Source organism: Bombina bombina, chromosome 3 (genome assembly GCF_027579735.1).
Source record: "Bombina bombina isolate aBomBom1 chromosome 3, aBomBom1.pri, whole genome shotgun sequence".
In the NCBI taxonomy this organism is placed as follows: domain Eukaryota; kingdom Metazoa; phylum Chordata; class Amphibia; order Anura; family Bombinatoridae; genus Bombina; species Bombina bombina.
In genome coordinates this window covers 562964531-563108709 of record NC_069501.1, presented here as the reverse complement: position 1 = coordinate 563108709, position 144179 = coordinate 562964531, and the positions used below count along the sequence as shown (strand labels likewise).

Here is a 144179-nt window from a genome sequence, read left to right as displayed (position 1 = left end):
ACCACTGCCCTCCCCCTAGCCACCCCCCTTCCCAACTCCACTAGGCCTATCCATCCCTTTCTCCTTCCTCCCTAACTCTAACCTAACACTAAAGTCCCTAGCTTACCTAACTACACTAATTCACCTAACTAAACCCTAAATTAAATAGCCCCAAAACTAACTACCTAACCTATCTAGACCCTAACTATCTCTATTCTATATCCCTCAAAATAAAAATAAAATGTGGGGGTGAAAATAAACAAAGGGATGTAAATGAAAAAGGAAAAACTAAGGAGGATTAGAACAAAATTATAGAAAAATAATAAGGGATGCAAATTAAGAAAGGGGTGAGCTATATAGTCAAATGAAACAAAAAATATGGGATGTTAAAAAAAAAAAAATAGGATGGGCAAAATGTATATATAAAAAAACAAGTTATATAGTGAGGAAGGGAAGGGTAGTCAAAGGGGGGATGGGAAGTGGAATAAGGGGATTAATGAAAGGAGTAATAAAGGAAGATGGGGATATGGGGGTTAATGAAAAAAAAAATGTGAATGTGTTTGTATCAAATAAAAGTGTGTATGTGTGTGTGTGTGTATTTGTGTGTATAAACTAATGTGTGTTAATTAACTAATGTATGGATGTGTGTGTGTGTGTTCCTAATATTATATGAGGCCTACAATAAGAATATATGAAAATCAAATATCAAACTCTCCACTAACTCTCAAACAACTCTCAAAAACCCAAAACTCCTACCAACGCAACTAGCTCCCGTGTCTTTCTCTCTAGAGGCGATCACAGGTAAAGAGCGCAGGCGCAAACCGTTATTCTTATAGACAGAGGTCGGGTTACCATGGCAATGCACTTGTTATGGCGCGCTTTTCGACAAATCCGACATCGGTTGGCAACGCAAACTTACGTACGGCCGAAAAGAGCGACTGCGCGCAACACGCTAATCTTTTCAATGGAAACCTGGTACTAAAATGGAGCCGTAAATTACTTTTAGCTGTCGTCCGCTTCGGTAGCTTACGGCTCCATTTTTAACGACTCAATGGAAGCGAGGCCTTAATCGGCTAGATTTGGAGTTTTGTCGGTAACAACCCGAAAATCTAACGCCGGCTTTTTTCTGGCCGCACCATAAAAATAACTCTGGTATTGAGAGTCCACATAAAGGCTGCGTTAGGCTCCAAAAAGGCTCCGATCAGCCAATAGAATGCGAGCTCAATCTGATTGGCTGATTGGATCAGCCAATCGGATTGAACTTGATTCTGATTGGCTGATTCCATCAGCCAATCAGAATATTCCTACCTTAATTCCGATTGGCTGATAGAATCCTATCAGCCAATCGGAATTCGAGGGACGCCATCTTGGATGACGTCCCTTAAAGGAACCTTCATTCTTCAGATGGACGTCGCCAGATGAAGATGGGTCCGCGTCGGAGGTCTTCAGGATGGAGCCGGTCCTCATCGGATGAAGATAGAAGATGCCGCTTGGAAGATGATGGTTGCCGGTCCGGATCTACTCTTCTTCCCGGATAGGATGAAGACTTTGGAGCCTCTTCTGGACCTCTTCAGCCACCGGATGATGGATCGCCAGCCCCCGCTTGGGTTGGATGAAGATTTTGGAGCCAGGACGGATCGGTGATACCTGGTGAGGTGAAGACAAGGTAGGATGATCTTCAGGGGCTTAGTGTTAGGTTTATTTAAGGGGGGTTTGGGTTAGATTAGGGGTATGTGGGTGGTGGGTTGTAATGTTGGGGGGGTATTGTATGTTTTTTTTACAGGCAAAAGAGCTGAACTTCTTGGGGCATGCCCCGCAAAGGGCCCTGTTCAGGGCTGGTAAGGTAAAAGAGCTTTGTACTTTAGTAATTTAGAATAGGGTAGGGCATTTTGTTATTGTGGGGGTCTTTGTTATTTTATTAGGGGGCTTAGAGTAGGTGTAATTAGTTTAAAATTGTTGTAATATTTTTCTTATGTTTGTAAATATTTTTTTATTTTTTGTAACTTAGTTCTTTTTTATTTTTTGTACTTTAGTTAGTTTATTTCATTGTAGTTATTTGTAGATATTGTATTTAATTAATGTATTGATAGTGTAGTGTTAGGTTTAATTGTAGGTAATTGTAGATATTTTATTTAATTAATTTAATGATAGTATAGTGTTAGGTTTAATTGTAACTTAGGTTAGGATTTATTTTACAGGTAATTTTGTAATTATTTTAACTAGGTAGCTATTAAATAGTTCTTAACTATTTAATAGCTATTGTACCTGGTTAAAATAATTACAAAGTTGCCTGTAAAATAAATATTAATCCTAAAATAGCTACAATGTAATTATAATTTATATTGTAGCTATATTAGGATTTATTTTACAGGTAAGAATTTAGCTTTAAATAGGAATAATTTATTTAATAAGAGTTAATTAATTTCGTTAGATTAAAATTATATTTAACTTAGGGGGGTGTTAGTGTTAGGGTTAGACTTAGCTTTAGGGGTTAATCCATTTATTAGAATAGCGGTGAGCTCCGGTCGGCAGATTAGGGGTTAATAATTGAAGTTAGGTGTCGGCGATGTTAGGGAGGGCAGATTAGGGGTTAATACTATTTATTATAGGGTTAGTGAGGCGGATTAGGGGTTAATAACTTTATTATAGTAGCGGTGCGGTCCGCTCGGCAGATTAGGGGTTAATAAGTGTAGGCAGGTGGAGGCAACGTTGTGGGGGGCAGATTAGGGGTTAATACATATAATATAGGGGTCGGCGGTGTTAGGGGAAGCAGATTAGGGGTACATAGCTATAATGTAGGTGGCGGCGCTTTGCGGTCGGCAGATTAGGGGTTAATTATTGTAGGTAGCTGGCGACGACGTTGTGGGGGGCAGGTTAGGGGTTAATAAATATAATACAGGGGTCGGCGGTGTTAGGGGCAGCAGATTAGGGGTACATAGGGATAACTTAGCTGGCGGCGCTTTGCGGTCGGCAGATTAGGGGTTAAATTTTTTTATTAGAGTGGCGGCTATGTGGGGGGACCTCGGTTTAGGGGTACATAGGTAGTTTATGGGTGTTAGTGTACTTTAGAGCACAGTAGTTAAGAGCTTTATAAACCGGCGTTAGCCCAGAAAGCTCTTAACTACTGACTTTTTTCCTGCGGCTGGAGTTTTGTCGTTAGATGTCTAACGCTCACTTCAGACACGACTCTAAATACCGGAGTTAGAAAAATCCCATTGAAAAGATAGGATACGCAATTTACTTAAGGAGATCTGCGGTATGGAAAAGTCACGGCTGAAAAGTGAGCGTTAGACCCTTTTTTGAGTGACTCCAAATACCGGAGGTAGCCTAAAACCAGCGTTAGGAGCCTCTAACGCTGGTTTTCATGGCTAACGCCAAACTCCAAATCTAGGCCATTGTCTTTTATTCAATTGTAATTGGTTAAATATAATTATTTTTTTAGCTGTGTCTTTTGTCTTTACTTCTGAGGATTTAAAACTAATGGTTGGGAAAGGTAGTAATGGTAATATGGTTTAAACACAACTATTTATCTATCTATCTATCTATCTATCTATCTATATATATATATACACACATATATACACACACATACATATACTGTATATATATACACACACATATACACATACATATACTGTATATACACATACATAACTGTATATATACACACACACATTTAGGAACACCCTTGTTTGAAAAATGTTCAGGGCCAGTTTGATCTCCCAGTCTGGCCCTGATGTTTACTGTTTTTTTTTATTTGAATGCTACATTCATACATACATGCAAAAATGTCCACTTTAAAAATGTGACGCAGAAAATGTCTTAATTTGAAAGTTGTCTTTGTCGTTTCAGCGTCTAAGTGTTACCTAGTATGGAGTAAAGGCTAATTTGTTGACTACCACAGGAAACAATATTGCATTATGAAGAAATGTTTAAAGGACATAAAACATTGTTTATTTGAAATAAAGAACAGTTCATGTTATATACCATGATGGTAGGTTTTGCAGAATACATTTGTTTGCAAAATCACTTTAGTTAAAACTCAAAATAACACTAAAGTCAAAATTAAACTTTCACGATTCAGATAGAGCACACAAATTTAAACTTTCTAATTTACTTCCATTATCTAAATGTGCATAATCTTTTTATATGCACACTTTCTGAGGCACCAGCTCCTACTGAGCATGTGCAAGAATTCACAGAATATAATATTTATTTTGTGATTGGCTGAAGGCTGTCACATGATGTAGGGGTAAGCAAAATGTAACTAACTGAAATGTATCAGAAGCAGTCTACTGCTCATTTGCAATTCAAACAAAGTGCTTTTGCATTATATTTTATTATTCGTTTGATTATGCAATTCTTCTGTATTTAATAGTCCTTTAAAGGGATACTAAACCCAAATGTTTTGATTTGGATACAGCATGCAATTTTATGCAACTTTCTAATTTACTCCTATTATCAATTTTTCTTTGTTCTCTTGGTATCATTATTTGAAAAAGCAGGAATAAAAGCTTTGGAGCCGGCCAATTTTAAGATTCAGCACCTGGGTTGCGCTTGGTGATTGGATGGCTAAATGTAGCCACCAATCAGCAAGCGCTCTCCATTGATGTGAACCAAAAATGGGCCTGTTCCAAAGCTTTCATTCCTTCTTTTTCAAATAAAGATACCAAGAGAACAAAGAAAAATTGATAATAAGAGTAAATTAGAAAGTTGCTTAAAATTACATGCTCTATGTGAATAATGAAAGAAAAAATGTGGGTTTAGTATCCCTTTAACACTATGGGCCTGACGATATAAAGGTCTCTGGGCTGGTGAGATTATTCAAGAATGTTTGTCGGTACTTCTGTTTCCTTGGTGAAATGATCTAAAGCCACTTTTTACCCTGAAAACAGGGTGTCTCGCTAAGGGGTGTATACTTCATTTTCATATGGGAATGCATACATTACAAAAGTGCACATTGAAAATCATACAAAACAAATAATTAAATAATTCACACAAAAATATGCAAGAAAAAATGGTATTGTTATGGTGCGTGCATCAAAAACCTTAAAGGGACAGTAAACCTACAAACTAATGTTATATAATTCTGCACATAGTGCAGAATTAAATAACATTAGCTTAGCTCCAAGTTTATAAAACAAAAGATTGCAGAGATATTATATTTTAAAATGCAATTTTACTGACCGCCGCTTCTGACTCTACTGAACGGGTCTTAATTTGCATAAGAGCATTGTGGGCACGCTGTCTAGTCACAGCCAGCCCGATCACGCCATTAAACTGAAATGCTACCAGACCAGAGCGGGCTACTTTCCGTTTAATGGCGCGATCGGGCCGGCTGTGAATAGTCAGCTTGTCCGTGATGCGCTTATGCAAATTAAGACCCACTCAGTAGAGTCAGGTGCGGCGGTCAGTAAAATTGCATTTTGAAATATAATATCTCTGCAATCTTTTGTTTTATAAACTTGGCACTAAGCTAATGTTATATAATTCTGCACTATGTGCAGGATTATATAACAATCGTTCGTAGGTTTACTGTCCCATTAACAAAATTGTTCACCAAATTTGCATGTAAATTACACAAAAATGAATTACATTAAATATACACAGCATAAATCTTAATTTAAGTACACTGGATGTGAACCCCCCCCCCCCCCCCATAGAAATTCATACAAAATACAAAGGGTAATTATTGTTTTTTCGTAAAAAGGGCTGAACATGTGCGTTCTATAGGCGTGAATGAAATTGTCTCTCAAATCCCAGTGTAATTATCGAAACATTTCCGCCCTATAGATCTCACTATTTTCTCTTGAGTAGGTTTTCTTGGGCCTCTCTAACTTGGTCTGGGTTTATAAGTTTTGGCATTAGGGGCTTCAGACGATCTGCTAAGATTTTTGTGAAAAGAATAAAGTCCTGATTAATCAGAGATATAGAGATATTCCTGCAATGTTGCTTGCATTTTACAGAGTTTGGGGATCACTAAGATTATGGCCAGTAAAAGCTATGGTGGCATCTCTAAGATACCCTCTAAGATAGAAATAATTTAGCTAGTTGAGGTGCTAGTATGTCACCTAAATATTTAATAAAAATCCAGAGTAGCAGTCTGGCCCAGGAGCTATATTGACTTTAATGTTTTTAATAGTTAATACTACTTCTTGAGGGGTGATTAGGGTGTTTATTTTTTTCTAATTCTTGTTCTTGTAATGGGTAGAATACCAAGCTGATTAGATGATTGTTTACAGCTGGTAGGCAGTTGGAGCAGTGTTCCTAAATCCTCAACCTGTGAGCAAGCCCTCTGGTGGTAAAGTGGTAAGTGAGCAGGCTTAGCAACAATTGTAGCAGACATAGAACCAGGTCACAGGTTCAAGTCCAAGCTGGGTCATGACACTTCTTAGGAGTTTATGAGTGTAGTAGATTTAACAATCGGCTAGATTACGAATGTTGCGCTATACCAGGTGCAAAATGAATGCAATAAAATGTGCTGCCATTACGAGTTACTGAAAAACCTCCTTGTGCTGTGCGTTAAGCTCAATACCGCACAAAAGCCAAGGGCTGAGTTTATGTGCTTGTGCATGCTTTCCCCCATAGACATCAATGGGGAGAGAGTGTTAGAAAATCTGGCCGAGAATCTGTGTGGGGGGCGATGTTGCACTAGCAGTGCTGGTGCAATGATAAATGCCGACAACGTATGCTGTCAGCATTTATCGTTGTGTGGCGGACATGATCCGCAATATCGGATCATGTCCGCTCGCACATTAATAAATAGCCCCTCTAGTATAGACACCCCTAATCCACTGCTCCTGGACATCGCTGACTCTAAATACAGTTATTAACCCCTAATCCGCCGCTTCCTGACATCGCCAACGCTAAATAAACCAATTAACCCCTAAACCGCTGCCCCATAATACAACTATTAACCCTTAAACTGCCTCCCCTCAACATCATTGACACCTAAATAAAGTTATTAACCCTAATCCAAAACGCCACCAATAGAGGCCAGGACCGAAACGCGTCGGCTGGGATATTTTGGGGACGGTCATCTAGAAACGTTTATACACTATTGGTATCTAAGAAGAGGCACCCAGATTATCTGGATCGCATAAAACTCCATGATCACAGGCTAAAAACTTCTAAGGATATCATATATTAGACTTGTGGAATTTACACATTTTTTAATCACACATTTTTCACGAATTGAATACATTTTTGGCTTGTTTTTACAATTTTTCAATTTTGGTGATCACCATATATTTTCACACTCAAGGACATTATATATATGTTTTGCTTTTTGTTCTATTCTTGTGGATTTGGATGAAAATGAACACTTTTCAATTTTAAGATTTGTATTACTTCACTCACTAATGAGACTGTTTCAGATTATGTGCCACATTGTAATCATTTGCTGCACTTAACACACAGTATCAATTATTTCTTTGTAACCATTGTTGCACAGCACACATTTTCACTATAGGGATAATTTGCCATATATATCTCACAATCTATGTTAAACACATAGTTAGTGCATCAATATCCATTTTCTTTCGTCTCAATTTATAACCACGTAGCAAGTTGTGTATAGTATCACACACGATCTATGTCAAACACATAGTTAGTGCATCAATACCCATCCTCTTTCTTCACACGTAGCAAGTTGTGTATAGCATTACACACCAGCTAGACTTAGCACATAGCTAATGTAGATAGTGCGGTCCATCTAAAGTCAAATGGAATAACATATTAGACAATTGCTCCGCACCCGCCACAGTGAGCTAATATCTGTATCTTAGATTCATCGAGACATACTATTTTTATTTCATCAAACTGTTTTTATTTTTAATAAGTCATCAATACTGAAGTTTTAAGGTTTTATATACAGAATCTGTATTGTCTCTGGAAGGAATACTGTATAAGAATTTGTCGGTTTCCACGCAATTCACTATTCTTTGTATTTTAAATTTGAATTTTGTTTTTTAATTATCTCACATGGATCCATGCTGTTTGTTTTATATATGCTAATAAATGTTACATAATTTATCTTTATAACTCTGAGCAAGGTTATAACTTATTGCAAGATCATTCAGACCTGGCCTCTATTGGTGGCGCTTTGGTTTTTACACAATTTACATTCATTTCTCAATAGACACTAGGAGTCTATTTACCAGAGCAAAGGTTAATTATTAACCCTAATCCGCCACTCCCCGACATCGCTGACACTAAATAAACATATTAACCCCTAAACCACCAGCCCCCCACATCGGAAATAATAAATAAACCTATTAACCCCTAAACTGCTAGTCCCCCATCGTAACTAATAATCTAAACCTATTAACCCCTAAACCTCTATACTGGTTACAAAACTGATACAATAGTTTAATTCAAAACTTCCTTTAAGTCTCAGTATATGTTTATTGGCACTTTGCCAAGGTGGTGGTGTACGCTTATTATTTCTAGTCCGAGTTCATGGTATGTAAATTGCGCTACCAAACAAGTAGACTAATTCCTTTTACTTACTTAAAGGGACACTCAATCAAAATTAAACTTTCATTATTCAGATAGAGCATGCCATTTTAAACATATTTCCAATTTACTTCCATTAACAAAATGTGCACAGTCTTTTTATATTTAAACTTTTTGAGTTACCAACTCCTACTGAGCATGTGCAAGAATAAGTGTGTATGCATTTGTGAATGGCTGATGGCTGTCACATGGTACGTGTATGCATTTGTGATTGGCTGATAGCTGTCACATGGTACAGGGGGAGTGGAAAAATACATGACTTTTAAAATTGTCAGAAAAAAAATCTACTACTCATTTGAAGTTCAGACTAAGTGCTATTGCATTGTCTTGTTATCTTGCATTTGTTGATTATGCAAATCTACTGTGTTGACTGGACGTTTAAATACAGTGACTATAGCTACCTTAATAAGCACTTATGCTATATGTTAGATTACTGACATCAGGCCAGGGCAATTGATAACATCAGATCATTGGCATCAGGCCAGGGCAGCAGATAACATTTATAACCAATTTAAATCTATAGTATACAAGTATGCTGCCAATTTAACAAACCAAGTTTATTTTATTTACTACCTTTAGAATTGTGGTAATAGCCAAGTCAACAAGCACTCAGTCTGTGTCAGATTACTGGCTTTCAATCAAGGCAGTAGATCATGTTTTCTATGACTTAAAAACAATGGTATGCAAATGTGCTACCTATTTTAAACAGAAAAACTCTTTATCCCCCTTTTCTTTCAATCCACAACAGAGGGAAAATTTTACTTTTACTGACCAATAAGTTGCTCATTTTGGTAGTACATACCACTCAGTATATGTATACTAATAAAAACGTTGCAATCTAGACTATTTTGCTTATCAGATTTATATTGAGCGTTTATCCACTTTGATATCCCTTGATCACTCACGTAACGATTATAGACTTTAGCAATACAAGTCTTTCAACTAGTACCAGTATTGTAGTGTTCTGTTGGGCAGCAAACAGTGTATCTATTCTCATTTTGCTGTCATTTTATTTTCAACAATAAAGGTTACATTTTTAACATTAATTCTTACTATTTCTTGTATCTTAAAGTGAAGGTAAATTTTACTCTATCATAAGACATAAATGTGTCTATTTTTACTATAAGAAGCTGATCGCTAACTTTATTTTTCAATTTTTAATCAATATGATTATTATATTTATATTATTATACTCCTACCGTTTCCATGTATGCTCCTCCCCACCTATATTTCCGGACTTTCAATGCTGTGACGTATAGAGCGGTCCCACCCGCTCTATACGTATCTCCCAAGCGCGTGCACGATCTTCATTTATACTGCGCATGCGCGAATCGGCGATTCTGACAACTTTTGCGCATGCGATAGTCTAAACTTTCCTGCACCAATGCGCATGCGTAAGCAGACACTCATACAAGTCCTAATGACATGGAATACGCTTGCGCAAAACGGGAGCGCGTATCGAGTTTAAGATTGACACTCTAAATGTAACGCATGCGCAGTTTAAAAGGGAGACGGGTGACGTGGATTGACGGGCACCTAACGGCCAGAATTGCAATTGGATGTTAGGAGAACGTGATCTGGAGGTAAAAAAAAAAATAGAAAACGGGTTGAATCGGATCAGCTAAAAATCGTTATTTATTACAGTGATAACTTTTTACATCGACATTTGTGTAAAAGATGATGAATGAAACTCCTACTAATTTTGGTCAATTAATCTAATTCAGGATAAAGAAAAAGGTAACTTAACCTTCACTTTAAGCTTTCTGCTTAGAGGCATTTCTCTTGGTTTCATTCTGCTCTAAGGATGTTTTCTTTTTTGTAATAAATGATTATATAGGCCTATGCACAACTATTTGTGGCAGCCCATAAAATACTTTTAGACAAGGCTTCCAAGTAGTAACTCTACATTAATCGTAATTTCAGCTACTCTCTTGTTTGAATAAACAAAATTAAATAAACCTAATACTATGAAAAAAATAAAAAAAATCTAACATTGCAAAAACATAAACAAAATTATCAAAAATAAAAACAATTACACCTGATCTAATAGCCCTATAGAAATAAAAAAGGCTCCTCAAAATAAAAACACCCCCTAACCTAACATTAAACTACCCATAGCCCTTAAAAGGGCCTTTTGTAGGGTATTGCCCTAAGTTAAACAGGTCTTTTACATTAAAATATTACAAAGTCCCCCCTAAAAGTAAAAAACCCCCACCCAACCATCCCCCAAAATAAAAAACCTAAGTCTAAAAAAATCCTAAGCTACCAATTGCCCCTAAAGGGGCATTTGAATGGGCATTGCCCTTAAAAGGTCGTTCAGCTCTTTTATACTAGCCAAAGCCCTAATCTAAAAACCCTCAGCTGATTTGAACAGCCAATAGGATTTCAGTAGCTCTCATCCTATTGGCTGATTTGAAAATGTCAGCCAATAGGAATGCAAGGTACCCCATTTTTAAACGGGTACCTTTGCATTCAAAGAAGCTCCGTGCCTACACAGCTTCATGCCTCCACAGCTCAGCGACACTGGGATGAAGAAAGAAGATGGCCCCGCAATAGATGAAGATGTCGCCACCTGGATGAAGACTTCTCACTGCCTGGATGAAGATGGATATGACTTCAGGAACCTTGAGTAGATTTTTTGGGGTTAGTATTAGTTTTTGGGTTTGTTTTGGGTGTTTTAATTTCTTAGATTAGGGATGGGGACTGTAAAAGAGCTGAATGCCATTTTAAGGGAAATGCCCATACAAATGCCCCTTTAGGGGCAATGGGTAGCTAAGGTTTTATTTAGACTTAGTTTTTTTATTTTGGGGGGTTGGTTGGGTGAGGGGTTTTACTATTGGGGGGACTTTGTAATTTTCTGTTTGTAAAAGAGCTGTTTAACTTAGGGCAATGCCCTACAAAAGACCCTTTTAAGGGCTATTGGTAGTTTTGTAGGTTAGGGGGTGTTTTTATTTTGGGGGGCTTTTTTATTTTTATAGGGCTATTAGATTAGGTGTAATTGTTTTTATTTTTGTAATCTTAAAGTTTTTTTATTTTTCAAACTTTTACTGTTTATTATTTTTTGCAATGTTAGATTTTTTTAATTTTTTCGTAGTATTAGGTTTTTTAAATTTGTAATTTAGGTCTTTTATTTTTTCGTGGTGTTAGTTTTTTTTTTAATCATGTAAATTAAGTTTTTTAATTGGTAGTTTTTTTTAAATTTTATTAGAATAGGTTTAATATAGTTTTTGCGATGCAGGAGGGTTGCGGTTTAGGGGTTAATAGGTAGTTTATGGATGTTAGTGCACTTTGTAACATTTTAGTTATGAGTTTTGTGAAACATTTTTGTTTCGCAAAATCCATAACTACTGGTTTTAGATTGTTGGTATAGGCTGTAACCCAAGCATTTTAGCCGGACCGCACAACCTGTAATATGGTGTTATGGAAACTCAAACGTCATTTTTTGAGTGCAGAATGGAGGGTTGCGTTAAGGCTAAAATGCTTGTGTTACAGCCTATACCGCTGCGACTCCACGCGCAATGGCCAATTTTTCAGTGGTATAGTTGTACCACAAAACTCGTAATCTAGGTGAATGTGAGTTGTCATATATAACAGAAGAAATATAAGGCAGGATGCCACTTATACATGTAGTGCAGCTCAGCAGTAGATGGCTGTACAAAGTTAGGCCAATATATTAATGTATAATAAGCCCTCTGTGTGCTAGATGAATGTGAGGGGTTCCACTTTCATTCACTCACCAACCAACCATTACACTGTCTGTTTCACAGTAATCCTCAGCTTCAGTGATGTATTTTGACGACAGCTCCTCAGGCTCAGAAGGCGTCTGGAAAACGAGGCCTGTGAAAGTGCGTAGATCAAATATGGCTGTTTCCCACCAGTTGGTGGTAGTCCTTGTAGCTGAACTCTTGTCCCAATTTGATTGCTGAGCAGATCCCCATCCTTCCGCTGTCAGTTCCTATACAGGGTTTGAGGATGGCGATTTCCTGCTTGTCAGGAAGTTGCTGGCGAGGTTATCAGCTGCAATGGCTCTAGGCTGCCAGCTGGCAGCGCCTAAGAGTGAACCCCTGTGTGCTGGATGAATCCGGAGTAGGTCTCTGGCCCTCCAGTAGCAACACCACTGCTGGTCCTCTCAGGGAGTCTAATGGATGTTGGCCTATTGTGTGCAGGTAAGATGAATGTCGTCCAAGAAGTGTTATTAGGCTTGCCAGGTGCTGCGGTCATATAGTAGGATTGCTTGTAGCCCAAAACAACTAGTTGTAGATGGTCTAGCAATAAAGTTTTTATTATATTTGGCCTAGCATCGACGGAGCACAGCCAAAGCACATTTGCTCCATCTTGAAGCTGGCTCCGCCCCCGAGAGGGATACATTTAAACCAGCATGGCACATGTTTATGATAAGGACATAGGCAACATGCCCCATTATTTGCTTCCCCTTGTGGCCTGAGTATTTTCAATTATGTATTAGTATCATCAGAACTTGGAGAAACAAGTGGGTGACAATGGGTTTGAGTGGTACCTATAGCTGTCTGATCAGTAAGTTGCATGTATATTAAAAGTTCAAACTGTAGCAGTGATGACTTGTAACAGAAGCATTTTTGTAAATGTACATTATAACAATATATTTGCATTTGCAATTTACTGATTTGCATTCTAAATACTGTACCTCAATTATGTACCTTTATCAAAATTGTGCTTGGTGTGTGATATTCTTACCACAAATTGATAAACAGTCTTCCACTTTCATGCAATGTTCAGTAATAATATTTGTCCCTGTGTATTACTAGATGAAAATACAGGAGGATTTTAGAGACCGTATAGGCCACCTCTCCCTTTAGACAATTTTAAGCCATATAGTGAAAACTGCAACAAAATTCACTTTATAATTATAAATAAAACTACAAGTGAATTGTGCAACACAAGATGTATGTGAGCACAGTTTGCAGTCTTTAATATATATATATATATATATACTGTACATATATAATATATAAAGAAAGAAAACAATATCAAGCCATATACAGTATATATATATATATATATATATATATATATATATATATATATATATATATATATATATATATATATATATATATATATATATATATATATATATATATATATAATGTTGTGTTGCACAATTTACTTTAATATGTACAATCACACTCAAATTGCTGTGTGAAATACATGAACTTGTGTTTTTTTATTAAATAAAGTTGCGTGTGTACACATGTATATCCACATATGTTAAATATATCATTTTATAAAGCTTGCAGTCTTGGTTGTCATGGTAGCAGGCATGATCTAGTTTGTACATGTGCATTATGTATATTTTAACTGCCTGTACTTAGCATTGTGAATATGTTCCTGTGTACCACATATTTCACTTCATATATTTCACCTTGCACATACCGTATATATTATCTATATTTGTATATAGTCTAACTATAATAGTGCTGTGAATATGTATGAATAGAGCACATTATATATAATTATGTGTACCTGTATGCTATTTTGATATATTATAACAATAGAGCAAGACCAGTTGACTGCAGTTTTGCTGTGTGTATATAGTCTGTATATATATATATATATATATATATATATATATATATATATATATATATATATATATATAGTATGTGTATATATCTATCCATATATATATATATATATATATATATATATATATATATATATATATATATATACACACACACAAGTATATACAGTTTTATATATCTATGTGTATATATCTATGTGTATATAGCAATGATGATCATACTTCTCATTCTCCAGCCTTGTACAATCCCAGCCAGTCTCTCATGTAAAAGCAGAAGGAGGAGGAGACATGAGAAGGAGCGAAAGCTGCATCTTATTTATTTCTGTCTCTGTCTCGCTCCCTTCTCTTACTAAATGCTTAAGGTGAAGAGTGCAGATCAAGCCGATCCCAACACATGGTCCAACCCTGCTCTGTCCCAGGAGAAGAGAGAGACAGAGAGCAAGGGAGCAAGTGAGATTGAGAGAAGGTGCAGCAAGGAGCGTCTTATCAACCAGTCGTAAACCAACCAGGAAAAAACCCCATCAACCTTTACTATATTACCTTACTCATTACACAACCACCACTTCCCCAAATAAAGACACAGACACAGTTCTTGGCGTTAAACATTTTTTGGAAAGGTCTGGGTTTTAATTAATTGATAAAAATGATTAGAGTGACCCAACATAAAAACTATTTCACATCAATTTCACCATTCCAAATAAATGCATCAGCATTAAACATGAACTTAGGGGGCCCATGTCTCAGGGGAGGTAACACCACCCTGTGGCGTGGCGGCGAAGTGCAGGGAGAACCCGCGGCATAGCAGAACCCAATCCCAGTTTTACCAAAGACCACCACTGCAGGTCAAGGTATGCCACAGGATCCACCCACCCCCGCTGCAGCACCTATATGCCAGAACCCACATTTCACTGCATATCTGGATCAATACTGTCAAACAACTACTTAACAAATTACTCACTGAACAGAAGCATTGATCAAGAGACCACCAGCCAATGTCAATAGTAGTTGCACTATACCCTTAAGGGGCTGCACGGGCGGTCTTACAATGATATGGCTAAGTAGCCAACCTCCAGCCCATTATTGTGCCATTGTCGCTCCTTGACTCCATGTGACCTCTCTGGATTCTTTATTATATTTCTTGACGATTCTAGGGAGCTGGGGAGGGAAAAAGAAAAAAGATTAGTTATAATTGTTTCCTGTCTCATCCCTTTATGCCTTCCAAAAACCCCATTCTTTTTTACGACCCCTTGCAACTAGCGAACCACCTCCCAAATAGGTGACTCATGTGATACTCCTCTTTGCTTTTAGAGGACTCCATGCTCACCATCCCCCTTTATGATCCTTTCTTTTACTCAGAGGGCCCATCCCTTAATTTGCTCCCTTCATATTCATTCAGCCTGCTTTTGTAAGGTCCAGAGCCCGTAGAGCCAATTCCTGGAAACCACCCCAATACCATTCAGGAAAAAAACCCATCAACCTTTACCATATTACCTTACTCATTACACAACCACCACTTCCCCAAATAAAGACACAGACACAGTTCTTGGCATTTAAATTTTTTGGAAAGGTCACGGTTTTAATTAATTGATAAAAATGATTAGAGCGAACCAACATATAAATCCAATTTTACATCAATTTCACCATTCCAAATAAATGCACCAGCAATAAACATGAACTTAGGGGGTCCATGTCTCAGGGGAGGTAACACCCCCCTGTGGTGTGGCAGCAAAGTGCAGGGAGAACCCGCGGCATAGCAGGACCCAATCCCAGTTTTACCAAAGACCACCACTGTAGGTCAAGGTATGCCGCAGGATCCTCCCCACCCCTACCGCCGCACCTACATGCCAGACCCCAAATTTCACTGCCAAACAAAAGAGGGTCCTCTTTTCCTCCACTTACCACAACACAAACCGTAATCCCGCTTACTGCCACCCTTTTCTTACCTCTACCAATATTTCTATGACATCCATGATGTCCACCAAGAACTGGTCGTTCCCTTCATTGGACAAGTGTACCCCATCCGCTCTGTAAAGACCCTCCCTTCTTGCTGTAATCTTTGGATGCTCTAACACTACACTCCTTATCTTTAAAACCGCTTTTCTAGCTGCCTGATTTAGCGTTTTCCTGCACCTATAGCCTGTCCTCTGCTGCTCAGCTCTACCCCTCTCCAATTTAACCTTATTATAATATTAGATCATACTACCTTAACATTGGGCCAGAACAAGCTCAACCATTGGAAAAATTATGTTACTTTCTCCTGTATTTCCATGAATGGACCATCCCCTATATCGTTACCCCCAAGGTGTATTATAAGCACGTCAGGGACTCCCCATCTCCACCTAGCTTCCTGAATTGTATTTGTTAGCTCCCTCCACTTCATCCCTCTTTTTCCTATACATCTTAAACTAGCTTTCCTAGAAGAAAAACCTAAATGAGCTTTGATGGTAGAAGATTTGGCTCTCGCGCACGCCCAGTAAATGTTGAGTGACCGACTAGCCATACCCTTAACGCTCTCTCTGAAAATTAACTAAAAAAAAAAAAATTGAACCGTTAAACAAGGTCACACTCAAAAAAACAAAATTTTTTTTGTCAACAACACATATTTCTTCACGCTTGCCACTGGGCATGTCAAATCCCCTGTTGCCTTTGCAGACTATTATTATCAGTTATTTGCAGAGCGCCAACAGATTCCGCAGCACTAGATACCCGAATTCATTTTGGACCGTCTTACCAAGATCAAAACTGCCTCCTCTCCCGATCTCACATTATCCCTCCTGAGCCCTGTTGCGTTATTTATTTTACTGCTGGCCTATTTTAAGTGCTCCGTGAAATGCCAGAGAAAATGCTGCCTTGAATATTACCGCTTCCCCCTCGTTACTACAAACTTTACTTACCGCCATTAGCATTTTTTTTAGCCTTTCCTCTGTTATTGGTTCCCTTTTATCCATGGCCTTTGCCTCCCCCGTTGACAAGGCCCTAATTATTTTTTGCATTACAAACCTCTTTGCCAGGTTTTTTACCCCATATAGATGAGGGATAAAATGATATCCCTGCCATTGCTGTTCCTAATTTTTTCATTCCTTTTTCCTTCAAATTCCAAAGCCATTCTAAGAATTTTTCCTCATCTCCAACTTCACCCACTACCCTAAACAGCTCCCATTTTTTCCAATATTTGTCATAGGCTACCCAGGTACCAGGGACTCACTGGTTTCGCTATAGGTGCTAGTTCTCTAAAAACATAACAAACTGGAGACAGGCTGTGATAGCTGCTGTATGATAGACAGCTCTACACTGCCAACTCCTATAGGAGGTGCTCAAATAACAAACCAATAGGTAAATGAGCCTACTAACCAAATGGTTAATAGGCAAACTGTGAACCAATATAAATATAATTGCTATACAGTATATTTGAACATACAAATATATGGATGGTATAACCACAATCTGAGATTCCCCAACGGGAAGGTACCAGAACAATAAAATCCTCAAGGATATTCACAGTCTTTTAGACACAGTCCTGATGTCAAATAGGAATCCTCAGAAGATAAGGGATGATATAGGCAGCACTCTGACTTCACCATACATGATGATAGGACTCTGCAGCAAAAACACAAAAGAGACAGAGGCGCCACATGTTTAGATCAATCTTACGCAAAGATAATTAGGTGACAAGGAGATACAGGGTACTCACAAGTGGAATGGCACTCTCTTGTGCCAGTAGAAGCAGGCTGGTTTTTAGCAGCAAACCAGCTGGCTGAATTCAGACAGGATCTTCTCATGGCCAGGATCCACCCAGAATGCAGGAACACTGGAACCACAGATCAGCTGTGAATGGTTTAAGAGGAAAGGGCAATAATCATTTATTAATTATGGATTCAATATCTATCAATCCGTTTGCACCACCATCCTACTAGTGCACTTTTCAGTTTCTATTATTTCCTCTCTGGCTGGTTAGTACCTATTTCACCATTTTTTATATATTAGATTCATAGTTCCCATGCCTTGTTATTTTTAGTCTACACTGTAGTATATACATACATTACATAGTATTCTATCCATCAGATATTTATCCTGTGTCATTCCCACTATCGTATAGATCATCCCATTGGCTTATTATATATCGAATCATTGCCATCTCCCACATGTATTTCCATCTTTTCAGCATATTGGGAGGTGATTATTTGAACCAATGTGTCCGGATAACTAATATAGCTCAATATCCTTCACTTAACAATACATTATCGTTTTTATTTCTCCCTGTAGTTTTTTCTAACAGTGCCCGTTCGAACACATCCTCCTGTCATATCATTAGACCAATCAGACAGTATTATCTGACTGTGCCTACTAATTCGGTCACCTGATTGGCTGACTATGCTAAAAACGTCATTGGCGAATAGGAGATGCAGAGTACAAGCACAATTTACTGTGTAGTTTCCTATTGACATCATCAGACCAATCAGATGGTTTTCCCTGACCGTGCCTACTATATTGGCTGATAATACTAACAATGGTGGTTAGGAGCGATGTTACATCAGCGCATAAACGGAGCTCCGTAAATATAATCTGTAGGAGTAAACATACCATCATAATTATTAGCATTATGCACCAGAAGTTTTTTTTAATTCCTATATGTTATCACACTGACGCTTGCATTATCACCACAGTGGTGATTGTGAATGTGTATATATATATATATATATATATATATATATATATATATTAAATAGTTTTACACGTATACATTGTAGGGACAGCCATTTTTAATGGCGAGGTTTATAATCGTATATATATCAGCATGACCTAAGCATTTACCTCTTAGGATATTTATATACATATAATATATATTTTTTCGCTTTATTGATATACATATACACATTAACTTTACTCTGGAGAATCATAAGTGACAATAGGGTGTGTCTGAGAAGATGGGTCTCTATTGGCTCACATTGTACATGGGAAGGGGAGTTTTTTTTTTTAAATGTTTGGTAGCTTAGCCCTATTTAAAGGGCACTGTGAGACTTCAGGATATATGCCTGCGGAAACTGGTTTTCCCGAGAAATGCGTCGCATTTGTCTATCTCACTGTGGAGATTGTATACACCTAGCTGGAGTTGTTTTTACTTTTGTTATTGTTTTATACATTTTAATAAATGTATTTTAAAGCATATACTTCTGGCAGACAGTGTGTTTGATACTCCCACAAGCTACAAAGGGGCCCCATTGCCCTTTCCTCTTCAACCATTCACAGCTGATCTGTGGTTCCAATGTTCCTGCATTCCGGGTGGATCCTGGCCATGAGAAGATCCTGTCTGAATTCAGCCAGCTGGTTTGCTGCTAAAAACCAGCCTGCTTCTACTGGCACAAGAGAGTGCCATTCCACTTGTGAGTACCCTGTATCTCCTTGTCACCTGATTATCTTTGCATAAGATTGATCTACACATGTGTCGCCTCTGTCTCTTTTGTGTTTTTTCTCTAAAACAAATCCCATTTAAAACGTGATCTGCAATGACATTCTTCACCCCGGGTATATGCCTAGCTTTAAATTGGATATTAAATTTCAAACACTGCAAAACCAAATATCGAATGTATCTTACTACTGGCAATTATGTTGCTGTCAAACCATTCAGGGAATCAACTACTCCTTTGTTATCAGACCAAAAGGTTATCCTTTTATCCACTAACTGTTCACCCCATAAAGTCACCACTACCACTATGGGAAATCGTTCTAACAAAACCAGCTTCTTCACCCATCCATTTTCTTTCCACTCCCTAGGCCACTCTCCTGCACACCAATACCCCTGCAAAAATGCTCCAAAACCACAACCTCCGGTGGCATCCGTAAACATCTCTAACTCCTCTGCTGAAATCTCCTTCTCCCAAATCCTCACCCCTTAAACTGCACCAAAAATGAGTCCCACACTTTGAGATCCTCTCTCAATTCCCTGGTTTTGTGTTCTGGTCTCTTTATTCCACAGGTGCTCAGTTACAGCCTTCTTTTGAAAACTCTGCCCACTGGTATAACCTTACACGCAAAATTCTAAATCCCTAGCACTTTTTGCATTTCCCTGAGTGATACTTTTCTCCTTGCTAAGATTTCTCTTATTAAATCCCTGGCTTTCTCTACTTTTTCCACTGGTAATTCACATTAACCCTTCATAGAATATATGACTATACCTAAGAAAGCTAGCCTGGTACAAGGGCCCTCCATATTTTCCTTTGTTATTGGGACCCCTAGGAATTGTAACATTTTCAACAACTTTACTTTTAAATTTTCACAGTCCTTATAACCAGCTAAACCTATCAACAAAAAATCATTTAAATAATGAACTACCGTGTTCATTCCAGACTTCTTAACAATTAACAAACTACAGTTTTCAAACACAGCACACGAGATGGAACACCCCATGGGCAAACTTTTATCCACATAATAGTTGCCATTGAACTTGCAACCCATCAACTTGTAACTCACTGGATTAAGGGGCAGCAAACGAAAAGCAGACTCTATGTTGCTCTTTGACATCAAAGCTCCCTTGCCCATGGCCCGCACAGCCCTGTGAAAAGACTGGTATTCCATCAATGAATTCTCTTTAGCGATCAAATAATTTACTGAGCCCCCCATAGGGTTAGATAGGTACTGGGTCATCCTATACTTTCCCTGGTCCTTCTTTGGGACTCCCCCTAAAGGTGACACTACTAAATCCTTAATTGTTTTTTCTTTAAATGGGCCTGCCATTCTGCCTAATTTTACCTCCCTCTACAACTTCTCTTGCAGTACCTCCGGGAATTCCACAGCTGACTTCAAATTCCTTGCTCTGCCTGCCCCTTTCACCTCAAATTAAACCCTTACGACAAAACCCTGTGACAAACCATGCGCAAGAAAATTCCTTTCCTCTATATTCTTATACCCTAGCAACAACCTATCTACTTTCAGAGGCATTTTGGCTAACCCCCAATCCCACTCCACTGCTGGTTTTACCTTGCCCTCGAAAGGAATACCTGGCCCTATTTTCATTGCCTCTTTTACAATCCACCCCAGGATGGTTCCCACTACAATATCTACAAACATGCCTGTACTTGCAGGTATTACCCCTTCACACCTCTTATCATTATATGCCCAGCCCTCCTTTCCTTATCCTCTACTTGCTGTTCCAAATACAGGTGGCCCTCAGTTTACAACGGTTCAATTTGCACCATTTCAGAGTAACAACCTTTTCAAGTCATGTGACTGCTATTGAAAAGCATCGAGAAGCAGTGCATTGATTAAAATAGCCAGTAGGTGGAGCTGTCCGCTTGTGTTGCCGCAAAGCCAAGCAAGCTGACATTAATCCGTTTAACCAGTCCTGAGCTATTGAGCAGATTTCAAAGGAACAAGATCTTCCTGTCTATAAATCAGTCCAGATTGGAATTTATAGAAGGAACTGTTTGCAGAAAAATGCAAGTGAATTCTGTGTTGTACGATTATTTTATTAGGTTTATAATGCTGTGTGATTATTTTATTAGATTTATAATGCTGTTTAGCACTTAAAGTCTTCATTTCAAAGCTTTAAAAAATAATGTATTAGGTGTTACTTATGACAATTTTGAGAGGGGAGTGGAACCTAACTCCCTCACTTCCCATTGACTTACATTATAAACTGGGTTTCAAGTTACAACAGTTTCGATTTACAACTATTCCTTCTGGAACCTAACCCCGGCGTAAAACTGAGGGCTACCTGTACCTGTAACTGACGCATGGGCCTAAATTGCTGCGGCTAGGCATTCTTAACTACCCTTGACCATAAATCCATTATTTTTACACCAAAATCTTTTCTACTTTTCTCTCCCAGCTGAAAATTCCCTCTTCTGAACTCAGTGTCATAATCTTTTCATGAATACCCTCCATAAGTAGTATAGCACTCCGCTATCAGGTGAATATATCTCAACATACCCTTTACCTTATCTGGATTTGCTACCAGAAAACATTCAGCATAAATTAAAATCCCCTTTACCTACTCTGGAAAGATCTGCTTTGTCTTGCGATTTTCCCCTCCTCTCCCCTGGACTTCCACGCTACTGCATCTCTTGTTATTTTGAAAATATCTATATATTTCCCCTTTTCTGCCTTTTCCACTATAAAATGCGCTTATAATGACATTAACCTTATTGCTGACACTTCGCCATCTGCGTCATATTCTTGATCTGATTGTGCCACGTCCTTATCCCTTTCTTTACCCCCCTTTAATTTCTCACCCCCTTGTTTTGCATAATTTTTTTTCATTATTTTTAACATATGCCTATTGCCCTCTCCCTTTACTTTTTCATCCTTAGAATCAAACTCTGATGAGTTATCAGGTGACAAAGCCCTCCTGCGTACGTATGTCTTACCTTGCTTTCCCTTGCTTTGACCCTCTGATTCCTTATTGCTGTCCGCTCTGTCCTTTTCTCCCATCATCACACTCTGCCCATCTGTGTCCGTTGCACCATTCTGCCTGTCACTGCTGGGCACCTCTGCCTCTCCTACATGACCTTGGACTACAGTAAGGGATCTCTTATCCTGAAAAACACCTATATCATTACCAATATCAATCAAATTATTATTCCCAATATTGTCTATAACTCCATTGTTAGCCTTTGAAGTGCCATTATTATTCCCCCTTCTAACACTATTACCACTCTGATCTCTAGGTCTAGATACACTGCTGCTATCTTTGTTAACCGTCCCATCCAGACCCACATTACAGACACCCCCAGCATCCTCAATCCTCCTAAATGCGTGCCCATTACCATCTACAATAATGTTAGGATCCAGATTACTCCTATCCGCACACCAGGGGGGCCTACTGGAGAAGGGGAGGTGCAGGATAGGGAGCACCTTGCACTGGGATCGCATGCAGGCGGAATGGTGGGTGGATGTAGAGCGAGATTGCGGGCTGGATGGCAGGCAGGAGGGGGCACCATGATACTGGGATGCCAAATTGTGGGAAACATTACCATATCTGTTATCACTATCAGGCCTACTAGGGGGCACATTACTATTATTATGGGGATGATGAGGGGGAAAAGCCTGACATTAAAACCCAGGCGATGATGGCCTATTTCCCAGACCCCAGTGAATGCTCTGATTCATGAGGGAATGAAACACCACAGGGGAACTCCCCAAATCCTCTGACCCATCAGATATTTATTCTACCTCCACATCTGACCCTTCAGGGGGAATCCTGGATAGACAGTTTTTTTTCCCAGCCATGCTTTACTTATCAATGGTTTGGTTTTTCCTGTTACAGCCCCTTGGGGTTACACGAGGAGACACAGAAGGCCCACTTAATAATACTCCCTGTTGAGATGGTGATTTGTTCTCCTTCTTTCCGTATTTCCTCAGCTTCCTCTGCGTTGCTAAAGCCCTTGTCCTCCAAATCATCTCGTCATCAGTAAGAAATTTCTTAGGAATTTTCCTGTTTCTTGCAGCCATTTCTGCAACAAAGAAAAACCGATCTGCTCTGCAAAAAAGAAAAAAGGTTAATGATACTTGTTTCCTGTCTCATCCCGTTATGCCTTCCCAAACCCCCCTCCTTTTTTACGACACCTTGCAACTAGCAAACCACCTCCCATATAGGTGACTCATGTGATCCTCCTCTTTGCTTTTAGAGAACCCCGTACTCACCATCCCCCTTTATGATCCTTTCTTTAACTCAGAGGGACCGTTCCTTAATTTGCTCCCTTCATATTCATTCAGTCTGCTTTTGTTCTCATTAAAGGGTGACTTGTCACTTAAAGAAGGGAAAGGGGGAGGACTTTTCTCACCCTTGGCAACCATATCCTGAAATATTTTGTAAAATGTATATGGAAAAATGATTTGCTTTTGAATTGCAAAAGAATTTTCTTTTTTTCTCCTCTCATATAACATCTGTTGCTGCAAGAGACAGGAATAGACAGTTTTTTTGAACACATTTCAGATTTCACACACACACACACACACACACACACACACACACACACACACACACACACACACACACACACACACACACACACACACACACACACCTCTTATAAACGCTTGAAATTTTCATGACAGATCATATCTAAAATTTACATTTTTGGCAGGTGTACAATGTTAGATTTAACCCCTGATGCCCTATATTTAAAAAAAAAAATCAATTCTTTTTGATGTCATAAAATAGAGTATTTATTGCAATGCACAATATCAGTATCTTATATATATATGTGATATTACACATTTTTTATTAGACTAACTTTTAGTTTTGGCTCTGGTATACACTATAATAGTGCTGTGAATATGTATGAATAGAGCACATTATATATAATTATGTGTACCTGTATGCTATTTTGATATATTTTAACAATAGAGCAAGACCAGTTGACTGCAGTTTTGCTGTGTGTATATAGTCTGTGTGTGTATATATACAGCATGTGTATATATCTATACATATATATATATATATATATATATATATATATATATATATATATATATATATATATATATATATATATATATATATACACACACACACAAGTATATACAGTTTTTTATATATATATATATATATATATATATATTTATGTGTGTATATAGTCTGTGTGTGTATATATACAGTATGTGTATATATCTATACCTATATATATATATATATATATATATATATATATATATATATATATATATATATATATATATATATACACACAAGTATATACAGTTTTATATATCTAAATATATTTATGTGTGTGTAGTCTGTGTGTGTATATATGCAGTATGTGTATATATCTATACCTATAAATATATATATATACACACAAGTATATACAGTTTTATATATCTATATATATTTATGTGTGTAGTCTGTGTGTGTATATATGCAGTATGTGTATATATCTATACCTATATATATATATATATATATATATATATATATATATATATATATATATATATATATATATATATATATATATATATATATACACACACAAGTATATACAGTTTTATATATCTATGTGTATATAGCAATGATGATCATACTTCTCATTCTCCAGCCTTGTACAATCCCAGCCAGTCTCTCATGTAAAAGCAGAAGGAGGAGGAGACATGAGGAGGAGCGAAAGCTGCATCTTATTTATTTATTTCTGTCTCTGTCTCGCTCCCTTCTCTTACTAAATGCTTAAGGTGAAGAGTGCAGATCAAGCCGATCCCAACACATGGTCCAACCCTGCTCTGTCCCAGGAGAAGAGAGAGACAGAGAGCAGGGGAGCAAGTGAGATTGAGAGAAGGTGCAGCAAGGAGCGTCTTATCAACCAGCTGTACCAAGCAGGTGTGATCCCCTCTTCTCACCCTGCAAGAGATCCTTGGCAGATCCCTCTTCCCTGCTGGCAGATCCCACTAGATTCGGGGAGACATATACCCCATTTATCCCCACCTGGTCTATGCAGCTATGACAATGAACCTGTGCGCCTGTATTTGGTTATTTCCAAAACCGTGGCATCTCTCCACGCGTGGCTAAGGACTGTAGTAAGGAGGCACACAGCCGGATTTGGAGTAGTGGGTTCTGAATTCCTAGTGATCCATTTCATCTAAAAACCCATATTATAAAGGTGTACAGTGGAACCACCCTGGCTGCAAGATTTCCCAAGAGGAAGAGGAGAGATGAATTTATTTCTCATTAAAGGGTGACTTGTCATTTAAAGAAGGAAAAGGGGGAGGACTTTTCACACCCTTGGCAACCATATCCTGAAATATTTTGTAAAATGTATTTGGAAAAATTATTTGCTTTTGAATTGCAATAGAATTTTCTTTTTTTTCTCTCATATAACATCTGTTGCTGCAAGAGACAGGAATAGACAGTTTTTTTGAACACATTTCAGATTTCACACACACACACCTCTTTTAAACGCTTGAAATTTTCATGACAGATCATATCTAAAATTTACATTTTTGGCAGGTGTACAATGTTAGATTTAACCCCTGATGCCCTATATTTAAAAAAAATATTTCAATTATTTCTGATGTCATAAAAGAGAGTATTTATTGCAATGCACAATATCAGTATCTTATATATATTTGACATTACACATTTTTTATTCTATCATTGATTTTTGTCAATTCACTTTGTGTTACTCTATACTATTTTACAAATGCAATGTTGCTAATTATGAATTTGCATTAAGATTGTTTTACGTGAGGCTTCAAAATAATTTAACCCTTTTATGTATTTCTCCTTGTGCACTCTGTTTAGCATTTCCATTCAAATTAGTTTGCAATAATTACTGCAATTAATTAGGCATTTGGCAGACAATTTACATTTTAGGCTTGCAAGTTCTTACTGATCTTGAAAGCATTCATTGCATTGGTGTGTTTTTTGTGTGGTTTATAGCTTTTTTGGCAAGTAATGTATATATTTTTTACATTTTTGATATATCTTAGTGATTTTCTGTAATTTTAAAAGACAGCACAGACATTACATTGGAATTGTATCTTTTTTCCCTTTTTTATTTTAAACATATATATATATTTTTCATATTATATGTTATCTTTTTGTTATTTTCCCCTAAATTATTGAATTATTTACATAAGGAATTTGGATTTGTTAAAAACATTTTTTTACTCCCAGAATCCATTTTTTTTCATAGCACATTACAAAATTCAAATGCAAATTATTTTTCTGGACCCACTTTTTAAATGAGGATTTAATCTAACTTCCAGTTTTCCTTGTATGAGAAAAGAAAAATATATTATTGGAAACCAGAGTTATGGAGAAGTTGGAAGCTGAGACAGATGTGGAGCCCCAGGTGCGCCCTCGTTCTTGCACCTGGCCACCTCTTCCTGAACCCCCATCGGATATGCCCTTGCCTCCTCCAGGCATGGATCCAGGGCAGATGAGGAAAGCCAAGAGTTCACGTAGGAATGCTTGGGGTAACTTATCATATGCAGACCTCATCACTAAGGCCATAGAGAGCTCTCCAGAGAGGCGCTTGACCCTATCCCAGATCTACGACTGGATGGTGCGATTCGTCCCTTACTTCAAAGATAAGGGTGATAGTAATAGCTCTGCAGGTTGGAAGGTGAGAACTTGCTGGGGGGGCACAAATAACTGTGATAAGTAATGGGAAGGTTAAAGATTAATCAAAATCTAATATTTGGTAAATTGGGAGGGGGGGGGTATTGTAGTTTAACAGTAAGCCGATAAGTTACCTGGGTAGGTAATGCCATTACTGGGGGATATTAACAGTGCAACTGTACCTAGAAAACATAAATGTAGGGAATGCCAGCTAGTACTGAGATATGTACCAAGGGATTTTAGAATGAACGCTGATGTGGAAGAAGGGCTAGAGTTTAGGAGATGATGCATATGTCTTATCTCTTTTGCATATATGAGCTACTGGCAAGAGTCACTCTGGTCATGATTTAAGCATGATAAAGAAGAGGTCATATAATGGATAAGGTGATATTTGCTGCATATGTATACCCTCTGGATAAGTTACTGCAGTGTATTTATTATGTTTATTGCTTTGTGAATCACCTAGAGCTCTGTGTGTGGGCATGTAAAATTAACGTATAATTTGATTCAGATGGTAGTAAAGTAATTGTATAGAACAGTTAGTGATGAATGAAGACAAGTGCTTTCGGTATGGTGGCAAAACATTTTTTATTTGATTAATGATTCTTTTTTAGTGAAATATAGCTTTTCATCAATCTGAGGGTAATTGCCTTTTGGTTAAGCTCAGAGACAAGCTTTTTGGGGTTAAGGGGCCGCTAGCGGCAGGTTTGAGGTACACTTGCAAAGGGATGTGCAGGCTTTTCAGCAAGTGTTCATAGAATGCTTAGGAAAGTCTATCATTTGAATAACCACATATAACACTTTCAAATCTTATTGATTCTTTTAGGACATAAAAATAATCACTAAAGTTGTGAAAAATGATCACACAAATTAATATTTAATGCACCAACATAGAATTCAACATTGCACAGCCTGATGTTTAGCAAATATTTAGAGTGGGCAGATAATTCTGAGCAGAGGTTAATCACAGTTGATTGGGAGTCAAATAATCAATAACTTGTTCAGAATGTATCGCCGAAATGTGCATTTATTCCAATATTGTGTTTAGATTTAAAATTAGTTCTTTTACTCTGGCTGATAAACTCAATACTAACTTTTTTAATATAGATAATTTTATATATAAATATAAATTTATATTTTTAGGATTATATTCTTAATATTTTTAAAACTATTGAGTGAATGGTGTGTGAAGTTACTGATGTCTCTGTAACATGGTAAAATCAGGGGTGTCACGGATTTCAAACTATAGCAAAGGTATCCCATGGCAACAAGTTTGGGTACCACTGATTTGGGGAAAATCTGCATAATATTTCCATATTGTTCTTCATAGACATTGTTACTAGAATTAAATAGATTTGCCCACTACTTAATAACTGTTCTTCCCTGTAACCAGCCTTTCAATATTCTATATTACAAATCATTAGCATAATTTATAAATTTGGACTTTTATAGTGATCATGTTTAAGCGGAGAGAATGATAGATGCTATAAAATACTTTTCTTTGTATATCTCCTCTTTTTCTCCTCCATCTATCTCTCTACTTTTCTTTCTCCCCCTCTCTTCTTTTTCTTTTACACTGCATTAACTACTGAAGTGTCTCAGCTGTTAAGTGATGCTGTTTTATAGTGAACAAGGCATATAAATAGCCTCCTCAATATATGTCTATCCCACCCAACGTAAAGTGACAGATTCAGGATGGGTTATGGGATTCAGTCTTTGCAAAAGGCAACGGTGAAATAGTAACCATAATGATAAGGATTGGGGAGGCTATCTCTCAGTTTTAACCCATGTTAACTCACTGGATCATTGTTTAAAGTAATTTTGTATATGGTTATAGGTAATTTTTCTTGGGGTTCCAATGGCCCACCCGCAACTTGCCAGTGGTGTAATAAGACATATCTAGTGTATGAATTGTACACTCGGATGCTCCATAGCCAGAAGACAGTGACACAGGATGAAAGGAGTATGGAACATAGAGACTGGGTGGCACAGGAAAAAAATTGATATAGCATATGGAGCCTGTTCCTTCTATCACAGAGGAACAGAGTAACATGAAATGTGCAGCTCAAAGTACAGAGTGACAACAGTTTGAATTGTGGATGACCTTTGTGACATCTAATTTGTCAGTCAAACCATAGGGTAGCACAATGCACACATAGAGATGTTCAGCCCACTGCAGGTTCACAGACTAAACAAACTATAGAGCATGGAGTATGTCTGACCCAAGAGTGACACTAGACTAAGAAGAAGCTATTGGGCATGAAATCTGACCCCTTTAAGGGGTATATTCAGTTTTACATGTTTCACATAGGTTTTCTAAGCTGAAGCCACCGCATCAGGTATTCTGTGTGGAGTTATAATATTATATATATGGTGGGTGTCTCTTAATAATTGACCTTTCACTGTGTTAAAGGGACAGTAACCACCTTGTAATTACAAGACATGTCTGTTGTTTTGCCATTGTATAACATATTAGCCATCTTTAAATATTTTTATAAACAAATTAATAACAAATTAACTATAAACCAATTAACAATAAACACATTAACATCTTTTTTTACTGCAATTGTTTTTTAATAGCCAAACGCCACCCACCATTTGCCTTATTTGGAGGAGCCAATCTGGGCTTTAGTCAGCAGACTACCAGTCTAGTCACGGTTATTATGTTAGTGTGAAGTGCATTTTTTGCAGCTGTTATCAGTTAAAGCCAATTAGGGAAACCTATGTAGCTTTAGCCTTGAGAAGTCTGCAAGATGCATTTCAATTTTTAAAAATTTAGAGCTAAATTACATGAAAAATGGGCAAAGTAAATAATGAAAGTAAATAACTAAATACTTGATATATAAATCTCAAGCGTTTTTACTGTTGCTTTTACTGATCCTATAGCTTTTGTTAAAACCCCTCAGACGCCCTATTCCAGTCCATCAGAAACACTTCTTGTATCATGTTTCAAACAAGATTTATAAAAATATTTTCAGAACCCTTTTGAAACCCTTTCTATTGAGGTATGGTGCATCTTATGGGTTTCTTGTTTGGGCTTTACAAACTTACACATGCTCAGTTCAACACAATGAATGACTATTTTCATTTAACAGTGAGCAAAACATAAATGTACTTGTTCCAAAGTAAAATAGCCTCTCAATGTTTGTTATTGCTATTAGTTGTTTCTATGAGTTGTTTAGACGTTATATGTATAGATATATAATGGTAAGGAAATGATTAGTTGTACAGATGTCATAGTTAAAGGGACAGTTTACTCAAAAAATGTCTCCCCTTTAATTTGTTCCTAATGATCCACGTTACCTGCTGGAGTGTATTAAATTGTTTACAAGTATTTCCATTACCCTTATATTGCCATTTGAAATAGTAAATTTAGCTTGTGGTATCGGCACCCATCCTTAAAGTTTTTGGCCTTGAGGCCAAGCTGTGTTAACACAACCAGCAGAAGAAATTACACTCCCAGTGGGTTATAGAAGAGATAAGGTAATAAAATGTTAATTTTCCATTGTTCTCTCCAGGTATTGGTGATTGGTTTATGGACAGATGTAAGATAAAGAAGCAGGTATATGTACACAATGTGATAAAGTAATGAGATCTGATTATACCTACAAGCTCAGCCCATTTTATTAGGTTGTGGCTTCAAAACACAAAATCAGTAAATTCATATACAAAAATAAACCTTAAAAAAAGCAAATCTCATACATTTTATACTCTGCAGCTGGTAAAAAATGTAATTGAGAACATATTAAGGGAACAACAATTTTATAGTATTATGTCCCACTCCCTTTAAAGCTTGTAGGGGGACCAGCAACACCGGGTGAGGTCTGTGAAAGTCTGTGAAAATGCTTGTTAGGTATTGGCAAGTTTATCCAATCTGAATGCAGGAAATCAGTCTAGATGTTATGGAATTGTATCTGACTTATTTCTGGGGGACCTAATAAATTCAAGTATTTCAAACAGAAAGGAAAACTATTTTTGAGAAACTGGAGAAGAGGACCAAATATTTTTAACTTTAAACTCTAAAGAAATTCAAATATACTGCTTAATTGGACACCATTGCATAGATTAAAGGAATTCTGTGACATTTACCATTCATGATAGGAAGTGATATATTGTTGAACAGAATTGTATTCTGCAAAAATTGCACCATTTGGGTTGTGTAGTTTTGCCATTGTTTGTTAAAAACAGATATAGACATGGGACATGACGTCTATCCCTCCTACTGCAGGGTGACACAGTGACAGAAGGATTCAAATGAGATGAAGTTGTCCCTCTCACTAAAGGGTGACAGTGACACAGACAAGTGGCTGTATAGGACATAGTCTGTCCATCCCCCACAGATTGATACAGTGACACTCAATATGCCACTTTTAAGCAGATCAGTCTTGCTGGGATTAATGTTGGCTAATATCTTGTAACCAGCTTATTGTAGACAGATCCAGCTCAGTGAGAATAAGGGCTCCATGTACGAAGCAGCGAAAGCTGCTCCGGAGCCTTTGCGGGGCAGGTTCGCATATGCGAGCCTGCTTCCCGCAATGTAAGAAGCAGCGGTCATTAGACCGCTGCTTCCTACACCCTACGCCACCTCTTAGGTGGCGAAGCAGAATCACCGAGAGCTCGCTCGCTCTCGGTGATTGACAGCCCCTTCAGTCGCGTGATTGGTCGCGCGACTGAAGGGGCGGGCATTACACACTCCGCTGAGTGTGTAATGATACATACGGGCAAGCGGATCAATAGATCCGCTGCCCGTGTGTAGCGGAGGCGGGCGGACAGCTTTGCGAGTTAAGAAGCTGTCCGCCCGCCTCTTAGTACATGGAGCCCTTAGTGTTAATATTAATAACCCTTAAATTGCTAGAAGGGTTATAAAGATACTTAACATCCTATGCAAGTACATCATATTCATTAACAGTGGATAGATGTTCAACATAATTATAAGGTTGACTGTGTTCATTATCAGTGATATTAACACATATTTTAATTATTTATACAAATAAACTTGTTTGAAAGTATGATATAAATTAGTGATGGTAACCCGTGTTAAAAGGTTCACATGAGGCCAGAAGATAATAGAACATGTACTTTCAACACTGTTAAGTCACACGGTTTAAAAAAAAAGTTTTTTCATTTGCTGTATTTATGTATGGGGAAAAATAGAGGAAGTGAAGATGAACCATGGGGATTTTGTGGGCTAAAAATCAATGTTTTCTGGGGTTGACAAGCAGTCTTTGCTACTCCAGATGGTAACTATTGCTTGTTGCCCACTACTGTTTTATAATTATTTAGCATCCTTACAGTGTATAGATACTCATCATTGTACTGAGCAGTGTGTATATTATGAATGTATAGATACTCATCATTATTATACAGAGCAGTGTGCTCATTATCAGTGTATAGATACTCATCATCATTATACAGAGCAGTGTGCTCATGATCAGTGTATAGATACTCATCATCATTATACAGAGCAGTGTGCTCATTATCAGTGTATAGATACTCATCCCCATTATACAGAGCAGTGTGCTCATTATCAGTGTATAGATACTCATCATCATTATACAGAGCAGTGTGCTCATTATCAGTGTATAGATATTCAGCACCATTATACAGAGCAGTGTGATCATTATCAGTGTAAAGATACTCATCATCATTATACAGTGCAGTGTGTTCATTATCAGTGTATAGATACTCATCATCATTATACAGTGCAGTGTGTTCATTATCAGTGTATAGATACTCATCCCCATTATACAGAGCAGTGTGCTCATTATCAGTGTATAGATACTCATCATCATTATACAGTGCAGTGTGTTCATTATCAGTGTATAGATACTCATCCCCATTATACAGAGCAGTGTGCTCATTATCAGTGTATAGATACTCATCCCCATTATACAGAGCAGTGTGCTCATTATCAGTGTATAGATACTCATCATCATTATACAGTGCAGTGTGTTCATTATCAGTGTATAGATACTCATCATCATTATACAGAGCAGTGTGTTCATTATCAGTGTATAGATACTCATCCCCATTATACAGAGCAGTGTGCTCATTATCAGTGTATAGATACTCATCATCATTATACAGTGCAGTGTGTTCATTATCAGTGTATAGATACTCATCATCATTATACAGTGCAGTGTGTTCATTATCAGTGTATAGATACTCATCATCATTATACAGAGCAGTGTGTTCATTATCAGTGTATAGATACTCATCATCATTATACAGAGCAGTGTGCTCATTATCAGTGTATAGATACTCATCCCCATTATACAGAGCAGTGTGCTCATTATCAGTGTATAGATACTCATCATCATTATACAGTGCAGTGTGTTCATTATCAGTGTATAGATACTCATCATCATTATACAGTGCAGTGTGTTCATTATCAGTGTATAGATACTCATCATCATTATACAGTGCAGTGTGTTCATTATCAGTGTATAGATACTCATCATCATTATACAGTGCAGTGTGTTCATTATCAGTGTATAGATACTCATCATTATTATACAGTGCAGTGTGTTCATTATCAGTGTATAGATACTCATCATCATTATACAGTGCAGTGTGTTCATTATCAGTGTATAGATACTCATCATCATTATACAGAGCAGTGTGCTCATTATCAGTGTATAGATACTCATCCCCATTATACAGAGCAGTGTGCTCATTATCAGTGTATAGATACTCATCATCATTATACAGTGCAGTGTGTTCATTATCAGTGTATAGATACTCATCATCATTATACAGTGCAGTGTGTTCATTATCAGTGTATAGATACTCATCCCCATTATACAGAGCAGTGTGCTCATTATCAGTGTATAGATACTCATCACCATTATACAGAGCAGTGTGCTCATTATCAGTGTATAGATACTCATCATCATTATAAAGAGCAGTGTGCTCATTATCAGTGTATAGATACTCATCATCATTATACAGAGCAGTGTGCTCATTATCAGTGTATAGATACTCATCATCATTATACAGAGCAGTGTGCTCATTATCAGTGTATAGACACTCATCATCATTATACAGAGCAGTGTGCTCATTATCAGTGTATAGATACTCATCATCATTATACAGAGCAGTGTGTTCATTATCAGTGCATAGATACTCATCATCATTATACAGAGCAGTGTGCTCATTATCATTGTATAGATACTCATCATCATTATACAGAGCAGTGTGTTCATTATCAGTGTATAGATACTCATCATCATTATACAGAGCAGTGTGCTCATTATCAGTGTATAGATACTCATCATCATTATACAGAGCAGTGTGCTCATTATCAGTGTATAGACACTCATCATCATTATACAGAGCAGTGTGCTCATTATCAGTGTATAGATACTCATCATCATTATACAGTGCAATGTGCTCATTATCAGTGTATAGATACTCATCATCATTATACAGAGCAGTGTGCTCATTATCAGTGTATAGATACTCATCATTATACAGAGCAGTGTGCTCATTATCAGTGTATAGATACTCATCTTTATACAGAGCAGTGTGCTCATTATCAGTGTATAGATACTCATCATCATTATACAGAGCAGTGTGCTCATTATCAGTGTATAGATACTCATCATCATTATACAGAGCAGTGTGTTCATTATCATTGTATAGATACTCATCATCATTATACAGAGCAGTGTGTTCATTATCAGTGTATAGATACTCATCTTTATACAGAGCAGTGTGCTCATTATCAGTGTATAGATACTCATCATCTTTATACAGAGCAGTGTGCTCATTATCAGTGTATAGATACTCATCATCATTATACAGAGCAGTGTGCTCATTATCAGTGTATAGATACTCATCATCATTATACAGAGCAGTGTGCTCATTATCAGTGTATAGATACTCATCATCATTATACAGTGCAGTGTGCTCATTATCAGTGTATAGATACTCATTATCATTATACAGTGCAGTGTGCTCATTATCAGTGTATAGATACTCATCATCATTATACAGAGCAGTGTGCTCATTATCAGTGTATAGATACTCATCATCATTATACAGAACAGTGAGCTCATTATCAGTGTATAGATACTCATCATCATTATACAGAACAGTGAGCTCATTATCAGTGTATAGATACTCTTTATCATTATACAGAGCAGTGTGCTCATTATCAGTGTATAGATACTCATCATTATTATACAGAGCAGTGTGTTCATTATCAGTGTATAGATACTCATCATTATTATACAGTGCAGTGTGCTCATTATCAGTGTATAGATACTCATCATTATTATACAGTGCAGTGTGCCCATTATCAGTGTATATATACTCATCATCATTATACAGAGCAGTGTGCTCATTATCAGTGTATAGATACTCATCATTATTATACAGAGCAGTGTGCTCATTATCAGTGTATAGATACTCATCATCATTATACAGAGCAGTGTGATCATTATCAGTGTATAGATACTCTTTATCATTATACAGAGCAGTGTGTTCATTATCAGTGTATAGATACTCATCATTATTATACAGTGCAGTGTGCTCATTATCAGTGTATAGATACTCATCATCATTATACAGAGCAGTGTGCTCATTATCAGTGTATAGATACTCATCATCATTATACAGAGCAGTGTGTTCATTATCAGTGTATAGATACGAATCATTATTATACAGAGCAGTGTGTTCATTATCAGTGTGTAGATACTCATCATTATTATACAGAGCAGTGTGTTCATTATCAGTGTATAGATACTCATCATCATTATACAGAGCAATGTGTTCTTTATCAGTGTATAGATACTCATCATCATTATACAGAGCAGTGTGCTCATTATCAGTGTATAGATACTCATCATCATTATACAGAGCAGTGTGCTCATTATCAGTGTATAGATACTCATCATCATTATACAGAGCAGTGTGTTCATTATCAGTGTATAGATACTCATTATTATACAGAGCAGTGTGCTCATTATCAGTGTATAGATACTCATCATCATTATACAGAGCAGTGTGCTCATTATCAGTGTATATATACTCATCATCATTATACAGAGCAGTGTGTTCATTATCAGTGTATAGATACTCATCATCTTTATACAAAGCAGTGTGCTCATTATCAGTGTTTAGATACTCATCAGTATTATACAGTGCAATGTGCTCATTATCAGTGTATAGATACTCATCATCATTATACAGAGCAGTGTGCTCATTATCAGTGTATAGATACTCATCATCATTATACAGAGCAGTGTGTTCATTATCAGTGTATAGATACTCATCATCATTATACAGAGCAGTGTGTTCATTATCAGTGTATAGAAACTCATCATCATTATACAGAGCAGTGTGTTCATTATCAGTGTATAGATACTCATCATTATACAGAGCAGTGTGCTCATTATCAGTGTATAGATACTCATCATCATTATACAGAGCAGTGTGCTCATTATCAGTGTATAGATACTCATCATCATTATACAGAGCAGTGTGTTCATTATCAGTGTATAGATACTCGTCATCTTTATACAAAGCAGTGTGTTCATTATCAGTGTTTAGATACTCATCAGTATTATACAGTGCAATGTGCTCATTATCAGTGTATAGATACTCATCATCATTATACAGAGCAGTGTGTTCATTATCAGTGTTTAGATACTCATCAGTATTATACAGTGCAGTGTGCTCATTATCAGTGTATAGATACTCAGAATCATTATACAGAGCAGTATGTTCATTATCAGTGTATAGATACTCATCATCATTATACAGAGCAGTGTGCTCATTATCAGTGTATAGATACTCTTTATCATTATACAGAGCAGTGTGATCATTATCAGTGTATAGATACTCATCATCATTATACAGTGCATTGTGCTCATTATCAGTGTATAGATACTCAGAATCATTATACAGAGCAGTATGTTCATTATCAGTGTATAGATACTCATCATCATTATACAGAGCAGTGTGCTCATTATCAGTGTATAGATACTCTTTATCATTATACAGAGCAGTGTGTTCATTATTAGTGTATAGATACTCATCATCATTATACAGAGCAGTGTGTTTATTATCAGTGTATAGATACTCATCATCATTATACAGAGCAGTGTGCTCATTATCATTGTATAGATACTCATCATCATTATACAGAGCAGTGTGCTCATTATCAGTGTATAGATACTCATCATAATTATACAGAGCAGTGTGTTCATTATCAGTGTATATATACTCATCATCATTATACTGTGCAGTGTGTTCATTATCAGTGTATAGATACTCATTATTATTATACAGAGCAGTGTGTTCATTAGAGGTGTATAGATACTCATCATCATTATACAGTGCAGTGTGCTCATTATCAGTGTATAGATACTCATCATAATTATACAGAGCATTGTTCTCATTATCAGTGTATAGATACTCATCATCATTATACAGAGCAGTGTGCTCATTATCAGTGTATAGATACTCATCATCATTATACAGAGCAGTGTGCTCATTATCAGTGTATAGATACTCATCATCATTATACACAGCAGTGTGTTCATTATCAGTGTATAGATATTCATCATTATTATACAGTGCTGTGTGCTCATTATCAGTGTATAGATACTTATTATACAGAGCAGTGTGTTCATTAGAGGTGTATAGATACTTATTATACAGAGCAGTGTGTTCATTATAAGTGTATAGAAACTCATCATCATTATACAGAGCAGTGTGTTCATTATCAGTGTATAGATACTCATCATCATTATACAGAGCAGTGTGATCATTATCAGTGTATAGATACTCATTATCATTATACAGAGCAGTGTGTTCGTTATCAGTGTATAGATACTCATCATCATTATACAGAGAAGTATGATCATTATCAGTGTATAGATACTCATCATCATTATACAGAGCAGTGTGCTCATTATCTGTTTATAGATACTCATCCCCATTATACAGAGCAGTGTGCTCATTATCAGTGTATAGATACTCATCATCATTATACAGAGCAGTGTGTTCATTATCAGTGTATAGATACTCATCATTATTATACAGAGCAGTTTGTTCATTATCAGTGTATAGATACTCATCATCATTATACAGAGCAGTGTTCTTATTATCAGTGTATAGATACTCATCATCATTATACAGAGCAGTGTGTTCATTATAAGTGTATAGATACTCATCATCATTATACAGAGCAGTGTGTTCATTATCAGTGTATAGATACTCATCATCATTATACAGAGCAGTGTGCTCATTATCAGTGTATAGATACTCATCATCATTATACAGAGCAGTGTGCTCATTATCTGTTTATAGATACTCATCACCATTATACAGAGCAGTGTGCTCATTATCAGTGTATAGATACTCATCATCATTATACAGAGCAGTGTGCTCATTATCAGTGTATAGATACTCATCATCATTATACAGAGCAGTGTGATCATTATCAGTGTATAGTGTGCTCATTATCAGTGTATAGATACTCATTATTATTATACAGTGCATTGTGATCATTATCAGTGTATAGATACTCATCATCATTATACAGAGCAGTGTGCTCATTATCAGTGTATAGATACTTATTATCATTATACAGAGCAGTGTGCTCATTATCAGTGTATAGATACTCATCATTATACAGAGCAGTGTGCTCATTATCAGTGTATATATACTCATCATCATTATACAGAGCAGTGTGCTCATTATCATTGTATATATACTCATCATCATTATACAGAGCAGTGTGCTCATGATCAGTGTATAGATACTCATCATCATTATACAGAGCAGTGTGCTCATTATCAGTGTATAGATACTCATCATCATTATACAGAGCAGTGTGCTCATTATCAGTGTATAGATACTCATCATCATTATACAGAGCAATGTGTTCTTTATCAGTGTATAGATACTCATCATTATACACAGCAGTGTGCTCTTTATCAGTGTATAGATACTCATCATTATACACAGCAGTGTGTTTACTATCAGTGTATATATACTCATTATCATTATACAGAGCAGTGTGATCATTATCAGTGTATAGATACTCATCATCATTATACAGAGCAGCGTGTTCATTATCAGTGTATAGATACTCATCATCATTATACAGAACAGTGTGTTCATTATCAGTGTATAGATACTCATCATCATTATACAGAACAGTGTGTTCATTATCAGTGTATAGATACTCATCAACATTATATAGAGCAGTGTGCTCATTATCAGTGTATAGATACTCATCATTATTATACAGAGCAGTGTGCTCATGATCAGTGTATAGATACTCATCATCATTATACAGAGCAATGTGTTCTTTATCAGTGTATAGATACTCATCATCATTATACAGAGCAGTGTGCTCATTATCAGTGTATAGATACTCATCATCATTATACAGAGCAATGTGTTCTTTATCAGTGTATAGATACTCATCATTATACACAGCAGTGTGTTTACTATCAGTGTATATATACTCATTATCATTATACAGAGCAGTGTGTTCATTATCAGTGTATATATACTCATCATCATTATACAGAACAGTGTGCTCATTATCAGTGTATAGATACTCATCATTATTATACAGAGCAGTGTGTTCCTTATCAGTGTATAGATACTAATAATCATTATACAGAGCAGTGTCCTCACTATCAGTGTATAGATACTCATCATCATTATACAGAGCAGTGTACTCATTATCAGTGTATAGATACTCATCATCATTATACAGAGCAGTGTGATCATTATCAATGTATAGATACTCATCATCATTATACACAGCAGTGTGCTCATTATCAGTGTATAGATACTCATCATCATTATACAGAGCAGTGTGCTCATTAGTATAGATAATCCTCAGCATTGTACAGAGCAGTGTGTTCATTATCAGTGAATAGATACTCAGAATCATTATACAGAGCAGTTTGTTCATTATCAGTGTATAGATACTCATCATCATTATACAGAGCAATGTGTTCTTATCAGTGTATAAATACTCATCATTATACAGAGCAGTGTGTTCATTAGAGGTGTATAGAAACTCATCATTATTATACAGTGCAGTGTGTTCCTTATCAGTTTATAGATACTAATAATCATTATACAGAGCAGTGTGTTCACTATCAGTGTATAGATACTCATCATCATTATAAAGAGCACTGTGTTTATTATCAGTGTATAGATACTCATCATTATTATACAGAGCAGTGTGCTCATTATCAGTGTCTAGATACTCAGCACCATTATACAGTGCAGTGTGTGTTCATTATCAGTGTATTGATACTCATCATCATTATACAGAACAGTGTGTTCATTATCAGTGTATAGATACTTATCATCATTATAGAGAGCAGTGTGCTCATTATCAGTGTATAGATACTCATCATCATTATACAGAACAGTGTGTTCATTATCAGTGTATAGATACTCATCAACATTATACAGAGCAGTGTGCTCATTATCAGTGTATAGATACTCATCATTATTATACAGAGCAGTGTGCTCATGATCAGTGTATAGATACTCATCATCATTATACAGAGCAATGTGTTCTTTATCAGTGTATAGATACTCATCATCATTATACAGAGCAGTGTGCTCATTATCAGTGTATAGATACTCATCATCATTATACAGAGCAATGTGTTCTTTATCAGTGTATAGATACTCATCATTATACACAGCAGTGTGTTTACTATCAGTGTATATATACTCATTATCATTATACAGAGCAGTGTGTTCATTATCAGTGTATATATACTCATCATCATTATACAGAACAGTGTGTTCATTATCAGTGTATAGATACTCATCATTATTATACAGAACAGTGTGTTCATTATCAGTGTATAGATACTCATCATTATTATACAGAGCAGTGTGTTCCTTATCAGTGTATAGATACTAATAATCATTATACAGAGCAGTGTCCTCACTATCAGTGTATAGATACTCATCATCATTAAACAGAGCAATGTGTTCTTTATCAGTGTATAGATACTCATCATTATTATACAGAGCAATGTGTTCTTTATCAGTGTATAGATACTCATCATCATTATACAGAGCAGTGTACTCATTATCGGTGTATAGATACTCATCATCATTATACAGAGCAGTGTGATCATTATCAATGTATAGATACTCATCATCATTATACACAGCAGTGTGCTCATTATCAGTGTATAGATACTCATCATCATTATACAGAGCAGTGTGCTCATTAGTATAGATAATCCTCAGCATTGTACAGAGCAGTGTGTTCATTATCAGTGAATAGATACTCAGAATCATTATACAGAGCAGTTTGTTCATTATCAGTGTATAGATACTCATCATCATTATACAGAGCAATGTGTTCTTATCAGTGTATAAATACTCATCATTATACAGAGCAGTGTGTTCATTAGAGGTGTATAGAAACTCATCATTATTATACAGTGCAGTGTGTTCCTTATCAGTGTATAGATACTAATAATCATTATACAGAGCAGTGTGCTCACTATCAGTGTATAGATACTCATCATCATTATAAAGAGCACTGTGTTTATTATCAGTGTATAGATACTCATCATTATTATACAGAGCAGTGTGTTCCTTATCATCATCATTATACAGTGCAGTGTGCTCATTATCAGTGTCTAGATACTCAGCACCATTATACAGTGCAGTGTGTGTTCATTATCAGTGTATTGATACTCATCATCATTATACAGAACAGTGTGTTCATTATCAGTGTATAGATACTCACCATCATTATACAGAGCAGTGTGCTCATTATCAGTGTATAGATACTCACCATCATTATACAGTGCAGTGTGCTCATTATCAGTGTATAGATACTCATCATCATTATACAGAGCAGTGTGCTCATTATCAGTGTATAGATACTCATTATTATACAGAGCAGTGTGATCATTATCAGTGTATAGATATTAAGCAGCATTATACAGAGCAGTGTGCTCATTATCAGTGTATAGATACTAATCATTATTATACAGAGCAGTGTGATCATTATCAGTGTATAGATACTCATCATCATTATACAGAGCAGTGTGCTCATTATCAGTGTATAGATACTCATCATTATTATACAGAGCAGTGTAATCATTATCAGTGTATAGATACTCATCATCATTATACAGAGCAGTGTGCTCATTATCAGTGTATAGATAATCAGCACCATTATACAGAGCAGTGTGTTCATTATCAGTGTATAGATAATTATCATTATACAGAGCAGTGTGCTCATTATCAGTGTATAGATACTCATCATCATTATACAGAGCAGTGTGCTCATTATCAGTGTATAGATACTCACCATCATTATACAGAGCAGTGTGTTCATTATCAGTGTATAGATACTCAGCATCATTATACAGTGCAGTGTGCTCATTATCAGTGTATAGATACTAATCATTATTATACAGAGCAGTGTGATGATTATCAGTGTATAGATACTCATCATCATTATACAGAGCAGTGTGATCATTATCAGTGTATAGATACTCATCATCATTATACAGAGCAGTAGGCTCATTATCAGTGTATAGATATTCATCATTACACAGAGCAGTGTGTTCCTTATCAGTGTATAGATACTCATCATTATTATACAGAGCAGTGTGCTCATTATCAGTGTATAGATACTCATCATAATTATACAGAGCAGTGTGATCATTATCAGTGTATATATACTCATCATCATTATACAGAGCAGTGTGCTCATTATCAGTGTATAGATACTCATCATCATTATACAGAGCAGTGTGTTCATTATCAGTGTATAGATACTCATCATCATTATACAGAGCAGTGTGCTCATTATCAGTGTATAGATACTCATCATCATTATACAGAGCAGTGTGCTCATTATCAGTGTATAGATACTCATCATTATACAGAGCAGTGTGCTCATTATCAGTGTATAGATACTCATCATTATACAGAGCAGTGTGCTCATTATCAGTGTATAGATACTCATCATCATTATACAGAGCAGTGTGTTCATTATCAGTGTATAGATACTCATCATCATTATACAGAGCAGTGTGCTCATTATCAGTGTATAGATACTCATCATCATTATACAGAGCAGTGTGCTCATTATCAGTGTATAGATACTCATCATTATACAGAGCAGTGTGCTCATTATCAGTGTATAGATACTCATCATTATACAGAGCAGTGTGCTCATTATCAGTGTATAGATACTCATCATCATTATACAGAGCAGCGTGTTCGTTATCAGTGTATAGATACTCATCATCATTATACAGAGCAGCGTGTTCATTATCAGTGTATAGATACTTATCATTATACAGAGCAGTGTGCTCATTATCAGTGTATAGATACTCATCATCATTATACAGAGCAGTGTGCTCATTATCAGTGTATAGATACTCATTATCATTATACAGAGCAGTGTGATCATTATCATTATACAGTGCAGTGTGCTCATTATCAGTGTATAGATACTCATCATCATTATACAGAGCAGCGTGTTCGTTATCAGTGTATAGATACTCATCATTATTATACAGAGCAGTGTAATCATTATCAGTGTATAGATACTCATCATCATTATACAGAGCAGTGTGCTCATTATCAGTGTATAGATAATCAGCACCATTATACAGAGCAGTGTGTTCATTATCAGTGTATAGATAATTATCATTATACAGAGCAGTGTGCTCATTATCAGTGTATAGATACTCATCATCATTATACAGAGCAGTGTGCTCATTATCAGTGTATAGATACTCACCATCATTATACAGAGCAGTGTGTTCATTATCAGTGTATAGATACTTATCATTATACAGAGCAGTGTGCTCATTATCAGTGTATAGATACTCATCATCATTATACAGAGCAGTGTGCTCATTATCATTATACAGTGCAGTGTGCTCATTATCAGTGTATAGATACTCATCATCATTATACAGAGCAGCGTGTTCGTTATCAGTGTATAGATACTCATCATTATTATACAGAGCAGTGTAATCATTATCAGTGTATAGATACTCATCATCATTATACAGAGCAGTGTGCTCATTATCAGTGTATAGATAATCAGCACCATTATACAGAGCAGTGTGTTCATTATCAGTGTATAGATAATTATCATTATACAGAGCAGTGTGCTCATTATCAGTGTATAGATACTCATCATCATTATACAGAGCAGTGTGCTCATTATCAGTGTATAGATACTCACCATCATTATACAGAGCAGTGTGTTCATTATCAGTGTATAGATACTTATCATTATACAGAGCAGTGTGCTCATTATCAGTGTATAGATACTCATCATCATTATACAGAGCAGTGTGCTCATTATCAGTGTATAGATACTCATCATCATTATACAGAGCAGTGTGATCATTATCAGTGTATAGATACTCATTATCATTATACAGAGCAGTGTGTTCGTTATCAGTGTATAGATACTCATCATTATACAGAGCAGTGTGTTCATTATCAGTGTATAGATACTGATCATTATTATACAGAGCAGTGTGCTCATTATCAGTGTATAGATACTCATCATCATTATACAGAGCAGTGTAATCATTATCAGTGTATAGATACTCATCATCATTATACAGAGCAGTGTGATCATTATCAGTGTATAGATACTCATCATCATTATACAGAGCAGTGTGCTCATTATCAGTGTATAGATACTCATCATCATTATACAGAGCAGTATGATCATTATCAGTGTATAGATACTCAGCATCATTATACAGAGCAGTGTGTTTATTATCAGTGTATAGATACTCATCATCATTATACAGTGCAGTGTGCTCATTATCAGTGTATATATACTCATCATTATTATACAGAGCAGTGTAATCATTATCAGTGTATAGATACTCATCATCATTATACAGAGCAGTGTGCTCATTATCAGTGTATAGATACTCATTATCATTATACAGAGCAGTGTGTTCGTTATCGGTGTATAGATACTCAGCACCATTATACAGCAGTGTGTTCGTTATCAGTGTATAGATACTCATTATCATTATACAGAGCAGTGTGCTCATTATCAGTGTATAGATACTCATCTTTATACAGAGCAGTGTGTTCATTATCATTGTATAGATACTCATCATCATTATACAGAGCAGTGTGCTCATTATCAGTGTATAGATACTCATCATTATACAGAGCAGTGTGCTCATTATCAGTGTATAGATACTCATCATCATTATACAGAGCAGTGTGTTCATTATCAGTGTATAGATACTCATCATCATTATACAGAGCAGTGTGGTCATTATCAGTGTATAGATACTCATCATCATTATACAGAGCAGTGTGTTCATTATCAGTGTATAGATACTCATCATTATTATACAGAGCAGTGTGTTCGTTATCAGTGTATAGATACTCATCATCATTATACAGAGCAGTGTGTTCGTTATCAGTGTATAGATACTCAGCACCATTATACAGCAGTGTGCTCATTATCAGTGTATAGATACTGCCTATAATTATACAGAGCAGGGTGTTCACTAACTTTACAAGGTTATGCTGAACATTATTTTTATCACCACCAGAAGTCGCGGGAGGACACTGGGATGAGTTTAGGTTAAGAGTTTATACTGGGACAGCTCAACCTTTGTTACAATTTCTAATTTTCTCACTGCACTTCTCTGTTGCTAGAGGGAAATGACTTTCATCCTACATTGGATCAGGCTCACTTTTTTGCCAAACAATTTCTAGTTCTCTTTCAATGTAAAACTGCAGTGGGGTGAACAGATTTGATATCTCATGCTTCTTCTCTTGATGTCTTTCTACCCTATTCAGTGTTCTCTATAGAACATTTTGTCAGCCGGGTGGCATTATGAAGTAGCCGGGTGGCAATATGAAGTAGCCGGGTGGCATTATGAAGTAGCCGGGTGGCAATATGAAGTAGCCGGGTGGCATTATGAAGTAGCCGGGTGGCAATATGAAGTAGCCGGGTGGCAATATGAAGTAGCCGGGTGGCAATATGAAGTAGCCGGGTGGCATTATGAAGTAGCCGGGTGGCAATATGAAGTAGCCGGGTGGGGGCAGAGTAATGCTTTTGTAAAATTGTAACATTCTCTGCTATCCAAGACACAAATTTATTGCATAATTTAACATAGATTTATTTAACGATAATCATTGCAATAAGCATTGAACATTTTTAATATTAGATCATTTAAGCTTAATATTGGCGTACATTTTAGCTGGGTAGTCAGTAAAATCTGCCGGGTGGTGCAAATTCTAAAAAGGTCCTGGGAGAACATTGCTATTACTGGAGCAGTAGGCTACTTACGACATATTTTTTTTTCTTTCACCCTGTCGTGTCATGCTACTTAAAGGGACATGAAACCCATTTTTTTTTTCTTTCATGATTTAGAAAGAGCATACAATTTTAAACATCTTTCTAATTTTCTTCTATTATCTAATTTGTGTCATTCTCTAGATATACTTTGCAGAAAAGCATATCTAGATAGGCTCAGTAGCTGCTGATTGGTTGCTGCATATAGATGCCTTGTGTGATTGGTTCACCCATGTGCATTGCTATTTCTTCAATAAATTATATATAAAGAATGAAGCAAATTAGATAATAGAAGTAAATTGGAATGTTGTTTAAAATTGTATTTTCTACTTAAATCATGAAAGAAAATATTTGGGTTTAGTGTCCCTTTAATGCGAATGTAAACACTTTGAGATTTTAAAGGGATATGAAACCCAAAACGTTTATTTTATGATTCAGATAGAGCATGCAATTTTATACAACTTTATAATTTTCTTCTATAATCAAATTTTCATCTATAATCAAATTGTCTTCGTTCTCTTTGTATCTTTGTTGAAAAGCAGGTATGTATGCTTATCCATTTGCAAGAAAACTAAATGGCAGCACTATTTCCTGCCATGTAGTGCTACGGATGTCTACCTAGGAATCTCTTCCACACAGAATATCATGGGAATGAAGCAAATTTAATAACATAAGCAAAATGGAACGTTTTTTTAAAATGGTATGCTGTGTCTAAATCACAAAAGAACATTTTTGGGCTTCATATTACTTTAAGATAAAATGTTTAATTAAATGTAGTGAAACAACTGTGCAATGGTAATATAAAATGATAAACTGTATACAAAAAAAACCCTCTGCAATATACTGTCATTATATATTTTGTCCCCTTTTTCTTTTAAGGGGCATTGAACCCAAATTATTTCTTTTGTGCTTCAGATAAACCATGCAATTTTAAGCAACTTTCTAATTTACTCCTATTATCAAATTTTCTTCATTCTCTTGGAATCTGTATTTGAAATGCAAGAATGTAAGTTTAGATGCCGGCCCATGTTTGGTAAACAACCTGGGTTGTTCTTTCTGAATGGGGGATAAATTCACCCACCAATAAACAAGTGCTTTCCATTGTTCTGAACCAAAAAATAGCTTTTTAAATAAAGAAAGCAAGAGAACGAAGAAAAATTGATAATAGGAGTAAATTAGAAAGTTGCTTAAAATCGCATGCTCTATCTGAATCACGAAAGAAAAATTTTGAGTTCCGCGTCCCTTTAAGTCCATTCTAAAATTGTGAGCTTTTCAGTTCCTGTTAGAAATGGAAGTGCAGAACACAGATATATTCCACACAGCCATTGGTTGTACACTCTAGTGACCTATTTATAACTGTCCTTAATTGGCCAGAGCAGAGGAAGGTAACCTAGGTAACCTACAACATGGCAGCTCCCATTGTTTTAAAAGACACTAATACTTTACACTTATTTTGTCAATATTTAAACAGCTAATGAAACTTTAAAAAATACATATATATGCTATTCTCAGACTATTTTTTCTTTGAATGCATCATTCTATGTAGCATTTATTTAGGGCCAGATTACAAGTGGAGCCCAAGTTAGGTGCAATGAGAACGCGACCTCGCGTTTGCATTGCAAGGAGGCATTGCACTCACAAGAGCGTGCTTCCTAGACTCCAATGGAAGCCTCATTCTCATGCCGTGAGACACGTCTGAGAACCTAGTTCAGCGAAGGCAGCAGATTTTAAATATATATGTATATGAACTGGCTTCAGCAGAGATTACAAGATAAGGAACTGCAAGAAAATAGTGATTTTGTAAAAATAATGACAAGTCCTTATTTTCTCTTTCAAAAATTGCAAGTGGTGGCTGAAATTTACCTATTGATAAACAATGCCAACAAACAAGGGGATAATGTTCAGTGGCATCACTAGGGAGTGCGGGGGGTGCAGGCCGCACCCGGGTGACACCCTCCAGGGGGTGACACCACCAACCAAATTTTTTTTTTTTTTTAAATTTTATTGAAATTCATAGAAATACAATATAGAGATGCATAGATTTTTTTTATTAGAGGGGCCAGCAGTTGTGAACATTAGTGGAACTGGGGAAGTTGTAGACATTTTTTTGCCCCTTGAGCCAGCGCCACAATTTCCACAAATAGTTTTCCCGGCTGCTTTTGCTTGTTTGTACTTTGCTCCTCCCCTGCCCAATTTCACTATTAATGTTGTTAGCATGCCTAAACCTGCCTGCCTATCTGTGCTCACTGCTCAGTGACGTGTGGAGCAGTGGAGACTTTCACTACTGTGCTGTCTCTCTAAACGGGAACTGGAGAATTGTGAGGGGGATGCCTGGTTCCTGACCGCATGACTGTCTGACACTGTCTCTAAAGTGAAGGAGCCACATATGATGCCCACCAGACCGGTATGGTTACGGTACACTAAGTGCACACTGAAGAGGTAGGAGGGGAGGGAGGGCTGGGGGTGGGCAGAGTGCAGAAGTGATTGGCCATAAGAAGAGATAGGCACAGGGCCCGGGTACGCCACCTAAAAGTTGGTGGACAAGTTAAGGAGCAGCGATCTTACAAACGCTGCTTCTTAACTTACGTTTCCGGCGAGCCGGAAACTACGGGCAGATAAAGATGTTTGTTAAATCCGGCCCATTGCCTTTGCATTGGTATCTTTAAAATGTTGACGACTTAGGGCCCAGTAACCAAAAACTCGCCGGTATGAAGAGAAACCGAGATTTTTTTTAGCATTATATTCTAATGCATGTGTTTCTCCTTCACATCCAGATCTTTCTCAATGACAAGTATCCTTAACAGGCCAGATTTTCATGATATTTGAGTTAGTGCACAGGTTGAAATAATCAGCTGATAGGTGAGTGCAGGTTAGTAACCATGGTTACTGTATCAGCTGATTATTTCACCTGTGCGGCAGTTCAGATTTGATGAAAATCCGGCCTGTTAAGAGGATTCTGAGGACTGGAGTTGAGAAACACTGAGCTGGACAAACAGCATAAACCAAAATTTGCCTTTCTAAAATTCTTTAAGGGACTTCAAAATACTGAGGATACCTCATAAACCTTGCAAGACCCAAGAGAGCTTTTCAGAATTGGGCCCTTAAAGGGACACGGAACTTATTTTTTTCTTTCATGATTCAGATAGAGCATGCAATTTAAAGCAACTTTCTAATTTACTCCTATTATCAATTTTTCTTCATTCTCTTGGTATCTTCATTTGAAAAGCAAGAATTTAAGTTTAGATGCCGGCCCATTTTTGGTGAGCAACCTGGGTTGTTCTTGCTGATTGGTGGATTAATTTAACCGACTAATAAACAAGTGCTGCCCTGGGTACTAAACCAAAAAATAACTTAGATGCAAATAAAGATAGCAAGAGAATGAAGAAAAATTGATAATAGGAGTAAATTAGAAAGTTGCTTAAAATTGCATGCTCTGTCTGAATCACGAAATATTTTTTTTTTTAGGTTCAGTGTCCCTTTAAAGTGCCATGAAACCCACATTTCTTTTGTCAGTATTCAGTTAGAACATGACATTTTAAACAACTTTCCAATTTGCTTCAATTATCTAATTTGTAATTTTGGTATCCTTTGTTGAAAAGCATACCTAGGTATGATCAGGAGCTGCTGATTGGTGACTGCACATATATGCCTCATGTTATTGGCTCACCCTTGTGCATTGCTGTTTCTTCAACATAGGATATTGAAAGAATTATGCAAAATAGATAATAGAAGTAAATTGGAAAGTTGCTTAAAATTGTAGTTTTTATTTTAATCATGAAATCATTTTTTGGGGTTTTATTTCCTTTTAATGATACTACTAAAAACAGTGATTTTAAAGCATTGGCCTTAACAAAATGTTGCAAATTAGGGTTATTGCTAGAGTTAAATCTCTTATATATTAGAGAGGGCTGCAGTCCAGCCATTCTTTGTAAGCTAGTGGGTTAAAAGGATGTTACCAGTATATTTAAAGGGACATTACAGCCAAAATTGGAATCCACATGAATAGATTTCAGTTTTGAATAGAAACATTTTTATAATATACATGTATTTGCAATAATGCTTCTAATAAAAACTATAGCAGTTTTAAATGTGTATTTAAGTATGCACCGTGCACCAGCATTTTAAACACAGCACTTGCTCAGAGAGCCTAAGGTGCTTGTACCATCTGGTAATGACTCAATTTGTTAATTGCTGCCATGCTACAAGCCCCACTGGTGCTTTGAGCAGCTGCAGCATTTAAAATGCTGGCGCACTGAGAATATCTAGTTATGCTTCACATGCACGTGCATAGAAAAATGATAACACCAAAACGGTGATAGCTTTCACTAGAAGCATTTTTGCCAGTACATGTATATTGCAAATATGTTTCTATTCAGAGATGTAATTCATATATGTGCATTTAAATTTTGACCGGAATGTCCCTGTAACTAATGCTCTTATGTATAATTGTGAAAAACAGATCATGTGTGTTTGGTGCTGGCCATTCATGTGTATATGGATGAAAGGAGCAAATTGTATATGTTTGAAAAGTTCACATACGTGGATAAGAGGCTAAGTATGTGGGCTGCAGTCATGTGTGTGGGAAGAAGATCATGATTACCTAGGGAAACTGCAACATTTTCATCTTTTACTTGTTGCATCTCACCATTCATATTGTGCCAATTTCAGATGCACTCAGTTTTATGTTGCATATTTGTTGGCGTTGAGATTCTGAGGATGCAAATGGTTTTGTGTCATCTTTTTATCCGCGACAATATGTGAGTTGTAAATTCTGCCTGTGTCAGTGTGTCACCCAGTGATTGGAGTATCAGCCGCTGCATGTTCAATAGTAACTAAGGGATGGTCTCCATATTCAATTGCTCCCTTTTTTATATATCACACAGCTGGGAGCAAACTGACAGTGTGCTCTTCTTGTATCCCAGCAGGATAACCCATTCTATATTTTAGAAAATTACTGTTACTCTCTCCCTATGCAGCACAGCACAGTAATTGGCGTCAGACTCTGGCAGTGAAAGGTAACGTGCCATTCACTCAAGTCCAGCTAAGTAATTGCAAGAAAATGGGGGCACCTATGGAGAAGTCCCAGAATCCTTTGTACCACTAATAGAACATATGATTCCCTGGATAGAGAAGAGAGATTTCTATTTTTACAATCATATATTATGTTTAGTTTTATTATATGGTTGCCCATATGTATGATGTGGCCTATAGTTTAATTTTATCTAAAGTTAAAATACAGATCAGAATAACTTTTTACTTGACTGGCTATTTACTAATTCTACCACAAAATAAAATCAGATTAAAGGGACAGTAAACTCAAAATTTTTTATTGAGAAAATATTTGTTTTTATATGAATAATATATTATCAATGTACATCTAATAAAACATTTTTTTGCTTTTTTTATTAAATTTACTTTGTATTTGTAATGATTTCCAAGCCTTCCATGATACTCATTATTCAAGTATTTTCACAGGCTACCTGGTGCCAATCTTGTGAACATGCACAGTTCACAAGCTCTGACGTAGATGATAGAATAGCATGTGCAGATCGCCTATAAACATTTGCTGAGAATAGGTTGACGTGTCGTATGGGTCTTGTGACCGGTGCTCTATGTTAACGTCCCAGAAGAACAGTCTACAATACGCATGTGTCGACAATAAAGAGAGGTGCGCATGCAATGGGAGCAAGCCTGGATAACCAGGATTATGCAAATAGATAATTAATTGAAGCAACGTGATTGATTGGCTTTATTAACTACTTAACGACCACAGCATACCCTGTACGTCATTAAGAGTTTTTCAGGCCATAATAGCGCATATGGTGGCAAGACCGAACTATTATGACCTCCCTCCAGCAGACCTCCCAGAATAGCGTGAGACCGTGCTATCAAAAAATCAAGCCCCATAGAAAAACCTGCGACATACAGGGTACGTCGCTGGTCCATAAGAAGTTAAAATTATGTTGCACGCGCATTTGGAGAGGGCAGTCTTACAGTCGCCAATCTGCAAGAATTAGAAGATCTTTTACAATATTATATTCATTTATAGTGCAATATTTATATAAATCTTCTTCATTCTTTCTGTACTTTTAATATATATTTAAAGAAACTGCAAAAACAGAAAGTTTACTGGTCTTTTAATCTTAGATTTAGTGACATATTACTTCTTACAAGAACATATTGCTGTACCCAGTATGATAAATCTTGGAAAACTTATTTTTTTCTGGTACAAAATATGTGTCTCAGAAGAGAATCCGTGATGGTTTCGATTCATTTATGGATTGCAGGACAGTGACAAACATTACAGCAACCATAGGGTATAAAACCATATTTCTAGACATTTATGTTGTTACATTGAAAGTGTTAAATATTGCAGTGACACACAGACAATCTGTTAATAATATAACATTTTATTATGTGTGCAACAGATCCTCCTACCCCCCTCCGCAGCAGATTTCTATACCGATGACTCTGACTAATTCTTCCTGTTTTACTCTCTGTAAGAGCAGACACTCCCCCCCCTCATTTCTGTTATTATTTGCCTCAATCCAGTTCAGTCCCTTGTATTCCCCTCTTTTCTAGTCTCTAATCTCCCAGTCTTTTCTTTTTCTCCCCTTTTTCTTTTTGTTCAGGATTTTCAAGGGGTTTGGTTTTTTGGCGATGGAGTTAGCAATTCAAATCCGGCCTCTCTGGTTTCACTCGTAAAACGGGTGTGCCAACTGATCCTGTGATATGGAATGATGAAGCAAGCCAAAGTATTCACTTCCGCTGACATCTTCTGATATATAGGAATGTATGTTTTCTTTTAAGTCATTTATATTTGCCTGCGCCTTATAGGGACATAAAATGTAAACAGAAAATGCAATAATGATTTAGAGCATTTTATTATAGCACTGTTGTTTGCATATAATTATGTGTTTAACCTATGCAAAGGGATTAACAAATAGTCAGTCAGCTCCAGAGCAGCAGTGCGTTACTGGGAATTGTTATAGCAATGAAAAAAAAAAACTATAATGGATTGCGCTTCAGTGATGGTAATGCCCCATATTGCTTGCATGTTTGCGCTCCACTTGTAATCTGGCCTAAAGTAAGCTCCAGAGCAGCAATGCACTACTGACTGAGGCCTAGTTGAACACATCTGGTGAGCAAATGACAAGTGAAGAGGCATATGTGCATAGCCACCAATCACCAGCTAGCTCCCAGTAATGCATTGCTGCTTCTGAGCCTACCTAGATATGTTTTTTTAACAAAGAGAACAAGAATAAAGCAAATTGGAATATGTAACTAAATTGAAAAGTCTCTTAAAATGTAATGCTCTATCTGAACCATGAAAGAAAAATGTCCCTTTAAGCAGATAATTTAATGCAAATGAGGAAGTGCTGGGGGGGGGGGAGGAGGATATGTTCTATCTAAAGACCCTTTTTTTTAATAAAAGCTACATAGTGCTTCTTGGCACAAGTCTTTTATGAATTGGACAGTTATGCTGTATTGTTGACAAAATTGAACCTCTATATGTAGTAGTCTAGATCCATTAAAGGGATATGAAATACAAACATTTTCTGTTGTGATTCAGACAGAGTATACCCTTTTAAAATTCCTATTTACTTCTATTATCAAATTTGATTAGTTCCCATGATATTCTGTGTTAAAGGGATATCTAGGTTGGAGCACTACATGGCAGGAAATAGTGCTGTGATCTAGTGCTCTTGCAAATGTATAATATGCTTGCAAAACTACTGCCATAAAGTGCTCCAGAAATGGGCCGGCTCCTAAGCTTATGCCCCTGCTTTTCAGCAAACGGTAACAAGAGAACAAAGACAAATTGATAATAGAAGTAAATTAGAAAGGTGTTTAAAAGTGCATGCTCTATCTAAATCATGAAAGAATGATTCTGGGTTTCACTTCCTTTAATGCTCGTTTGCACTGTGAGTTGCTGCGGTGAAGGTCAGAGAGATCCTTGGTGAGATTCATTAACCTCTTCTCTACTTATTACCATTTCACACCCCTTTACTAAAACCATTTTAACTCTTTTGTATTTATTGCATTAAACATTAAAGGGACAGTCTAGCCAAAATTAAACTCTCATGATTCAGATAGGGCATGCAATTTTAAACAACTTTCCAATTTACTTCTATTATCTAATTTGCTCAATTCTTTAGATATCCTTTGTTGAAGAAATAGCAATGCACATGTGTGAGCCAATCACACAAGGCCTTTATGGGCAGCTACTGAGCATATCTAGATATGCTTTTCAGCAAGTGATATCAAGAGAATGAAGCAAATTAGATAATAGAAATAAATTAGAAAGTTGTTTAAAATGACATGCTCTTTCATGTCCCTTTAAATTCATGGCACTTTTTCTGTACATATGCCCACATGTTTGCTCATTTAAAATATTAACTAACCTGTCTGAGCTCCTTGAGGAGTACCAACTTATTTTGCAAATTAATTAATGCTCATTTTCCTTCCCAAACTTGGTAAATCTTAGTTAAAAATGTGCCAAACATTAAATATTGATAACAAATGTATCCTACATGGAATTTTATCAAATTACAACTGTTTTTTAAACTCAACCAGTTCTCTATGTTATTTGGATAGTTCTAAATTTTAATCAGAGAAATAAGGATTTCTAATCCCTGACATCAACACACAAAATTGTGGCTAATGGGTGCTGGCATTTGATCTTTATTACTATGATGATAGCTAAAAGGACATGAAATCCCTTATTTGATTTGACTTCACTCTTTAGCGTAGCCAAAACCAAAGGACCATTGCTGATTCATGTTACATTATTAGGGCAATAACCAGGCAGCTGGACAGACACAGGACCACTGTTTTAAAAAAGGACGATTATCCTTTCAAATAAGGGGTCTCTCCTCTCTATGTTGGAGGGGCTACCTAACCATCCAGTTCCCAGAGGCCCTTGAAGGGACATGAGACCCAACATTTTTTTTTCAGAGTCAGAGCATGCAATTTTACACAACTTTCCAATTTACTGCTATTATCAATTTTCCTTTGTTCTATTGCGATCTTTTGTTGAAAAGTAGGGACAAAAGCTCAGGAGTGTGCACGTGTCTTCAGCACTATATGACATCAGTTTTGCAAGAATGTTATCCATTTGCAAGAACACTAGATGGCAGCACTATTTCCTGCCCTTTAGTGCTTCAGACATCAACCTAGGTATCTCTTCAAGAAAGAATTCCATGGGAATTAAGCAAATTTAGTAACAGAAGTAAATTGGAATTTGTTTTAGCATTGTATGGACACTTTTGGGTTTCATATGCCTTTAAAGTCATCTAGTAGACAGGGGGTTACCATTCCAAAGGCAATTTCTTGTTACCTAGAAGGGAACGACACCCCTTATTTGAACAAGGGCAATCCCCTTTTTCATATTAGTAACCATGTGTGTATGTTGTAATGATGTCTTTATAGGACAGGAGCTCCTTTTGGAGCGACTATCCCCATACAGTAAAAACATTATGTAGGGGATTGCCATTTGTACTGCATTTGCTTACTAAAGACAAAGGGGCCTATCTATCACGCTCCGAAAGGAGCTTGACGGCCCGTGTTTCTGGCGAGTCTTCAGACTCGCCAGAAACAGCAGTTATGAAGCAGCGGTCACAAAGACCGCTGCTCCATAACCCTGTCTGCCTGCTCTGAGCAGGCGGACAGGAATCGCCACAATTCAACCCGATCGAGTACGATCGGGTTGATTGACACCTCTTTGCTGGCGGCCGATTGGCCGTGAGTCTGCAGGGGCGGTGTTGCACCAGCAGCTCTTGTGAGCTGCTGGTGCAATGCTGAATACGGAGAGCGTATTGCGCTCCGCATTCAGCGAGGTCTTGCGGACCTGATCCGCACTGTCGGATCAGGTCCGCAAGACCTTTGTTAAATAGGGGTCATAGGTTCTAGAGCCCAGATTGGAAATAAGGGGCTCTCAGAATGTGTTTTTCATTCATTTTACATTTCTTATTTTACACATAGGTATATTTAAATTATATCCCTAACTACGTTGCTATAGATAAAATACATCTCAGTTAGCGCTTAAATTGTACTCAGTGAAATTACATTAGACATTTATTTGCTTTAGAATTTATAGAGTATAATAATGGTATTAAATAAAATACATTTTATTACATTAGACAGAGTGTTTCATATTTTATGTTTAAAAATGTAACTAGTAATAATATAATAAACACACTTTAGATTCAAATTCCTACCTCTCAGGGGAGTAGTGTAGGGTAACCCCTCCCCATATCATCATCAGTTCTTTTGAAGCTTAGTAAGATTGGGGTACTGTAGTGCTGGATGAATGGGCCCTGTAGTTATACACAAGGCTTGCTGTGTAATAGATGGCTTGCAAAATGTGGTTTTTGAGACATGATTAAAGAGTCCTTATCCATTTTAGTGTATCCAAAAGCTGCATCATGCTCTGATATTTCTCTAAATTTGAAGGTTTACCAGATTGTCTGCAAATATAGCAGAAAAATAGAAAAAAAGGTTTTGTATAGGGCAGTAGAAGTAAATATAAGTTAAATTGTGGTAACAAAACTGCATTCTGATTTATATCCACGTCATACAAAGAGCTTAAATCAGGGCAGTGCACTATATCTAACAATCCTTTGCAAGATGCTGTGAGACATGCAACATTTTAATGATGTCCAAGACTGACGGCTTATAGGTCAGATATATTCTCAGTAAAACACTGAATTAAAAAATAAAACAAAAGGTTTTTTTTGTATTAGCACCAAAAGTCTGTGTCATTTGCAGTTGAGCATTAAAGGGACAGTGAAGTCATAATTAGACATTTATGATTTAGACAGAGCATACAATTTTAAACAACATTTCCAATTTACTTCTATTATTTAATTTGCTTCCTTCTCTTGTTATCCTTTGATGACAGATTTATCTAGGTAAGCTTAGGAGCAGCAAAGAACCTAGGTTCTAGCTGCTGATTGGTAGCTGCATATATATATATACCACTTTTCATTGGCTCACCCATGCATTCAGTTAGAAACCAGTAGTGCATTGCTGCTCCTTCAACAAATGATACCAAGTGAATAAGACAAATTTGATAATAGAAGTAAACTGGAAAGTTGTTTAAAATGTATGTTCTTCCTAAATCCTGAAAGAAAATTTTTGAGTTTCATGTCCCTTTAATTTCTTTTTCTTTCTCTTTTTTTTTAGAATTGTATTCCTTAAGAATCTGTAATTCTGAAAGTATATAGCACAGACTGTTGTAATATTTCAGGATTTTCCCATTTCTGATTACACACCCTCACCAGTTGGCCTTGTGCCTTTGCCCAAGCTTAGAATACACCCCAATAGTATGACCTATATATGCATTCACTGAAAGGTGGAGTTCTTCCTTATAGCTCATAATCTGATTATACACACAGGTGTAATTGTGAGATCCAACAGAGATACATAATTTGAAGTGGAGTATTACAGTGAATGATACCAGTTGATATGTGAGAGAGGATACATAGAAGTGTATGAACATCAGTCTGTGTAATCTTATAGAGGAATAGACACTTTATAACTCTGTCAGGGGCCAGCTACCTCACTCATTTCTAATGGCTTTTGGTGCTGCACTTATCCCATTTCTACCTGGCTGTGTGGCTGTGTGGCAGCCAGTCTCCGCATCATTTTGCCCTTGAACCCCTCTGCATGGTCAGTAGCAGATCTATTCAACAGAGGGCCCTGGTGCAACATTTAGTTTGGGCTGCTTTGTATAATGATTTTGAGGATAGATAGATGGACTTACAACCTGCACTAATATAAGGCGCCCCTGCATTAGGATTATACACATTTTGCACATGCCTATGTATAGACTGGCTGCTATGGGCCCCCCCATAACTTGGGCCCTGGTGCCACCACACCTGCTGCACCAATGGAAGTTCCACCCCTGTGCATGGTCAATGCACGCCATGTTTCAAAGAAAACACATGAAGCACAAGAGAAAACAAAGCTGCAAAAAGCAGCTGGGTAGCCTAGGGGATAATAAGGTAAGACATAGAGACTTTAGGGTCTGAGGTTGACTGATGGCCTGCAGGGTCAGAAGCCTGATCTGATGTGAATATATGATTGACAGAGTGGCTGCAACATCAGGGGTCTGATCTGATATTTGTTCTTTATTTAATTATTAATACACATTTTATTATGTATTCAGAATAAATAATGCACCATAATTAAAAAACGAGGCTGCACTCCTTGTCAAAGCATAGTATTAGTTTGGCATAGTGCTCATTAGAGGTTGACAACCTCCTGGCTTACATTATGCATTACCATATCAGGCCCCATATACAGAATAAATCTCTACTTTTGGTTGAGCCCTTTGATCTGATTGGGGTGCAGTCTTAGTGGGGATTGATGAATTAGAGCGACTGGTTTGAAGAGGTAAATCTAAGAGTTTATGAGCATTCGGTGGATGTTTTATAGACGTGCATGGCATCAGCTAATAACCCTGTAGCTGGCTGCAGCGGATGCCAGTGTCTATAGATAGGGGGGCTATAGTAGTGTGTGCTTGACAAATTATCTTATGTTGACTTTGAAGGCTGTAGCAATTAATTACACTTTTGATGATCTTTCTATTGGTGCAGCTGGCATATATGGCGGTAAATCCTGCAAACTATATAATGTAATGGGATCCTATAACATATAACACATGGGATAAACTAAAACTGCTTATATATGTGCAGGTAAAGCTATTGTTACAGGATAATGAAACTTGAAATCCCCCTTAAATCCCCTCTGGGACCTGGTGGCCCATAGAGTGTGAATGTAGATGCTTTTCTCCCTTAAGACAGCGATGCTGTAACGTTGCATCATTTGCAGGGTATGTATGTGTCCAAGGAGACAGTTCTCCCAGGACCAATCCTGATTAACCTTATTTATACCATACTACAATAACCCAGCCATTGCCCTGGGTAAATCTTTCCTTTACAGTTTGCCAAAATACCCCAGTAAAACTATTTTTGTATTTGTATTTGATTTAAAGGATCATTATAAGGCGAAACAGTGTCACATCTTCTCTGTGTGAGTAATCCAGATAAACTACTATGGGTTTAACACTATGAAAAATGTATTGTTTAATTATAGAATATTCTGCTTTTGCATGCACTTTAAATGCAGTAAAATAAATTGAGAGAACAGAAGAGATTGAAAGCTGGTTTGAGAGAAAGCAAGAGGTCAGCAAGGCACTCCAGATCTGGAATGTCTGTAATTGGTCCCTTAGTGTGAATGCTGTAATACACAAGCAGAGTTACAGATTGTACTAGCGCAGAGGTATGAGCATACACCAGCATTACAAATACCTGATAATAATAATAATAATACACCAGCATTACCAACTCCCTCTCACACCCTCCTAAAAGTTTATTTTGTTTCCTTTCACTTATGCTTTTTGGTAGTCCCTCTCTGTACCCCCACTTCCTCTACACTTGAAAGAAAACAGCAGCGATTATACACTCCCTTTACCAACCCCTGTGTAAGGAAGTCAAGTTCTGTCCTTATATGAACCCCATAAAATAAAACCCACCTCCCACATGCACCACAGAAATAATACGTCACATGCCAGAGACAGCATAATATTATTGACACAGTGCAAGGGGAAGTTACATGAAGGGATAGGAGAGGTTATATAGAAAGGAATAGGGTCTGCTATGTTGAGAAATAGGGCAATCATAGGAAGGGATATAATAATGAGTTAAAGTGAGAGATTGTAATAGAGAGAAAGGAGGATATATGTAGATATTATATATCAAGGAAAATGTTATATGGAGAGATAAGAGGGGCTACAGGGAACTGTTATACAGAGAGAGAGAGAATGTGTAATAGGGAGAATGTATATGCAAAGGTAACATGTATAGAAATGATTCCCATTTATGGCAATTTAGGGAAGTTTAGTAAGATATTGAAGATGTTGTAGGGAGATGCTGTATGGAGACACAAAGTGCTTTAGGGAGCAGTTTTTTGGAGAGATAGGAGGTGTTATAGACAGATAAGGGGATTTATAAAGAGATTATGTATACAGATATTGGAGGCATTAAATCATTTAATTTAAATTAATTTTTTATATAGAGAGATAGGAGGAGTTATAGAGAAATGTTATATAGAGAGATAGGAGGAGTTATAGGAAGCATCTTCCTCTCTGATCCTCCCTCCTGTCTGCTCCATATCGATCCTTCGTCTCCAGTGGCTCCAGGAACTTGAGGTCACACGAGGAGAGCAGACGCTCCCTGCACATATTTCTCTTTACTGCCGGCATGATTGTTACAGCCATTCCATAAAAGGGTTTCAGATCTGGGAAAAGCATCATATAGATGCACACTGGGTGTCTACCAAGTTCATATTAATCTTAGGTTAGCTGTTAGTATTTATATATTCACTGTCATTTATAATTATGCCTCTTGTATAGACAGAATGGGGGGAAAAGATTCAGCTATTGTTACTGATGCAGTAGGGTTGGATACAACAACATACCACAGCTAAACTATGTGCTGTTTAGCCATAAAAGCACAAGCTCTACAGGTCTTGTGTCTGTCCAGCTTCCATTTTTTCTTTTTGATCACTACAACTAGCATCTAGCACTTGTATGCAATTAACTCCGCAAGGGGCCACGTCCCCCTCTTACTCTGAGGACTCTGCTCGCCCTCAGTCCTCTATAATTTTAGACTCAAATTACAAGCCTGTTCTGACAATCTGTCTAATTGCTTTGGCTCATCCCCCCTCCCTCGTTAATAGGGATTATTAACAGAGTAGATACTCAGAACCATTGCATTGTACAATATTCATTATCAGTGTATAGATCTTCAGAATAAGTGCATTACCAGTGTATAGGTACTCACCATAATTATACAGAGCAGTGTGTTCACATATATATTATTACATACAGACCTTCAAATGATTACAGAACATAATCCACATCAGTGTATAGCTAGGTGCTGAGTACCATACAAAAGCTATATGTTCATTATATGAAAATAGGTATTTGAATTATTAAGAGGTGAGTGATACGCTGTACAAATATATAACTGCATTATTATTTCTCTGTCCCCATAAAGACCCCATTATGTTTCCTTGGTAACTCTCCCGTCGCCGGGCGTCATGGCAACCGTCCGGAGCTCCCGTAACCACAGCGACGCGTGCCTCCCCAATACACACTTACAGAGGGAATTCCCTGCTCCCCCTCTTTATTTAAAGGAACAGCACAGTAGTTCTATTTGATGGTTAAAGGCAAATATCTGGTGATCTCTCAGTTTATATACTTATCTATATTGCATGTGAATTTGTCTATTTATTTATAACAGTGTTTATTTAATTTCCAAACAACTGATCTGTACAGAAATCATATCTGTTAAAGCAGTGCTGTAATAAAGTTACAAATGTTAATTTGTTAAATGGATTTGTTAAGTGGACTTTATACCAAAGAGCTTGCAATTTATTTTAGTACCTGGATGGGGGGGGGGGGGGGCATGCAATATATTTTACCTTATGCAACCTCATCTACTATATTGGCATATGCGTGGGTGTATATCTTTCTTTCCTGTCTATAGTCACATCTTTCTAAAGTCTCCCTTTTCTGTCATTTTTATTCTCTTGGTTATATATATATATATATATATATATATATATATATATATATATATATATATATATATATATATATATATATATATATATATATATATATATATATATATATATATATATTTTATATATATATATATATATATATATATATATATATATATATATATATAGTAGCCTGCTTCCCCCTTCAGTATACCAGGAAAGGGTTAAATTTTTCACTGCTAGTGCTTTGTGGCTTAGTGCATTCAGCAAAGCAATGCCCACACACTGGTGCTGTGAGAAAAGTGCTGCCAGAGCAGAGATGGTCTGTTAAAGCAGAATATTCAGATACTTAACATCTATTTAATAGGTAGCATGCCCATTAACAGTAGGGTAGATTGACAAAAACCTCTCCAGCCTATCCACTCCCCCCATGCCCCCCCCCCAATCCTCCTATGTTATTTAGTATTACTCGTTCACTAAAACCAACAGCCTCTCCATTCTTTTGTGAAATTGCTTCATACAGTAGCAAGGCAAGAGAAGACCTTGTGGAATATGGAATAGGCGCTTCATGAATGTGTCCTATATCTGCTATATATCTATGTCTGTCTATCTATCTGCTACATTTTTAAAAATCTAGAGGCAATTTTAAGATATATTATAATGTAATGAACTATAATCTAAATACATTTTTTTTTATATAAAGGTTCTTTAAATACTAATACATTTTTAGAAGATTAAATTAAATCTAAAATATATATTAATTTGGCACAATTTATAAGCCATTTAATTATTTTTTTTAAACACCCTCAATCACACCAGCAACCAAATGACGCACTAGTGCATAGTGGGCAGGTATTTGTGAGACTGTATTTCCAAATTGGTGATAATCTTCTAAAAACAATTCTCTCAAGAAGCAGATCTCAAACCAACTGCTGAACCATTACTGTGAATATTAAATACAAATGTTGGCATCTGCTTTCAACCACTGCTGAAAAGGGCAAGAAGCAAGAGAGCCCTCTATTTCCTAAAGATGGTCTCAAGAACAAGTGATGCAGAGCTTAGATGCTTAGTGTAAATAGACACTGCAGTTTATTCACGATTCGCAGAAAGGTACGTGGATAGGATTGGTTCCTACATGTACTTTATACCTTGCTACATGCTTAAAAATATCTAATACACCTATGCACATCTAGTTAATACACCTATGCACATCACTCTATCATATATATATCTATCTATCTATCTACAGTATCCCAAAAAAGTGAGTACACGCCTCACATTATTGTAAATATTTTATTATATATTTTCATGTGACAACACTGAATAAATGTCACTATGCTACAGTGTAAAGTAGTGAATGTACAGCCTGTGTAACAGTGTAAATTTGCTGTCCTCTCATAATAACTCACCACACAGCCATTAATGTCTAAACCATTGGCAACAAAAGTGAGTACACCCCTAAGTGGAAATATCCAAATTGGGCCCGATTAGCCATTTCCCTCCCCAGTGTCATGTGACTCGTTAGTGTTACAAGGTTTCAGGTGTGAATGGGGAGCAGGTGTGTTAAATTTGGTGTTATCACTCTCACACTCCCCCTCATCCTGGTCACTGGAAATTCAACATGGCACCTCATGGCAACGAACTCTGAAGATCTGAAAAAAAGAATTGCTTCTCTACATAAAGATGGCCTAGGCTATAAGGAGATTGCCAAGACCCTGAAACTGAGCTGCAGCACGGTGGGCAAGACCATACAGCGGTTTCACAGGACAGGTTCCACACAGAACAGGCCTCGCCATGGTCGCCCAAAAAAGTTGAGTGCACATGCTCAGCGTCATATCCAGAGGTTGTCTTTGGGAGATAGACGTATGAGTGCTGCCAGCATTGCTGCAGAGGTTGAAGGGGTGGGGGGTCAGCCTGTCAGTGCTCAGACCATATGACTAACACTGCATCAAATTGGTCTGCATGGCCGTTGTCCCAGAAAGAAGCCTCTTCTAAAGATGATGCACAAGAAAGCCTGCAAACAGTTTGCTGAAGACAAGCAGACTAAGGACATGGATTACTGGAACCATGTCCTGTGGTCTGATGAGATCAAGATAAACTTATTTGGTTCAGATGGCGTCAAGTGTGTATGGCGGCAACCAGGTGAGGAGTACAAAGACAAGTGTGTCTTGGCTACAGTCAAGCATGGTGGTGGGAGTGTCATGGTCTGGGCCTGCATTAGTGCTACTGGCACTGGCAAGCTACAGTTCATTGAGGGAACCATAAATGCCAACATGTACTGTGACATACTGAAGCAGAGCATGATCCCCTCCCTTCGGAGACTGGGCTGCAGGGCAGTATTCCAACATGATAACGACCCCAAACACACCTCCAAGACGACCACTGCCTTACTAAAGAAGCTGAGGGTAAAGGTGATGGACTGGCCAAGCATGTCTCCAGACCTAAACCCTATTGAGCATCTGTGGGGCATCCTCAAACCGAAGGTGGGGGAGCGCAAGGTCTCTAACATTCACTATCTCCGTGATGTCGTCATAGAGGAGTGGAAGAGGACTCCAGTGGCAACCTGTGAAGCTCTGGGGAACTCCATGGCCAAGAAGGTTAAGGCAGTGCTGTAAAACAATGGTAGCCACACAAAATATTGACACTTTGGACATTTCCACTTAGGGTTGTACTTACTTTTGTTGCTAACGGTTTAGACATTAATGGCTGTGTGTTTAGTTATTTTGAGGGGACAGCAGATTTACACTGCTGTACAGGCTGTACACTCACTACTTTACATTGTAGCAAAGTGTAATTTCTTCAGTGTTGTCACATGAAAAGATATAATAAAATATTTACAATAATATGAGGGGTGTACTCACTTTTGTGGGATACTGTATCTATCACACCTTATATCTATTTAAAAATCAAGCAGCAAATCAAGATATTTTATAATGTAAATTATTATATTATTAAAGGGACATGACACCCATTTTTTTTTCTTTCATGAATCAGATAAAGCATACCATTTTAAACAACTTTCGAATTTACTTCTACAAGTACAAATTCCCAAATCTGTAATCTGATTCCAGTGTTGTACTATTTTTCTGAGGGTGGTATGTATACAAAAAGTATTAAACATTATATAAAACTACTTTTAGGTTACATGTATAATCTGTATTATGATATATAAATGTTGCCTAAATGACATAAGATATTGTTGTTTACACTTGGTTCCATCCCCTCTTTGGATTATTCTGCATCTGTACAATGGGACAATTTTACAGATGCAAATATTCCATAATGCAAACAATTCCGAAATCAAAACCTATCTGTATTATCAAATGTTCTTCATTCTTTGACTATCTTTTGTTGAAGAGCAGGGCCTTAAGATCAGGAGTGTGCACATGTCTGAAGAACTATATGGTAGTAGCTTTGAAACAACTTTATCCATTTACAAGAGCACTAAATTTCAGCTTTTCTGCTATGCAGTGCTCCAGACACCTACATAAGTATCTGTTCAACAAAAATATAATTGGAACAAATTATATTTCAATTTTTTTAAATTGTATGCTCTGTCTGAACTAGAAAAGAAAATGTTGGAGTTTCCTACCCCCTTTAGTTTGAATGTAAACTAACATACGGAAACTATAATACAGTTTCTAAAATCATAATAACCTTAAAAAATACAAATTTTATTTTTGGCCGTTGGATAAAATTTTGTAACCAATTTTTTGGGTGAACCTTTTTGACACTGTACCTCAAAATCTACAATAATTTTCTAAAACAATTCTCTTGTTAATATTTAAAGGGACACAGATTAACACTATTTTTCTTAGTACATTGATACTCAACATAATTATGCAGAGGAGTATCTGGATTTTGCCTTGAGTCTGTGTATTTAATCACTGGTTCCCTCTGTCTATGGTGAAGGACGGAGTGACTCACCACCCCCCTTTACACATTAGCGTACCACCTGACATTTTTTCCGTGGCTGCTAGGAACTGAAGCAGCAAGGCATTAAGTGGTCTCTTATTCTTCCTTTCCCTGGTGCAGAAAACCCGGTGCTTCATGCTTGATAGGCAGCACACATTGCACGTGGAGAAACAAGAGCAGCAGATTATAACAGGGAATTTAAAGTAACGGGATGCAGGGCCTGATGTTCTGATGTGGGTATGTGATTGAGAGCTGGACTGCAGGGTTAGAAGTCTGACCTGTTGTAGATACATGACTGACAGAGGGACTGCAGGGCTGAGTCTGGTGGGGGTCTGTGGATGACAGTGGGGCTGCAGAACAATTTATCCTGTGTCAGGATGTGGTTAACAGAGGGGCTGCAGGGCAGAGTCTGGTGGGGGTCTGTGGATGACAGTGGGGCTGCAGAACAATTTATCCTGTGTCAGGATGTGGTTAACAGAGGGGCTGCAGGGCCAGGGATCTGATCTGTTTAGGGCATGCGTTTGACAGAGGGCGCAGAGTTTGGGTCTGATGTGTGTTCCTGGCTGTCAGAGGGAGCTGCATGGCCTTGAGGTCAGATGTGATATGTAGCTTAAAGAGGGGCATCTGGGTTTTAGAGTCTGACCTGAGGGATGCAGGGCCAATGAGTCAAATTCAAGGACTAATAAGGGCATGCTGAGCCATGCCTCTGATATAAGGTCTGACATAGGCATGTGCATGAGAGAGGCTGAAGGTAACAAGAAGTAAGATCATAGATGCTCCATCCAGATTTTAAACCATTTGCCTTGAGAACAGGCTTGTATTGGAGTCATATTAGCAGCTTTGCTGTTAATTTGTTTTTGAGGTGCAGGTTCAGCTCATTATGAAAGTCCCTAGATACGTGTATAGATACTTATAATCGTTAGACTGAGCCGCTAGTATATAGATACTCAGCAAAATATATTTATTATCAAAGTAATACTTAATGTAATATTATAGGTTATCAACAAGGTAGAAGGTGCACAGATTTAGATCCCAGCAGAGTAGGATATTATTTGATTCATAAAGTGATTAAATATGTTAAGATCAATTAATATTGGGGCAGCTGTTTATCTTTCACAGCCTGCAGCTGGGAGAACAAAAACGAGAAGGAACCTCAGGGGACTGGTTCAGGTTGGAAGGTGTGAGGGCGTGCTTGGAACACCCTCTCCTTTGCATGCCATGGCTTGTTCTTTTGAACTACTCTACCTGCTCTCTTACCATCTCCCTTAGGAACCTGGCCACATTGAATTGGCTGTCTTTGTAGCATGCAACCTTGCTTAATTATGTCATAATTCCAAGGTCTGACCCAAATATTTTTTATTTTTTTTAAAGCATTTAACCTTTAACTTATATCTATGCAAATTAACTGTACTCAAAGTGTACCACAAGAGAAAAAGGGCTCTGAAATTAGAAAACATGACTGTTTTATTTAATTTCATGCTAAACTTTAAGTTCTCACTGAAATACAAATTAGCAGGAAAATAAAACTTTTAAAGGGGCATTAAATACTAGCTACAGTATAATAATATATTTTAAGCAAATATAAGCCCGAGTATAAAATGCAGATGTGTTTTTTTAACATTATGGGGTTGATTCCAATAATTTAGAAATTCTCATTTGACTTTTTTTTTTAATCAATACGATCACAATCTTTCCGAGTCAAACATCGCCATGGATGAGAACTCCCACAATATTTGATCTTTATTTCTCCATAATGGTACAGTTAACAACCAATAATTTCTATCCCGCCCACTATAGACAGATTATAAAATAGAGATGAATATAGGTTTAATGAATCTAGACCATATATTCATATACTGTATACATAAAAAAGGTGTCAGTGGCCATTTCAGAGTGTATTGCACATTGGCAACATTATATAATTAATTCAAATTTGTCTTGAAATATTAAACATGTTGAAAAGGCAAATTTTGCACTTTATCAACTCCCTTTTGAATTTTATGTTTTTATTTTGTTTTTGAAAAATTCTGGTTGGGTGGATTATGATCACTCAAGTCAATGCTATCCAATAGGATTTTCGAATATGAAAATGTTATAGTTCAGATTATGATCATTTTGATGTTGATAAAGGTGTATCAGGAGCCGAAACGCAGACGATAAATGTGATTGACAAGACTGGAGTCATTAAATAAACAAGTGCAATGGTTCGGTCTCCATAAAGAAATAGTAACTGTCATATTGTAACTTAAAGGGACAGTAAACGTTGGTAACTATTTTACATAAGTGTGCAAGATGTGCAGAATTATGTATCATAAGGATTGCCCTACCTATGCTTATTTCAAATTATACATTTATGCAGCCAAAAGCATTATTATTATTCATTTATAGATGTCCACTTTGATGCTGCTGTTAAACTTAAATAGATATAAAACCCAAATATTTTCTTTTGTGATGCAGACAGAGCATACCATTTTTTTTTTTACACGATCTGTCTAAATTAAGAGAGAACATTTTTGGGTTTCATGTCCCTTTAATGTAGTGTGCGGCTAAGAGCTTTACCCAGTTCTGGAGTGTGCTACATTAAAGGGAAATGGAACCCACATTTTTTATTTCATGATTCAGATAGAGCATGCAATTTTAGGCAACTTTTTAATTTACTCCTATTATCAAATTTTCTTTGTTCTCTTGGTATCTTTATTTGAAAAAACAGGAATGTAAGCTTATGAGCCGGCCCATTTTTGGTTCAGCACCTGGGTAGCACTTGCTGATTGGTGACTACATTTAAAGGGACACTCAATCAAAATTAAACTTTCATTATTCAGATAGAGCATGACATTTTAAACAACTTTCCAATTTACTTCCATTAACAAAATGTGCACAGTCTTTTTATATTTAAACTTTTTGAGTCACCAGCTCCTACTGAGCATGTGCAAGAATAAGTGTATATGCATTTGTGAATGGCTGATGGCTGTCACATGGTACATGTATGCATTTGTGACTGGCTGATGGCTGTCACATGGTACAGGGGGAGTGGAAAAAGACATAACTTTTAAAATTGTCAGACAAAAATCTACTACTCATTTGAAGTTCAGACTAAGTGCTATTGCATTGTTTTGTTATCTTGCATTTGTTGATTATGCAAATCTACTGTGTTGACTGGTCCTTTAACTTACATTCCTGCTTTTTAAAATAAAGATACCAAGAGAACAAAGAAAAATTGATAATAGGAGTAAATTAGAAAGTTGCTTAAATTGCATGCTCTATCTGAATCATTAAATAACAAATTTGGGTTTCATATCACTTTAACTTAAGCAGGGTGATTTGTCAGGCTGTGATTAGACAACAAGGCTATGATGCATTTTTTTAAAAAAACTACAGCGCCAAAGTGGATGGATATAAATCGAAGATGAGAACACTTTTGGCTGCATAAATATATAATTCAAAATAATTTTTAAAAGGTGCGGCTATCCTTATTATACATAGTGCACAATTATGTTGTTATCCAAGGTATAAACGTCTGTTCTTATCTCCTCTACTGAGGTCAGTTAGGGACACCTCTAAATCAGCAGATCAACAAACTCACAGGTTTTATTGTCCCTGTTACTGTATCTTTGTCTAAATAGCTTCTTATGGCCATATTGTAAAATTGTCTAAATAACTTAGTTCTGAACAGATTTATGTAAAAACGTTAGGGTTTGTAATAACCTCATAGCCAGATTGCAGCTAGATATGTATATCCATTCAAAAATTCTAAGCAGTTAAATATTTTACTTAATTGTTTTCTCTGCACTTCTGGGAAAGTGACCAGGGTTCTGCACAAAGTGAAGGTGCACATGAGCTGAAGAAATAGCTTTTCAGAGCTGAGCATGGGAGAGTGTTTTACCTTCCAACATTATATGCATTCTTCATCACTGTTGTTTCCACTGTTAGGTGATGGTCTATAATGTATCATTTAATTTATGTTAATTTACATACAGACGCATATAACAGAAGCAACTTCTACTATGTCTCTTTATCATGGCTTTAAAAAACTAGAAATAAAGTGAAATCGGTCCGGTGTGGAAAGATTTCCACTCAAAAGAGGAATATCTTGTGAGCTGGGAACGATATCTCCTTAACCCCTTAATGACCACAGCACTTTTCCATTTTCTGTCCGTTTGGGACCAAGGCTATTTTTACATTTCTGCGGTGTTTGTGTTTAGCTGTAATTTTCCTCTTACTCATTTACTGTACCCACACATATTATATACCGTTTTTCTCGCCATTAAATGGACTTTCTAAAGATACCATTATTTTCATCATATCTTATAATGTACTATAAAAAAAATTATAAAATATGAGGAAAAAACGGAAAAAAACACACTTTTTCTAACTTTGACCCCCAAAATCTGTTACACATCTACAACCACCAAAAAACACCCATGCTAAATAGTTTCTAAATTTTGTCCTGAGTTTAGAAATACCCAATGTTTACATGTTCTTTGCTTTTTTTGTAAACTATAGGGCCATAAATACAAGTAGCACTTTGCTATTTCCAAACCATTTCTTTTCAAAATTAGCGCTAGTTACATTGGGACACTGATATCTTTCAGGAATCTCTGAATAGCCATTGACATATATATATATATATATATATATATATATATATATATATATATATATATATATATATATATATATATATATATATATATATATATATATATATATATTTTAGTAGACAACCCAAAGTATTGATCTAGGCCCATTTTGGTATATTTCATGCCACCATTTCACCGCCAAATGCAATCAAATACAAAAAATCGTTCACTTTTCACAAATTTTTTCACAAACTTTTGGTTTCTCACTGAAATAATTTACAAACAGCTTGTGCAATTATGGCATAAATGGTTGTAAATTCTTCTCTGGGATCCCCTTTGTTCAGAAATAGCAGATATATATGACTTTGGCGTTGCTTTTTGGTAATTAGAAGGCAGCTAAATGCCACTGCGCACCACACGTGTATTATGCCCAGCAGTGAAGGGGTTAATTAGGGAGCATGTAGGGAGCTTTTTGGGGTAGTTTTAGCTTTAGTGTAGTGTAGTAGACAACCCCAAGTATTGATCTAGGCCAATTTTGGTATATTTCATGCCACCATTTCACCGCCAAATGCGATCAAATTAAAAAAAACGTTAAATTTTTCTCAATTTTAGGTTTCTCACTGAAATTATTTACAAACAGCTTGTGCAATTATGGCACAAATGGTTGTAAATGCTTCTCTGGGATCCCCTTTGTTCAGAAATAGCAGACATATATGGCTTTGGCATTGCTTTTTGGTAATTAGAAGGCCTCTAAATGCTGCTGCGCATCACACGTGTATTATGGCTAGCAGTGAAGGGGTTAATTATGTAGCTTGTAGGGAGCTTGCAGGGTTAATTTTATCTTTAGTGTAGAGCTCAGCCTCCCACCTGAAACATCAGACCCCCTGATCCCTCCCAAACAGCTCTCTTCCCTCCCCCACCCCACAATTGTCCCCGCCATCTTAAGTACTGGCAGAAACTCTGCCAGTACTAAAATAAAAGGTATTTGGCCCTTTTTTTTTTTTTTTTTAAAAAAAAAGAAGCATATTTACATATGCTGATGTGTAGGATCCCCCCTTAGACCCCAACCTCACTGATCCCCCACCAAACAGCTCTCTAACCCTTCCCCTCTGCCTTAATGGGTGCCATCTTGGGTACTGGCAGCTGTCTGCCAGTACCCAGTTTTGTAAAAAATGTGGCTTTTCTTTAAAAAAAATCCCTTTTCTGTAGTGTAGCTTCCCCCCCCACCAAGACCGACCCCCAACCCCTTCCAGATCCCTTAGATTAGATTTATAATACTGAAAATTTATTTTTATTTTTTTACTTTTAACTTTTTTTTTTCTGTAGTGTAGCGGTTCCCACCCGCTCCCGCCCGTGCACGCGCCCGCCCAACACCCCCCGTGCACGCGCGCGCTCCCTCGCGCGCCCCCGTAGGTCCCGCCCCCGATCCCGCCCCCCTCCACTCCACACACAGCATCGATGGCCGCCCACCCGCCTCCCACGTAAGCTCCCACCCGCCAACGATACCGGCCACCGATGTCCGGTGCAGAGAGGGCCACAGAGTGTCTCTCTCTGCATCGGATGGCCAAGGGGGGTTATTGCAGGATGCCTCCATATCGAGGCATCACTGCAATAACCGGAAAGCAGCTGGAAGCGAGCAGGATCGCTTCCAGCTGCTTTCCAGACCAAGGACGTACGCCACACGTCCTCGGTCATTAACTGTATTTTTTTTAAGGACGTGTGGCGTACGTCCTTGGTCGTTAAGGGGTTAATGGGTCACTAAACCCAAAATCTTTCTTTCATGATTCAGATAGAGAATAGAAATTTAAACAACATTACAATTTACTTCCATAATTTATTTTGCTTCATTTTTTAAATATCGTTATTTGAAGAAAAAGCAATGCACATGGTGAGCCAATCACACGATGCTTCTATGTGCAGCAACCAATCAGCAGCTAGTGAGCATATCTAGATATGCTTTTCATCAAAGAATATCAAGAGAATAAAACAAATTAGATAATATAAGTAAATTAGAAAGATGTCTAAAATTGCATTCTCTTTCTAAATCATAAAAGAAAAAATGTGGGTGGCATGTCCCTTTAAATTAGAGACTATGGGGCATATTTAACAATGTGCGAGCGGACATGATACAAAGTAGCGTATAATGTCCGCCGCACATCAATAAATGCAGACAGCATACGCCGTCGGCATTTATCATTGCACCAGCAGTTCTTGTGAACTGCTGGTGCAATGCCGCCTCCTGCAGATAGAGGTGTTTCCAGCTACTTGCTTATGGATTACAAATTGGGAGTTCATACCTATGTGAGACCCAGAGTCCCTGGGGAGTATCATTTACAAAGAAAACAAAAAAGACTCTTCCCAGCGGCTGAATGATATAGAGACGTAGGAATAACATGTTAAATGCAATGTATTTCCCTAACGGGACTTCAGCTATAGTTACCCTCGGGTGTCGCAGGGACTTGCCCCTAGCCTCCCCCTGAGGGTCTCCAGTATTTTCTACTGCAATCCTCTGCAGTACTCGATACCTGCACTGGGTTGGCTCTCTACTGGATATTGCTACAGCTGCAATAACATGGATTAACATGCCTGGTAAACCAGTGAAGGGTTGCTGCGTAAGGTAAGTGTCTTTACACAGCACAGGTACATCATGACACATTTTTTTTCTCCCTTTCGGGTCCCTTCCTCTCCTATCATTATTAGGAACATAGGGAAGCCTATGGCCCTTTTAGAAAACTGCCATCTGTTTAGTGCAGTGAGCAGTTCAGTAGAGTAGGCTCCGGTTAGGCTGGGGAACATTATTTTATAGGGTATTATGCTTGGTGCAATACTAATTTTAATAAAGGAACCAAAAGTGCTTTTATTTAATTCTCTGCAGCAACTGCTTTTCTCTGCCCCCCATTGTTCCAAGGCGTTTTCTCCTCAATCCGTAGTGTCTACAGCTAGATATTGTACATCAGCAGTATGGGCTCCCATACAGGAGCTGGCAGGGAGGCTTTAAGGACTATTTCATATACATAGGGGCTGTAGTGGTTACTACTTTGTGAGATAATTTAAATGTCTTAGGGAGTGTTAACATAGTGTAGAGGGCTTTCTACCAGGTTTTGTCTGTACTAATTCTTATATAGGATGTCATTGCATACTTCATTATAAGTAAAACATGGAACAAAATGACTCTGTCCACACTGACATCTCTATAGAGGAGTTTGTTTCTGATATCCCTTTGTCATGGCAGGTCAATCAAGTCATTGAGAATTGTGTACCTCAGATTTAGCATGCACACCAGACGCAACCATCTACTTCTCAGAGGTTTGTACAATTCTTGTCTCTAAGGGGAATTCTAGTGATTTTACTCCTGAATTTAAAAATAGCATGTACAAAATTGTGACAGCTTGTGTGGCGGCTATCCCCAAACCAACTTAGTTTAAATCTGGGGATTTATCTCAGTCTCATGAGGTTAATGTGCAAAATCCTTCCCATCAACCCCAAATTCATGCTCTCTTACAGAGCTTTGACTCTGAGGATGCAAACATTTCTAGTTCCTGATCCTGAATATGACAATGCCTCTAGATTTAAAATAACTCCAATCCCACAAAAACAGCGCAGTCTGTGAATACAAGAAGGTGGACTCCAATAGTGCAATATTGTGTGAACAAGCACTTTATTAACAGTAAGAATATATATGCCAAAATACTCACAATATCAGGCATATAAACATGCACAGAAAGGTTTCTTTTCTGAAAATGGCAATATCGCCGAGTTCTTGTGTGGTCTGAGGACACTTGGAGAAGCAGTAGCAGATTTCCCGGTCGGCGTGTGACGTCAACACCCGACAAACAGCTGATACAAGTTTCCCTTAGTCCTTGCACACACAGACTCCCAAAGCTCGCAGCCTCAACGCGTTTCTCGCCCCCTACTGGGCGCTTTCTCAAGAGGAATGATGATCTATCTTGCTGTATCGTCATTTCTTATTTACTCCCAAAGCTCGCAGCCTCAACGCGTTTCTAAATAAGAAATGACGATACAGCAAGATAGATCATCATTCCTCTTGAGAAAGCGCCCAGTAGGGGGCGAGAAATGCGTTGAGGCTGCGAGCTTTGGGAGTCTGTGTGTGCAAGGACTAAGGGAAACTTGTATCAGCTGTTTGTCGGGTGTTGACGTCACACGCCGACCGGGAAATCTGCTGCTGCTTCTCCAAGTGTCCTCAGACCACACAAGAACTCGGCGATATTGCCATTTTGAGAAAAGAAACCTTTCTGTGCATGTTTATATGCCTGATATTGTGAGTATTTTGGCATATATATTTTTACTGTTAATAAAGTGCTTGTTCACACAATATTGCACTATTGGAGTCCACCTTCTTGTATTCACAGACTGCGCTGTTTTTGTGGGATTGGAGTTATTGTGTATCAGCTGCAGGACAAGCAGCGTTTTCAAGTAGCTGCCTCTGAGTCTTCAAAAGGGAATCTCCTGACACCATCTTTCAATATTAGTAAGACTGTTCTCAATTTGAGATAACACCATTTTTTGGACTGTTGTTATTTTGGACAATAATTTATTAGTGAAATATCTTTATCAGTGAAATTTTAATTTAGTGTTTTTTTTATTAACTATCGCCATATTTTTGGTAACACTCTCTTTTATATATATATATATACACATATTTTATTGAGTGATTGTTGCGCTGATTGCTTTTGGTGGTTTGTGTGCCTCTAGATTTAAGGTGGAACATACATAACTTATTGCAAGAGGTTTTAAAGACTCAAGAAAATTCAGAGGAAAAGCCTGCTGAAAACAAACCTGTTAATCAGTTGAATATTGTTTTCAAAGCTCCACCAAAAATTGCACAGGTGTTTCAGGTCCCTGATTTAGTCTCTGACTATATTACCAAGGAATGGAAAAGCCAGGTGTGCCTTTTGCTCCTTCCACCATATTTAGTAAAATATACCCTATTTCAGAACAGAATGTGGAAGTATGGGAAAAGATTACTAAGGTTGATGGGGCTATTTCCACTCTCACCAAATGTACAACTATCCCTATGAAGGCTAGTACTTCGTTCAGAGATCCAATAGACCGCAAATTGGAGTCTTTCTTAAGGAAACTCTTTCTTCAAACAGGTATTTTACTTAAACCAGCAGTCTCTCATCTGTGTGGCTGCAGTAGGAACAAAATGGTGTGACTCCCTAGCCAAAATGGTGGTAGTCAATTCCTCTACCAAGGACTTGCAAAATTGCATTAAAATGGCTCAAGCACTTTTGTGTGACCCTGTGATGGACATTATCAAGAACAATGTCAAAAACATGTCTATGGCAGTGCTGGCAAGGAGATCTTTATGGTTAAATTCTTGGTCAGCAGACATGATATCAAGAAATAGACTGATGTCTCTTTCCTTCCAGGGGAAGATTTTATTTGGTTCAGAATTGGACTCTATTATTAAGACGGTTACTGGTGGGAAAGGAGCTTTTCTTACTCAGGATGAAAAAAACCAAGGGAAAGAACAGACGAGGGAATCAGTTTCGTTCCTTTTGTTTCTCCGGAGATCTGAAGTCTACCTCTTCCCAGAAGTCTGAGCCCTCCAAGTCGACCTGAAAGCTTGGTTCTTCGTGGGCAAAGAACAAGCAGTCCGAAAAGTCCAAAACCACCACTAAATCAGCATGAAGATATGGCCCCCAAACTAGATTCTGTTTTGGTAGGGGGAAGACTGAGTCTTTTTCAGAAGGCCTGGTTCAGGTCAATCCAGGACCCCTGTGTTCAAAGTATAATTTCACAGGGTTACAGAATAAGTTTCTGGTCCAGACCTCATTGAGGATGATTCCTTCTGTCTCATGTTCCCAAACTTCAGTCAAAGGCAACTGCCTTTCTACACTGTGCTCAGGAATTAGAGGATATGGGGGTAATTATCCCAGTACCTGTGTCTCAACAGGGTCAAGGGTTTTATTACAATCTGTTCATTGTCCCAAAGAAATAAGGGACTTACAGACCTATCTTAGATCTAAAGATTTAAAACATGTTTGTCAAGGTTCCCACTTTCAAGATGAAAACCATTCGCACAACCCTGCCCTTAATTCAACAGGGTAAGTTTATGACTACTATAGATCTCAAGGTTGCGTACCTGCACATTTCCATCCACAGGGATCACTTTCGGTTCCTGAGGTTTGCATATATGGACAATCACTACCAGTTGGTCGATCTTCCGTTTGGTTTGGCTACAGCTCCACTCATCTTAACAAAGGTGCTGCGTGCTCTGTTAGAGGTAATCAGATCTTTTGCACCATATTTGGACGACATACTAGTGCATTGCAAGCTCCTTCTCTGTCAATATCAATCACTCATTCTTGCAAGCTTCTATTATTTCTTCAAAATAATGGTTGGAAAATGTTCCCAAAAAGTTTATTATATCCTGCTACAAGGGTAACATTTCTAAGAGACCTAATTCAGTCCTTATGCGTCTGTTCCTGATGGAACTGCACAGGATAAAAAATCAGACAGCATGTCTCTCCCTGCAGAGTACTCCATTGCCTTCTGTAGCTCAGTGCATGGAGGTGGTGGGTCTTATGGAAGCTGCTTCAGATGCAGTTCCTTTTGCCCACTTTCTCTTGCGTCCCCTTCAACTATCCATGCTCAGTCAGTGATCAATGAATTATCTGCATTTGGAGCAACAAATTGCTCTGAATTCCTCTGTCAGACAATCTCTGTCTTGGTGGACACAAAGTCCCTCTTTGACCATTGGGGCATCTTTCCTTTGTCCGTCATGGGCCATTGTAACGACGGACACCAATCTATATGGCTAGAGGGCAGTCTGGAATTCTCAAAATGTGCAAGGAGTTTGGCAAGGTTACCAATACACATTCTGTAACTTTTAGCAATTTTTCAAGCTCTTCAGTCGTGGCATCTATTGAAGGAGGAAAAGTTTACATGCTTCCAGTTGGACAACATCACAGTGGTGATCTAAATAAATCATCATGGGGGTATCCACAGTCCACTGGTCATGCAGGAAGTATCTCAGATTCTGTCCTGGGCAGAGAGGAATCAGTGTTCTCTGTCAGCAATTCACATACCTGGTGTGAACAATTGGGACGCAGATTACCTCAGCTGTCAATCAGTTCATCCAGGAGAATGATCTCTCCATAAGGACATATTCAATCACTTAGTGATCCAATGGGGTCTACCGGACATTGATCTGATGGCTTCCCACTTAAAAAACAAGCTTACTGTACTGTACAAGCTTACTGTACTGTGCAAGATCAAGAGATCGAAGGGCTCACATGATAGACAGCTTGGTATGCCCATGGGTGTTTCATCTAGCATATCTATTTCCCACATTTGTTCTTCTTCTGAGAGTCATTGCTCCAATAAAAAAGGAGTCAGTATCAGTGTGGAGTTATAAAATCATGATTAGAATAAATTATAAAATCATGATTAGAATAAATATACAATTTCAAAGAAGAATTACACATTAAATATGTTCTTCATAGATAAAACATTTAGATATAAAATAAAATAATAAATCTATCACCAAATCAATATTTCTTTAAGTTTATGATGATAAATGAAATTAACCTAGATAGGATTAGTCAGAGTTTTAAGGACAATGTATTTAGAACAGTGACATGTACATTCAGTTGCTGTTGTCAATCAAAACACCTATACTGCTAGCTAGACACATAGTATTATTAGCACTCTAATGCACTGCGCATGAACAAGTTAAAATAGTACTTTCTATATGTCAGCCAAAATTATAAAGTCTTTTAAGGAAGTTAAAATATACAAAGATAGCCTTTTCATTTATGGTACTCTTTGATTTCATTGGCTTAAAAATTGTATATAAGCTTTACATTTGTATGAGGCTATTGTTATCTTCTGCCTTCAGATCTCAAGGTATGTATTAATCTTGTTGTGATTAAAAAATAGTTTATGTCAACTAATATTTGATAAATATGAGTATTACTTTAATCTGTTAGATAACCCAGATTAAATATTTGTCTATAGCTAATTTTATATATATAGCCAAGGCAAATTAATAGTCCTATTAAGAATAATTCTTACAGTATCTTTTTTATCCTCTTTTGCGAGAATCATACATATACATCTGTTGCTAAACACTCATTTAGTGACAGCCCTAGACAGAGGTATACGACTATACTATACTATTAATTGCTCCAGCCTGGCCCCACAGGAATTTGTATGTGAATCTAGTGCAGATGTCCACATCGCCTTCATGGATTCTTCCTCTGAGACAAGACCTGTTATCACAAGGTCCTCTTTTCCATCAGGATCTCAAATCTCTAAATTTAATATACAATTTCAAAGAAGAATTACACATTAAATATGTTCTTCATAGATAAAACATTTAGATATAAAATAAAATAATAAATCTATCACCAAATCAATATTTCTTTAAGTTTATGATGATAAATGAAATTAAATAATAAATCTATCACCAAATCAATCTATCACCAAATCAATATTTCCGACAAAGCGGATCAGGTCCGACAGACATCGCTGAATACGGCGAGCAATGCGCTCGCCATATTCAGCATTGCACCAGCAGCTCACAAGAGCTGCTGGTGCAACACCACCCCCTGCAGACTCGCGGCCAATCAGCCGCCAGCAGGGGGGTGTCAATCAACCCGATCGTACTTGATCGGGTTGATTTCCGGCGATGTCTGTCCGCCTGCTCAGAGCAGGCGGACAGGTTATGGAGCAGCGATCTTTGTGACCGCTGCTTCATAACTGCTGTTTCTGGCGAGCCTGCAGGCTCGCCAGAAACACAGGGCATCAAGCTCCATACGGAGCTTGATACATATGCCCCATAGAGGATTCTCTGATTCTGTGATTGATATAGGCTAGGAAACCTGTAACTCAATGGATTTACAACAACATTGAAAAGAATATTTTGTGTGGTGCTCTTCTAAAGGATTCACTTGGTATTCCTTTTGGATCCCTAGAATTCTTCAGTTTTTACAGGATGGCCTTAACAAGGGCTTATCGGCTAGTTGCCTGAAAGGTTGGGTTTCCACTTTATCTGTTCTTTTTCATAGGAAGTTGGCTAAACTTCCAAATGTTCAGACCTGTGTCCAAGTATTAGTTAGAATGAGGCCAGTTGTTAAACCTATTTCTCCTCCCTGGAATTTGAACCTAGTTCTTTCAGTCCTTTCAAAGTCCTCCCTTTGAACCAATGTACTTCATTGAAATGAAACTATTGTCCTGGAAGGTACTCTTCTTGATAGCAATCTCTTCTGCAAGAAGAGTTTCTGAATTGTCAGCATTATCTTGCGATCCTCCGTTTTTTATTTTTCACAAGGACAAGGCTGTACTTCATACAAAATATTATTTTCTTCCTAAAGTAAAGTAGTTTCTACAGATAACATCAATCAAGAAATTGTTTTTCCTTCTCTATTTGTAGAGCCTGCTAATTCTAAGGAAAGATTGTTGCATAATCTGGACATGATCAGAGCTTTGAAGTTCTATCTCCAAGCAACTAAAGAGTTCAGAATAACTTCTAGATTGTTAGTCCATTACTCTGGGACTCATAAAGGGCAAAAAGCTACTAAGGTAGCATTAGCATCTTGGCTTAAACAAGTGATTCACAAGGCTTATTTGGTGGTGGGTAAGCCGCTTACTAAACGTATCACAGCCCACTTGACAAGAGCAGTGGCAACATTGTGGGCCTTTAAGAATGATGCATCTTTGGAGCAGATTTGCATTTTATCATTTTGATGTTTTTGCTTCCTCACAAGCAGCTTTTAGCAGTCCTTCAGGCCACAGTGTCGGCTAAATAGGAACTGTCAGAGAAAGTGATTGGGTATTAATCCCATATGTTATGGAGGACTGTGGACCATCATCATTTTATGAAAGAAAACAACATTTATGCTTGCCTGATAAATTATTTTCTTTTGGAATGATGATGGTCCACAGGCCCTGCCTGCTTTATGTTGGGCAACAGTTCTAATGACACCTCTATAGACCCTGCTTTGCCTTTCCTTTCTTATTCTCTACTCAGCTATACCTTAAACTAAGATAGAGATGGGAGGTGGGAGTGTTTTAAAGCTCTTGTATGGGTTCTTGACTTCCTCCTAGTGGCTGGAAATATATCCCATATGTTATGGAGGACTGTGGACCATCATCATTCTGAAAGAAAATAATTTATCAGGTATTACATACTGTGTCTGCAGCACTCTTCAAAGCTGTTATATTATATTAACCCTTTAGTGGTGCCAGTTGGACAAACTACTCACCTTTACACTAGGTGTTCCCATCTTGGAGCTTAGATATTCTTGCACTTTTTGACAGAAGTGTCAGCGACATTGCCGGCTTTTTGACAGCTGTGTTTTGCATCTCTGGTTGGCATGCATGATGCATAGTGGGAGGTTTACAATTTTGGAGTGGTTATATGGCTCTATATAATTCATGCAGCATTTTTATGCATGTTATGTATAAACGTCCCGCTCTGTATTGTGTGTGCTAACCTGAAGCAGATGGTACAGCTGTGAAAATGATGGAAAAATCACTAATCCGTGATTATACACCCTTCTGTCACAGGGAGCAAGAATATGTGAACTTCAAGATGGCGGCAGCCAGTATGAAAATGTGAAACTTTTCCAACCATCAAGGCAGGTACAGGAGGGACAACAATTGCATGGTGTGTAGTAGTTTAATGCCCCTTTAAACATATGAGACACACTGAGTGCTCAGGGCATGGAAGTGTGATCTGCAGGAGGGAGCACAACAGGGGGTTCTCCTGTTGGTAGCACTGAAGAGTGGTGTGCAGGAAGTAGAAGCAGTTTAATAGTTGGAGAGAGGCAAAAGTGGAAGTGATAAAGTGCTATGTAGACTGCAGTATTGAAGAATATTCTCTTTACATGGACTGTGGTGCAGTTTTCTGCAGCCTAGAGTGTTGCAGAGTGTAGAGTGTTGCAGGACCAATCACACACATTTTTTGCAGAAAAGGGACTTAGAGTGTTCTGCTGGAGGTACCATAATAGTATTCTGTCGAAAAAATGAATGTGCTTTAAAGACGGTCATTTTAATCTTTAAAAGTTACCTGCATGAGCGAGTTTGACAGTATCTTTGAATACAGGAGAATGAAAGAGAGCTCTGCGGAAAGGGATAAAGAGGGCGTTCTGTGGGAGTGAGCAGGGTGATCTGTAGCACAGATAGGAGACACAATATTCTGCTTGGGGAGACAAAAGTAACCTTCAAGACTAGAACGTGTGTTGAACAGGGGCTGTAGAAAAAGCTTCACACGATTGAAAGAAATAGAAAGGTCAGATTTTCTATCCTACATATAAAAGCACATTCTTTGCTTAAAATTTTTACATGGTTGTTGCTGCAATGAGTAAATCTATTGTTCTTACCATACATATAGAGCCTAGTCCATCTTCTCTAGTAAGACTGTGAGAGTTTTCCCTATCAATCGATGAGAATGAATACTGTAGTATACAATATTCAGTTCCTTCTAGTTTCAATTTAAATTGATCAAGCTTTAATAAACGTTTTTTCTTCCTGCAAAAATATTTTAACTTGGACGGATGGGTCTATACTGAAGTGGTTAAATACATAGCTGTTAACAAGCAATAATGCAATAATACAAATCTTCTATTGAATGTTAAGTGTATTTTTATACACAGGTGCCCAGAGTCGAAAAATTTCCTGGCACTCCACCAGTGGGCTCCCACCATACAGTTTGATTTCATTTGGTTTCATTGGCAGTTATTGTAGTGCATAAAACATTTTTTTAATATATTATGGGCATATTACAAGTGAAGCGCTAAATAATATTCAGGACATAAAACAAGTTGGGATAGAGACAAAATATAATAATATGTACTTTAATTACTTTACCTGCACATTTATACTGCAGTGCCTCACCATTAACCCTTTCTTTTAAGTTTCCGAATTGTACAGCTCTAACTCCCCCCACACAATTCAATATATGGCTGTATATCCACCTTTGCTTTGGTAGAATACAAGGCTTTAACACTCATGATCTGCTGGAGCATGTCTAGAAGCAAATAAGCTGCTGTGAACTCAGTTGAAATACAATGCCTGTGTTTGTGATGCTAAACACTGATAGGGGGGGGTGGATCAGACTTCTTCAGACAGCGTCGCTATGTAACTTATTTTGCTTATTTTTGAAAATGATTTTAAAATACTAGTCAGCAATTTTCTTTTTAAAAAAATGATTCAGACTATTTTTACTTAATTAGCCCTTTTAGGATATGCACAGATCTCAACATGTTTTATGGCACTTTAACTTAGACCTACACTAAAAGATTGACTGCACACAATGCGCAAAATATTTCAATGGAAACCTGGTACTAAAATGGAGCTGTAAACTACTTTAAGCTGTCGGCCACTTCGGCAGCTTACGGGTCCATTTTTAACACTCAATGGAAGGAAGCCCATACTTAGCCAAGTCATAGTTTTCACTTTTGTCTTTTTTAGAAACTCTTCCTGATTTTGGCAGTGTGCTTTGGATTGTTATCATGCTGTAATATTCCTATTCTGCCTAGCTTCTGGAGACTAGGAGGCCAATTTATCAAATGTCTGTCGGACCTGATCCGACAGTGCGGATCAAGTCCGACAGACATCGCTGAATGCAGAGAGCAATACGCTCTCCATATTCAGCATTGCACCAGCAGCTCTTGTGAGCTGCTGGTGCAACGCCGCCCCTTGCAGACTCGCGACCAATCAGCCGCCAGCAGGGGGTGTCAATCAACCAGATCGTACTTGATCTGGTTGAATGGTGGTGATTCCTGTCCGCCTCATCAGAGCAGGCGGGCAGGGTTATGAAGCTTCATAACTGCTGTTTCTGGTGAGCCTACAGACTCGCCAGAAACACGCGGCCTCAAGCTCCATTGGGAGCTTGATAGATAGGCCCCAACACCTTTTGCACTCATGCAGCACCATATCATCACGCTCCCACCTCCGTGCTTCACTGTTGGAACTGTGCATTCACTGTGATAATTCTAGCCAGTTTTAAACCAAACATGCTGGACCCCATTTGAACTGAAGAAATGTATCTTGGTCTCATCTGACCAAATAATGTGCTCCCAATATTCATCAGGCTCCTTTTCATGCTGTTTAGGAAAGTTTAATCTTGTGGCAAAGTTTTGTTTTTTTCTTGGACACAGTCCAGAGTGGTTGACATTATACAGTGTCCTTTGCACTGTCTGGGCTGTCAGAGAAACTCTAATTTGTATTGATAACCCCAGAGCCAAGTCTGAAGCACTTGCCTATCGGTTTTCAGAGCTAGAGTGTGCAAAAAGTACACTGTCTGTGGCGTAATATTAGGAAGATGAAGACAGTGGCTCTGATTAGTGGTGCTATGGCTCGTTCTATACATCTATGTTACTTCTGCAACTGTGTTTCAACTGATTTTTAGTTGGTAACCGATCTTCCTGTATCCTTTCCAACTTTTTGAAGTTTCATAATAAGATTTTTCAATTCCTCTGGCAATACTTTTCCATGTGGAGCCATGGTGCAGACTTGCAGATAGACACAGCCCATAGGTCCAAAATTTAGAAAGTTCTTGTTTTCACAGGTTATTTTCTAACTGTGTTCATGCAATTAGGCTAATTGGAAATCACAGGTGTACTCAATTTTGTTTCAATGATCTAAATTGTGATCACAGTATTCTTTTTTGTTGCATTGAGTTTCTACTTTGGGGCCTGTATATTCAACATAGTCTTTCTAAAGTATTTGTTTTTGATTGTTCATAAGAGTAAATACTCTACTTGTCCAATTAGAAATAATGCAATTATTGAGAGGTGATACAATTTTAAATCATTTGCCATCTAAAAGGGACAGTCAAGTCAAAATTAAACTTTCATGATTCAGTCAGCAATTTTAAACAACGTTCCATTTTAAAAGGCTAAAACTAGGTAGGCTCATATTCTAATGTCTATGCCCTTGAAGGCTGCGTCTTATCATATTTTAAAGTTTAATTAATTTTAACATGTGAGAATTGTTTTAGAAGATTATGCCCAACACTGTAAAAGATATTCAGTAACCTTAGTTGGGTGTGTGGTTGAGGGTGATGTGTATAAGATATTGGTACAATGGTTTTAAAAAAAGTTAGTTTGGGTCCATATTAAGTATATATTAGATTAGTGTGACCAACTTTCTATCACTTAGGGGCCACTACCAATATTTTAGAAGCCTTAAAAGGACTTCAAATCCTTTTTTTTTCTTGATACAGAATTCAATTTAAAAACAAAAGGTATGTAGCCTGTTTGGAGCACTAGATGGCAGTAGTGTTTGCAAGCATTTTTGGTTTCATGTCCCTTTAAGGGCTGCATATAAATGTATGTCTTATAAACATACAAATAATATTTCCTAAAAATGTCCAGTGACACAGGCACAGATTTAAACAAGGTTTCAGGGTACCCACATCTGCTTTTCTCTCCACCAAAGGGCTCTTATAGGTTTTGGTCTGCTTTTGTCTGAGGCTTAAAAAGAAATGTTACACAATTTTCAGAGGCCAAAAAAAATTGCAGATGGGTCACATGTAAACATGTATCAAGTGTGAAAAAAGCAATGCTTTAAAATGATAGCAGAGTGCCTGAGATAGCAAGATAGATAGATAGATAGGTGCTTAGGTATAATTAGATATTACTGAGCTTACACCAAGATATACAGTACATATACCTGTACATATACATGTAAGCTCTGCACCACTGGCTCTTGGGATCAGTTTTAGGGAATAATAGACTCTTGCATTTTGCTATTTCAGCAGTACAATGGTTGAAAGCAGACGCCATCATTATGTATTTAATATTCTCAGTAATGATTCAGGAGTTGATTTGAGATTTACTGCTTTTGTTGGGTTGGGTGTGATGGGTAAGGTATCCTCTTTTCTGTGTGAAATACAAAGGAACATTAAACTGCTGAGCACTACTACAAATTTATGGTTACCACTTACTGTGTTATGGTATTTCCCCCTGTGCCTACAGCTCTTCATTATGGGCACTGCCATCTTGGAGCTTAGGTATTCTCACACCTTGTGACAAATGCTTTTAACACTCACAGATCAGCGATGTTGTTGGCTTTTTGACAGCTGTACAATTTGCTTGGGGTTAATGAGCATCATACAGAAATTTAGATTTTTGCATTTTTTACTCAGTTTTAATGTTACAAAAATGTATTAAAAAAGCACTCAGAAATAATCTAAAGCAATGCATTCACTACAAAAATGTAAAGCTCCTGCTTGGCATTGTGCACACAACATAAAGCCCATTACACTGTTGAAGAAAAGCTGGCACTGTTTTTTGTTGCACAGTGTGCTCTATAATGGCAGCGTCCAGTAATAATAGGCAGAGAATCACCATCTGGTAAATTTAAAAATGATAGAATGGAAATCTCTTTAGGGAATTCAGACAAATTTGTTTCTATAAGCTCAATAATGCTAAAACTGAAGCATACACCATAAATATCGTATAATGGGAGCTTCAGGAACAATGCTATCCATTCAACTGGTCTAACCAAAAGCATCTTTTTCTTTCCCATGATGTTTCCACTATTATGAAATCTAACTTCTATACACTCCGATGTATCTTCAAGAACTGACCTACCTCTATAGGTATCTGCCTATCCCTATTCCCAAATCACTAATAGCCCAATGTCACAGACTTGAAAAGTAAATAACGAGAAATAGAGCAGGCGTCATTGGCCAAAGAGCTTTCTCTTCGGGATCTCTTATCACACAAGCTAGAGCGAACCTCAACATAAAAAATGATATTATTTGAAATTTTGGGATGATTCATTCTCTTCCCAATATATCCCCTCATTTCCTCTGCATTCAATCCCAGGCCATCTTTACGCATTGTGAGATTTTCATCCTCTTTCCCGATGGCAGATTGGGGACGACACTCTTAGCAATCTATGTCAGGAGGGTCAGCTCTGCTGTTTACCTCAATTTAGATCCATATTTAATTCTACTTGGTATTTGAATTTTGGAAGGTTAGAAGCTCAAACCGATCTGTTTCATCTTAGGTTAGAACATTTTCCACTCCCAAATCGATTGTTTATGTCAGAAACATTGGGGCACATTTATCAAGCTCCGTATCAGGCTCGCCAGAAACAGAAGTTAAGAAGCAACTGTCTAAAGACTGCTGCTCCATAACCTGTCCGCCTGCTCTGAGGCGGCGGACAGAAATCGTCAGAAATCAACCCGATCAAATACGATCAGGTTGATTGACACACCCTGCTAGCGGCTGACTGGCCACAAATCTGCAGGAGGCGGCATTGCACCAGCAGTTCACAAGAACTGCTGGTGCAATGATAACTACCGACAGCGTATGCTATATCGGATCATGTCCGCTCACACCATAATAAATAGGCCCCATAGTCCTATTGCCAGAAAGTGGAAAATAACTGGTAGGCCGGGTGGGCAGAGATATCTGACATCACAAGATTTTTTGAATTCATGAAGGAATATGATTTTTCACCCCAGGAAAAAAAAATTGATCTTCATTTCCAAATATGGGATGTCACATCATTTCCATTTACCTCTTTCCTTCCTTCCTTTATTTATTTATTTTTTCTTTCTCTTTGAGGTCGCTGCGTAGTGCTGGTCCCGCTACAATCACTATAACCCACTTAAATAATACTATTTCTAGGAAGACCATTAGACTCACTTCTTATACCCTTTCTAGGAGGAAACTAAATATCTTTATTTATTTAGTACACATACGTCCTACTGTACTCTTTCACTTATACTTGTGTCTTGCACAGTTTATCTCTCTCTTTCCCTTCATATGACGGTCTGTTTTCTTCTTCTTTGATTTCAAAAGGCAATAGTATATTTATTGAATATGCCGAATATTACATTTGCAAACAGCTGTAATCTATGTTGTTGGTTGCTGGATTAGTAACTCATTTGCAGGTGACTATATATTATACATCTGCAACAAGTTTGCACCATTTTTTTTATTATGTTCATATATTGCCTTACTGTTGTTAATTCTGTATATATTTTCAATGTTTTACAATTGTAAACTTAATAAAGATTATTTAGAAAGAAAATAAAGGCTTTGAAGAGAAATGCAGGAACATAATGAAAAACAATACCTTTGTGAGTAGTAATCATGCTTTTGGAGTTGTTCCTAACAATTTCATGTCCCTTTAAACAGTGTGAATAACTCTAGTAACTCCAAACCAACCTTAGCAGAAAAACAATGTGAAAATGGATTTTTAAGCCTAGGGAAACCGAGGTTACAACATGGCAGCACCCATTGTATCACAGAGGCTAAAAAATTACTTTTATTTCTTCTATACTAAAGTAATTTTAAAAAAAGCATCTGAATATTAATATCAGGCAAACTTTTTTCTTTTTATACATTATTTTGTCAAGCATTTATTAAGTGTGTAATATCCCTTTAATCCTAAATTCCTGCACTTACCACTACTCTCTTATGAGTGAACCTTCTTAGGAAAATGTATCAAACTGCAGGCAGGTAAGTACTCACGCAAAGAACCTCTCCGCCTGTAGTCACCACTCTTGATGCAGCATCGCTTGGCGAAATGTAAGATTGCACAAGTGCTCTCTTGTGCATTCCCACCCCCTGCTCTTATGTGAGAGCTAGGCCTGTCAGTCACGTTGGACGAGCACATTCTGGGTGATTTCTCTCCCCCACCTCTGAGGTGGTGAAGAGGATAAGAAGCAAGAACTGCTTCTTAAATTTGTAATTGCAGGGTCGCTCATGCAAGCCAACGCTACAAGGTCTATGAAGCTGCAAATACAGCTTGATATATATTCCCTTCTATGTCTCTTAGGATCTCCACTATACAGACACTCATGCTTTCATTCATTTTTATGAGTTGCAAAATAGAACTATTAATTCAAAGCAACAATTTCAAAATGAAGCGCAAAGGGTCTTCCCATACTTCTTGATGAGACATTGCTTTCTTTGCTGCATCTCGGAGAAGGCATTTTAAAAATGTATCGCAATAGTTTATGTTTGAAATATGAGTACTCTGGTGCCAATTAAAGATCCTTTTATTTTTTATGCTTCTGGAGGTTTTGCCAGGTTATTTTAAGCATAGTTGTACAGTAATGATGAACAGTTTGTGCAATAAGTTCATATACAGCCCCACATAAATTAATTTGTGGTCTCATATCTCTACATATTGTAGCACACAGCCTGTTAAATATATGCACTATTTAATCATCATTATACAAAAATATTGTAAGGAGAAGCCTGAAAAGGACATTAAATCCAATATGATATTTCCATTAAATGGTTAACCTATAAGTAGTGAAGAAAACGGGAATTGCATTTTCAGATTCCATAAAACTTGTTGGAGAAAATTTTTACTTGCTGAAAAAAAATATATTTTGTAACTTCAACATTAGAATGTTGCAGAATTTATATAGATTTGTATTCTCTCCTCATCAGAGGAGCTAGTGGTGAGTTCAGCTCAATTAAAATCAATCTCACACAACCTCTTCAGCTTTGAAATAGCAAAATGTGCTCTACGGGGGCAGTCATATTGTTTCTATATTCCACATGCTGAATCTAGGTTTAGAAAAAAAAACATGCCATAGAGAACACCCCAGAATGTCCACAGTCAGCCGAGACAAAGTTCAAGACTGTTGTCTAACGGTTGTTGTAATTATTGTTCAGCCTCGTTACTGATGTTTCTCATTTGGGATACTTATCACAACTACATATGCATATGTTAATGACAGGGACGCCAACTGGTGATAGGCTGGGCTATAAGAGTAAAACAAGCCTTAATTCATTTCAAACATGATCATGCCTGAACAAAGAGACCCATTGGAAGCCTAACAAGGGTGTATGATTCTAGCTCTTTATTTCTGCCTGCTTTTGCTGTAATTTAAATTTGGCATTTCAATGTAGTACACAGTGATTGCTTGATGTGTGCTGGAACTTATTTATATCTGTCCCTAATTGGCCACAGCAAAAGATGTTAGTTGAATAATATTAAAGGGCCATGATACCCAAATGTTAAAACACTTGAAAGTGATGCAGCATAATTGTAAAATCCTGACTAGAAAATATCATGTAAAAAAGAAAGATATTTTACCTCAAAATGTCCTAAGTATTCACACCCCATTGTAAAGAACTTTCAGCAGCAAATCAGTATGTCTGTCTCGGGGCAGGCAAGGGAGTGAGCCTCGTGCACACTCATGTTATTTCCCTATTCAGGAAGTTTACTATGAAATCTCATGAGAGTTATGTGAAATCTCATGAGATCACAGTAAAAGAGTTCATGACCTCAGCAATGCTGATGCTGATTGGCTGCTGTTCATTTCTTCATTTTTTTTTTTTACCTGCAGCTGGACAGCAGCTGAAGTATAACTTTTTACACAGAACTTACTCTGCTGAGCTGAGTAAATTGTGAGGTAAAATATCTTCCTTTTTTACATAGAGATTCTCAGGTGATATTTTCCTGTCAGCTTTTTACAGTTATGCTGCATCACTTTCCAGTGATTTAGCATATGAGTATTATGTCCCTTTAAGTATGCTTTTTTTAAATGGGTTATGCACTTGGACTGCAAACTAATGAATGGTTTAAAGGGAAGGGATATGAAACCCAAATTTTTGGTTCAGCACCTGGATAGTGCTTGCTGATTGGTGGTTACATTTAGATATAAATAAAAAATATATATAAATAAATATAAATAAATATACCAAGAGAACAAAGAAAATTTGATAATAGGAGTACATTAGAAAGTTGCTTAAAATTGTATGCTCTATCTCAATTATGAAAGAAAAATTTGGGTTTCATATCCCTTTAACCCCTTAACGACCAACGACGTACAAAAAAATGTCCTTAATGACCAAGGACGTACCCTGTATGTTGTTAGTCTTTCCAAGCGGTGGAAGCGATTCTGATTGCTTCCAGTCGCTTTCATATTATTGCAGTGATGCCTCGATATTGAGGCGTCCTGCAATAACATTTGTTAGCAGTCCGATGCAGAGAGAGCCACTCTGTGGCCCTCTCTGCATCGGCCATCGATGGCCGTGATCGATGGTGGGTGGGAGCCGATGCAGGGAGGCAGGTGGGCGGCCATTGTTGGAAGGAAGTGTGTTAAAAGGGGACGGGATCGCGTGCGGGGCCCCCGGGGGTGGGCACGTTCATGAGGCGGGAGCGGGCGGGAATGCTACACTATGGCACAATACTTTTTTTTATAAGGTGGGAAAGAGGACTGGGGAGGGTGGGAATTTTAAGCTAAGGGATCTGGGAGGGGTCCGGGGTTGGATATTGAGGGGGGCAGCTACACTACAGAACATATTGAATAATTTTATAAAAAAAAATTTTAATACCATATTTAATGGCAAACTGGGTACTGGCAGCTGTCTGCCAGTACCCAGTTTGCCATTAAATATGGTATTAAAATTTTGGCGCACAAAAAGGTAGAGGGGGAGGGTTAGAGAGCTGTTTAGGGGGGATCAGGGAGGTTGGGGGCTAAGGGGGGATCCTTCACATCATAATTATTTAAAAAAAAAAAAAACTTTTATTTTAGTACTGGCAGACATTCTGCCAGTACTTAAGATGGCGGGGACAATTGTGGGGTGGGGGAGGGAAGAGACCTCTTTGGGAGGGATCAGGGTGTGGGATGTGTCAGGTGGGAGGCTGATCTCTACACTAAAGCTAAAATTAACCCTGCAAGCTCCCTATAAGCTACCTAATTAATCCATTTCCTGCTGGGCATAATACATGTGTGGTGCGCAGCGGCATTTAGCGGCCTTCTAATTACCAAAAAGCAACGCCAAAGCCATATATGTCTGCTATTTCTGAACAAAGGGGATCCCAGAGAAGCATTTACAACCATTTGTGCCATAATTGCACAAGCTGTTTGTAAATAATTTCAGTGAGAAACCTAAAGTTTGTGAAAAAGTTTGTGAAAATGTGAACATTTTTTTTTATTTGATCGCATTTGGCGGTATGAAATATACCAAAATGGGCCTAGATCAATACTTTGGGTTTTCTACTACACTACACTAAAGATAAAATTAACCCTTCAAGCTCCCTAAGTAACCCCTTCACTTCTGGGCATAATACACGTGTGGTGCGCAGCTGCATTTAGCGGCCTTCTAATTACCAAAAAGCAACGCCAAAGCCATGTATGTCTGATATTTCTGAACAAAGGGGATCCCAGAGAAGCTTTTACAACCATTTGTACCATAATTGCACAGGCTGTTTGTAAATAATTTCAGTGAGAAACCTAAAATTGTGAAAAATTTAACTATTTTTTTTATTTGATCGCATTTGGCGGTGAAATGGTGGCATGAAATATACCAAAATGGGCCTAGATCAATACTTTGGGATGTCTACTGCACTACACTAAAGCTAAAATTAACCCTACAAGCTCCCTACATGCTCCCTAATTAACCCTTTCACTGCTGGACATAATACACATGTGGTGCGCAGTGGCATTTAGCGGCCTTCTAATTACCACAAAGCAATGCCAAAGCCATATAAGTCTGCTATTTCTGAACAAAGGGGATCCCAGAGAAGCATTTACAACCATTTGTGCCATAATTGCATAAGCTGTTTGTAAATAATTTCAGTGAGAAACCTAAAGTTTGTGAAAAAATTTGTGAAGAAGTTAACAATTTTTTTATTTGATCACATTTGGCAGTGAAATGGTGGCATGAAATATACCAAAATGGACCTAGATTAATACTTTGGGTTGTTTTCTAAAAAAAAAAAATATACATGTCAGGGTATATTCAGGGATTCCTGACAGATATCAGTATTCCAATGTAACTATGGCTAATTTTGAAAAAAAGTGAATTGGAAATAGCAAAGTGCTACTTGTATTTATTGCCCTATAACTTGCAAAAAAGCAAACATGTAAACATTGGGTATTTCTAAACTCAAGACAAAATTTAGAAACTATTTAGCATGGTTGTTTTTTTGGTGGTTGTAGATGGGGGTCAAACTTAGAAAAAAAATAAGATTTTGCTCAAGATAGTACTAAATGCAAGTTAATGGATATTAAATAAAAAGTCATGTGATCGGGGTTTTGTCAGAAGATGCTTAGATACAAGGTAAAAAGTATATTAATATTACTGTGTTGGTTATGCAAAACTAGGAAATTGGGTAATAAATGGATTATCTATATTTTAAAACAATAACAATTCTATTGTAGACTGTCCCTTTAAATGAAAAAAAAAATAGTTAAAGCTTTCTAAATGTTATTAAAAACTAACATTAGATGCATGTTTGTGCACAGCTAATCTTTTGGGACAGATGGGTCGATCACAATAATTTAGAAAAAAAAAACATAACTATCGATTTACAGAAAAATCACCGTGGCCGGACTTTTGGCCGACGGACACTTGGCCGAAGGACACTTGGCCGACGGACATTTGGCCGACGGACATTTGGCCGAAACACAAGTGGCTGTCAGATAACAGTCCGGCACAAGATAGATAGATTTGATAGATAGATAGATACATAGATTAGATAGATAGATCAATAGATGCAATAGATACATTTGATAGATACGATAGATAGATAGATTTGATAGATAAATAGATATATTTGATAGATAGATAGTTTCCCAGACAGAGAATTACAAAACGTGCGGCCTAGGACCCATGGTAAGGTTCCCAGAGGCAGTTGCGGCGCCCGAGGCTGTGATTAGAACAGAGCACTCTGGTAACGCATCTGCCCTCGGCCGAAATCGGAACATTCTTTAGCTTTCTGTCTGTCAGCCAAATGTCTGTCGGCCAAATGTCCGTCTGCCAAATGTCCTTCTGCCAAAAGTCTTTCTGCATTTTGTCAGAGCACCAAAATCACCATTAAAGTGCAAAGGACATTTTGTAGATAAGTGATTTGATACATTTTTTAAAGGATTGTGATCAACCCTAGAGATCTTAGTGGTTGAAAAAGACAACATCTGCAAACATTCTTTTTTTTTTTTAGAACAGTAACCACCATTTATATATTTCAGAAAACCTCTTAGATGTAAAAAAACCCTTCAAACTCCCTTTAGTCATAAAAGTCAATATTTTACAGATGCATATCAGCAATTAAAGGGATATGAAACTCAATTTTTTTTCATGATTCAGATAAAGCATGCAATGTTAAGCTACTTTCCAATTTACTCCTATTATCAATTTTTCTTCAATCTCTGGGTATCTTTATTTGAAAAAGCAGGAATGTAAGCTGTGAAGCTGGCCCATTTTTGGTTCAGCACCTGGGTAGCATGCTCTATCTGAATCATGAAAGAAAAAAAAATTGATTTCATATCCCTTTTAAGAATTGTAATGTCATTTTGTTAGTTTGATATACAAGGCTTTGCAAATCAAGAGCAATTATGGGATAAACCCCTTAAATTGCCTAGTGGGATACATGTTCCTGGTCTTCATTGCTGTAGCCAATTAGATATAAATGTAAACGAGTTTGTACTCTGATCTGAGCAATCACTGTTTGGAATGATTCAGATAGGGCATGCGATTTTAAACAACTTTTCCAATTTACTTTTATCATCAAATGTGCTTTGTTCTCTTGGTATTCTTTTTTGAAAGCTAAACCTAGGTAGGCTCATATGCTAATTTCTAAGCCCTTGAAGGCCACCTCTTACATTAGTGCATTTTGACAGTTTTGTTTACAGTTAGACAGTGCTAGTTGTGCCATACAGATAACATTGTGCTAACTCTTGTGGAGTTATTTAAGAGTCAGCACTGATTGGCTAAAATGCAAGTCTGTCAAAAGAACTAAGGGTGCAATCAGCAGAGGCTTAGAAACAAGGTAATTACAGAGGTAAAAAGTGCATTAATATAACTGTGTTGGTTATGCAAAACTGGGGAATGGGTAATAAAGGGATTATCTTTTTTTTTAACATTCCGGTATAGACTTTAAAGGGACAGTCTAGTCAAAATTAAACTTTTGTGATTCAGATCGGGCGTGTAATTTTAAACATTTTTCCAATTTACTTTTATCATCAAATTTGCTTTGCTCTCTTGGTATTCTTTGTTGAAAGCTAAACCTAGTTAGGCTCATAGGCTGATTTGTAAGTCCTTGAAGGCCGCCTCATATTTCAATAAATTTGACAGTTTTTGACAGCTAGAGGGTGTTAGTTCATGTGTGCCATATAGATAACATTGTGCTCACTCCCGTGGAGTTATTTATGAGTCAGCACTGATTGGCTAAAGTTCAAGTCTGCTAAATGAACTTAAGTAAGAGGGCACTCTGCAAAGGCTTAGATACAAGGTAATCACAGTGGTAAAAAGCATATTAATATAACCATGTTGGTTATGCAAAACTGGAGAGTGGGTAATAAAGGGATTATCTATCTTTTTAAGCAATACAATTTCTTGAGTAGACTATCCCTTTAAGTATGACCGAGATACCCAACCTTTCTGGAGGGAGGGTGTGAAACAGACACAAGCAAAAGCAGGCGAAATAAACAATGAATATACAGTATAATCCAATGTTGTTTTACATTCCTTGATTGAACATTTTTGAGGGATTAAATTTAAGGTTGTATTTTTCATAATCAATATAAATATCAAAATGTCCCACAAATTAGCTATAGTGTAGTATAGTGTTAAACTTGATATTTATGGTGCCAGTAGAAGGAGTTCCCAACACAATCTACAGAACCCATCTGCTTCACCAGAGAAGGGATATTGGCTTGTTACTATGGTAACCTAATGCATTATCATACTCCTTATTAGTAATTCCATTACATCTATTGGTAAAGCAAGAGGGGGAAATGTCCCCATCCCTGGATTGAGTACATATCTATGACAGTCAATGAAAAAAAGACCCTTATACAGCACTTGTGCACTTTAGGGGACATATTAGAAGAAGAAAGAGACCCTCTGGTTGTCTTGTGGCCAGTGTGAAAATTGCAATTTTCCAACCTGTGCTGTTTTATGAGTATATGTGAGACATAAATAATAACTTTAATAAACATTACATTTTCCTCCTGCATGACCTTCTTTTCTTTGTCTCAGCCCTACCTTTTTATCTCATACCGTTCGTGTCTATATCTAGTACTTTTCTGTTTTTTTTCCCTATGTCCTTCAGTATTCCTCTGTCTTTTATTTCAAGCTTTTATATATATTGCACTCTTTGTACTCTGTTATTCAGTTTTATCACCCTCTAGGTTTACAATAGTGCTTCTTTAGCCTCTGTGCTGAGAGATATGCACTAGGGCTGTAACCTTCAGAGACTTTGAAGACTAGATATGAAAGGGGGAGAAATGAGTATAAAGATTCACAAATTGTATTTATTTTTTATTTTTTACTCAGATACATTTTAATTGACCAGTGCAGTCACATGTTGAATTGAAATCTTATGCTATGCAATATGTTTATCAATAAATTATTGGTATCATTTTCTCTAGGTTAGGACCAATATGTCAATAACTCCTTTTCAGATTAATTGCTTAGATATTTCTTGTTGTTATATAGACCACTGTGTACATATACTCACATGATCCTGTGTTTCCCATATTTACTATTTGCATTTATGGTGAGGGATTTGACTAATTCTAAAGCTTTTAATCAGAGGATATTACCACACAAACATCTGATAGGTATAGGAACATATTACCCGTATGCCAAATCACTTGAAAGTGGTGCAGCGTATGTGTAAAAAGCTGACTAGGAAATATCATGTGTACATTTAAAAAATTGTTAGACTTCCTTAAACTGAGGAGGGAAATACAGTGTATGTGCACATGCTCAGATGCACGCTCCCTTGCAATATTGGAGCATGCCTCCTGATTGGTTACATAAAATCCCTTTACAGTAGAATGTGACTACTGTGGAAAGAGTTAAAATATCTCTTTTTACATAGAGACGTTCATGTGATATGTTCTAGTTGGCTTGGTTAATGTCTCACTACACTGAATAAACCTCCATGACCACAGCACCTACTTCTATTTAATATAATTTGCGTGGTAAAGTTCCGCCTAACCTTGAAAGATAGTCTAATTTTGCTTGTATGCCCGATAAAGGTCCCGATTACGAGTGGACCTAGAAGTAAGTTTTTTGCATGCGTGAGGTAGCGCCTGTATTACAAGTTGAAAGTAAAACGTTTTTGTTTGCACGCTAACCCGACACGCGCAAAAAACAAAAGTTAGAATATTGAGACTGCATTCATTTTTCCCCCCATAGAAGTCAGTGGAGCAAAAAAAGTGGAAAAAAACCCTTAATATTTCACATTAAAATGATTTTCACATAGCATAATATGTTCTATTTATTCATAAATACATATTTCTACATATATCTGATGGTATTTTTGGTACAATATCTATCTATCTGTCTATCTATCTATCTATCTATCTATCTATCTATCTATCTATCTATCTATCTATCTATCTATCTATCTATCTATCTATCATCTATCTATCTATCTATATAATTAGATATAGGTATATACATATATATATATATATATATATATATATATATATATATATATATATATATATATATATACAGGGCTGGCCCAAGAAATTGTGCTGCCTGGGTCCGAGAATGCAACGATGCCCCCCCACCCCCAGTATCAATATTACTGATTACTATATTAACCTACTAGCCTAGCTGCTAACCTTACTAAGCCTGCCTACCTGCATGCAACCAATGCACAATTAGGCAATAAGTTGGAAGGAAGTTAGGAAAGAGATGCACTTGTCCGACCTTAAATGTCACCCCTGACCAGTTTTGTGTCTCTGTGCATGAAGAGTGTATGTTGCTGGGAGCCTGTGAATTTTCCCACAGAGACACAGGACTGGTCTGGATCTGACAGTGACTGACTCAGTCACTGAAGTGCTGCCCCTTGTCAAGTGCTGCCTGGGTCCATTGGACCCACTTGGTCTCATGGTTGAGCCAGCCCTGTATGTATATATATATATATATATATATATATATATATATATATATATATATATATATATATATAGGAATATATATTTATAAATACTTATAACATATTCTGCTATGTGCAGAACATTGGAATGTCAAATATTTACAGTAAATACATAGTTTAAAAACATTATTAAATTTGAATATTGCATAAATATGCATTTTCATGTTTTCATCTATTTGACTGCAAAGGGCTTCAAAGTACTTATTATGTCTATACATGTATACATATATATTTATGTGTTTATATGTCTATAAATACATATATGCACATATAAATACATAAATAAATATGTACACACATACATATATATATATGCAGATGTGTATGTATGTACAGGAACTTAACCATTGATCAACCCCCCCCCCCCCCCTTTGACATGTGCAATTTTTGACCAAGTGACTAAAACATATATGCACTTTATTCTTAAGTGTAGTCAAACTTGGAAATGTTATAAAGGTAGTAACACATCACACAAACACAGAAACACACAGGCACACTCATACACTGAAACACACATTCACGCATAAGTATTCACATATAGGCACTCTAGCAGACACGCAAAGAAACACACAAACACACTCAGACACAGACACCCAAACAGACACTCAGTACTTGTTTACATTGACCTTACAAGTAATGAGGTAGACTACAGTTTTGTCAAAAAAGGAGATTTACAAAACAAAATATGGAGTTCTGATTATCTTTTTGTAAAGAAAGATGCCAACTAAATGATGACAGCAGCATGCAGTGGCTGAAAGGAAGGACCCTGAACTGCCTAAACAATGATTTAAAGGTTAGATGGTGGATTGGTGACTTCTGGAAAGGTCTCATTAGTCTCAAAGTCTGTAGAAAGATGTGAATAATCAGTAGTAAGGTCAAAATGTCCTAAAAAGGAACAGACAATGGACACACACATAAACTCATACACAAACTTGCACATACACCCAAGGAAATACCGACAGAAAGAGCCTCAGAAAACACACAAAGACATGCACACACTCTCACAGAGTCACCCACAGAAAATGCACAGACATACACACACACCCTCATAGAGACACCCACACAGAGACACCCACAGAAAACACACAGACATACACACACACCCTCACCGAGACATCCACAGAAAACACAGACATACATACATACACACACCCACTCACCCTCACAGAGACATCCACAGAAAACACATGAAGACATACACACCCATCCTCACAGAGGCATCCAGAGAAAATACACAAATACACAAAGACATACATACACACACCCACCCTCACAGAGACACAGACACCCCCAGAAACACTCACAGGTGGTAACATTTCTGCACATTGCATCCCCTAAATCAACAGTATGTGCATGCATGATAAAAAAATTGCAGAAATTAAGATATCACTTTTTAAAGACTCATCTTTGTAAATGTGCAAACAAAAATACTTCTGTGAATTCAAAATTGTACATTAATGATCTGGGTAGATGGCTAGATTAAGAAAAGTACTTTTGAAAGGTTGACATATGGGTTTTCCCTCATTTTCCCTATTTTCCCCAACCAAGAGTACCCCTTCAAATATGGTGTACAAATGTTCCCATCTGTCAGCTATACTTATGGATTTTGAAAATGCTGTACTCTATATGGTCTTGGTGGAACCATAAGCTGTGGTACTCAGTCTCATACCATTAGATCTGGTTAAATGCAGGATTTATGTTTGTTTGTATGTATTTCAAAATTAAGTCAGCTGTAGTGTAAACTGAACAGTGTTAAGTTAACCTGTCTCATTTCAAACACTGAGCAATCTTAGTCTGAGAGTATAACATTTTATGCAGATGTAAAAATCTTAGATAAAATCCCTCCTTGCACCTGGAAAGTCCTTGCAAAAAGGGGCAGTAAACTGGAATGTAATATATATATATATATATATATATATATATATATATATATATATATATATATATATATATATATTAATAAAAAAAAAACCTCATATCTGCCAAAAAGGCACCTACCATTTGTGTATTGAGGAGGAAACTTTTCTGCATGGCTTTAAATATAGAATTTCTACAGCATTGTCAAATAATCATAAATACACTGCTGCATATTGCTAAGATAATGTGTTTTTATGGACCCCTGGCCCCACCATACAACTACTACCACACTGAAGTTACAATCTGAAATTGCATAAAGAAATAAAAAATATTTACTAAGTTAGTCCTACCTCCTCTGCAAATAAAAATGATCTGCCGTCTTACTCAGGCACACACTGTACAAACTGAAGTGCCAAGTCTGTCTCACACTGTGCATAGTGGTTTAGTGCACACTCAGAAATACTCTCAAATGCTAATGCTTTACTCCTTGTAATAACATTTTCCCCGCTCAATAGCTCTCTGCTGTAGTACCCCCTGGTGGCAGCCAAAATAAAATAAAAAAAAAAAATATATGGCCCCTGACAGGAGTCACCCCTGTCACCCCCTGATGGCAGCCCTGTGTATGTATCTCAATGTTAAAGCCCTTTGCCTTTAATATTTTTTTAAAAACCTGAGATAGTATATCTTGGAGCCCTTATAACTTTTTTGCGCAATACTTTTTTTAAAATAATGTTTATTAGACAGTTTTATTATGAGTGTAATTGTACTTTGTAATGTATTTTTGATATGTTTTGTGACAGTTTTATGTTTCGCGAAACAGTTAACCACAGCTCTGTGGTCACAATATTCCGACGTGTGTTAACTTCAATTGCGCTTAAGCGATTTCACTCACACATAACTGCGTGCCACTCGTAATCTGGCCAAAAATAATTTAACTGTAATCTTTGAAACCGGCAAATCTATGTGTTTTTATTAATCTACTGTAAAATTAATAATATCATTGTAACCTAGAATTTTCATAACTATCAGCTGTAAAGTAAATGTTTAAGTATGCTTTAAAGGGACAGTAAAGTAACAGTCAAACTTTCATTATTCAAATAGGGCATGCACTTTTAAACAACTTTCCAATTTACTTTTATTATCAAATTTGCTTTATTCTCTTGGTAGCCTTTGTTAAAGCATAAACCTAGGTAGGATGATATGATAGGAGTGCGCACATGTCTTTAGCAGTCTATGGCAGCAGAATTTACAACATTGTATAACATTGCAATAAACAATGTTGCAAATACTGCTGTCAGATGGATTTAGACACATGATGCATGCTCCTGAGATCACCTACCTAGAATTACTCTTTAATAAAGGATACCAAGAGAACTAAGCAAAATTGATTATAGAAGTAAATTGGAAAATTGGTTAAAATTCCTTGCTGTATCCAATCAATTTAACTTTCATTTTAGCTTTACTGTGCCTTAAAGTCCTTATTTTAAGTATAAATAAATATACAGGGAAGTCTGGATATAGAGCACGTTTGTGAACACAATTGACCTGAAACTAAAAATGGAGCAAATATTTTTTTTATGTGGGCACATAATGATCAAAACTACAGAAACCAGGGAGCAGGATTAAACTTTATTTACATTTTCTTTGTATCATAAAACTGTCTTGGACAGACAGGAACCATTTTTTTTTCTACATCATGCACAGCTATTGTAATCTTACAGATTATTAGTCAAATATAAAAAATACTTAGGTTTATTTTTTTTTTCAATAAATGGAAACTCCAAAATAAAATTCTGCACTTTGCCCCAAAGAAAATACAGCTAACATGACTTGTAACATGTCCAAGCAACGCTTTTGTCTAGCACCTATCTGTGAAACCCATTTCACATAGCAAGGATATGAACCCGCAAAGGATATTGATAATATTGATGGGCCACACACATTTACTAGGTGTCATATAATGGTGTTTGTATACAAATATCAGAACAGTCTAAATTATATTCCTAAATACAATACCCAACACATGAACTAAAGTAAATAAAATGTGAGTTTCACCAAGTACAGCATTAACCTTGTCTCCTTAACCAGAAAAAAATGTTATGTAAATAATGTAAATGTTTTATATTCTGTGTAGGTACACATCAGCACATAATAGAGCAGCAAATGTATTATCAATATGCAGATACTGCATTTTTAAACCTGTCTCTGGGGTAGGATAGACATCAAATCCCCCATAAAATGTTTAATTAAGCATAGTAAAATAAATATGCATTATATATATATATATATATATATATATATATATATATATATATATGTGTGTGTGTGTGTGTGAAGAACATTGGAATGTGAAATATTCATATTTTCATGTCGGGTTAGTGCATTTAAAGGGATAGGAAAGTCAAAATTAAACTTGCATGATTCAGATAGAGCATGACATTTTAAGACACTTTTAAATTCACTTCTATTTTCAAATGTGCTTCGTTCTCTTAGTATCCCTTGTTAAAAAAATGAATACGCACATATCATACACTAGTGGGAGCTGCTGCTAATTGGTGCCTGTACACATTTGTCTCTTGTGATTGGCTAAATAGATCAGCTTCCTGTCAGTAGTGCAATGCTGTCCCTTCGGTAATGGATAACAAGAAAATGAAGAAAATTTCATAATAGAATTAAATTGGAAAGGTGTTTAAAATTGTATGCTCTATCTGAATCATAATTATTTTTTGGTGTTTACTATCCCTTTAAGAATATGTGATCTGGTTTGCAGGCGAGTAGGGTGTTATGGGTTTTTTCCACTTTTTTGCTCCATTGACTTCTATGGGGGAATAAGTTAACATGTATGCAATATCCTAACTTCTGCTTTTTGCACGTACGGTATTGTGTTAGTGCTCGCACGAAAAAAGTTTACTTTCAACTTTTAATACAATCGCTACCCAGCATGCAAAAAGACAAAGGGCACAAAATAAATAATGAAAGTATATTGCAGAGGTTTTTTTTATATATGCGATTTACAGGGAGTGCAGAATTATTAGGCAAGTTGTATTTTTGAGGATTAATTTTATTATTGAACAACAACCATGTTCTCAATGAACCCAAAAAACTCATTAATATCAAAGCTGAATAGTTTTGGAAGTAGTTTTTAGTTTGTTTTTAGTTATAGCTATTTTAGGGGGATATCTGTGTGTGCAGGTGACTATTACTGTGCATAATTATTAGGCAACTTAACAAAAAACAAATATATACCCATTTCAATTATTTATTTTTACCAGTGAAACCAATATAACATCTCAACATTCACAAATATACATTTCTGACATTCAAAAACAAAACAAAAACAAATCAGTGACCAATATAGCCACCTTTCTTTGCAAGAACACTCAAAAGCCTGCCATCCATGGATTCTGTCAGTGTTTTCATCTGTTCACCATCAACATTGCGTGCAGCAGCAACCACAGTCTCCCAGACAACTTTCAGAGAGGTGTACTGTTTTCCCTCCTTGTAAATCTCACATTTGATGATGGACCACCGGTTCTCAATGGGGTTCAGATCAGGTGAACAAGGAGGCCATGTCATTAGATTTTCTTCTTTTATACCCTTTCTTGCCAGCCACGCTGTGGAGTACTTGGACGCGTGTGATGGAGCATTGTCCTGCATGAAAATCATGTTTTTCTTGAAGGATGCAGACTTCTTCCTGTACCACTGCTTGAAGAAGGTGTCTTCCAGAAACTGGCAGTAGGACTGGGAGTTGAGCTTGACTCCATCCTCAACCCGAAAAGGCCCCACAAGCTCATCTTTGATGATACCAGCCCAAACCAATACTCCACCTCCACCTTGCTGGCGTCTGAGTCAGACTGGAGCTCTCTGCCCTTTACCAATCCAGCCACGGGCCCATCCATCTGGCCCATCAAGACTCACTCTCATTTCATCAGTCCATAAAACCTTAGAAAAATCAGTCTTGAGATATTTCTTGGCCCAGTCTTGACGTTTCAGCTTGTGTGTCTTGTTCAGTGGTGGTCGTCTTTCAGCCTTTCTTACCTTGGCCATGTCTCTGAGTATTGCACACCTTGTGCTTTTGGGCACTCCAGTAATGTTGCAGCTCTGAAATATGGCCAAACTGGTGGCAAGTGGCATCTTGGCAGCTGCACGCTTGACTTTTCTCAGTTCATGGGCAGTTATTTTGCGCCTTTGTTTTTCCACACGCTTCTTGCGACCGCGTTGACTTTTTTGAATGAAACGCTTGATTGTTCGATGATCATGCTTCAGAAGCTTTGCAATTTTAAGAGTGCTGCATCCCTCTGCAAGATATCTCACTATTTTTGACTTTTCTGAGCCTGTCAAGTCCTTCTTTTGACCCATTTTGCCAAAGGAAAGGAAGTTGCCTAATAATTATGCACACCTGATATAGGGTGTTGATGTCATTAGACCACACCCCTTCTCATTACAGAGATGCACATCACCTAATATGCTTAATTGGTAGTAGGCTTTCGAGCCTATACAGCTTGGAGTAAGACAACATGCATAAAGAGGATGATGTGGTCAAAATACTCATTTGCCTAATAATTCTGCACACAGTGTATTATTTTATATTACCATCTTAAAGTTTTTAATGTCCCTTTAAAAGGAAGGGCACAAATGATACTGCTGTTTAGTTTCAGCATATATTTTAACAGTTTTAACCCACATGAATTCAGGCAAAACACATTTCAGCTTGTTTAAAGGGACATTAAACACTAAGGGCTAGAGTACAAGTGGAGTGCTAAATTATCGCACGACCGTAAACGGCAAATTTGCCCGTTTGCGGGCACGCGATAAATAACCAGCCATTACAAGTATCTGGTTACAGCTACTGCCAACAATTTTCTAAAAGTGGCCCAAATGTCCTCAAAATAGAGGGCATTACAGATTTTTATTTAAAAAAAAGTTGCATTTTTAAAAAAAATAAAAAACAACTGCACTAGGCAGTTTTGTGCTTTAAAGTTGGCGGGAGTGGGGTGTTAGAAAAAAATGGCACTGAAAAGTGCCTTTACATTGCGGTCTATAGGAATTGGGTGTTCCCAGTAAATATATATGTATATGCTTATATACATATATATTTATGTGTTAATATGACTTACCGCTGAAACGCGTAAGCCTGTTTTGCTTTGCTATATCCTCTTGTGTCAAGTGTATGCTGTGCTGTTCTCCGGATTTTAATTGAATCTTCAATAAAGTTGTTACCTTTTATCAGCTGGATATCACCTCTTCTTTGAATATGTGTATAAACACATATTAACACATAAATATATAGGTATATAATCATACACATATATTTAAACATGCTGCCATTGCTGCACTACTTGGAGACTATGGAAGCGCGCTCTTGTGAGCGAAGTCGCATTTGCATTGTGCTTAACTTTACAAAAAATCAGTGAGGGACTGACAAAAGGGTACAAATATAGCACTCTATGAACGTTATTATTAATGCAAAAAATTAGGAAATTAAAATATAACTTTTACTAGTCAAGTTTGAGTAGTGCCATTGTCTCCTCTCCTTGAATTGTGCTTAACTTGTAATACCAGCAAATATTAGCGCACACTGGTATTGCAAAGTGGAGTGCTAATGTCGCTTGTGCGCAGGCGATATTTGGCGCTCCACTTGTAATCTAGCCCTAAATAAATAATTGCTTGAATGTTGTATTCAAAGCAAAGATTAGCATGAGAATACTTTGTGCATGTATATTATTAGTTGTTTAAATATTGAAAAAATAAGGGTCCATAAAGCAGTGGGTGCCGCCATATTGTAACTTATGTTATCTTTTCTGCTGAAGCCAATTAGGAATGGTTAAAATGGCTTACTAGAGTGTGCAACCAATGACTGTGTGGAATATAGCTGAGCTGTGTCTGCACTTCCATGTTTAACATGAACTGAGAAAGCCCATACTATTCTGGATTAAATTACAGGAAAGAACAAAATGCATAGTGAAAGTACACTGCAAAGTTTTTTTTACTACATATAATTAAACAATTTATATTAATATGTTGAGGTGTTTAATGTCCCTTTAAATGCTGCTCTTATTGTGGACGATAGAAAACGTTTTAGTACAACGCCCATTTGATTCTCGAGTAGTTGAGTAAAATATCTGGAACACAAAAAATATTTGTGGTCAGTAGTGGCGAAAGGATAATTGTTTTTTGTTTTTAATTGTTTCATTACCAGATTCCAGATTAAAGGGACACTGAACCCAAATTCTTTCTTTTGTGATTCAGATAGAGCATGACATTTTATGCAACGTTCTAATTTACTCCTATTATCAAATGTTCTTTATTCTCTGGGTATCTTTATTTGAAATGCAAGAATGTAAGTTTAGATGCCGGCCCATTTTTGGTGAACAACCTAGGTTGTCCTTGCTGATTGGTGGATAAATTCATCCACCAATCAAAAACTGCTGTCCAGAGTTCTGAACCAAGAAAAAAGCTTAGATGCCTTCTTTTTTATATAAAGATAGCAAGAGAACGAAGAAACATTGATAATAGGAGTAAATTTGAAAGTTGCTTAAAATTGCATGCTCTATCTGAATCACAAAAGAAAAATTTTGGGTTCAGTGTCCCTTTAAGCTGATAAGCAAATGTTTGTGTTTGCGGCCCTAATAGAAAGATGATTACATTAAGTAGTAGTAGAGTACGAAGTCAAACTATTTCTTTATGAGCAATCAATGATGTGCTTGCACATATTGTATTAGCCATCAATAATCTGGCCTTAATCTGCTTTACCCTTTATTTATCTATGGATTGATAGCACTGTCTCCTCCTTATCTTTCCCTCCCACACATGGATTGTCCTTCTTTCTCCTTTGGCCTCCTTCTTGTTAAGTGTGTTTTGCTTACCTTGATTTTACCTCCTTCTATTCTGTATGTTGGCAGAAAACCAATCATATTTCCAAAGTATAAAACTCTAACGAACGAGCAGTCCGTGGAATGGATATGCAAGCACTGTTTATTTATCATAGGGAAAGTCTAGGTAGATATAATGCATGCAAATAAAGCTATTATATTTATGAAGATGTGTTTATATCACTAAAGTACATACAGTTTCCTGGAACGTGGTCTTTAGAAGTTCCACAGAGGAGCTCAATACTAGTTTAAGCAATGACAGCGTAAGTGTAGCCAAGCCTCATATTTTTGAAAATTAATATATTAGTCATGGGCATTCACAGCCATTTTACTAGTTGCAATGTGGAAATATTATCAGTGGCAACATGTGCAGCAAAAGATAATCACTTGTTCTATGCACAAACTTACACATAATAAAACTTGTGGTTCATCAGCTTCAAAAAGTGACTCACGTTGGTGCTTGTGCTTGACTATATAAAAAGCAAAATTCTCCCTTTTGCCCCCACTCCAGATGCCCATGCTGCTATGCTGCTGGTGGCATTAATCAGTCAAATTGTTTGTAAAATGTCAACACCTTTAGTCATTGCTTTATACTCACATTATACTGGTTTTACTTTCTCTCATGTATGACAACAACATAAATAATACAAGGATGTAGAAATAATTTGTTTATCAGGACTGTAATGGAAATTATACATACTTTTTTCCCCTTCTTTTTTCTAAGTATTATTAAATGCATGTTCACAATATATAACAACTGGTGTGGTTAGCCTGTCTTCATGACTATATAACATATCATGTTTACTATTTGTCATTGATCCTTGGCAGTCTTCACGTCTAATCTGTTTTTGTATTTTTCTTTTCAGAACTCCATCCGGCATAACCTGTCACTCCATACACGCTTTATCAGGGTTCAGAATGAGGGAACAGGGAAAAGTTCTTGGTGGATGTTGAACCCAGAAGGTGGTAAAACTGGAAAGACCCCACGAAGGCGTGCAGCTTCAATGGACAGCACAGGGGGTAAATTCCTTCGGATAAAGGGCAAGGCTGGAAAGAAGAAGCAGCAACAGGTGCAGACGGCCCCAGATCAGACAAATGAGGGCAGCCCTTCCTCCCAACATGCCAAATGGTCAGAGAGCCCATCTTCGCATACCAGTGATGACTTTGAAGTATGGGCTGATTTCCACAACAGGTCTAATACCACAGTTGGCTCAGTGAGTGGAAGACTTTCTCCTATCATGTCTAATCAAGAGCCAGATGACTTAGATGATGATGAAGTTGCACCCTCTTCTCCTCTTATGTATCCCAGCCCATCCAGTGCCCTTTCACCTAGCGCTCGATGCTCAGTGGAAATGCCACGATTAGCTGAGTTGACAGGCACTATTGGATTAGGTGATGGGCTGGCAGACCACCTGATGGACGAGTTGCAGGATGGATATAGTGTGACATCTGGGACAGCCCTACGTCAACGTAGTCCAGGATTTTCCTTTTCCTCCAAGTGCCCATCTCTGAGCCCTCCTTCTGGCACCTACTGTGGCTCTATTTACAGCCAACCAGCTATAGGCATGATGAGAAGATTGCCTATGCAGACAATTCAGGAGAACAAGCAAGCTGCCTTCTCTTCAGGCAGTACTTACAGGAATTCTTCCATTCAAGATCTCCTTTCTACCATGACTTATGGACATAAAGAAGGTACTGCACAGGGAGAGACAGGGTTATCCCCTGTGGTAGGAGCACAGCGTAACCATAGACAGAACTCTGGCATGTTAAGCAGCTGTGACTCAGGCCTGGTGCCCTACTCTACCAACTTGATGAAGAATCACAGCTTGTACCACCCATCCACTCTTAACCATCACTGCTCTGTCAATAACAGTGCCTTAGCCAATGCTGGTGGACTGGTGAACTCTGAGTCATGTGGCTTGGCTTCATCACAACATCATTCCTATTTCAGCAACCAGGGTGGACATGGGAGCTTACTAGAAGCTCCATATCAAGGCATGTACCATCACCACCACCACCACCATCACCCACAAGTGTACAATCAGGACAGATTTCCTGCAGACCTTGACTTAGACATGTTTAATGGAACATTGGAGTGTGATGTAGAATCAATTATTCTCAATGACTTTATGGATAATGATGAGATGGATTTCAACTTCGACTCAGCTCTACCACCCCAGGGTGGATTTACCATGGCTGCTGCACCACAACCAGTTAATCACAGCTGGGTACAAGGGTAAAAAGGGGTCAAGCCATTTTCCTCTGAGCATTGGGTTGGATTCAATACATACCGTAAATTGTCAAAAGACTTTAATTTACCTTACTGTTCTATATATGTACTATGCTGTGGAGTAGCTGTACACATACAGAGAGAGTCAAACCTAACAATTACAGGATAATGTTTCTGAAAAAGAAGGAAGTTGCATTCTTTACTATCCCTTATGTGCTACAAAGGTGGCATGGGCTTGTTTAGAAAGGTAAAGGCATATCATGCATAGGAGACCTTGTCATCTCATCACCCCCTTTACAAACATGATATGAGATAAGAAGATATCCTCTGCATGATGGATGGTGTAGAGTTTTTGAGACCTTTTGTTATGAGTAAAGAACACCATCTTTCAGAACTCAAAATTGCTGTCAATCTTTAAAAAACAAAGTATGTTTTTAGTAGGTTATGCTATAATATTATAAAAAGGGTCTCATGCACAGGATTTCAATAGTAGATGTATTTATTTATATAACCCTTTATATGAGAAACTTTATTCAATGCAAAGTTATTTTTTCTTTTTTTTCTCACCTTATATGGAACATACATCCAACAAGAAGGAAGACTTTTATATACAGTTTCTTGACTCTACAAACATATATTATTTATAATTTCCTAAAATCTAGATTATGTGGCATACCTCATATTTTTGCTTGAAGGATGTCCACTGATTATCACCTCCTTTATTTCCAGCAACTCCAGCATTCGAGACACCATTCAAATTTCCTAGTTTTATTCCATGTTATCACCAATTGTATTATTGATTGGATCTAGAAACTCAATCCTTATAGACTTCCTTTACATTTATAAGATGGCTCCATTAAAATTGACAGTTTAATAGAACAACCTAACAGTGAGGCAGCAAATAAATGCTTATATTATAATTTATAGGTTAAAAAACCTACATTAACATTAATATAGCCATCTCATCATGTTCCAATAGAAATGGTGCTTTATGGCCAAGAAAAATGAGAAAGAAACAAAAATTTTATTCCCTTAGATCCATTGACTAATATTATTATTTATATTAGTTTTTTTGCACTAAAAAGGACATTTAAATGTAAAAGGAGACACTTTTGTAAAAGGTAAAATCCTTTTTAAAAAGATATCCCAGTTTTCTTGTATCTTTGAGTGGGCATTTTTCTTATTTAACCCTGCATTATGTGAATATACTGTTGATTACCAAGGTACTGAGTACAATGTTGCACCTTCACTAGCAATATTGTGAAGGTGCTGTATATGCTTTGCCTATTGCTATACCCAAGATGATTGTAACTTACCTCCAAATATTCTCTACAAGAAACATTTAACATGTCACTGCTCTGGAGTGAGACTGACATTTTAACCTATTAAATTTATCATTAGGTCATTGTGTGTCACAATGAGGCCTACCCTTTAACCCAGTGCACACCCTTAAGCTTGTCTGCTTCAGTGGGGCGGACCCTGTAAACTATCACTATCATTCAGTAAGTTTTCTCCCCATTGGAGCTTTCCCTTTAACTTATTAAAGGGCCACTAAACCCAAAATCTTTCTTTCATTATTCAGATAGAGAATAGAAATTTAAACAATATTACAATTTACTTCCATAATTTATTTTGCTTCATTTGTTAAATATCCTTATTTGAAGAAAAAGCAATGCACATGGTGAGCCAATCACATGATGCTTCTATGTGCAGCAACCAATCAGCAGCTAGTGAGCATATCTAGATATGCTTTTCATCAAAGAATAGAAAGAGAATAAAACAAATTAGATAATATAAGTAAATTAGAAAGATGTTTAAAATTGCATTCTCTTTCTAAATCATAAAAGAAAAAATGTGGGTGGCATGTCCCTTTAAGCATGTCACTGTCATAGTCAAATTTCACCTGAGTGGAACTAACCATTTACTACAGTTAACATGTTAATTATGTTGCTTCTTAATAGTAATCTATTGAACATGTCCCCAAGATGAATTGGTCATTGTCAACAGAATTGTTATTTCCTTTCTTGCAAAACACTTAAGCCCTGCAAGCTTTTATTTATCAAATATAGGGGGAAGTTATGAGTAACCTATTAGGGAAAGCAATTTGTTGAGAAAGAGTGGACAGTCCAACGCTGCTCCCTTCTGGTACTAAGCCGCTCTATGATAGACAAGATTTCATGCTCTGAACTTGAATAGAGCTTTTAAAACTATTGTACATTCATGGCACAAGTAGGCTTTATACCATTCCCTACAAAAAAAGGACTCTTGCTTGTTTACATATATTAAGTTTTCTTTTTTTTATTTCATATGCATTATTTAATATATATGTGTACATACAGAATATATATATTAAGAATATTTTTTATTTGTATCCTGTTTATTTTCTACCTTCAACCATTTTCTTTTACTTTTTCAAAGGACTGTTAATTTTACTGTTAATCTTATTTGGCATCTGTTAAAATGATGGAGGTTGTGCAATTTTAGTGCTGGTAGAGGGAGGGGGACACTCTGTTTAGGCTGCAAAAGTGGCTAAACATTTTTGCCTTTAAATGTTAATTTTTCACACATTTTTATGGTTTTCTTTTGGGTGGAAAATTGAGGAGCAACACTTTTGAGGGTAGGAAGGGAGCTACAAGGCTGACTCCTAAAGTGCCTTATTGCACCTGGAAATGCCATGTAGAATCTCACTGTTTCAGAGATGCCTTCTGTAAATGAACTTGATGCGCTGTATGATGATGCAGAGTATCTCTATTCACTGATAAGTAAGACACTATATGATGGTGCTGAGGCTGAGTATCTCTATACACATAGTGAACACTTTGCAAAATGCTGAGTATCTGTAGACTGATAACAAAAAAAGGCTGCTTTCTATGGTGATACAGAGAATCTATACTCAATAATCATGAGTATACTGTCATATAACGATACTCCTTATCACTATAAAATGCTAGCCTATACCCAATTGGATTCCTCTTTGTTCTCCACACTGCAATGTAAAGCGATTGTAATGTTTTTGAGTGTGTTGTTCTAGTGTGTGAATTTCCAGATGTAACATAAACCTGTGTATACTGACTGTACAGATTATTTTCAAGAATAAAATTGTTTTAAATATTATTAACAGTGTATTGCTTTATTTGACTTTTCACAAACAAACCTGTATATATGTAATTTCTTGTGTACGTATGCTGTGTCGGAATGACTCTGTGTCTTACAGTGTTTGTGTTTAATACTGTGTTTCTGTACTTTTATATATGTGTATTACACCACTTGTATTTGTATTAGAATGTATACTTTTTTGTAAATATTGAATTATAGTTGTTAAAAAAAATGTGCAAGCACTTGGTTAATGAAAAAGTGCAAAAAAAAAAATGAAACCCTTCTTCAGTCTTATCTAATTAGCTAACAATTAGTACACATATGTTTAATTTATAGGTCCTAATCAGTGATGTGCAACTAGTGTCATTCAAAGATATAGGGACCTATATGGCCCCTAAGTCCTTAAAAGATTCACAAGGTACCTAATTGTTTAAGCTAAAATATAAATTATTATTCCTTTTCCAAAAGAGGTGAGAGACAGCTGAAGGAACCTGTGGACCACAATTGCCATATAGAAATTATTTATTTAAAATAATTTGTTTTAATTAATATATGTATTTAAATGTTTACAATCACACATGAGAGATGGGAGTTTTGAAAAGCAAATTTATATATTTTTAAAAACTGGTAGGCTTTTCAGTGATCCAGCCTAAATCATAAATAACATATTAGCGCATTTCACTTGTTGCTTAAATAGAACCAACAAAGCCCACCGGCCTTCCATGGTTTCCTGACTTTTGGGGGCAGCGCCCCTGAACTTTGTCCCGACCTCCTGAATCTCTGGGACCTTATATTTGTTTAAAAAAACAGAAAATCGCAGTTTCCTCAGATCTGTCTAAGCAGCACTCACTTTTTTACTTAAATGCACTTATTTAGATGAAGCAAAAAAAAAAAAAAAAGATTTAGGGGCCGAATTATCAAGCTCCGAATGGAGCTTGATGCCCTTGTTTCCGTGCGAGCCTTCAAGCTTGCTGGAAACAGCAGTTATGAAGCATCGGTCTAAAGACCGCTGCTCCATAACTGATTTGGTGCCTCTTAGGCTGTGGTCTTCAATCCCCCCGTTCCTATATGATTGGACTGATTGACACCTCTGCTAGCAGCCAATCTGCAGGGGGCGGCATTGCACAAGCAGTTCAAAAGAACTGCTTGTGCAATGATTAATATCGGCACTTATCGTTATGCGGAAGACATGATACGTTACATCATATCATGTTCACTCGCACTTTCATAAATCGGCCCCTTAGTCATTTTACTCTCCAATCAGCTTTAGCGCCAGTCTATAGGAAGTTCTTTTCATTCTTCCTTCCAATCTATAAAACATGGGGATGGGGGGAGGGAACTACATAGTGTATCAACTAGGTAAGCAGAGTAAATGCATTGTGTAGTTATAGTTTAAACTCGCTGAAATGGTTCAACAATTGTCATGGGACCAGGGGTACCAGGGATGCCTCCTTACCTGTTCGCCAATGGGTAAGGCAGAGGGCGCCGTCACAAGTTTCTCCTCGGCCGTGACTGCACCTAGTGTTACATTTGCGCCTATTTGTCAAGATTATGTCAAGATATGTGAGGAAGCATGTCAGGATGTGAAACACTGCAATGATATAAACATTGAATGAGTAAACTAGTATCCTTATTCTAGCAGGACCACTCAGCCTCACACCATACCTCGAATTCTGTAAGACTTAACTTATTAGAATTCTGTTATGCTCATCGTACTGAGGGTCTCTTCTGTAGGGATACAGAGAGATACGGAGCCTTCACGCAACTTAGAAGTTATGTAAGCAGTGTACACAAATAGACAAAGGTAGTTTGTAGTTGAAGTGTATTAAATCCTTTGGCATAAGGAATACCATACACACATCTCATACAGGATAAAATATATACAATATTCATACACACCCGCAATCACACATGATATAGATATATATGTTGCAGGATGAATGTCACAATGCTCTGGTTTGATATGTATATGAATACTTGGTAAACTTAGGTAGCGTATGAAAATAGTGCTTAATATGATACTGATCAAACAATGAGAAGAGGTTTATATCTCAATTAGGTGATACACAACTAAACAGTTTGGCAGCAGATGAATTGAGCTGGAGAGTGACACAGAGAGCAATATTGAGAATATTTGCCTTAAGCGCTATAAGCATGTCTCTTGGGAGGAAGTCTGGATATCACCTGTAGGCAGTATTTAGTATGTGTATATTGCAGTCCGTAGTACAAGTACATAGGCAAGTATAATTCTGATAGTAAATAAGTAACAGATACAGACCAGGATCCGGAGAAATACCAGGTAAGTTTAGCAGAGTAAGTTATGGTGCTGCGACAGGGAAACACAGCTTGCGATGAGAGAGGAGCACACGCTGAATCTGCAGGGCCGGATGCCGGGTCTGACGTCACACGCTGAACGGATCAGCAGAGGAACCGGCAAAAGAAACAGCTTCAAACTTTCAAGGAGGTTAGAGAAGGTATTTCCCCAAATACCTAGATGAACGAACAGGGTCTTTTGACAGGAGAACTCACAACCTAGTGAGTAAGGAAAACAAGGATCCGAGCAGAGCAGCAGGGATAGGCTAGGTGTCTTCACAGGCTCTTGAGGTGAACAAGTGCAACAAATTACCAAGCATAGATTAGAGTGAGGAGGAGCCTTAAATAGGGGTAAAGTAATTGAGACTTAAAGGAACAGTACTAAGTCCTAACAAAACCCTGACAGGACACCCCCCTCAAGGAGCCGCTCAGAGGATCAAGGACCAGGACGGTCGGGGTTCCTTCGGTGAAACAACGACAGAAGACGTGGAGCAGACACATTGGCACAAGGCTCCCAGGAGTCCTCTTCAGGACCAAACCCCTTCCAACTAACCAGGTACTGAAGTTGATTGCGAAGGATTCGGGAGTCCAGGATGGATTCAATTTCATACTCCATATCATCCCCCCCCTGCGGAGGTGGCGATGAAAATTGCTGTTCACCCCTGACCATGCCATAGGGTTTCAAAAGGGAGACATGGAACGTTGGGTGGACCCTTAAAGAAGTGGGCAAGAGTAAAGTCACTGCATTAGCATTGATTACTTTAGTAATTTCATAGGGCCCCAAATAAAGTGCAGCCAATTTCTTGGTTGGAATTCGTAACCTGAGGTTCTTTGTGCTTAACCAAACCTTATCACCAACTTTGTAGGTCAGGGGGTTTTGAACGACGTAGATCGTAATGGTATTTCTGCGAAGCTTGAGCCTCCTGTAAAACCAATTTCAAAGAGGCAAATCCTTTAGCAATGGTATTCACGAAATCAGTGACAACAGGCATAGGGGAGTCACTCAAGGAAACAGGGTTATATGTTGGATGGAAACCATAATTCACAAAGAATGGTGTTGTTTTGGTAGATGAATTAAGTGAATTATTATGGGCGAACTCGGCTGTTGCCAACAAAGCATGCCAATTGTCCTGTTCTAATGTGCAGTAACAGCGGAGATATTGTTCTAATGATTGATTAGTCCTCTCTGTCTGCCCATTTGTCTGTGGATGGTATGCAGTGCTTAGTCTTTTAGTGATGTTAAGAGAACAACATAGCTGATTCCAGAATCTAGAGGTAAACTGTGTACCTCTATCCGTGGTGATTGTATCAGGTAGACCATGTAGTTTTACTATATTGTTTAGGAATAATGCTGCAGTTTCTGAAGCTGTTGGAAGACCTCTATGAGGTAGAAAGTGAGCCATTTTAGAGAATAGATCTACCACCACTAAAATGGTATTGTAATTTTGAGATGGTGGTAAATCAACAATAAAATCCATTGCAATGTCGACCCATGGTCTCTCAGGTATAGGTAAAGATAGAAGGTATCCATACGGACGGATATGGTGGTGTTTCCTAGTAGTACAGACTAGGCAGGTTTGAACAAACTGAGTTACAGTGTCAGTCATCTTAGGCCACCAATAAGTCCTCATAAGCAGATGCACAGTTCTGTGGACTCCAGGATGACCTGCCAGGGGTGAGTCATGAGCAGTGGCAATCACCTCATCTCTGAGAGCTGGTGGAATATATAATCGGTTGCCATGATAAAACAGATCATCATTATGTTTACTTACATCAAGTTGATTTAGAGTAGGATCCAGACTTTGTTGTTCTTTTAAAGTAGATTTGAAGTTCTTTGTTAGACATATGAATCTATCTTGAGGTATAATAGACTGTGGAACTTCCAAGTTAGGTGGTCTAGGGTCTTTTCTGGATAAGGAGTCGGCCTTAAGATTTTTTGACCCTGGTCGGTAGGTAATCACATAATCAAAACGCGAAAGAAACAGACTCCACCGTACCTGTCGAGAAGTCAGAGTTTTATTGGACTTCAGATACTCTAGGTTACGATGGTCTGTAAATATGGTGATGGGATGGGTTGTACCTTCAAGAAGGTGCCTCCAGAATTCCAGAGCTGATTTAATGGCAAGAAGCTCTTTATCTCCGATGCCATAATTGATTTAAGCGGAACTCATGACTCGGGAGTAGTACGACACCGGATGCATGGGTTCGCTTTGAGAGGGTCTCTGAGAGAGAACAGCCCCTATAGCATACTCTGAAGCGTCAACCTCAAGCGTAAAATAACATCTGGGGTCTGGGAATTGTAGAATAGGGGCTGAAATTAACTTGCTTTTGAGAGTGGTAAAGGAATCCTCAGCTTTCTGATTCCATAGAAATTTAACATCTTTCCATGTTAAAGTAGTTAGAGGTTTAACAATATGGGAGAAGTTCTTAATAAATCTCCTATAGAAATTCGCAAACCCAAGGAATCTTTGGATCTCCTTCTTACTAGTTGGAGTAGGCCAGTTGGTGATGGCTTCAACTTTACTAGATTCCATAGAGATGCCATTAGGGGAAATGCAATAACCCAAGAAGGAAATAGTGTTAGTGTTAAAAATACATTTTTCTAACTTTGCATATAAACGATGAGCCCTTAAACGATCTAAAACTTGTTTTACATGTGACAAATGGTTCTCAAAAGTGTCAGAATAAACAAGAATGTCATCTAAATATATGACAATGCAAACATCTAATAGGTTGTGAAAAACATCGTTTATAAAACACTGAAATGTCGCCGGGGCATTGCATAAGCCAAACGGCATAACCGTGTATTCATAAAGTCCGTACCATGTACGGAAAGCTGTTAACCATTCATCCCCTGCCCTCATCCTGATCAAATTGTAAGCACCTCTGAGATCAAGTTTGGTATAGATGGTGGCACCCTGTAAACGTTCAATTAGTTCAGGAATGAGAGGCAGGGGGTATCTGTTCTTCTTTGTACATTTATTTAACTGTCTATAGTCATTAATGGGGCGAAGACTACCATCTTTGTTTTTTACAAAAAAACATGGCTGCCCCTGCTGAAGAAGTAGAGGGCCTAATAAACCCTTTTTTCAGGTTCTCATCCAAATACTCTTTTAAATGAGCCAACTCAGGTTGTGACAAAGGGTATATGTGCCCAAATGGAATGGTACTACCAGGTTTAAGATCTATAGGGCAGTCATAAGGTCTATGGGGCGGCAATGACTGTGCCTCAACCTTGTCGAATACATCCGCATACTCATCATAACCTTTAGGTAGAGTCTGCTCAGTTAAGTGACAGAGGGTATGTGAAGCAAAACAAAACTGCTTGCAAAACTGTGATGTAAAGGTAACAGAAGCATCCTTCCAAGATATAGAAGGGTTATGTTTAATTAACCATTTTAAACCAAGTATCATGGGGTATACCGAAGTAGGGAGCACATCAAAAGAAATCAACTCTGTATGACCGGAACCTGATATAACAGTAATAGGGATAGTGTGGTGTGTAATAGGACTGGAACTAAAGAAAGAGCCATCAACCAAACGGATAGCCAGTGCAACACTCTTTTTTATTAGTGGGATATTATTATTTATGACAAAAGCAGTATCCACGAAATTCCCAGAAGCTCCAGAGTCAACTATGGCCTGAACGTTTATCTTCAAGTGATGCCACTGTAAAGAGAGAGGCAGTGATAAGTGTGATGTTACTTTATTAACCATATTGAGAGCATGTTGACACAGTGGTGTCTTACCCTTTTTCTGTCGAAGGAGTGCAGGACAGTCCCTGACAGTGTGGTCTTTTTCTGCGCAGTAGAGACACAAATTGAGTAATTTACGTCTGGCTTTCTCTTCTGGTTTTAATGGACCTCGAGTAACAGCTACATCCATGGGTTCATCTGTGGACCTAGATGGCAAAGTGGAAGGGTAGAAATGGTATGTAGAATGCTTCTTAGTACTAGAATCGACAGTAGATTTTTCAGACTTTCTTTCTCTAAGTCTTCTATCAATTCCTATGCAGAGAGTCATTAGGGTTTCCAGATCATCAGGAATGATACCTCTTGCTAACTCATCTTTTAATGCATCACAGAGGCCATGACGGAACTGGTTCCTCAGTGCTGGGTTATTCCACAAGGTATCGGGTGCCCATCTTTTAAAATCCATTATATATTCTTCAACAATTCTTTTCCCTTGGCGTAGGGATCTTAACTTTGTTTCTGCTGTACTCTGTTTATTGTGGTCTTCATACAATAGGGACATTGCACTAAAAAAAGTATCCAGAGAATTTAAGATAGGATCATCATTCTCATAAAAGGCATTAGCCCAAGATCTAGCCTCACCTCTTAAAAAAGAGATGACAGTTAGGACTCTAATTCTGTCTGTGGGGTAGGATTTAGGCCTTAAAGTAAACAATAAAGTACATGAATTTCTAAAGTCTCTGTACATAGACCTATCCCCATAGAATTTGTCAGGAGGACTGACCACAGGCTCTGATGTACTTTCAGCAACAGGTGGTTTGCTAGCAAGATGATCATTTATAAACTTTCTGATATTTTGATTCTCCAGTTGTATCTCTCTCAACCCCTGGATCATGTTATCCATGCTCTGGGCTAGGGATCCAACCCTGTTTGCTAACACACTTATATCCATATTGCTGAATAGCAGTACACTATATTTTTAAGGCTTGGTAATATGTCAAGATTATGTCAAGATATGTGAGGAAGCATGTCAGGATGTGAAACACTGCAATGATATAAACATTGAATGAGTAAACTAGTATCCTTATTCTAGCAGGACCACTCAGCCTCACACCATACCTCGAATTCTGTAAGACTTAACTTATTAGAATTCTGTTATGCTCATCGTACTGAGGGTCTCTTCTGTAGGGATACAGAGAGATACGGAGCCTTCACGCAACTTAGAAGTTATGTAGGCAGTGTACACAAATAGACAAAGGTAGTTTGTAGTTGAAGTGTATTAAATCCTTTGGCATAAGGAATACCATACACACATCTCATACAGGATAAAATATATACAATATTCATACACACCCGCAATCACACATGATATAGATATATATGTTGCAGGATGAATGTCACAATGCTCTGGTTTGATATGTATATGAATACTTGGTAAACTTAGGTAGCGTATGAAAATAGTGCTTAATATGATACTGATCAAACAATGAGAAGAGGTTTATATCTCAATTAGGTGATACACAACTAAACAGTTTGACAGCAGATGAATTGAGCTGGAGAGTGACACAGAGAGCAATATTGAGAATATTTGCCTTAAGCGCTATAAGCATGTCTCTTGGGAGGAAGTCTGGATATCACCTGTTGGCAGTATTTAGTATGTGTATATTGCAGTCCGTAGTACAAGTACATAGGCAAGTATAATTCTGATAGTAAATAAGTAACAGATACAGACCAGGATCCGGAGAAATACCAGGTAAGTTTAGCAGAGTAAGTTATGGTGCTGCGACAGGGAAACACAGCTTGCGATGAGAGAGGAGCACACGCTGAATCTGCAGGGCCTGATGCCGGGTCTGACGTCACACGCTGAACGGATCAGCAGAGGAACCGGCAAAAGAAACAGCTTCAAACTTTCAAGGAGGTTAGAGAAGGTATTTCCCCAAATACCTAGATGAACGAACAGGGTCTTTTGACAGGAGAACTCACAACCTAGTGAGTAAGGAAAACAAGGATCCAAGCAGAGCAGCAGGGATAAGCTAGGTGTCTTCACAGGCTCTTGAGGTGAACAAGTGCAACAAATTACCAAGCATAGATTAGAGTGAGGAGGAGCCTTAAATAGGGGTAAAGTAATTGAGACTTAAAGGAACAGTACTAAGTCCTAACAAAACCCTGACACTATTTGTGCGTGTGGGTGCACCTTGGCGTGCGTGGGTGCGCGTGTGCGTGGATGAGCTTTCCCTCAGCTAGGGGAATCTGTGACACGCCTCTCTCTGCCCTCTCATTGGATACTAGGTATCTGATGCTGTCGTTGTCTTGGATACGGGGGGGGGGGGTTCCTGGGGCCCTGTTAGGTTTAAATTCTGGTCTGAGCCCTGTTTTTTTGCTGAGTTATTTTGCCAGTTTTTCTGCATAACTAAGCATTGTATATTCTCTGTTCCTATTCCCTTCCCTCTGATATTGGATTTCCTGGTTTTGACCCCTGACCTGACTCCTGTTTTTGATACTTGCTGCCTGGACCGACTTATGTTATCCTGACTACGCATTTTTGGATCTTCCTTGTCTGTACCTTGCTTTGGATTTGTGTGTTTCTTGCCATAGGGTTTCTCCTCCTGCACACAGGGTAGCCCTGCTCCCTGACAACAATGGTAGGTAGGAGCCTCTGAGTTGTCTAGCAAATTCCTCCTGATCACTGGACACCAATTTCTTGTCAACTAAATTAATGACAGCAAACCGTTATATAATGTATATGCAAATTGAAAACATTTGCAACTAGTTCCTCAGCCATAGAGTAGCATGGTTTGTACATCACATTAATTGTTTATGTGACATCATACTGTAATGGAGAAAATATCCAGAATTGAATGATTCCTGTGCCACATCACAAACCTCTGTAGATTTTTTTTAAAAAAAAAATCTTTATTTAGTACCGACAATGTGTACAGCATACAAAAAAGAAAAAAAGGAAAGGAAAAAGAACATCAATTAGATACCACGCAGGGCGTATAGAAAAAAAAAAAGGAGTATACATCATTCATTTTCATTTAACCTGAAATCAGTATCATTTCCTTTCAGTGTACACATTGTAGGTATTTTATATTTTAACTAATAAAAAAAAAAGAGAGGAAAAAAAATACAAAACAAAGAAAATACTACATTGTGGGATAATAATTTACAATGCAAGAAAACATTTTCTATTAGTAAGAGTTACCTATTATTATTTAGCGTATACAGATGCCTATAAGGTTGACCAACAAAATGTGGTTGTGACATAAGACGAAACAAGACAAACAAACAGGTCAAACCAAAATAATACAAAACAAAACAAGACAAGATAAAAACAAAAACAAAAAAAGGTAATATTTAACCAATATTGTTTGATCCTCCCCCCTCTCTACTCCTCAAGGTAATATCTATGAGCCTACCAAATTCCCAATAAAATTAGATCTGAATCCCTACATGGAAAAATCATAATATCCTGTTCTTCCTTAGAGAGCGATTGGATAAAAATGGACCATTTCTTAAAAAAGGAGCGTACTTGTGAATCTACATTACTATCTGTATCTCTCTGTTCAATTATGCATTGTTTTTTTTTTATAAAACTCATAATTTCTGTATTGTTTTATCTTTCCATTTATGGAAGATGAGGCTTCTTATGCACAAAATGCAAGAGTTGATAATTTTATTATTAGATATAGCACTATTATAGGGAAGAGGAGGATTATATTATGCTTGGAAAATGTAAAATAAGACATTTTAAGAGCCTTATTAATCCAGTATTGAACTTTTAACCTCAGTTGCTTTATTTTAAGGCAATCCTATAGCATATGCATTAGATCTGCATCTAATAGTTGACATTTAGGGCATTTATTAAAATCTAAGTTATGCCATTTATATCCCTTATACGGGGTATAATATGTCATATATAATAGTTTAAGATGAGATTATCTCCAAGAGGCTGATAGTGTGGTTTCACGTACTCTGTTAATAGAATATTTTCTATCAAGATTATGAAGATTTGATAATAAAGGTTGCCTTTTATTAAAGATAAAGGTTAAGTTATCTTCTCCTCTAGTTCCCGCTAGCAGTCTATACCAGGGAGACATAGAACAAAGACCATGTTTAACTAATTTAATCCAGGAATATAATTTTGCCCAGTTCCAATTCCAACCATATAGAGTGGTAATATTGGAAATATAATGTCTGATCTGAAGATAAGCAAAAAAGTCCTTATTATCTAAAATATACTGTTCTTTCATAGCAGAGAAGGATTTAACTGCATATAGGTTAAAGTCCACAAATTGTGCCACCTTAAGAAGTCCCAAACTGGCACATTTTTCAAATATCTTAGTTTGGATTCCTGGAGTAAATTCAGGATTCCCCATGGTGATCTGGTAATTGGAAATTGCATGATGAATACCCAGCTTTGCAACTACTTTCTGCCAAGCAAGCAATAAATTATATACCGAGGCTACATTTTTAACTGATCTAGGAATGGTTTTGAGATTACAGTGGAGGAGGGCTATGGGTGAGTATGGGTATAAAATGTTTTCTTCGAGGCAAAACTGAGAGAAATAATCCAAAGCCCCAAGCCAACCTTGGCAAAACTTCGCCAAAGAGACCAAACTATAGAGTTCCAGGTCGGGCAGCGCCAGGCCACCATGTTCTTTTCCCAAAAATAATCTTTTCAAAGCAATTCTAGAATTTTTCTCTTGCCATATAAAATATGACAGTGATGAATCTTATCCCCCCCTCAAGCTCTACGCCGACTTCTGACTTCTATATCCCTGTTGACGGCATCACCATTTCCCCATCGCCCCAAGTCCGCTGCCTCGGAGTCACACTTGACTCAAACTTATCCTTCATCCCCCATATCAAATTGCTTTCTACATCCTGCCGCAATCATCTACATAATAATTCTAAAATTCGCCCTTTTCTGAGCGCTGACACCACAAAGCAAATAATCCACTCCCTTGTTATCTCCCGACTTGACTACAACAACCTACTCACTGGCCTTCCTCTTTCCCGCCTCTTCAATCTATCCTAAATGCCTCTGCCAGGCTGATCCACCTTTATCGTCGATCTGTATCTGCTGCACCTCTCTGTGAGTCCCTTCATTGGCTCCCCATTCACAGCAGAATTAAATTCAAAATTCTCACCCTTACATACAAAACTCTCACCAACGCCGCTCCCCTCTACCTATCCTCTCTAATACACAAGTATACTCCAGCCCGTCCACTAAGATCCAAAAATGACCTGCTTCTTGCATCTGCAACTATCACCTCCTCTCATGCTAAACTGCAGGACTTCTGTCGTGCAGCACCTACCCTCTGGAACACTCTCCCTCGTGCTGTCAGGCTTTGCCCTAATCTTTCTTCCTTTAAATGCTCCCTGAAGACTTTTCTGTTCAGGGAAGCCTACCACCCAACTCAATAATAAATTAATTTCACTTACCTAATATTTCCCTCATCTAACTCTGTATTAACATCCTTCTCAATCTTGCAGTCCTCACCTCCTGTTTCCCAACCTCCTACCCTTCTAGATTGTAAGTTCCCACGGGAATAGGGCCCTCAATCCCTCCTGTATGTGTTTGTAAATTTTGTCCTGTATCTTACAAGTCTTGTATTGTTTTATTTAAATGAATTGTATCCATGGACAGCGCTGAGGAATATGTTGGCGCTTAATAAATAAAGTATAATAATAATAATGAATAAATATTATGGAGATCTTTTTTTTTAAGAATTACTGTATAGGGATATTCTGAATTATATATAAAATTTTAGGGAAGGAGATCATTCTAAACAAAGCAATCCTTCCTGAAATGTTTAATGGCAAATTATGCCAACAGAGCAGATCTTCTTTGACCTTCAAAAGAATTTCTGTAATATTCAAAGTGTACCAGGTGCTTGGGTCTCGTGAAATCTTAATACCCAGGTATGTAAATAAGTGTGTGGCAGTTTTGAATGGTATGTCTACAGTAGATGGCTGATGTTCCTTAAGCCAAAAAATTTCAGATTTTAATGTGTTTACTTTATAACCAGAAAAGGAACTAAACAGTTCTACCTCACGTAGAAGATGCAGAATATTCTGTGAGAGGTTAGAGATATACAGTAAAAGGTTGTCGACATAAAGAGCAACTTTAACTTCTTTTTGTACCAATTTTAATACCCTCAACTCTCTGTCGAATCGCTATGGCTAGAGATTCTATGGCTATAATAAATAGGAGAGGTGAGAGCGGACATCCTTGTCTAGTCCCTTGCTTAAGACTTATATTCTCAGTTAGCCGTCCATTAATTAATAAAGCTGTTTTAGAAGTATTATAACTATTCTTTACTAAATGGAAAAAAAGCCCTTGTAGACTGAATTTCTGCAAAGAGGAAAATATATGATCATGTTGCACGAGTCGAACGCCTTCTCAGCATCCAGTGAAACTACAGCCATGTCATTGTAGGTTTTAAAAGAAGTAGAAGGGATAGTTTCTTTTAAAAGACAATAATCTATTGTGAGAAATAATTCTCTGATCCTAGCAGAAGCATTCCTGCCTTTAAGAAAACCAACTCGATCTTGAGTAAACTTTTTGGCTTAAAGGACTCTGCAATCTCTTAGCAAAAATAGTAGTCAAAATTTTGTAATTAGAATGTAATAGAGCTTTTGGTCTGTAGGAACCCATTTCCAGAGGGTTTTTACCTTTCTTTAAGATCAAAGTAGTCCAGAATGCAGAGAAGGCATCCGAACATGGTGCTTTGTTTATAAAATAATAATTAAACAGATTTTAAGGATAGAGAGTAATATTAGGTTTCAACAATTTATAGAATTCATTGGGAAGTAAGTCTGGTTCTGGAGTTTTGTGTAAAGCTATGGAATCTATAGTGTCCAAAATTTCTTTATCAGTAATAAGGGCATTAATCAGGGGTAAAGGATGTTGTGGACATCTTGGCACCGAGATACTGTCCCAAAATTCTACTTTATGATCTAGATTAGACTCTTTATATGAATACAAATCTGAAGAGTATGAGGTAAAAAAAAAAGATAGGATCTGTTTAGAGTCTTTATAAGTCTTATTATGTATCGCTTCAATCCCTTGAAAGCTCACTTGTTTGAGACATTTCCCCCCCACAATACTCATCTATAAAATGTGTTACTGAACTATCCTAAACGCCCTAAAATCTGCATGGGTCATGTAGTGTTAGAGATAGGGTACTCAGTTTGTCTCACTAAGGTATTCATTTCATGACTTGCAAATCGGTTCAGCTAATTTGCATAATTTAAAAACTTAGGTTTCAGGTTTTACACTTTGGCCTCTAGGGAATATGGTACAAAGTACAATTTTAACACAAAGGCAAGAGCTTTTTAATGTCCTTTTAAGCCTTCTCATAATAGATATTCTCAAATTACATTTCCCCAGTGGGAATATAATTTACATACTTTTCAATTTTATTCACAAGATACGACATGCAAAGACAATTCTAGACTACATCTAATTACCAGGAATTCTTCATTCAACAACAAATGGATGTGTTTGGCTGAAAAGATTACAGGTAAGTTTTGGCGTTTAATTTCAATGCAGCACTGAATAGAGCTCTATAAATCCCTTGTTCAAAATCTTCTTTATTTTCACAGAACAGAATAAAAGCTCCATATCCTAAACCCACAGTTGCCTGCAAGACAACTGCAGAGTCCAGTGCTGCTCTTGTACTTTTTTGATGCACAATAACTTGACCCTGTTCTGACATATGTGAACCCACTGTTGAAAACTACCAATTCACTTGTTCTAATTAATTACCACCATTTGCTTCACTTGTGTTGCTGCCGCTAAAACAGCTGGTTCTCTATTAAAGTGAATGTAAATCTTAATGAATAAGTGCCCTGTATTTAAAAATACTCTTAAAAACAGGGGCACTTTCATTCATTAAAATTTACAATGAAGCTTCTTTGCTTTATGGAAAACAGACCGGTGATCATCTGCCCGCAGCTCCTGCTGTAGTTAGCAGATCGATAACGAATCTGGCTTCCTCAAATCATTGCGTGCCCCCTTTGGCATCGTGCTCGTGGGGCCATGCAACCTTTTAAAAAGAAGTTTCATTGTAAAGTTTAATGAATGAATGAAAGTGCCCCTGTTTTTAAGGGTATTTTTTAAAAAACAGGCACTTATACATTAAACTTTACATTCACTTTAATGGTCTAATTTAATCTAGCCATTAAAGGAACTGAACTGTTCACTAAACTCACACACCCTATGCAATTTAGGTACACCAACATTTACACATTGCATTATAACACCACTAGATAGACCCTACAAATTATTATGAAATACACTCTCTCTCCTGGTTACCACAAATAGGCCACAGCTATTAACAGACAGAGCATCAGAACATCTTGAAAGCCTTCCCTACTAAGCCTATACTTTCTTAATATTACTGAATTCATGTTTTTAATAAAAAGCTTTAAAAAAATAAAAAAAATAAACAGGAAATTCAAATATAAAATGCCATGCAGAACTGCACAAATCCTATGAGGGGTAGTTATCAATGTGTCTACTTTTCCTGCCTTCGCCCGTTCAATACGCCCGCCTAAGCTCGCCTACCATCGCCGCCACAGACCTGAATACGTTCGCCTAAGTTATCAATAAAGCTGTCAAAAAGCCGCGCACCAAGTACGGGGCGATGAGCAGCGGACTGTGAGAGTTATCACTCATCCGATCTCGCTGCTCTTCGGCTTTTTTACAGCTTTATTGCTAGCCTGTCACTAAGCACCCATACTAACTACACTGTTCTACCCCCTATACTGGCGCCCCCGGAGCCCCCGCAACTAAATAAAGTTATTAACCCCTAAACCGCCGCTCCTAGACCCCGCCGCAACTCTTATAAATGTATTAACCCCTAAACCGCCGCTCCCGGACACCGCCACCACCTACATTATACCTAGTAACCCCTATCCTGCCCCCCCTATACCGTCACCCTCTATAATAAAGTTATTAACCCCTATCCTGCTGATCCCGCACCTCGCCGCAACTAAATAAATAGTTTAACCCCTAAACCGCCGCTCCCGAACCCCGCTGCAACCTATATTAAACTTATTAACCCCTAATCTGCCCCCCCTACACCGTCGCCACCTATAATACATTTATTAACCCCTATCCTGCCCCCACTACACCGCCGCCACTGTAATAAAATTATTAACCCCTAATCCTAAATCTAACACTAACCCTAGCACCCACCTAACTTAAATATTAATTAAATAAATCTAAATAATATTTCTCTTATTAACTAAGTTAATCCTATTTAAAACTAAATACTTACCTTTAAAATAAACCCTAATATAGCTACAATATAATTAATAATTATATTGTAGCTATCTTAGGATTTATTTTTATTTTACAGGTAACTTTCAATTTATTTTAACTAGGTACAATAGCTATTAAATAGTTATTAACTATTTAATAGCTACCTAGTTAAAATAAAGAGAAATTAACCTGTAAAATAAAAACTAACCTAAGTTACAATTACACCTAACACTACACTATACTTTAATAAATTATTTCTATTTAAAACTAAATACGTACCTTTAAAATAAACCCTAAGATAGCTACAATGTAATTAAAAATTACATTGTAGCTATTTTACGATTTATATTTATTTTACAGGTAACTTTGTATTTATTTTAGCTAGTTAGAATAGTTATTAAATAGTTATTAACTATTTCATAACTACCTAGCTAAAAGAAATACAAAATTACCTGTAAAATAAATCCTAACCTAAGTTACAATTAAACCTAACACTACACTATCATTAAATTAATTAAATAAATTACCTACAAATAACTACAATTAAATACAATTAAATAAACTAACTAAAGTACAAAAAATAAAAAAAGCTAAGTTACAAAAAAATAAAAAAATAAGTTAGAAACATTTAAAAAATATTACAACAATTTTAAGATAATTACACCTAATCTAAGCCCCCTAATAAAATAACAAAGCCCCCCAAAATAAAAAAATGCCCTACCCTATTCTACATTAAAAAAGTTCAAAGCTCTTTTACCTTACCAGCCCTTAAAAGGGCCTTTTGCGGGGCATGCCCCAAAGAAAACTGCTCTTTTGCCTGTAAAAGAAAAATACAACCCCCCAACATTAAAACCCACATACCCCTAATCTAACCCAACCCCCCCTTAAATAAACCTAACACTACCCCCCTGAAGATCATCCTACCTTGAGGTGTCTTCAGCCAGCCGACCCACCGATGGAACCGAAGAGGAGATCCGGAGCGGCAGAAGTGATCCTCCAAGGGGCGCTGAAGAAGTCTTCCATCCGATGAAGTCATCATCCAGGCAGCGCTGAAGAAGTCTTCCATCCGGGCGATGTCATCTTCCAAGCGGCGCTGAAGAAGTTTTCCATCCGGGCGATGTCATCTTCCAAGCAGGGTCTTCAATCTTCTTTCTTCAGGATCCATCTTCATCCCGCCGACGCGGAACATCCTTCTTCCCCGACGGACTAACGACGAATGAAGGCTCCTTTAAGGGACGTCATCCAAGATGGCGTCCCTTCAATTCCGATTGGCTGATAGGATTCTATCAGCCAATCGGAATTAAGGTAGGAAAAATCTGATTGGCTGATTGAATCAATGGGATGTCGGGCAGCAGCGAACATGTACTTTCGCTATGGTCAGACTCCCATTGATTCCTATGGGATCCGCCACCTCCAGGGCGGCAGTTTGAAAACCAGGTAAGCTGGGCTGGAAAAGTGCCGAGCGTACCTGCTAGTTTTTTTGATAACTAGCAAAAGTAGTCAGATTGTGCCGCACTTGTGTGCAGAACATCTGGAGTGACGTAAGAATCGATCTGTGTCGGACTGAGTCCGGCGGATCAAAGCTTACGTCACAAAATTCTACTTTTGCCGGTCTCTAGCCTTTGATAACTAAGGCGAATCAGCCTCGCCACAAATACGCTGCGGAATTCCAGCGTATTTGAGGTTGATGGCTTGATAACTACCCCCTATGTCTTTACTAAAAATAAATATATATTTTGTTTCCATTTTATATCAATTCAAATATTTTTAACCTCTGTAGAAATCACAATATCCTAATTTGCATAATCTCAAACATTGAGATTAGATAGATTAGATTAAATTATCTAAGAGATCTTCAACTAGCCTCTAATATATGTATGCAGGTTATCTATGCTGGAACTTTGATGACTCCAGTGATCTGCTACCAAATACCAGACCAAATTTCCAGTTTCTTTGCCCCCTTGACCCCAACAGCTGCCTGTAGTCAAATACCTTAATGACCCATGGATTTACTAAGGACTTAACTGACTAGCTCAGCCCTGGTCACAGGGAGCTGAAAGGAGAAAGCTAATTTGCTAGGGATAATCTCTAGTGACATCCTACAGGCATGCAAATTTGAAATGGCATATCTAATGAGAAAACAACAAAAAGGAAAGAGAAAACAAGAGCTATTTTGCCTTTATATATTGAACTACAAAACCAGACCTCCTCCGACCATTTAATCAGTGGGAGCATGACTGGTAAGTGTAGTCCAGATCTCATCATACCTTCCATTTATTTAACAGTTATCCCAAATTTATCAAGCTGCGTATGCAGTGAGAATGGGTAAATGTTTTGCAACATCGAAAAACTAAACAAATTTTAAGACGTTTGTTCGTTTCAAATGTTTAATGTTTGTACAACATTCTAACATTAGTTTAATGTAATAGTATTTCTGATGCACTCTTTAAATGTAATATACGAATTAGAAAATTTTGAATTGATATATTTGTAATAGTATTTCTAATACTCCCTTTAAATATATTATTTGAATTATGCAATATTGAAAATACAAACATTGGAATCAATATATTTGTATCTATTATGTATCAATTTACTAAATTAAGTGACACATGAACTATTGAACTTCTGAAAAGTATTTGTTAATTCGAAGTTACATTCCAAATCACTCCATTTAACCTTTTTTTTTAATTTACCTATCAAAACTATATATCTCTTTTAGTAGACGACCCAAGGTGTTGATCTAGGCCCCTGGTTTTCAAACCTGTTCTCAGGCCTCCCCAACAGTCCTGGTTTTCTGGATTACCTTGAATGAGAGCAGGTAAAATACAGTAACCATGTTTACTAATGAGCTGATTGTTTCACCTGTGCTCTTGTTCAGATATCCTCAAAATGTGTCTTGTTAGTGAGGACTGAGGACAAGTTTGTAAACCAGTGATCTAAGGCCTATTTTGATATCACCGTTATGCCACCAAATGCAATCTTTTTATAAAATTGTTAACTGTTTCACAAACGTTGAGTTTTTTCACTGAAATTATTTACATACAACTACTGCAGTCATAAGACTAATGGTTGTAAAAGGTTCTCTGGGGTCCCTTTTGTATAGAAATAACAGACATGCATGGCTATGCAATTAGTTTTTAGTAATAAGAAGGCCACTAATTGCAATTGCACATCACACATCTTAAATTCCCGGCAGTAAAAGGGTTAATTCGTTAGCTGGAAGGGGAATAGTATTTTAATGCAGTAATTACGCTCCCACCTGACACTTCTCACCTCCTTGATCCCTCCTAAACAGTGTCTATGGATAATTATGGGCACTTATAAATGTTAAAACTACATATGTATTTATGTATATATGACCCTGGGACAGATTCAAACTATTCCCCTTGCCTTTTTTGAGCATTTTTTTTTCAAATGCTAGTGTCAAATCCGACAGTTCAAATACTCGTTAGGTTCATGCTCCTTATTACACGCAGAAAGCACGCGTCAACTTTGACGTAAGTAAACGCACGTAGAATTAAATCTAAAGCGCGAGTTTGCATCATAGTACGCGAACGGCAAACTAACAGTCGGAAGCAGGCATCAACGGATGCGCACACACTAGCATGCCCTTTTTTCAAATCTAATGGTAACTGAAAATTGCGCACACTGACAGTCAATGCTTACCTAGGTGGCATTTGCTTAGCGCTTTAACGTCCACGCAATGCCATATAAAGGGGGCATATTTTTTTCCTTTTTTCAAAAAGCTTGCCTTAAGGGGGTAATAAAGTAATTAATGCCTTAATTTATCTCAATTTTTCGACATAATGGAGCAGCACCCATCTGTCCCTAAATTTACCATAGGAACTGAGTCTACTGAACACCTTTCTACCAAAGCTAAGTGTGCTTATTGTAAAACAACTGAAGTTTTTTCTTCAGCTCATTTATGTGACTCGTGTTTAGATTTTTTATTGCATAATGATCAATCTAATGATTTTTTTATGTGTACTAACGCACCTACTGTATCCTCCTTACAGATATATGCAGATGGAGCACATCTAGCAATTACAAAAATTACTACCACCACCACGAAGGCCCTGGCTGCACTACCGTCTTCGAATAAGATAAAAAGGTCCATTCAAATTTTACCTTCTACGAGTAATAAATGTCCTGACCTACAAAATACTGAAGTATCTTCGAATTATAAGGATTCCTCTAACAGTGAAGCTTCCTCATCTGACGTAGAACCTGATAATTCCTCCTTTTTATTTAAAATTTAACATATTCATTCTCTTTTGAAGGAAGTCTTAGTCACTTTAGGGATTGACAAATCTAAACCTTCTGATGATAAACCCTGTAATCGTTTAAATTCAGTATATAAAACTGTTGTCAATCTCCCTGAGATTTTCCCTATACCTGATGCTATCTCTGATATGATTGCTAAGGAATGGTCTAAACCAGGTGTCTCTTTTAACCCTTCTACAAGGTTTAAAGAACTATATTGTTTATCTGCTGCTAATTTAAGAGTTATGGGAAACGGTTCCCAAAGCTGATGGGGCCATTTCCACTCTGGCTAAATGTACTACTATTCCTCTAGAAGACAGTACTTCTTTTAAAGACCCTTTAGACAGACAACTTGAATCTTATCTAAGAAGGGCATTTCTACATACCGGCTCTATACTTAGACCAGCTATATCTATTGCTGACGTGGCTGCTGCTTCTACTTACTGGTTAACCAGTGTTACACAGCAGTTATCCACTGACCCTTAATATTCTAATCTATTGAATTTACTTCAAAATGCAAACAGTTTTATTTGCGATGCAGTTTTTGATATTAGGAAAATTAACATCAAAAGCATGTTGCTAGCCATACTTACCTGAAAAGCCCTATGGCTGAAATCCTGGAATGCTTACATGGTATCTAAAACTAAATTATTATCTCTTTCTTTCCAAGGAAATACATTGTTTGGGTCTCAACTGGATTCTATTATTTCTACTATTACTAGAGGTAAAGTAGCTTTTCTTCCTAAAGACAAAAAGTCAAAATGTAAAGCTTCTAATAGTTTGCGTTCCTTTTCGTCAGAATAGAGAACAGAAAACTGACTTCTCACTTAAACCCTCTGGCTCAGTTTAGAGATCCACTTCAAATTGGAACAAATCCAAACAGAACAAGAAATCTTATCCTGCCACTAAGACCTCATGAAGGTACGGCCCCCAACCCAGTATTACTGGTAGTGGCAGATTAAACCTTTTCCAGAAATCTTGGTTACAATCTGTCCAAAATCCCTGGATTCAAAACATTATTTCTCAGGGATATCGATTTGGATTCAAAATGAAACCTCCCACAGGAAGGTTTTTACTAACCCATCTTACAAAACATCCAATAAAAGCTCAAGCTTTTCTTCAATCTTGTCTCAGAGCTGGAAGGTATGGGAGTAATTGTTCCAGTTCCTTTACAGGAACAGGCGATGGGATTTTATTCAAATCTCTTCATTGTTAAAAAGTAGGAAGACTCTTTCAGACCAATTCTGGATCTGAAAACTCTAAACAAATTTGTAAGAATACCAACTTTCAAAATGGAAACTATCAGGACTACTCTGCCTTTTATTCAACAAGTTTACATAAACATATGTTTTTGTGTGTAGAATAATGATCTAATTTAGTGTCTTGGGGGAGTTTTCCAGGTTTCTAGCATATATTCGTGTATTTCTACCTTTCCATCTCGCAGGAAGCGGAATCATTCTAGTTGAAGTAACCAATCTACTTGTTTTTTCCATTCTGCTTTAGAGGGTATTTTGTTGGATTTCTAATTTTTGGCAATCAGCATTTTTGCTATTTAACATCAGAAAGAGAGGGTTCTTTTTGCTTATGTCCCTTATCTTAGGCAGCCCATGAAATAGTAAGATATGTGGTCTGTTAGGAATCTGAATTCCAAGTTTGGCATTCGTGACCTCCAAGATCTCCAACCAGAATTGATGTAGTTCACTGCACCCCCACCAAATGTGTGATAGTGTACCCTCCTCTCCGCAAATCTCTCCAGCATTTGCTGTCTATATTTTTGAATATAGCTTTTAATTTGTGTGGAGTGTGATACCATCTGGCTATATATTTATAATTAATCTCCTGGATTTTAGCAGATATGGAGGCTTTGGTGTGGTTTAGGAATATTTTATTCCAGTCATTATCTGATATGTGTTCTCCTAACTCTAGGTTCCATTTGTGGGACTAGGTGGGTGGAGGGTTTCCTCCTTGATATAATAATAATCCATATGTCAGGGAAATTAGATGCTTGGGGAGTGGGTTCATTAGGCATATGCGTTCGTAGTTTGTTGGTGGTCTGATAAAGTGTTTTCTCTGTGTGTGAGTTTCTATATAGTGTTTAAGTTGTTTGTGAGAAAACCAGCTGAATGTTTTGTCCAATTCTATCAGTTCAGTTAATGTTTTTAATTTAGAGTTTGAGATTACTTTATTGACCGAAACCTGTGCTATGTGCATACTCGATTTACCTTTTTTAGTAGGCATAAAGAGTGGAAGGTCTGGGTTTTGGATATAGGGAGTTAGCAGTGAATGTGCAGAAGATATATGTGGGTGTGTAGCTAAGAGATTGTGCCACTGATGGTACAATTCTATTAGGATTGGGTAATCTTTTATTATCGCTTGTTTGGCTTTTGAGGGTAGCCATTCCAACATTTTCTACACTAAGGATTTCCCTACTTAATTGTACCCATATTTTATCCTCAGAGTTAATGCGCCATTCGGCTTGTTGTTGTAATGTTAAAGCTTTCTTATAGAGATCTAGATTAGACATGTGCATGGCAAAAAAATTCGGTTCAGATCGATTCAGATTTTTTCGAATTTCAGTTTGTATCGATTTGAATTCAGAAAAATTCGAATCAATTCGGTTCGGATTCGTTTCGGATTCATTCGGATTTAAATAAATTCATCTGGATTCGGTTCGATTCGGAAATTCGGAATTTCGGTAAGTGTTAGGTGGGATGTGCTGTGTATTAGACTAGTATTATGTACTGTATATTAGGGGTAACCCATAGCAGAGTGATATAACCTAATATACTGTACAATACTAGTGTAATCCATGGCCATCCGAATCTACCGAATAAATCCTAATAAATCTGAACTAATTCAGATTTATTCGGTAGATTCAGAACTATTTTAATTCGGAAATTCGAATCGATCCGAATCCCGAATTTTATGAATTCGGACGAATTTCCGAATCGATCTGAAACGAATCGCACATTTCTAATCTAGATTTAGTAGTCCTAAACCACATTTATCCTTGGGTAAGTATAGTGTGTTCCTATTGACTCTGTGTCTTGTGTCTCTCCAGATATATTTATCTATCTCAGCTTGTAGTTCTAAGTTACCTTTTATCTGTGATCAGAGCTCAGGGTATTGCAGTAGTTCCTTAACTTGACGATATATCTTGGTACTAGCTCAGTCTTCTCATTTAGCAGAATTTCATACAAAACAACTATTGTTGTTTCTTCAAATACATGGTTAGAGGATCAATTTACCAAAGGGTTCCTTGATTCCTCAGACAAAGGTTACCTTTTTAGATTAGTTTCCAGATAGATTCAGTGTCCATGACTCTTTCCCTGAAAGAACAGAGACACATAACATTGATATCAGCTTGTCTGAACCTTCAGTCTCTCTTATTCCCTTCAGTAGCTCTGTGTATAGAAGTACTAGGCCTCATGAATGTAGCTTCAGACACAATTCCATTTGCTCAATTTCATATGAGACCTCTTTAGCTTTGTATGCTGCGCGAATGGTGCAAGGATTATACTCAGATATCCCAAGTGATATTCTTAGATCCCAGCAGGCACCTATCACTGACTTGGTGGCTGATTTACCAGTCTATTATTAAGGGTGCTTCTTTTGCTTGTCCTAGCTGGTCTGTGATCACCACAGATGCAAGTCTTTAAGGTTGGCGAGCAGTCTAGGGGTCTCTGACTGCACAAGGAGTTTGGAATCCTCGGGAGGCGAGGTTATTAATCAATGTTTTGGAACTCTGTGCACTCTTCAGGGCCCTTCAGGCTTGGCCTCTATTGAAAAGGGAACCTTATCTCCAATTTCAGAGAGACAATGTTACTGCAGTAGCTTATGTCAATCATCAAGGGTGAACTTGCAGTTTCCTAGGCATGATAGAAGTATCTCAAATCCTCTCTTGGGTAGAAACCTATTCCTGCTTCATCACTTCAATTCACATCCCAGGTGTAGACAACTGGGACTCAGACTACCTCAGTCATCAGTTCCTACATCTAGGAGAGTGTTCTCTCCACCAAGATGTATTCTGATTGTTATATATTGGGGACTACCAGAAATAGATCTTATGGCCTCTCATATAAACAACAAACTTCCCAGGTACGTTGTGTGGTCCAGGGATCTTCAGGCAGAGGTATTGGATACTCTAGCAGTTCCTTAGTCTTTCCAGCCTGCTTATATATTGCCCCCTCTGATCCTACTCTCCAGAGTGATTTCCGAGATAAAATTGGAACAGTCATTTGTAATACTAATAGCCCCAGCGTGGCCCCATAGGACCTGGTCCGAATGTCCAGTTGCCCGCCATTGCCTCTTCCTCTACGTTCAGACCTTCTGTCTCAAGGTCTCTTTTTCCATCCAGATCTGAAGTCTCTACACTTGATGGCATGGAAACTGAACGCTTAGTTCTTAGTCATAGAGGAGTCGCTGACTCTGTGATTAACATTCTGATTCAGACTCACAAGCCTCTTTCTAAGAAAAATTTATCACAAAGTTTGGAAAACTTTTATTTATAGTGTATCAACCATGATTATTCTAATTTCAATAGCATTGCATTACACTTATGATAGTTAAAGGATAACATATGTATTTGAAAATATACAGCTGCAGCTTTGAAGGGAAGGTACATAATTTTTACGTTTTCAAAACATTTAACTAATGATTATAATCTATCATTTGATAATTATTGCCATAAAAACAGATGCCGATTAACAGTTTTCAATGTTACTGGGATCATAATCACAAATTTTCCATTGTTTCTCAACACAGCTCATTATTGGATCGCTGAAAAATGTCCATATCATTGGACAGTCCTGCTAAAAGCAATCACAATTTAAAATTTAACAGATAAATGGACTTGACAAAAATCCCAATCTTGTTTGACCCCACAAATTAACAATATTCAAGGCCCACATTAAGAAAAACCCAATGCCACCCAAGCATAAATAAGATACAAGAACAACAATATGGATAAATAAGTCTGGCTGTTCTTCGAGATTAAACTGAACTCAATAATGGTACTTGCTAAGCCTGTGTACCCTTGGCTTAAAGGAACGCTTCAAGGAACGCTGTGCTCAAGGACTCCCTAGGCACTCCCACCCCGTAGGGAGATTACCAGCATCACAAATTGGCCAGATCAGCAATTCTAACTGAAAGGAGCTACTGAACAACCTGTGCTAATGAATAGCTACGGTCCCTAGGGGGCACCTAATATAAGCTGCCAAATACAAAAGGCTAATATGGTTACACAATTAGTGTCAATGGTATTATTGCAATATATATATAAATATAAATATAGATTCTGTCTATGATTAAGGCTCTAAGGAGTTGAAACGCGTCAGACGCCCACCCCAGCCCCTTCTCTGCTATCCATCATAGCCATTTTGCCTATTATATATGATTTTAGGAGCTATAAATAAACACTCACTTGCTTTGAGTTCTCTGTCTGGACTTTTTCTTGTTCTTTATATATATATATATATATATATATATATATATATATATATATATATATATATATATATATATGTAAATAATAAAAAAAAAGAATCACAGAATACTTACGGCTTTAAGAGGTCCTAAAGCTGTTTTTCTACGCCCGCTGGTATTACGAGTCTTGAAGGTTTAGGGTGACCGCACACTTCTTTGGCCTTACCGCAAAACGACTTATGTAAACTTCGTAAAGTCTTATTTCTATGGGACTTCCATAGCGCCGGAATTACGAGTCTGTCCTGGGAGGCCAAAAAGTGAACGGTACACCCTACCCTGTCAAGATCCCTAACGCATTTAAAAGTCAGTAGTTAAGAGTTTTATGGTACAACGCTGTAACATAAAACTCATAACTAAAGTGCTAAAAAGTACACTTACACCCATAAACTACCTATTAACCCCTAAACCAAGGCCCTCCTGCATCGCAAATATTATAATAAAATGTTTAACCTCTAATCTGCCGCTCCGGACACCGCAGCCACCTACATTATATTTATGGAGCCCTAATCTCCTGCCCCCATCACCAACACCTACATACTATATATTAACCCCTAATCTGCCGCCCCCAATGTCGCCACAACCTACCTACATTTATTAACCCCTAATCTGCCGCCCCCAACGTCGCCGCCACTATATTAAAATTATTAACCCCTAAACCCAAGTCTAACCCTAACCCTAACACCCCCTAACTTAAATATAATTACAATAAATATTAAATGATATTACTATCATTAACTAAATAATTCCTATTTAAAACTAAATACTTACCTACAAAATAAACCCTAAGCTAGCTACAATGTAATTAATAACTACCTAGCTAAAATAAATACAAATTTACCTGTAAAATGAAACCTAACCTAAGTTACACTAACACCTAACACTACACTATAATTAAATAAATTAACTAAATTAAATACAATTACCTAAATTAAATTAAATTAAATTAGCTATGTATTCTCCTAACTCTAGGTTCCATTTGTGGGACTAGGTGGTTGGAGGGTTTCCTCCTTGATATAATAATAATCCATATGTCAGGGAAATTAGATGCTTGGGGAGTGGGTTCATTAGGCATATGCGTTTGTAGTTTGTTGGTGGTCTGATAAAGTGTTTTCTCTGTGTGTGAGTTTCTATATAGTGTTTAAGTTGTTTGTGAGAAAACCAGCTGAATGCTTTGTCCAATTCTATCAGTTCAGTTAATGTTTTTAATTTAGAGCTTGAGATTACTTTATTGACCGAAACCTGTGCTATGTGCATAGTCAATTAACTTTTTTTTAGTAGGCATAAAGAGTGGAAAGTCTGGGTTTTGGATGTAGGGCATTAGCAGTGAATGTGCAGAAGATATATGTGGGTGTGTAGCCAAGATTTTGTGCCACTGATGGTACAATTCTATTAGGATTGGGTAATATTTTATTATCGCTGGTTTGGCTTTTAAAGGTAGCCATCCCAACATTTTCTACACTAAGGTTTTCCATACTTAATTGTACCCAAATTTTATCATTAGAGTTAATGCACCATTCGCTTGTTGTTGTAATGTTAAAACTTTTTTATTTATATCTTTTTTATAGAGATCTAGATTTGGTAGTCCTAAACCACATTTCTCCTTGGGTAAGTATAGTGTGTTCTTATTGACTCTGGGTCTTGTGTCTCTCCAGATATATTTATCTATCTCAGCTTTTAGTTTCAAGTTACCTTTGATCTGTGATCAGAGCTCAGGGTATTGCAGTAGTTCCTTAACTTGACGATATATCTTGGTACTAGTTCTGTCTTCTCATTTAGCAGAATTTCATACAAAACAACTATTGTTGTTTCTTCAAATACATGGTTAGATGATAAATTTACCAAAGGGTTCCTTGCTTCCTCAGACAAAGGTTACCTTTTTAGATTAGTTTCCAGATAGATTCAGTGTCCATGACTCTTTCCCTGACAGAACAGAGACACATACCATTGATATCAGCTTGTCTGAACCTTCAGTCTCTCTTATTCCCTTCAGTAGCTCTGTGTATGGAAGTACTAGGCCTCATGAGTGCAGCTTCAGACACAATTCCATTTGCTCAATTTCATATGAGACCTCTTTAGCTTTGTATGCTGCGCGAATGGTGCAAGGATTATACTCAGATATCCCAAGTGGTATTCTTAGATCCCAGCAGGCACCTATCACTGACTTGGTGGCTGATTTACCAGTCTATTATTAAGGGTGCTTCTTTTGCTTGTCCTAGCTGGTCTGTGATCACCACAGATGCAAGTCTTTCAGGTTGGGGAGCAGTCTAGGGGTCTCTGACTGCACAAGGAGTTTGGAATCCTCGGTAGGCGAGGTTATTAATCAATGTTTTGGAACTCTGTGCGCTCTTCAGGGCCCTTCAGGCTTGCCCTCTATTGAAAAGGGAACCTTATCTGCAATTTCAGAGAGACAATGTTACTGCAGTAGCTTATGTCAATCATCAAGGGTGAACTTGCAGTTTCCTAGGCATGATAGAAGTATCTCAAATCCTCTCTTGGGTAGACACCTATTCCTCCAGTTGCCCGCCATTGCCTCTTTCTCTACGTTCAGATCTTCTGTTTCAAGGTCCCTTTTTCCATCCAGATCTGAAGTCTCTACACTTGATGGCATGGAAATTGAACGCTTAGTTCTTAGTCATAGAGGAGTCGCTGACTCTGTGATTAACATTGTGATAATTTTTTCGTAGAAACTGGCTTGCGAGTCTGAATCAGAAAGTTTGGAAAACTTTTATTTATAGTGTATCATCCATGATTATTCTAATTTAAATAGCATTGCATTACACTTATGATAGTAAAGGATAAAATATATATTTGAAAATATACAGCTGCAGCTTTGAAAGGAAGTTACATAATTTTTACGTTTTCAAAACATTTAATTAATGATTATAATCTATCATTTGATAATTATTGCCAGAAAAACAGATGCCGATTAACAGTGTTCAATGTTAGCAATCACAATTAAAAATTTAACAGATAAAGGGACTTGACAAAAATCCCAATCTTGTTTGACCCCACAAATTAACAATATTCAAGCCCCACATTAAGAAAAACCCAATGCCACCCAAGCATAAATAAGACACAAGAAAAACAATATGGATAAATAAGTCTGGCTGTTCATCGAGATTAAACTGGACTCAATAATGCTACTTGCTAAGCCTGTGTACCCTTGGCTTAAAGGAACGCTTCAAGGAACCCTGTGCCCAAGGACTCCCTAGGCACTCCCACCCCGTGGGGAGATTACCAGCATCACAAATTGGCCAGATCAGCAATTCTAACTGAAAGGAGCTACTGAACAACCTGTGCTAATGAATAGCTACAGTCCCTAGGGGGCGCCTAATATAAGCTGCCAAATACAAAAATATATATATATGTAAATCAAAAAAAAAAAAAAGAATCACAGAATACTTATGAATGTTTGTGAACTGATACCAAATTAATGGGGTATATCACTTAATGATACTGATATATAATTTAGTTATATACCCCATTAATTTGGTATCGGTTTACAAACACACCCACATTCCCACTATCCCCCCACATTAGTAGCACACTAAGTATTCTGTGATTCTTTTTTTTTCTTTTTTATTACATAGTTTATATGTTTAAAACACAAGGGTAATTCTTACCCATTATTACATTTGTTTTATTTAGTTAGCTTAAAGGGCCATAATACCCAAATGTTTAAACACTTGAAAGTGATGCAGCATAGCTGTAAAAAGCTGATTAGAAAATATCACCTGAACATCTCTATGTAAAAAAGAAAGATATTTTACCTCAAAAGTTCCTCAGTAGCCACCTCCCATTGTAAAGGATTTCTAAGCAGCATTTTAGTGTGTCTGTCACGGGACATCTGAAGGGACTAGCATCGTGCACTCTCATATTATTTCACCAATCAGGTAAAGGAAGCTTACTATGAAATCTCATGAGAGCTAAGTGAAATCTCATGAGATCACAGTAAGAGTTCATGACCTCAGCACTGCTGATGCTGATTGGCTGCTGTTCATTTCTTCATTTTTTTTACCTGCAGCTGGGAGCAGCTGAGTATAACTTTTTACACAGAACTGACTCTGCTGAGCTGAGGAGATTGTGAGGTAAAATATCTTCCTTTTTTACATAGAGATGCTCAGGTGATATTTTCCTGTCAGCTTTTTATAGTTATACTGCATCAGTTTCAAGTGATTTAGCATATGAGTATTATGTCCCGTTAATCAAATAACTATTTATTTACATTTTTATGCACAATATTATATATCATTATACTTCAAGTTTGCAAAAACTTTTATATATAATTTTTTGTAATATAATGTTTAGTGGGGCATTTATCCGTCTAAGTCACTTTTCGATAGCAGCATGCGATTCTTACACACCCCTCTATATATGTCATTAAAGACTTTAATTCCTATAGTATATACCTTCTACACATATTATTCATATACACTCCCCTTTGGATATGTCAATGATGACGTTGTTAGAATACCAATTGTAGACACACCTCCTGTAGACACGTTAGCCAATCGGAATCCTTTACGTCACTGATTACGCCTCTAGAGTACACCCATTTTAGATACGGTAGCTGACTATAGCACTTCTAGTTACCATCAACCACCAGATTCACGAACCCCATCATTTGACACTTAGTTTTACGCCCATTGCACACGTCATTTGTGACTTACTTTCAGACACTGACTCAACATATGTTTGATTTTGTGGTTATTACTAGTTCAATTCATGATAATATCACACTGTGTAAATCGACCAACACGTCTTTCGGTTGTAAGTTGAGACTATCAATTGCATGCCTTTTTTTGAAGTCTATCATGATACGTGATTCACACACCCCAGCACTTATGTCATATAGAACGCCACCTAAACACACGCCCTCCAGACACGTCATTTAGATGGACGTGCATTGTAAAAAAAAATACTATTTAGAGCAAAAGCTTATTCACTCAGAATCGTTAGATTTTGGGATTATAGATCTGATATTGTCATCTCTATTAGAGCTAACAGAACGCCATTGTTAATAACATTAAATGTACCACTATTCTATATATAGGCTTTAGGTAATATAGTTATTATTTTTAATACAAGCAAGTAAGCTTTATATACACATTTTGGAACATCAGTTATGAAGCAGCGGTCACAAAGACCGCTGCTCCATAACCCTGGCCGCCTGCTCTGAGAAGGCGGACAGGAATCACCACAATTCAACCCGATCGGGTTGATTGACACCTCCCTGCTGATGGCCGATTGGCCGCGAGTCTGCAGGGGGCGGCGTTGCACCAGCAGCTCTTGTGAGCTGCTGGTGCAATGCTGAATACGGAGAGCGTATTGCTCTCCGCATTCAGCGAGGTCTTGCGGACCTGATCCGCACTGTCGGATCAGGTCCGCAAGACCTTTGTTAAATAGGGGCCAAAATGTTATTTGCAACCAATTGCCTCTATGTTGCTAACATTTGTAATTAACTTGATAGGCAACACATGAGGCAAGTGGGTGTGAACAGTGGCTACATCCAGATAGGTAGTCAGTATGTACAAATAGACTGTGCTTGTTAGAGACATATGCCTGAGGAAACAGCGAGTTACAGCTGAGAAACTCGTAGCAAGTGTCTCTAGGGGCAATCATATTGCCCTGTGTTTAATATATATTTTTTTTTTATTCTGTTTTAATAAATCATCATTTTTACACTAGCACAAGCACGTGTCTGTTTGAGAGGAGTGAGTCCGCCTGACCCCATAACAGTTGGAGCAGTGAGCTGGGTCACTGAGAGATCCCAGTCTGTGTCACTCAGCACATTGGTGCTGCCACAATTGTGAGTACAGGGATTTCCTTCTATTCATCTGTTTAGTACACCACAGTGTCACACTTGGAGGTGCCCTCTGTTGCTTGTGTCTCCACACAGATTGTTTGCTGACGGAAAGGAGGACTAGCTACCCCACCAACGACTGGACTGCCCATCAGACCAGGCCCGCCACCCTGTACAGTACTGCAGACAAGACATCCGGAATCCCTAGTAAAAAAACACTGTACCCCAAAGTCGTTCAAATGTACCCGTCATGCTAATAAAACTCTCCAAGACTCATGCCCTCCATATCAGGATGATGCACTACTACCCCATTAATCCTCCTGATAAACTTGACCAATTTGTTCACTTTCCTCCTACTCCTTTCCAGTTTCGATTGGTCCCAAACTGCACGCCAAACCAACCTTGGAAGCATATCCGACCAAACAATGACCAGATTTGGAAAAAGCACTACCAAATCTTTTTGCAGAAAAAACCTAAATCATTACCCCCAGAATGAACTAATAACACATGGGGAGGGGAAAAACATTTAGCATAGTCCACCACCAGCCGTCACTTTCTTTACCTTAAGCTGTGGCCCTCTCTGCATCGTACAGTGGTGGTGTTGTTCATTGGTGGGTGGGTGGGTGGGAGGGTAAGGAAGGAGTCGGGTGGGCGGCCCATTGCTGTAGTGGGCGGGAGGAGGGCGGGGAGCGTGTGGGACCATTACGCCACACTACAGGTGTTCAAAGAAGAAAAAAAAAGTGCTGGTGATGAGTCACAGTGAGGGGGGAGGAGAGGCAGTAAAGTGCATCCTCTGTGGGATCCATTGGGGGGAAGTGATCTGGGAGGGGGGTAGGTTATTTAGGGGGGGCAGCTGCACTACAGAAAAAAATGGGTACTTAAATTTTTAAAAACATTTTTTGCCTTATTTGCAGCAATCTGGGTACTGACAGACAGCTGCCAGTACCCAAGATGGTGGGAAATAGGTAGAGGGGGAGGGTTAGAGAGCTGTTTGGGTGGATCAGGGAGGTTGGGGGCTAAGGGGGATCCAACACTGCAGCATATATATAAAATAACTAAAGCCTTTTATTTTAGCACTAGCAGACTTTCTGCCAGTACTTAAGATGGCGATGACAATTGTGAGGTGGGGGAGGGAAGAGAGCTGTTTGAGGGGGGACAGGGAGGGATCAGGGGATGGAATGTGTCAGGTGGGAGGCTGATCTCTACACTAAAGCTAACATTAACCCTACAAGCTAACTAATGAACCCCTTCAATGCTGGGCATAATACAAGTGTGGTGCGCAGCAGTTTTTAGAGGCCTTCTAATTACCAAAAAGCAATGCCAAAGCCATATATGTCTGCTATTTCTGGACAAAGGGGATCCCAGAGAAGCATTTACAACCATTTGTGCCATGATTGCACAAGCTGTTTGTAAATAATTTCATTGAGCAACCTAAAATTGTGGAAAAGTTTTTTTTTTATTTGATCGCATTTAGCAGTAAAATGTCGGTGTGAAATATACCAAAATGGGCCTAGATCAGTACTTTGGGTTGTCTACTAAAAAAAATATATAGTTTTGATAGGTAAATATATAAAAAATCTCTATTTCTATTTCTATTTTTCCCTTCATGATTCAGATGCAACATACATTATACCACTTTCTAATGTACTTCTATTACTTAATTTGCTTAGTTGTCTTGGTATCCTTTGTTGAAAAGCATACCTAAGTAGGCTTAGGAGCAGGGAGCTAACTGCTGATTGGTGCCTGCACATATATGCATTTTGCCATTGGTTTACTGATGTGTTAAGCTAGCTTCCAGTAGTGCATTGTTCCTCCTTCAACAAAGTTGAAGCAAATTTGATAATAGAAGTATATTGGAAAGTTTTTTTCAAAGTGTATGCTCTATCTGAATAATGAAATAAAAATTTTGG

General features: G+C 37.4%; 1 protein-coding gene across 1 annotated transcript; it reads left to right on the top strand.

Annotated features, from left to right (window-relative positions):
• The first annotated feature begins 26805 nt into the window (after positions 1-26805).
• FOXO6 (forkhead box O6) lies at positions 26806-108915 on the top strand. Its single transcript, XM_053704782.1, has 2 exons — positions 26806-27117; positions 106975-108915. Exons 1-2 carry the CDS (start codon positions 26806-26808, stop codon positions 108346-108348), a joined length of 1686 nt encoding a protein of 561 aa, XP_053560757.1. The 3' UTR covers positions 108349-108915.
• The last annotated feature ends 35264 nt before the right edge of the window (positions 108916-144179 follow it).

Excerpts from the sequence above, each read along its gene's own strand:
- FOXO6 (XM_053704782.1), top strand. The coding sequence starts at position 26,806 with ATGGAGAAGTTGGAAGCTGAGACAGATGTGGAGCCCCAGGTGCGCCCT. Across the intron at positions 27,118-106,974 it reads ATAGCTCTGCAGGTTGGAAG|AACTCCATCCGGCATAACCT; the intron begins GTGAGAACTTGC and ends TTTTCTTTTCAG.